A 144,179-nucleotide genomic window follows, 5' to 3' on the forward strand; every position below is an offset into this window, starting at 1 on the left:
GTTCCTGGACATTCAGGATCGTTCTGATATTTACGGACTCTCAAGGTATGCTGCAGAAATTGCATCATCCCGCGTTTGATAAACAGACCAACAGTTATGTTCTGGATGTGGCATAAGAGTCGCGCAGACTTTAGGCACTGCCGTTCAATTACTCTGGATTAGAGGACATCATGGCATTCTTGATAATGAAATTGCTCACCGCCTTGCCAAGAGGATAATTACAGAAGGCCAGTTACGCCCAACGCCCATCCCTTATACGGATCTCATATCGACGATACGGAAGGTTGCTTATCGTGCTTGGAGTTGTGAACGACATGTCTCTCAGCATTCTAAGGGCGGCCACCTGTCGGCCATACAACCGAACATCTCTTCTTGACCATGGTTCGCCTCAGTGCAGCTTCGTAGACGTCATGTGACTTCCGTCATTCACATGAGACTGGGACACGGGTGTTACCCCGCGCTCCCATATCGGTTGAAGATTATCACGTCTGGACGTTGGGATGACACACCGGCACCAAGGGATCTTAATCCCATCATACTGGCATGTTCCCACTAAATGACTGCGTAGTTAGACTGGTGTTCCGAGTGATTATCTCCTCCCCATCAGTGTTCCTGTTTTAGTCCACTGTTTTGATAAATATAACTTGCTCACAGATTACCGTACTTGAAAGCCACCGGCATCCAAAGTTATTTTATGAGTTGCTGGAGCCTGATTTTCACATGGCATCAGCTTGGTTCGTAATCAAGTGCGTAATTTTGTGTTTTAATTCGCGTACAGACCTCTAGTTCTATATTAAATTTTCATTATTGCTCTCTTGTGCATTTTATGTCATTTTTATACTGTCACTACCTTTGGTTGTATTGTGTTTGTCATTTAGGGTTTTTCTTTTATTTTATGTATGTCTGCCTGTATCCTACATTTCTCACATTGTTATATGATGTTATTTTAGTTTAGTTCTTCAGCTATTGTTATATTTATTGTATGGTGTACTGTGTTTGCCCTTTTATGTTTTGGTTCAAATGGTTCAAATGGCTCTGAACACTATGGGACTTAACATCTATGGTCATCAGTCCCCTAGAACTTAGAAGAACTACTTAAACCTAACTAACCTAAGGACATCACACAACACCCAGCCATCACGGGGTAGGGAAAATCCCTGACCCCGCCGGGAATCGAACCCGGGAACCCGGGCGTGGGAAGCGAGAACGCTGCCGCACGACCACGAGATGCGGGCTTTTTATGTTTTGTCTTTTATTATAAGAGCATATGCATATTTGTCACAATGTTGCTGTATAGTGCTGTTTCTCATTCCGCTCCAATGTCATTGTCATCACAGCCGCCCGCTGTCTAGTGTTTGTCTAATTTTACTTTGAGAGTCTGTGTTCAAAGTGTTCAAATGTGTGTGAAATCTTATGGGACTTAACTGCTAAGGTCATCAGTCCCTAAGCCTACACACTACTTAACCTAAATTATCCTAAGGACATACACACACACCCATACCCGAGGGAGGACTCGAACCTCCGCCGGGACCAGCCGCACAGTCCATTTCTGCAGCGCCCCAGACCGCTCGTCTAACCCCGCGCGGCCGAGAGTCTGTCTGTATGCAAACTTCGTAATTTTGTGCTATTCTGCTTTTTGTGATTATGTTTCTTGGGCACTTTATAAGCATTATTGGCTGTATGGTCCTTGTAACCGAAGGCCAAAATAAAGAAATAAAAGAAAAGGTACCCAGTCTCATGCGAATGATGACAAACATCAAGACCATCTGTCGAATTGTTTTCATAGGGTCTGCAACGTTATGTTTACAGACAAGGAAATTGTAATGATATGTGGTTCAGTATTATTGAAACTAAAAGGTTTGCGCTAGCAAAATGAAAGGCGTCGTCGTCGTTGCTGCACTAAAAGATACCACAGAACAGGTGCGAATAATTAGCTTCGCTAGCTGAATATTGAAGATCGCTCTCGTTCCCTTAGTTTCACTCGGATGTCATCCATCGATTTTGAATTTCTGGCAAATATAGAAGCTGTTACTCTTCCTTTTTTGACAACAGTAAATTCATTTCAGAGTCTTGCGCATTTACGTCACATTTCGAAAGAAGCTAAGACAAGCGACCTTATTTTATTTTTACACAGCTTTTGTCACTATTCTACCAAATGTAGCAGCAATTCTCTTCAGAGAACCTTCTTTTTTATTGCTGCACTTGTGCTGCTTGCTTCGAATATTCTACAAGCAGTTCTCAGGCTGGTGCAGCGGTATCATCTCGACAGTTTGCAGTCTAATGCTTTCCATTTGTTCCCGTGAAACGTACTACAGCAAGCGAAAATACAGTACCTAACAACTCTATACAGCAGACGACAGATTGCGACTTTCACTAGCTAGCCTGAAACATTGTTTCCTTTGATCTGTGGCGACACTGGTACGGATATATATTTCCGTATTTCGAAACATGTTAGCAAACGATATCCACATCAAGTAGCCAGAAACATGTTTCGAAAAGATGTTTCAAACTTATTGTGTACACGGCTTAGATGGTCGCGGCAAAACATTTCGAATGTGGTTTGAGAACCTTTATTTCCAAAGTAAAATTTTCTTTTACACAAGATGAACTGTCCCAGGTGTGAGAATGTGCGATAAATTTCTTAAATCACGGTGCGTTTGACTCTAATTCAGAACTTAACGCTTTGATGAGCAGCCATTTGGAAAACTTTAAGGCTCATGGAGACCAGCCGTTCATACCATTACTTAATATTTTACTGGCACATTGGTGTTTAATACATCTTTTAAAGAGTAACACACGCTAAAGAAGACCAAACTTCAGGATTATTCTCATATTAATTTTAGTCCTTTCATAGATTACAAACTATGCATGCAGTAAACATGGCAAGAAGTGTAATTATCCTTCGGAAACTGTGCGAGATGGTTTCTGGAACAGTTTCACACGTAATTGTGTTTTCTACGGAAATATGCAATGTACACGTTACTTTGCATCACGGATCTTTCAGAACTCTTTTTTTCGTTTCCTAAAATGCAGGGAAGTTCTACGGCGACGTATAAAACTTTTACCATTTAAAGTTTGATAAGTTTTACATCTCCAAGGGAGAGTATATTGTCACTTAACACGGAAAGACGTATTTTTACCATGGAAAAAGTGTAGTTTCGCGCGCGAAAAAATATATTTTTACCGGGAAATCCGGGAAAAATCCGGGAATTTTTTTATTGTCCGTATATACACCCTGGAAGATATGAATCAAATGATTGTGTATTTACTATCACATACAAAATGCTATGCCTAGAGTCTCCTCATTACTTTTACAAATTAGACATAAAGTTTCGGAAGTTAAGAAATATACTCTTGTATAACTATGTGAACAAAAAATTTTTTAATGTAAAGCTTTTACTCAAAAGCAGTATGAAGTCTCTCAACTAGATATATTTTTTAAAGTAAAGTTACACATTATTAATTACGATGTGTAAATATGTGTTATTATTATTATTATTATTGTTATTATTATTGTTATTAATTTTACCTTTACAATTAGCTATTGATAATTAATTAATGACTATTGAGCTGAGGGACTTCTAACTGTAGCTGAACTTAATCCGTATATTCAAAATTAATTTTTTACTTTTTAGTTCATTCGCTGCAAAAGCGTGTTTTTTAGTATTTTTAAATTACCTTTTTATTTCCTTTTTCAGTCAAAATTCTATTTCTCGTTGAAAATAATTGTTTTAGCAAGTTATTAGTTCATTAATTTTAGAGTGCGAAAAAAGTGGCATCAAAATCAACAAGAGATAGAAGAGAAAATGAAGGAGCAAAGTCAACGAAAGAAAGAAAATAAGATGACACTTCTTTGTCCTTTGGATTTTTACCTTTTGGGCTATCAAAGAACTCTATCGATTATGCTTTATTTGTAAAAAGGTGTTAGTAAATAGTTATCTGGTGCCAGATACGTTGATACAAAACACGAAAATCTCAAGGAAAATGATATCAGTTTTTTTCCAAAAAGACAAAGAGAAGTATTCATGAGCAATTTCCAACTTGCATAAATTTGCAACAACTGATCATGAAAATGCTACTGTATCCTCTTATCTCCTAATTTACAGATAGCTCGGTCTGAAAAACCACATGCAATTGCAACGAACTTAATCAAACTGCATGTTAGAAAAAGTTAAGGGTATACTTGGAGAAGACACGGCAAAGAAAGTTGCAGCAGTACAATCTTTAAACAACACTGTGTCTGATCGCATTCACTAAATATCCGATAATTTCGAAGATTAACTGAAACACAGATCCAGTGCATCTGATTTGTTAGCAATGCAACTTTATGAAACTACTAATGTAGCTAGTCTATCAGTATTAATTGTATTCGTGAGATATATCTTCGGTACATCTATCGAAGAAAATTTACTGCTCTGCACACCTTTGGAAGCCAATACGACTGGGGAAAAAATATTTGAAGTCATAGCTTGTTACATGAATAAACACAGCATTGATTGGAAAAAAGTGTTGATATATATAACGACGGGGCTGCTGCAGTGGTAGGAAAAATAAAGGGCACCGTATCATAACTTAAAAATACTGCGCCGGGATGTAACACTAGAGTTATGCTCTTGTAGTAAAGAAAATGCCATCAGACTTACAGAAAGTTCTTGATGACGCTGTGAAAATCGTTAATTACATGAAAAGTCGTTCTCTCCAGTCAAGATTACTCAAAAACGTTTGGTGAGAAATGGGTAGTCCGAACGAGACACTCCTCCTGCTTACTGAAATCCGATGGCTTTCCAGAGGCAAAGCATTTAGCCAGGCTATATGAACTTCGTGACGAGCTGAAGGTTTTCTAAATGGGGCAAAACGTGTCAGTGTCAGTAACATTTCCGAAGTATTGCATGATGAATAATGACTTATAAAGTTAGCCTATCTTGCCGAAGTTTTTGGATAAGTCAACGAAATCACTACATATTTGCAGGGAAAATCAACAACCACCAGCCTTTAAAAACAGGTTTAAGTTCTGGTTTACCTGCGTAGAAAAGGACAATATTAAATATTTTCCACTTTTATATAATATTCTGCAGTAAAACACGTTGGACTTACTAAGTGAAATGAGAAGTATCAATGCTGGTCATTTGTTAAATCTGCTGGAACCTTTGTCGGATTACTTTCCAGATACTGATACTGACATCGATTGGGTACAAAATCCATTTACCATTAACATGTAACCTGATGCTAACCGTCCTGGAATACGAAGAATTCATTGATCTTCAGAGCTCAACTGCATTAAAACACACGGCTGAGTCTGTGTCACTGAAGGAGTACTGGGTTAGTCTTGAGCATGAATACACTGAAGAATCCAAAAGGTTATCTTAACTTTGCTACGTTTCGTTACAACGTATTGTTGTGAAACAGGTCGAGAACAAATGCTGCCCTAGACAAGCGGATATAACTGAGAGCTGTGATACCTAACTTTAAAAGAAATGTTAATAAAACAGCAGAACTATAATTCTTCAGATTAAAAGTTACCGTAAACTATAAAGAATGGAACTGCATCACTAAGAAAATATTTCTAATAAATGTTTTTGTTCTTATTTTGAATTTCAGTGTCCTCCACATATATTAATTTGATGTGGATTTCAGTAAGATAAAAGGACTTTGCTGAGTATCCCGTTACTTAAAAAGTTTAGGAATCACTGTTCTAAGGTATTACGCAACATAGTCAAATTTATTTAACAAAGAAGCGTGTTCTCTCTTTCAAGCATCCCTTACTCATGTCCAATCGCCGAAAATTCAAACTATAATATACGTGAAGAGAGGATTACTGTTGTCTTACCGTGAAAGTAGATGCTTTTCGTTGAGGAACAGTCGGAGCAGTGAACCTGGGGAACAGATACGAACAATACAGCGAAGGGGCCATGTGCAGAGAGGTTGAAAAGAATGATCGCCTAAGAGATCATGTGCGAAACGGCAACCTTTAGATTACAGCAGTTCAGGACGACCGGTACTACGATGTACAGGTACCAGCTCACTTTTGGCACCACGTCACAACACAACAACCAACAGTCGCAGAAAAATACATTAATGTCATAAAACGCAACTGCGTAGGGTTTGATTTCACCAATCGAAGCGAAAGTTTTGAACCATTTTGCGTGTGACTAAATCTGTATGGAAGAAGAAAGTTAGACTTGAGTTCTACATCTTTGATTTTCAAGTGTAAAAATGCCGTTAGTAAAAGAGTAAATACCAGCAGACAATGTTGGGGGAACTCGACTCAGCAAAGAGGGAGAATGCAGTACATATATAGTGTCTGTTCTTTCGCACAAGTGAGAAAGAGCAGGCACCATCTTGATCCAGCAGCCACTATGAACTCACACACAAAGGAATCGCAAACCTTGGCTGCGAGTGGGTACTGATTTCAATCAATGGGAAGTTGAAAATTTGTGCCACACCGAAATTCGAATCCGGATCTCCTGCTCACTAGACAGATATTCAGACCACTATAAAAAAAAAATGATCGCGATTGTTCGTTGCATTTGGTATGGGAGACTTCCTTGACAGACGCTGAAGTTCATTGTTAATTCGTTTACTCAGCTTTTTTATTGCCGAGGGCCAACAGCCCTCTGACCCTAGTGTCGGCGTGCACTGAGCCACCCGAAAACAGTGGTCACCGCAACTGCACGCGCGTTTCTAGAACGTCTCCCGTCAGGTGCCAAAAGAACAGACTCAGTATATGATTAAGGCGAGACGGCCAATGATCGCTTCAGTGCAGATGCAGACCACGCCAGAAATCTTATGAAATCGGCAAAATAGCGCGAGATATGAGGATAATGGACAAGGGGCACTGAATCGTAGTGTGTGGATAAGTTAAAAATTTTGGTCTGACGGGAGGTGCGCTATGGTCTAGAGTGGTACGTGCAGTTGGACTGACCATTGTGTCCAGATGGCTTAGAGGCCAGAGCATCTGATTAGTAAGCAGGAGACGCGGGTTCGAATCCCGGTCCGGCACAATATGCAACTTTCGTCATGGATTTAAACCAGTGCCCACTCGCAGCCAACGTCTGTAGCTCCTTTGTGTCTTAAAGGAGAAAGAAGAATACAAAGATTCCGGATTTGATGATGTAGCTGAGGGATAATCAATAGACATGGAACTAACATTGAGTATAGTGTCACTAATCAGTTTCATAAAGGAATGTCGAGAGGAAATCCTGAAAGAATGTAAGAGAGATCAAGAGGAATTCGAGAGGGAAATAAAATCAGCATTGGGAAAAGTAGAGAGGGAATCACGAAGGTATTTAAAGGGAGTCACAAAAAGAAACATAGCCATGTGTAACAAAAAGCAAAACTCTCCTATTTTTCTTACCGAATGTTCAATACCACTAGAGCCACAGCTGAAACCAACGTCAGAGTCGGACTCACTGGTTGAAAGATCTACGTACGACCTTAGCAAGTCGTGCCGAATGCCTGCCTCTGCAATCTCAGACAACGAGGGCAGTAGCATGTGTCCAGTGAACTGGTTGCTAGTCAGTACAGATTCAGACGTGTTGTCAGTGGACGATGAACGGACTTCAAGCGGGAGGTTCAAGCAAAACATGTTGTGACGTCGCGAGTTAATGCGTGATAATAATTATTGCAGTAAGCTACATTGCAGTACAGCCTGCAGTATTGGTGCCGGAGGCTGTGAAGAAGGCAGCAAGTTGTGTCCTACCAATGTGTCCTGTGCACCTGTTGCTACTGCAGCGTGTGAACGCGCCAGTGTGTCACTTACCAGGAGCTTACATTCAAAGTGTAAGAGAGATGGAACAAATGTTAGATGATCTAAACACGGTAGTAGAAGGATATGGAATGAAGATTAACAAGAAGAAAACGAAAAGCATGGTAACTGGAGGAAAGGGGAGAAAGCCTATGAAAATAGGGGGAGAGGAAACAGAGCAAGTGAATAACTTCAATTACTTGGGAACTGTAATAATGGATGATATGTATTGCTCAACAGAAATTAGGAAAAGAATTGCAATGGCAAAAGAAGGATTCAAGAGGAAACAGAAATTACTTTGTGGACCACTAAACAAAGATCTGAGGAAAAGACTTGCCAAATGGTACATATGGAGCGTTGCACTATATGGTGCGGAGACCTGGACATTGAGGAAGGAAGATGAAAGAAGATTTGAGACACTAGACATGTGGATATGGAGAAGAATGGAAAAAAGTGAAGTGAGAAGACCGAGTAAGGAATGAAAAAGTGTTAAGAAGAGTTGGAGAAGAAAGAAACATGCTGAAAGTCATCAGAAAGAGAAAACGGAACTGGATTGGACATTGTTTGAGGGGGGGGGGGCTGTTTATTGAAGGAAGAAATAGAAGGAATGGTGGAGGGAAAAAGGGGAAGAGGAAAAAGAAGATATCAAATGCTGGACAATATCAAATGAGGCAAATATTCAGAAATGAAAAGACTGGCTATGGACAGACAAGAGTGGAAGAGGCTTAACCCATGACAAGACCTGCCGTAAGGCAGAATACCATACATACATACATACATACATACATACATATTCAAACCCCCTATGAATCTAAATAAACTATACTAAATATAATTCAATCTCGTTCAAAATCGGTGCGCTAGTTTTTATTATTCAAGATAAGACTGTGTAAAAATTTCAGCCTTCTATCTGTCATAGTCAAAACCGACAGTTAGGGAATCAAATTCAGTTAGGAACAATAACATTTTATCTTTTGGTATCATTTGAAAACATAACCAGAACTCTCAGTGTGCAGAATTATTTAATTAAGATTTAATTACAAAACTTTATTTTTGATTTTCGTAATATAAAATTCAGACAAAATTTTATTTGTGTCTTATATTGTTGTGGGAATAAATGAGAGTGAGTGAGAGTGTGTATGTGGGGCATATGTTAATTTCAAGATTAATTTTATATATTACATTACGTAATCAAAGTGGGCAGATTTAGTGCCAGATTTCTCTTCGTTTGGTTTTGTTAAACATTATATTAGTATTTGCATGTGGGAACGGCGTAAATGCATCTGTCAATAGTGATTGGAGCAGGCCAACAATTCTTGTGATTGGCCAGCTAAAATGATAGGCCAATCAGAGTTAAGCAGTTCCCGCGCACTGCTAGATACATATGCTGTGATAGAAGCAGCATTCAAGCGGTCGCTAGTCAGCTATTGGACGTGCAGGTCATGTTGAACGTTTCAGTCTTCATTACGTGTAAAGTGAAGAAGTAATTGGTTTCTCGCGTCCAGATTGTGTTGCCGTGAAGGCAGTTGCATTTACGAACAGATTGGTGAAAGTTGGAAGTTTTGAAATTGGTTTTTTGGAATGATAACCGCGTGTGAACTTTCGGTCTGTGCGTAAATTCCGCGTGGCGTGTTTCGTATACATATACGGAATAATTTTGGGGGGCAATGTCTTTACTAGAAATCCACTGAAAAGGATCGAGTGTGAAACTCATCTACAGTAGCGCAGTATTGACTGTGAGATCGCGTAATTATTCGGGTCGGACTTAAGTACATTTCTGGCTGCTTTGAGTGTGATCTGGATTGCATGAACTGTGAACTGAGAGTAGTAGTTTCGTTAGTTAATTACATGAGGGCTTGATGGCAGGTTTTTTCGTTTGAGCTAAAGGAAATAAAAAGGATTGTATTAGAACTGTGACATTTTACTGAAGGAAAGAAGCAACCACCTTCTGCCAGAAAATTATTATGACGAATTTACAGGATAGCTGGCTACTAGAGTTTATGCGGACTTTGCTATGTAAGTATCGGCGACGTTTTCATCAACGATGCTTTTACGCCGTCTGAACAATACATACGCATGCAGAGAAACGGGATGGTGAACTGACGCCGTACTGAGGTAGGTGGAACTTTTGCAGTGAACAGTACGAAGAAAGAGAATTATTACCCGCCCCGCCGCAATGTGAAGGTTATTGTTAGAGAGGAACTGAAGTCGACTGTTAAAAAAAATAGATACGATTCGTTAAGGCAAAAAAGTTGGAATTAAGTTATTTCTGTAAAAAGAAAAAGATGGTTTCGAATGAGACGACATTCCTGGCAAAATACTGGTCTAAAAGCTCATAAGATTAGAGTCTAAATATCGTCATAAGCCGATCACACAACCAGATGTATAACGGAACATACTCCAAGTTATTGAAATTTTTTTTTAGAGAAATCACTACCTGGAACTGTTGCTGCTAAACCTTTCGGAATGTAAGGATGTGGCTCACGAAGCTCTTCTGTTCCTAACGTTTCGTTCAGAACTGCGCTGGACATCTACCTCCTTCACTGAGTCTTGCCGAAGGGTTTCGTGGACCACGACCTTATACCCCGGAATGTTTACCAGTAACAATGACATCCGGTCTTGAAAGCCTTCATTCTAAATGATTAATGGAAAATCTCATATAAGATGTGAAACAAATACTAACAAAGAGATAGAGGGGCTGGCCAGTACTTACCTCAGCTCAGTACAGCCGATAGATACACATAAAACAGAACTGAAAATTTACATTCCTAGCTTTCGGAACTTTGTTCCTTCATCAGGGAGGAGAGAGGGGAAAAAAGGGAAGAAGGGAAAGTGGATTCAGTTACTCACAACCCAGGTTATGAAGCAACAGGGAAAGGTAAACAGGGAGGGTAGCAAGGGTGGAGGCATGGTTGTCAGAGGGAAACCAAAGATATTCTACTCATACCATTCTGTCACTCTCTGAAACTGCCGTACAGGGAACGCCACTCAGTATGTAGGCACGAAAAGCCTGCTGCACGAAGTTCACAGTGAGAGTATTTGCGTAGTAATCAAATTGTAGAGCCGGGCGAATAATATTTGTGAAAATCGAAAGCGAAATGAAACCATGGGACAGAAGAGAAACCGCCTCTGGAAAAAGTTTGCGAAGAAGGCAAGATTATCACCATGAACATACGGGACGGAATTATGGCTCACGAAAGTACAGTCAGGGGCACAGAACGAAGTGGAATGATATTAGAGGACGGAGAACAGATCAACAGCGTGCTTATGGACGGGTGCGAAACGTAGCAGCCAGAGCCAAAGGAGCATGTCCTTGTCCGAAGGTTTACGAGGACTGTGTTGTATTTTTCAAGTAAAGTATTAGTATCTCAGATCTGTCCAAGTTTTTTGGTTGAAAGGAAACCTGCAATTTATGATGCCACGATTGAAGCATACTCTGCCAATTCCGAGAAAGTAGATTCTTGCTCCGGCATTTTAAGGGACTCTGGAAAAATTCAAAGCAATCCGAAGCAAAGTGGTTTGGTAGATCCTGAGAAACATGTACGAAAAAATAAAACTATTGGGAATCGAGCGAGAAAGTTTGGATTACCTTTTTTCGTGCATTCCAGGCCCATAGGGTGCATATCTTCCTGCAAGTTCCTCCTTTAGCTTCCTCTTTGTCCTCCTCCTGTTTACTGTAGCTTGTATATTAAAGCTATTTACAGTCCTGTCAGCAGCACGAAGGCGTTCCTTGTCTGAAGCAAGTACCATGTTGAAACCTATCTTCATTCCCATATTTCGAAATACCTTGCACCTTACAACGTTGTCATCACTGAAAGCAGCAGAGGCATCTTGAACACCGGATCGAAGTGTTTCCATTCCAACAAACACAGTCTTTGAGATTCTTGACCATATAACACTATTTACACTTTCATTGGCGCTTTGAGTTTTTCCATGAACACACTTTTTCAACAGTTCAAGTGCTACTAAGTCTCTGAAAATAGGTGTTATCCCCTCCATTCCCGCATCAGGCAAACTGAGTTTATGAGTGTACATTTCACCAGTTAGCAATCCCTTGTTGTACTTACACCAACTGTTTTCTCCTTTGGGGCACAAGTAATGATGAGAACTTTCATCGGTTAAAAAAGCATGAAAAAAGAGTCCAAACAGCCTTCTTCATTTCATCGACACTGTGTGTGTTCTGCCTAATAGCTATTCCATAATAGTTGTGGTTTTTTTCAATTACACTGTCACTTAACCTTCCCTACCCAGCCAACCCTTTACCATGACTGAGTTTTTGTTTATTTATGTAGCTTTCAGTCGCCGAAGTCTCGATCCCATTCGTTTCTGTGTGTGTCCACTACATTCAGATTTCTGCACTGAATATTTTCAGGATCAAAAAAGAGTAAATAAACATGAAACACACGACAATTGATTGAGCGATATTTATCGAACTATCACAGGTTAGCCAAAACACTTATTGTGTAACACTTATTTTCACTCACATCACTAAAATGTACGCGATGAGCTTGTAGATTCATGAGTACAACATTTGACAGCAATTTAATGGCGCGATGGTGGCTCACACCTATGCAGCACTTATTTCAAAAATATTTTAAAAATAGTTGTAGTCTTCCGAACTGAACAAATTACATATCAGTTCAAAAGGGAAAGCCTGTAAACTTTTAAAATGCAAAAAAGTAAAAATTGAACATTTCATGAATTTGGACCTTTACCGAACCCCTTAAAGAAATTTCTTAATTTTGGGAGAATTACTTCAAGGTAATGTCACTGTATTTGTAACAATTAAATACCATTGTTTCATGCTACAGAAGATTTTCAAGACATTAAGGAGGAACCATTGAGCGACAAGAATGTTCCAAATGAGTTTCATGATATTTTTACTACATCAGCATAAAGCTAGTAATACTCGTAAAACCTCAGTAACTACTTCATATTTACTCTTGCTCTAGTTTTTTTTTCATTTTTTACATTATAGCCGAGTGAGTTAGGTTATAGCTAACAGGAGAATGATCCCACCCGCCATATCGAGATCTAGTTTAGTAAATTTTCATTGCTTTCTGAGGACTCTCGAATTCAGATTTCAATGAACTATCCTTGCTAATCGCGGTATTCATTGCTTATGTAGCTTCAGCAGTATACACCTGAAGATGGCTAGAAGACTCAATGCGCGAAATGTTGTGACTGCAAGTAACTGAGGACTGACAGTTCTGAAATTTCGATGAACAACCTATACGCCAGAAAAATTTTGAATGTCATCAATACTTATTTGCGTGTTTTTACTTACCTTATTTACTACTATTTACTTTTGTTATTACATTTTTCTCAACATTTTAGATTATTGCAAAAGATGGATTGTGTGAATGACTGATTAGTATACCACGATTTACCTCTCTGAGGAGACCAATTTTTCTTCTACTGAAAACTATTTGCTTAGATCTGTTCATTCCTGTTACGCTTCTTTTATTTAGCCAAGTAACTTCTAAAACGGCGATTTTGAGATTTGAATATTAACTGCTAAATATACTGCCGTCCACTCTCAGATCGTCAAACTGTGTGAAACATAAATTAGTCAGTCGAGTAACATGTGTATGGTGTTTTTTCATCTTCTTATGTCTGCGGTGTTATCTCTTTAGTGGACGCACAAGAGAAGTCTTCCAATGGACACCGTTGTCTCTACCCACTATCCCTCGATGAGGAGTCGGCAGCTGCTCAGTAGCTGCGCTGCCAGGTGACCAGTTCTTGAATCCTCAAGCAGCTAGTGGCATTAGACTTACTGAGGCTACCAGATATATTTCTTCTAAACTGTCATCGATCTTCTTGTTTTGAAGGTGGAAGGATTGGTGCGATTATAATATTATATCGTAAACAATTAAAAAAATTGCCGCCATTTACCACAAGATCTTTATACGTGTTCCAATACATATGAACAATATAGTAAATATTTCAGAATATCGTATAAAGAATTTCTACGATAAAATAATATTTTTGTATTGTTGTGTATTGTGTCTCATAACACCATCACTTACCATGGACTACTGCGACACTGATGCGTGTCTCTTCCTAACTGCTATAACGCAAACGAGGCACAGACGATCATTCACCGTTTATTGACATTTTATTCTGCGTAGATCGATGATAATCAAGAATTATATGCAGTTGTTGGAGTTTTAACTGTTCTCTATATTCCTAAAGTGTTGCAATATTTTTTCTCATATGGACAGAGGCACTGGCTAAGAAGTTGAACGGCGCCGGCTGGGAAGGCGTTATTAGAAAAAATTACTGATGACCGATCACACAAAGATATTAACCATATCTGAAGCAGTCGTTGTCATCTGTAAAACAAAACCTACAAAATGCACAGAAGACAAATTGGAGGATAAAACGACAGTATTGTAGTAACCCGACGTGAGCCGCAACATACTGTAGAAGCTCACTCTCAGATCAGAGGTGAAACGGGTTTTTTGGTCATCCTTTTCTTGGTACGCGAGCACCGGCATACAGGAGTGAAAAAGCGGCAGGGTCAAGCAGAGATTTTTCAGGTCTCTATGCTGGGAGACGGTACAGAATGACTCAAACGTTGGGCTTTTCTCTCTCCAGAGCAGTCTTTTGTCAATGTAAATTACTCAGTAAAAAGCCACAGACGTTAAGCTTCGTGCACTGACTCCCATGTTACTACGCAAATGACACATATCTCTCCTATTTCAGCATAATGTTATCTTAACAATCGTGACATGTTTTTTGAAATTTTTTCTCGAAACTGCAAGTTTATGAGAACCAATAACTCTGCTTAACAGCGTTTTTGTCTGCTCGGCTTAGTCGTGGATTCTGTGCTCAAAAATGAAATGATGTTTGCAACTTGGATTCACTAAGATTTAACATCGATATGCTTTAAAACGGTGCACACAGGTAATCTGGCATGGTTAAATTTAACTGTTACGTAGATGTGTATAATAAAATGCCAATAATGGTCATCAGTTCAGAAATCAAACTACAGGACTTGAAGAAGGTTTGGCAACATTGACGATAAGTCGTACTCAATGACACATAATTGTTACGTGACAAATTTCTAGTCCCATCATTTGGTCTTCTTCCATGATAACTAGTGCAGTTAGTAATGAAGACGGCGAACAGTTTCATTACGATTTTTCTTTAGTATAGAAGCATTGTCAGGACAAATGGAGTCCACAGTGTGATCTGACTGCTCTTAGACCTAACGAAGAAGCGGTCTGAGTTGTTGCAGGAAATCGGAAAGTAAAATCTTTATGCAAATTTCTTCATACTCCTCCACTCCTATGTTGCTAATTCCTGATTAATCTTTGTACTGACACGAATTTATTTGTTATTTACGTTTGGAACTCTCTTTGATGTGAAACTATTAAATAAAATATACTCGCAATACCATTCACAAAATGTCATTCCTATGTCTTAAAAATCACCAATGGAAAAGTGTGCAAATAAAAAATGCTAGTTACTTCACACTCTCCCTTACTGTTCCTCTTTGCGCCCATCACCAATTCTGATTATCATCTCTCTCATAAACCCCTACCACACTGAAGGGCCAAAGAAACTGACACATAGACATGCGTGTTCAAATACAGAGATATGTAAACAGGCAGAATACGGCGCTGCGGTCAGCAAGTCTCCGGCGCAGTTGTTAGATCGGTTACTGCTGATACAAAGGCAGGTTATCAAGATTTAAGTGAGTCCGAACGTGGTGTTATAGTCGGTGCACTAGCGATGGGACACAGTACCTCCGAGGTAGCGACGAAGTAAGGATTTTACCTCACGATCATTTCACGGGTGTACCGTGAATATCAGGAATCCGGTAAAACATAAAATTTCCGACATCGCTGCTGCCGGAAAAAGATCCTGCAAGAACGGGACCAACTGAAGAGAATCGTTCAACGTCACAGAAGTGCGACCCTTCCGCAAATTGCTGCAGATTTCAACGCTGGGCCATCAACAAATGTCGGCGTGCGGACCTTTCAACGAAACATCATCGATACAAGCTTTCGGAGCCGAACGCCCACTCGTATTCCCTTGATGACAGAAAGCTTCAGGCCTCGTCTAGGCCCGTCAACACCGACATTGGACTGTTGATGACTGGAAACATGTTGCCTGGTCGGGCGACCCTCTTCAAATTGTATCGAGCGGATGGATGTGTACGGATACGGGTATGGAGACAACCTCATGAATCCACTGACCCTGCTTGTCAATGGGGGAATGTTCAAGCTGATGGAGGCTCTGTAACGATGTTGGGCGTGTGCACTTGGAGTGATATGGGACACATCATACGCCTTGATACGACTCTGACAGGTGACACGTACTTAAGCATCCTGTCTCATCACCTGAAAACCACTCACGTCCATTATGCATTTCGACGGACTTGGACAGTTATAGCAGGACAATGTGATACCCCACACGTCCAAAATTGCTGCAGAGTGGCTCCAGGAACACTCTTCTGAACACTTCCGCTGGCCACCAAACTCTCCAGACATGAATATTATTGAGCATAACTGGAATGCCTTGCAATGTGATGTTCAAAAGAGATGTCCACCCCTCGTACTCATACGTATTTATGGATATGCCTACAGGATTCATGTTGTCAACTCTCTCCAGCACTACTTCAGACATTAGTTGAGTTCAGGCCATGTCGTGTTGCTGGATTTCTGCTTGCTCGTTGGGGGCCCTATACAATGTTAGGCTGGTGTAGCAGTTTCTTTGGGAATTCAGTGTATTTGTAATGGGGTAAAGACAAGGATGAGATAATGGGATGATGGCAAAGGCGTTGAAGCCAGCATGATGGTAATGACGTTATACTGAAGAAAGGAAACAAATCAGCCACACATGGTAGAAAAATAGGTTTATTGAATAGATAAAAGTTTGGAGAGTTACTTCAAGCTGCGCTAAGGATACTTTATTTCGAATTCGAACAAACAAATAAGTCTGTTCACTGTATAAAAAATTTATTTGTGCTCAAAGTACAATAAATATTGACTGTAAAATAATATAATAGTTACAGCTGCTACATTCTCCTGTAATAGTATATTTGCATCAGATTATGTTGATATACAGAGTGGAATCCATTAATGATGTCGGCGTAAGATCTGTGCCAAGAAGTACCATATACTGCCAAGGTGGGTAGGTGCCTTACAGCCTGCAGCCCAAGGCCAATCACAGACTCTCAGTTCTGGGTTGAAGTAAAGTCCAGCAGGACAAGGCATGGTTACTGGAATACCATGCTCGCATACACAGTACTTTCCACAGTCAGTTGCATGTGGCAGCAAAGTAACATCTGATCCGGCATCTTCGTGTAATGGGCAACTTCCCACAGCAGGGCAATCACCAATATTACCTTCTGTAGTAGTGCCCCCATTATCATTGCCATTTTCATTATCAGACTGACCATTGTCATCATTACCACCACTGCCTTCATCATTTCCATCACCTCCATCACTACCATCACCTCCATCACTACCATCACCTCCATCTCCACCATCGCCTCCATCTCCACCATCGCCTCCATCTCCACCATTGCCTCCATCTCCACCATCACCTCCATCTCCACCATCGCCTCCATCTCCACCATTGCCTCCATCTCCACCATCACCTCCATCTCCACCATCGCCTCCATCTCCACCATTGCCTCCATCTCCACCATTGCCTCCATTTCCACCATCGCCTCCATCTCCAGCATCACCTCCATCACCACCATCTCCACCATCACCTCCGTCTCCTCCATCGCCTCCGTCTCCTCCATCGCCTCCGTCTCCTCCATCGCCTCCGTCTCCACCATCGCCTCCATTTCCAGCATCACCTCCATCACCACCATCTCCACCATCACCTCCGTCTCCACCACCGCTTCCGTCTCCACCATTACCTCCGTTTCCACCATCACCTCCGTCTCCAGCACCACCTCCGTCTCCACCATCACCTCCGTCTCCACCATCGCCTCCGTCTCCACCATCACCTCCATCTCCAGCATCACCTCCATCACCACCGTCTCCACCATCACCTCCGTCTCCACCATCACCTCCGTCTCCACCATCACCTCCGTCTCCACCATCACCTCCATCTCCTCCATCGCCTCCGTCTCCTCCATCGCCTCCGTCTCCTCCATCGCCTCCGTCTCCACCATCGCCTCCATCTCCAGCATCACCTCCATCACCACCATCTCCACCATCACCTCCGTCTCCACCACCGCTTCCGTCTCCACCATTACCTCCGTTTCCGCCATCACCTCCGTCTCCAGCACCACCTCCGTCTCCACCATCGCCTCCGTCTCCACCATCACCTCCGTCTCCACCATTGCCTCCATCTCCAGCATCACCTCCATCACCACCGTCTCCACCATCACCTCCGTCTCCACCATCACCTCCGTCTCCACCATCACCTCCGTCTCCACCATCACCTCCGTCTCCACCATCACCTCCGTCTCCACCATCGCCTCCGTCTCCACCATCGCCTCCGTCTCCAGCATCACCTCCATCTCCTCCATCGCCTCCGTCTCCTCCATTGCCTCCGTCTCCTCCATCGCCTCCGTCTCCTCCATCGCCTCCGTCTCCTCCATCGCCTCCGTCTCCTCCATCGCCTCCGTCTCCTCCATCGCCTCCATCTCCACCATCGCCTCCATCTCCAGCATCACCTCCATCACCACCGTCTCCACCATCACCTCCGTCTCCACCATCGCCTCCGTCTCCACCATCGCCTCCATCTCCACCATCGCCTCCGTCTCCACCATCACCTCCATCTCCAGCATCGCCTCCGTCTCCACCATCGCCTCCATGTCCACCATCACCTCCATCTCCACTATCGCCTCCACCACCATTTCCACTGTCACTGTCATCCTCATTACTCTGACTGTTGTTACCACTGTTGTTTTCATCCTCGTTACTACTGCTGTTGCTATTGCCACTGTCATCTTCATCACTCTCATTGCTGCCACTGTTATTACCACTATTATTTTCATCATCATTACCACTATCATCTTCATCACTGTCATTACTGCCATTGTGATTACCACTGTTGTTTTCATCATCGTTACTATTGCTGTTGCTACTGTTACTGTCGTCTTCATCATTCTCATTGCTGCCACTGTTACTACCACTAGTATTTTCATCATCATTACTACTGTCATCTTCATCACTGTCATTACTGCCGCTGTTATTACCACTAGTATTTTCCTCATCACTACTACTGCTGTTACTATCATCTCCATCACTTTCATTGCTGTCACTGTTATCACCACTAGAATTTTCATTGTCACTTCCACTGCTGTCACTGCTGTCATTACTACTGCTGTCGCTGCTGTCATCTTCTTCGCTTCTGCTTCTGTTTTCTTTCTCTTGAAATATAGCTTTTATGAGACTAGACCAGCCATATAAAGGTTTCTTCTTTACATTTTGTACTAAGTGTTGCTCACTTCTTCCATGTTCAGCATCCTCTTGTTCAGAATGTAGCCATGTGTTGTCATTCTCAACCTTTGACTGAGTAAGCGACGATTTCTGAGTGTCTGGTGTCCCAAGAGCGTGATGCTGCTCATCGGTACCTGTTGCAGTCAGATATAAAGAAGAAATAAATACATTGTGCTAAGCGTATGTACGACATGATTGTTTTACAGGAATTTCAATCGTATTTGAATTTTTTGTGGCCTGATTACAATGTATGTTGGATGTAGTTCATGTACAGTAAGTGACAAGCGGTCATCAAAGCGTTTTTAGCACCTCATTGTTGTAATAAGAATGATTTTATTTGAAATGATGTTCTTGCCTTTCCTTGATCTGGGAATATCATATATTTACACAAGAATTTCAGAACACAGTGAAACTTGTAGCTCATCACATATACTTTAGTGATGGAAGGGGAAGCACTGATTGGTGGTTAAACGAAGTCTAAGATTTTCTGCAAATCAGTCAGCGAACTTTCCAGTTGTGCGATAACATCACTCTCTCTTAACGTACAGAATAATATTAAATAAAGTTAAATATAAAATATAATTAGACATAATTGCGTAGGCTTCCGCGGCCAGAGTCAGTCGACATAAAAGTTTTCTGGGTATGGTACCGCGTCATAATGTATAAAACTACTGCTGCTGGAGAAGAACCAACGCTTCGGCCACGGCTGCAGCGACCTTCTTCTGGGTCTAGACCCAGCAGCAGTAGTTTTATACATTATGATGCGGCATAATAAGACAATTTGAGTCATGTTTTCAAAGGTGCAGAAAATTTGGCCTAATGTTTATTTTTCTCATGAAGCTAGTTAAACAAAGTATGTTTGTATGCATGTCAACAACATATTCGTAGATTATGAAATCCCATTGTGAATGAATTTGACTTGTGTGGGAATGGTACCGTTACTAAATTTTCAGTACTTTACAATTTTCTGTTAATCTGTCTACTATTAAACGTGATAGAGCATTAAACTGAAACTATTGTTATCCCTCCCATCCTCAGAGAAATTATTCAGAACATGCAACACAATAAATACTAGTAAATACTGCAAAATATTGAGTTTTATTTCGGTAATAGAAGCTCCTGACTCTACAACAGAAACATGTTCTACATTCTTTTGTACAGTTTTTCTTTCAACTGTCATTCCTATGTTTGCACATCAGCGAATTTAAGTTGCTTATGTGCAGCATATATCAACCTTCTTCACTGAAGGCAGATATACGCGTAACTACACAAAGACAGAGCACAGGTGAGTGTGAATAAAACTGCATATTATAAGATCAGTTACAGGGTACCTCACTGGAAAAAAAGAGTTTTACCGATTTTCATATTTGCTCATCGCAAGACATTTTTATTCACTAAGCTCCACCGTTATCTCTTTGTCAGCCTAAATCGAACAGGAGATTTTGTAACCGTATATCATAGGCTATTTTAAGCCTATTTACACCTGAAATGATATGCTAGGAACGTAAGCTTTCGGAACTTTTACCAGTCAACTACGCTGCGATGCAAAACGCCTCTTATGCAGCGTCTGCCACTGGTGCCGATTGAGCATCTCTGTAAAGCCTCAACGCTTAGTAAGTGAACCTGTAACGAAACACACTGATCTTCTCTGGATATTCTTCTGCTACGGATTCCTAGCTAACTAGGAATATTTCAGGTATTGGTCAAAGAGTGGTTTTGTAAGCTATTCCTTCGTGGATGGCTTAACTTCTGAGGGTGTTTCCAATGGATCTGCCTTACCTGCGATTTGTTTTATGTGTGTAAGTTCATTTTAAGCAGCTTCCTACACATACTCCTAGATACTGAAGAGCCACGCAATAATACACTTGAGAGTTGAGTAGAATTTTACAAGTCTTCTTCCGGTAACGCAAGAGGCGAACAAAGCAGGTCAGTGTCCAACAGATGGGTGGAATGCCAACAAGGAAGGAGAGCTGTTGTTGCATGTAATACAGCCGCATGACAGAGTAAATTGCTACACGCATTAAGAACTGGGTGTGAAAGATGCCAAGGCGGAAAAATGACATCATAGAAAGAGAGAAGAATGCCATCGTCTTGTTGACCACGCAGAGTGAATTACGAAGGCATAACTCAGATGTAAGAAAGGTTATTCAGAGAACTGACGCTGCAGAACATGTTCACTACTGCTTCTGAAAGGAGAAGGTAAGATACCTTTCAGCTACAGCCAGGTGCAGAAAGCTGACCAGTCGAGAAAAGGGAGTTACCATCGCCTTGCAATAGCACTGCAAGTCAAACAGTTCCTCTCTAAATGTCACTCATATTTAGTGACTGGATCTACTCGTACTCAGTTTCCAGCCAACCAGGAAGTTGGACCTATGTCAGTCTATATCTTCTGTTGGAACAGCGAGTCCTGCCAAGTGGATTTTGCCACTCCAGGCTGCAGTCCTGCGTTCGAGTCGAAACTGATGGGAAGCTGAGAATGACAGTCACCGCCTGGCCTTTCAGAGGCCTAGTTGGAGGGCCAGAGATCACTCAACAATCGTCATCGCAGAGGGGCATGCCACAGGTGCTGCCTGCCTTCTGTTGCTGTAGGCGTACTCACATGCTGCGGGCCTTACACGTGACGGAGGCCGCAGTGTGACCCAGTCCGCACATTCAGGAAGGAGCCTATGGTTGCTTTCCGTGGTGAAGTCTACGATGTCAATGACAGCACTCTCGTGATCCACTGCTCCGAGCTGCTGACGGCGGAGGCAATGCGGATAACACCGAACGAGCTGCAGCCAATGTGCTGTGATGTCACTCCATTGCTGCGGGTCTTACTCTTTTTGGGAGCTGAAGTGTGACTCAGCCCTACGATGCACACTCGGTGTAGAGCCAGTCAGTGCATGCCAGAGCGCTGTGTATGAGAGTGCTCTGGTAAGCCACTACCCTTAGCTGCTAACACCAGAGGCAGCACGGACAATGCCGGATGAGCTGTAGCCAACATGCCCCGATGTAAAAGGGTGCTGACGCCGTGCTTCCGCCGCTAAAGGGGTTGAGATAGCACGGAGCGTGCGGGTGTCAGCGAATTCCCGCGTGGCTAGCGCCCTTCTGCCCGCCGCTACTGCTCTCAGCCAAGAATGAAGACAACAGCGTATTTTGGACTTTAAGTGCTTGTTTGTTAATTACCTTTTACAAGTTCCTTCGAGCGCCGAGCATGTCAGCTGCCATCGAGGTATTCCTCATCCCTGCCCAAGTGGTGACGGTCCAGCCGCACTCTGACATCGACGCCCTAACACAGTCAGCTAATGCAGAGTCCGGTCCCTGGACTGATACCTTGTTTTACAGCACCCTAGTAATCTTTCTGTACCCGTCTAACTATACAATATGAGTCTTTCTATCCATCGATGCGCAATACGTTACATTTGTTTATGCTGATAATCTACTAGCAATGTCTGCAGCAAGTGTCGATCCGCTGCAGATCTTCCTGCACTTTTCTAGAATTTTCTAGCGTTGCGACTTTTCTGTGCACAACGGAATTACCCGCGAAAATGATCATGCAACTTCCGATTTTATCCAGAACGTCATTTATACTCGTATGCTGAGGAAAGTAATGGTGGTTTAACACTCCATCACTGTAGGCCTGAAGTTACTTTCACATCTGACTTTTCCTCTGCTAAGAATGATATATAGTTTTCTGTTTACTAGAAACCCTTCAATCCAGTCACACAGCTGGTCTGTTATTCCGCAGGATTGTATATTGTTCTTTAGGCGGCAGTGTGGAATTTCATTAAACACCTTCCAGAGATGACAAAACATGACATCAATCTGTGCTCCAGTATCTACTGCTTTCTGGGTCTCGTGCACGAACACAGTGAGCTGGGTTTCACAGGTCCTTGTTTACGGCAGCCACATTGATTCCTACAGCGGAGATTTTCGAACTTCAGAAATGTCATGGTATGTGAGAATGTTCCAAAACAAGTTCCAAAATTCTATAGCAGGTCGTCGTCAGTGTTACAGGCCTATAGTTTTGCGTGTCTGTCTGCTAACCCTTTTTGAGAACCCAAATGACCTCCAATTTCTTCTGGTCACTAGGAAAGCTTCTTCTCTCCTGCGACGTACAGTACGCTGTTGCTAGAAGAGGAGCTATTTCCTCATACTATGCGTAGAATTTTATGGTTCCCATCACGTCCTGTCGCCTTTCCTCTGTTGAGCAGTTTCAGTTGCTTCTCTATCCCGTGGTCACTTATTTCGATATTTGTTATTTTGACGTTCGTCCGACAATTTAAAGAAGGACCAACAGCACCGTCTTCTCCTGTCAAACAACTTTTCGAAAGCGAAATTTAGTATTTGGGTCTTGTCTGTGTCATTTTCCATTAAAAACGAGGACATTAGAGAGTGAGCAGAAGCTTTGAGTAGGAAAGGATAGGTAAGGAAATCAGGATTGCGCGTTTCAAAGGAACCTACCCATTAATTGTCGTAAACGATTTAGAGGAAGCACAGGAAACGAAAATCTGTATGGCCGGAAGAGGATTTAAAACGTATTGTTGTTGTTGTTGTTGTGGTCTTCAGTCCTGAGAGTGGTTTGATACAGCTCTCCATCCTACTCTATCCTGTGCAAGCTTCTTCATCTCCCAGTAATTACTGCAACCTACATTCTTCTGAATCTGCCTAGTGTATTCATCTCTTGTCCCTCTACGATTTTTATCCTCCACGCTGCCCTCCAATGCTAAATTGGTGAGCCCTTGATGCCTCAGAACATGTCCCACCAACCGGTCCCTTCTTCTTCTCAAGTTGTACCACAAACTCCTCTTCTCCCCAATTCTGTTCAATACCTCCTCATTAGTTACGTGATCTACCCATCTAATCTTCAGCATTCTTCTGTAGAACATTTCGAAAGTTTCTATTCTCTTCTTGTCCAAACTATTTATCAACCACGTTTCACTTCCATACGTGGCTACACTCTATACAAATACTTTCAGAAACGACTTCCTGACACTTAAATCTATACTCGATGTTAACAAATTTCTCTTCTTCAGAAACGCCTTCCTTGACGTTGCCAGTCAACATTTTATATCCTCTCTACGTCGACCATCATCAGCTACTTTACTCCCCAAATAGCAAAACTCCTTTACTACTTTAAGTGTCTCATTTCCTAATCCAATTCCCTCAGCATCACCCGACTTATTTCGACTACATTCCGTTATCCTCGTTTTGCTTTTGTTGATGTTCATCTTATATCCTGCTTTCAAGACACTGTCCATTCCGTTCAACTGCTCTTCCAAGTCCTTTTCTGTCTCTGACAGAATTACAATGTCATCGGCGAACCTCAAAGTTTTTGTTTCTTCTTCATGAATTTTAATACCTACTCCGAACTTTTCTTTTGTTTCCTTTACTGCTTGCTCAATATACAGATTGAATAACATCGTGGAGAGGCTACAACCCTGTCTCACTCCCTTCCCAACCACTGGTTCCCTTTCATGCCTCTCGACTCTTATAACTTCCATCTGGTTTCTCTACAAATTGTAAACAGCCTTTCGGTCCCTGTATTTTACCCCTGCCACCTTTAGAATTTGAAAGAGAGTATTCCAGTCAACATTGTCAAATGCTTTCTCTAAGTCTACAAATGCTAGAAACGTAGGTTTGCCTTTCCTTTATCTTTCTTGTAAGATAAGTCGTAAGGTCAGTATTGTCTCACGTGTTCCAACATTTCTATGGAATCCAAACTGATCTTCCCCGAGGTCGGCTTCTACTAGTTTTTCCATTCGTCTGTAAAGAATTCGCGTTAGTAATTTTGCAGTCGTGACTTATTAAACTGATAGTTCGGTAACTTCCACATCTGTCAACACCTGCTTTCTTTGGGTTTGGAATTATTATATTCTTTTTGAAGCCTGAGGGTATTTCACCTGTCTCATACATCTTGCTCACCAGATGGTAGAGTTTTGTCAGGACTGGCTCTCCCAAGGCCGTCAGTAGTTCTAATGGAATGTTGTCTACTCCCGGGGCCCTGTTTCGGCTCAGGTCTTTCAGTGCTCTGTCAAACTCTTCACGCAGTATCGTATCTCCCATTTCATCTTCATCTACATCCTTTTCCATTTCCATATTATTGTCCTCAAGTACATCGCCCTTGTACAGACCCTCTATATACTCCTTCCACCTTTCTGCTTTCCATTCTTTGCTTAGAACTGGGTTTCCATCTGAGTTCATGATATTCATACAAGTGGCTCTCTTTTCTCCAAAGGTCTCTTTAATTTTCCTGTAGGCCGTATCTATCTTACCCCTCGTGAGATAAGCCTCTACACCCTTACATTTGTCCTCTAGCCATCCCTGCTCAGCCATTTTGCACTTACTGTCGATTTCATTTTTGAGACGTTTGTATTCCTTTTCGCCTGCTTCATTTACTGCATTTTTATATGTTCTCCTTTCATCAGTTAAATTCAGTATTTGTTCTGTTACCCAAGGATTGTTACTAGTTCTCGTCTTTTTACCTACTTGATCCTCTGCTGCCTTCACTACTTCATCCCTCAAAGCAACCCATTCTTCTTCTACTGTATTTCTTTCCCCCATTACTGTCAATTGTGCCCTTATTCTCTCCCTCAAACTCTGTACAACCTCTGGTTTAGTGAGTTTATCCAGGTCCCATCTCCTTAAATTCCCACCTTTTTGCAGTTTCTTCACTTTTAATCTACAGTTCATAACCAATAGATTGTGGTCAGAGTCCACATCTGGCCCTGGAAATGTCTTACAATTTAAAACCTGGTTCCTAAATCTCTGTCTTACCATTATATAATCTATCTGATACCATCTAGTATCGTAGTCCCCCAGAATGGGCTCCGAGTATCTTGGCTGATTGCTTTGATCCGTGTACTGACTGAACACAAAACTTCTTAGGATTTTGTGTCAAGTCGGTAGATGTAATAGTTCATCTTCCAGCTTACCTGTATGTGAGCGCCAACAGCGGGGATCTCCGGAGGACAGGCAGCCGGCGTTCCTGGGTGCTGCTGCGACCGCCGCCACCTGCAGCAACAGCACCGCCACTGCAACCGCAGCCGCTGCCGCTGTCGGACAAACAACACAGCCTCATTCGCATCTGTCCGTAGACTTCCACTGTCAGCGCCAGTTTGAATAAAATTCTTTTGCGTGTTGGGCCTTCATTATGAAACACTAGTCTACACAGCCGACTTTTGAAGCGGTTCTCTTCAGAATGACTGAGAGAAATTTTGTTGCCCTGAAGACGACAGCTGTAAGGATGATCGAAACGTTGCTTTATAGTGTTTCATAACGATTTGGGCTAACACCCAAAAGCATTTTGTTCTTTTGTTCAAAGAGGCTCATCAGCGAGCTTCACGTACATACATGAGAGCGGGCACTTTCTACATCTGCAGTACAATCATTATACTCCCCAAACCGGTTTGAAGGGCATGGCAGACGCTATTTGCCAATGAACCATTTATTAGGGGTCCCTTCTGTTCCATTTACACATAGAGCACGGGATGAATGACTGCTTAAACACCGCTATGTCTGCTGTAATTAGTGATAGCTTGTTTTCGTGATACCAACGGGAGTGAAATGTAATGGCTTTAGCATATCTCACTTAAAGCAGATTACTGAAACCTTGTATGTACGCTCTCACGCGATAGTATACGTCTGTCTTCAAAGAGTCAGCCAACAGAGATGTTTTCAACCTCTCAATGACGCTCATCCATGGATCGAACAAACCTCTGACCATTGTCGTAGCCCTTCTTTGTATACGTTTATATGTCGTCTTAGTCCTGTTTGGTATGGGTCGACACACTTGAGTAATATTCTATGACGGGTCAACGAATTTTTGTAAGGAACCTACGTGTAGACTGATTCCGTTTTGCTAGTATACTAGCAATGAACTTCGGTCTGCCATCTGCGTTACCTACGGTTCAGCCTATGTAATCGTTCCATTTCATATCAATCCAAACCGTTACTCCCAAGTATTTACATTAATTGACTCATTCCAACTATGGTTCATTGATATTTCATAAGAGATTACGTTTTATCGTTTTGTGAAGTGCACGACTTTAAATTTCACAACATTTAAAACGACTTGCCAATCTTTGCACCACTTTGAAATCTCATTAAGTTCTGATTCAATATTTATGCAACATTTTTTACACATAACTTTGTCATCTGCAAAAACATTTACGTTACTATTAATATTGTGTGCTAGTTCGTTAATGTAGAACATGAACAGCAAGGATCACAGAACTCTTCCCTCGGTTACTTGCCTGCCAATTGTATTTTGAGTTGTAGACTTCTGTGACGTTACCCAGCGATTTCTCTCTTCATTATATGATGCTTGGAGCTGGTTGCGAACGCTTTCCTGGGATATAACTTTGAAGTTCGTCATTTATGGTCATATGCCGCCATCTCATGAACATCTTTTCTGGCTACGCGTAGACGAACACAGAGATTTCCACAAATTCTACCTGATTTATTGTTTAAACAACGTATACACTCCTCACACCCCTTCGCTGTCTCAACCATCTCATCTGCAGGGCACATCAAAATCATTAGTTTCCATCAGCGGAAAGTCCGTTTTGCCCCTTTCCATGAAATGACTGCTTTTCCCTAAATCATTTTTAGTAGAAAGAATCCTACGTTGGGACTATCTCCGTCAGCATATCAGAGAAATTAATCCCATCTCAAATTTCAAAAGAAAGCTAACGACCAACCCTCTAAAACGACAATAAATTATTCTTCTGTTTTCAAACGCATCCCTTAATCTAAGACAATTAAGATCAATCCATTCCCAACACAACGCTCTAACCTCAACAGAACTCCCCATTTACCAACTTCGTTAGCTACTTCAGTCTATTAGAAATCCTTTCTTACAAGGAAATCCCCCCATCGCACCCCTCTCTGATTTAGCGGTAAATGTCCCACAGGATAGCCCGTCATAAACTGCACACAGCTCAAGCATGAAAACAGGACGAAGGTCTACTAAACTGTGAAAAAAAGCAAAATGTAAATAGTAAACTGTCCAAGACTAAGAAGTACAATAAATAGCAATCTCATACAGCAACGGCCTCATCTGTGCGTGGTTATGGTGTTAGACTACCAAGCTGATAACGCGTGGTCAAAACTTTTTCACAACATTATGAACTGGCCGTCCGGTAATTGAAACGTTTGTTCTCTTTCTGTAGTCTTGGCAGCTGTCATACTATACATTGGTTACAGAATGTGAGTCATGTGGTAAGAATACGTTACCGTAAATGTGATGAACAGTTAGAGCAGGCGAGGTACCACATAGACGTCTCACAGATATAAAAACAACAAATAAACGGGTGTGAATTAAGTTACAGCAAAGGAATTCAAGAGTACTCCAAAACGGAACGCAATTTCAAAAACGTTAAAAACATATGTTTCGACAGAGCACAGAGAAACTGTGTGATTGTGAAACTGCTGAGTTCATACCAACACCTATGGCTCTAATCACTATGGGACTTAACTCTGAGGTCATCAGTCCACTAGTCTTAGAACTACGTAAACCTAACCAACCTATCACATACCTCCATGCCCTAGGCAGGATTCGAACCTGCGACCGTAGTAGCCGCGCGGTTCCAGTCTGAAGCGGCTAGAACCGCTCTACCAAAGCGGTCGGCCGAACACCTATATCGGGCAAGGAGGCATACCTCACTCACTTACCAGTCGTACAAATTAGGTGCTTCGATAAGAGATTGCTATCGTATGACACACGTACTGTCACTAATGCCGTGTATGACACATCAGACGTGTTTTCCGGTGAAGAAGTCTGTTGACTTGTCGCTTTGTCATCAAAGTTTGCGGCTCCCATTCGAAAGCCACATCCTTTCGGCTGCTCATAGAGTACTTGTGCAGAATCAGCTGTCATTATACGTCCCTAACTTACACCTCGCTGTTCCAAACGGACGATACACCTCGGTACAGACACATATTTGAATAAAGCGGAAAAAAGGCACCAGTAAGGTGCCAACACGGTTCGCCCGCGTGATAGTCTAACATCGCAACCACTTTTCTTTTAAATCTCAATTTGTTCGTTGCATTTGTTCGGAGCGGACATCCCATGGCACCCGTTCAAGTTGATTTTTGAGCCATTCACTCAGCAACTAACCCTCTGACCGAACACGCTGAGCTACCATGCCGGCGTAACCACTGCCACCACGACGGCATTCACCTTACCAGCTGCTCTGTATTTCATTTGTTGTTCTTCGACCGATCACTTTTTCTGTTTTACTTTTGTTTTTCGCAGTCCAGTACACCTTCTTCCTGTTTTCATGCTTGATCTGTGTTCAGTTTTTGACGGGCTGTCCACTGGGCCCTCTTACCACTAAATCTGAGGGTGTTGCGATGGGGAGTTCCCCTTGTTAGAACTCACTGTGTCTTAATGTTTCACATTTGTACGCCTGTATAAACGTCTGTATGTTCTAACGTTAATATTATTATTTTATTATTGTTATTATCATTATTAGCGCTAGTAGTAGGAGTAATGCTATCATCGGGTATAGCCAGTAATGTTCTACTATACAGCCTTACTCCTATGTAAATTCTTTTATTTTCAGATTTTTTTTTTTCAAATCATCCTTCCACTCCTGTTACTACCATTTGGGCTATTTATAATGTTGTAAGCATTATCATTATATATGTAAAATATGGCACAAAAAGTTTTGTGTTTATGAAAGCTTGGCCCTGATCTCGTCGGGTCAAATAGATTAAAATACACTCCTGGAAATTGAAATAAGAACACCGTGAATTCATTGTCCCAGGAAGAGGAAACTTTATTGACACATTCCTGGGGTCAGATACATCACATGATCACACTGACAGAACCACAGGCACATAGACACAGGCAACAGAGCATGCACAATGTCGGCACTAGTACAGTGTATATCCACCTTTCGCAGCAATGCAGGCTGCTATTCTCCCATGGAGACGATCGTAGAGATGCTGGATGTAGTCCTGTGGAACGGCTTGCCATGCCATTTCCACCTGGCGCCTCAGATGGACCAGCGTTCGTGCTGGACGTGCAGACTGCGTGAGACGACGCTTCATCCAGTCCCAAACATGCTCAATGGGGGACAGATCCGGAGATCTTGCTGGCCAGGGTAGTTGACTTACACCTTCTAGAGCACGTTGGGTGACACGGGATACATGCGGACGTGCATTGTCCTGTTGGAACAGCAAGTTCCCTTGCCGGTCTAGGAATGGTAGAACGATGGGTTCGATGACGGTTTGGATGTACCGTGCACTATTCAGTGTCCCCTCGACGATCACCAGTGGTGTACGGCCAGTGTAGGAGATCGCTCCCCACACCATGATGCCGGGTGTTGGCCCTGTGTGCCTCGGTCGTATGCAGTCCTGAATGTGGCCCTCACCTGCACGGCGCCAAACACGCATACGACCATCATTGGCACCAAGGCAGAAGCGACTCTCATCGATGAAGACGACACGTCTCCATTCGTCCCTCCATTCACGCCTGTCGCCACACCACTGGAGGCGGGCTGCACGGTGTTGGGGCGTGAGCGGAAGACGGCCTAACGGTGTGCGGGACCGTAGCCCAGCTTCATGGAGACGGTTGCGAATGGTCCTCGCCGATACCCCAGGAGCAACAGTGTCCCTAATTTGCTGGGAAGTGGCGGTGCGGTCCCCTACGGCACTGCGTAGGATCCTACGGTCTTGGCGTGCATCCGTGCGTCGCTGCGGTCCGGTCCCAGGTCGACGGGCACGTGCACCTTCCGCCGACCACTGGCGACAACATCGATGTACTGTGGAGACCTCGCGCCCCACGTGTTGAGCAATTCGGCGGTACGTCCACCCGGCCTCCCGCATGCCCACTATACGCCCTCGCTCAAAGTCCGTCAACTGCACATACGGTTCACGTCCACGCTGTCGCGGCATGCTACCAGTGTTAAAGACTGCGATGGAGCTCCGTATGCCACGGCAAACTGGCTGACACTGACGGCGGCGGTGCACAAATGCTGCGCAGCTAGCGCCATTCGACGGCCAACACCGCGGTTCCTGGTGTGTCCGCTGTGCCGTGCGTGTGATCGTTGCTTGTACAGCCCTCTCGCAGTGTCCGGAGCAAGTATGGTGGGTTTGACACACCGGTGTCAATGTGTTCTTTTTTCCATTTCCAGGAGTGTATTACCAACAAATAAATTTTTCGTCTGGTCGAAACTGCAAGACTTCAGGTCGCTAAATGTGTTTTTGAGTCTTTGTTAATGTAAGCTATCAAACATACACTGTTGGCTCAGCATCCGTTGTGTTTCTCTTCTCTGTGTGTGTTCATGGTTTTCGTGATAAAACGAGTAATGGTGGTGCTCTCCTACTAGGAGCAGAAAGCGCGCCATCTTCAGTGGGATACGCAGAAAAAGGCATGGCTATGGCGGCTACCGTTCCTCTTGCCGAAGCACGCGTCCGTGCCGGGTCTGGCTTTCTCCACTCCCGACGCTTGTCCCTTACCCTCCCTAGAATTACGCTGGAAGCAGTGCGCACACTATAAACTCACTGTCAGTACATTCACCGGATGGCATGTCTAATTTTTTTTTTTTTTTGTCGTAGGCAAGAAACAGCTTAGCTAAAATGGTTCTACGTATTCCTCACAAAAGTTCTGAGCGAATTTACTGTGCAATTTTCTTTAAGTTCCTTACTCTCCAGATGTGATAAAAAATTGCAGTATATTGTCACATTTCTCCATGTGATATATATTTTATTTATTTATTTATTTGACCTCATTTGATGAGGGCCATCAGGCCTTCTCTTACAAACGACGAAAGTTTCACACACATATTACCTTTTTTTACGTAAGAAATCACAATTTTTATATGACAACTAGTATTAGAATGATTTGAGTGACTTAGTGACAGTGTGAGTAAATTGTACAGACTATTAACTAATAAAGTTAATACTGGCAGTACTTGTGCTACTGCAGCTACAGCCTCTAATAATAATATAATATTAATAACAATAAAATAATAATAATAATAATAATAATAATAATGGCAGTAATAACAACAACGATAGTAGTAGTTATAAGAATATTTTATAAGTGTACAAAATAGACGTTTCCTGATACAGCGAGTTATGGGTAAAGAAAATTTAAGGAGACTGCATAGATTAAGAATACTGGAAAATGAGGAAGTTCAGGGTAACGAGTACGTACAGGTACCATGGTAACCCTTAATGTTGCTTTAGTAGATAAGTCATTAGTTGTCTTGTGAAGTTGGAGATGTTATTCAGCAGGATAGAAGAATTTTGCTCTGATGGGAGCGGTTTTTTCTGCCATGTTGCTCAGACAAGAGCTTTAAGGTCTAGGAGAGATATAAGAGACAGTGGTCATTGGAGGGACAGTAGAGAAGGCAGAGGGTATGGAAATCTCTGCGCTTGTCTGCACGCAACCAGGACAGATGTGCTTAAGATGGTGGAATGTGGTCAAAGAGTCAAACATTACAAATATAATGAACCCAAGCATTCATAACCAGTTCCAGATGCCGTAAGCTTTCCTGAGAAAGGACTTGCAGGGTAACATCACTATAATGAATAATTGCAAGTATAAGTGTCTGTATAAGTGTCTTTTTAAGGTCAAGTGGAAAGAGCTTTTTATATTTTTGTACGTCATGGAGAGATGCTGATGCTTCCTTGCACATTACATTTTTATTTGTTATTACTCCTGCACACTTTCCTGAAGGAGAGGAGTTGACGTCTGTCCCACTAAGAGTTAAATGGTTAAATGTGGTACGGATTGCTGATATTTCGGCCTACTGAGGTTAGAATGACCAAAAAGTAACGCTTGTGTTTTGGATGGGCCCCTAGATTACGCAATATAAACAGGCTATTCTCAGACTGTCCGGTTGTTCTTTAAATTATTCATGATTGAATCGCACAGAATAAAATGCTTTATAACCGCCCTTGGTAGCCAAAACCAACCTGAAATGATCCAGAATGAGATTTCACTCTGCAGCGGAGTGTGCGCTGACATGAAACTTCCTGACAGATTAAAACTGTGTGCCCGACCGAGACTCGAACTCGGGACCTTTGCCTTCCGCGAGCAAGTGCTCTACCAGCTGAGCTACCGAAGCACGACTCACACCCGGTACTCACAACTTTACTTCTGCCAGTACCTCGTCTCCTACCTTCCAAACTTCACAGAAGCTCTCCTGCGAACCTTGCAGAACTAGCACTCCTGATAGAAAGGATATTGCGGAGACATGGCTTAGCCACAGCCTGGGGGATGTTTCCAGAATAAGATTTTCACTCTGCAGCGGAGTGTGCACTGATATGAAACTTCTTGGCAGATTAAAACTTTGTGCCCGACCGAGACTCGATCTCGGGACCTTTGCCTTCCGCGGGCAAGTGCTCTACTAGCTGAGCTACCGAAGCACGATTCGCGCCCGGTACTCACAGCTGTACTTCTGCCAGTACCTCGTCTCCTACCTTCCAAACTTTACAGAAGCTCTCCTGCGAACCTTGCAGAACTAGCACTCCTGAAAGAAAGGAGTCTCGGTCGGGCACACAGTTTTAATCTGCCAGGAAGTTTCAACCTGAAATGATAAATACGAATGCTCGATGGTTGTAGCAATTTGTACTCCGCAAAGACATTCTTACGTTTACTTTAGACAGATCGCAAGGGAGGAATTCTGCCACAGTTTTTTTATTGGGATGGTATTTGTCACATTCAAAAATCGTTAGCACAGTTGAAATAAACGGTAACTAACTTTAAAGTACTAGGAAGGACTGGGAATCGAACTGCAGAACTTTAGATCGGTTGTCTGACAGTCACCCGTGTTCGTTTATGTGATCTTGCCTTTCTCCGATTTTTGACCTACTGTGTCTAGCCAGTTACAGGAAAACCTAAGGTTTAGAGGTGACATGGGAAAAAAAGCAAATGTTGTTTAACTATAGGGAGGCATTTCCGGCATGTTTGCCATTCCTTAACTTCGTTCATTACGAATACATGAGCGGGAATACGCCGTTCTTAAATAGTACGCTGTATATTTTATTCGGTAATTCACCTCATCTCGTCAAAGGTTATTCAAAACCGTATCACAGCGTAACCTTCACGTAAGGATGATGTCATTAAAACCGTAACACAAAATATACTCTGAGTATCGTACAACACTACACAACTGAGGCACCCGAGCAAGCCTAACTCCTCCACTTGCTGAAGTTGACAGTGAACAGGTGGAAACACAAGGAAAATGCACACTGGTCACTTAGTCAACCTACTTCAGTTGAAGATTTGTGTGAGTACATTTTCAAGAACGAAGATGTAATCTAGAACTTTTAATCATCTATGGAGAATCTAAGTTAGCAGAAAAATTACGACTGGTGTACATTTTTTCTTTTCTTTCCATTTGTTTACTGTCAACTGCATCAGCTGCGTGCTAGTACAGGAGAGTCAAAAGTCAGTTTTATGTTACGGTTTGTGATACGTCTTTGTACACGTTTTGAGGAGAGGAAGTCGATTACGAAATAAAACTTTTTGGTGCTGTTTGAGAAAGACGTACTCCTGCTCATGTATTCTTATTGAAGAAAGTCACAGAAATGGCAGCCCTGCTGATTCTCATCATCATATGTTTTTGTAATTATTACCACGAGTGTGCTACAGTTGTCAGCGCATCCCACATCTCTGCCGACAGACGCCTCGATATCGCCATTCTTCCTCATCCTCTTCTGTTCCTGTTCTCTCCATCGCTACTTGGATCCCCTTAGCCAGCCATTTCGTGGTCTTCTTTCTCTTCTTTTCCTTCCAGCAGGTTGCAATGAAAGTGCTCTCTTAGGCCAACTGTCTGTTCCCATTCTTTTGACATACCCCAACCATCCTAGCTGTTTTCCTTCTTTTCTATCTATAATGCTACAAGGAGTCTGCGCTCTTTCTCTTATTTCTTCATTTCATACGCAGGAAATTGTACGTGCTCCTGTCAAGTGATCCATTTCTAAAGCTCTAACTGTGTTTTTATTTCTTTCTATAAGTTGCCAACACTCAATCCCGTGACTTGTTGTTGGTTCCATACTGAATCTGTATAATCGCATTTTAGAACCATTTTTGAGAACCGAAGTGCACAACATAATATCTGTGTAGCCAGCCTTCTCTGCTTGATATGTTGTTGGATATCTCTGTCACATCTTCCATCATGTGATAGTATACTTCCTAGATACTTAGACTCTTTGTTCACTTTGATATCATGTCCACCTATGTCCAAGTTACTTCCCTCCTCTCCACAACATAGATATTCCGTCTTTTCCGTCCTCTCAAAATTAATTTTCAAACCCCACTTTTTATACTCTTCCAACAACTTGCTAAGCATGTAAGACTTATCCTGTTCCTCGTTTTCTGCAAGGACCTGAGTCATAAGCATAGAAAAGTGTGTGTATATAGTTTTCTACTTCAATCCCTATGCCCAGTCACTTTCTATACCAAGGATCTAGAGCCTTTTGTACATACATCTTTAAGAGTGTGGGAGACACACGCCAGCCTGGGATTAGTTCTCTAGTTCTTTTGAAGGCCTCTACAAATTTCTTTCCTCACTTTATTGACACTTTCTGCCGACTTGCAGAGGTTTATGACATTATTTACATAATTTTTTGGCAGTTCCCTTGACCACAGGACCTCGAACCTTATCTGTAGTGGCACTGTGTCATATACTGTCTCAAGATCTATGAACTCCAAATGACTGTTTAGATTTCTTTCTAGTCTCTTTTCCATGATCTGACTTAAGGTAAAAATGTCATTTAAAAATGACCGGCCTCTTCGAAAGCCACTTTGTTTTTCCACTTCAGTTATAATCTTACCCGTTTCTGATCTTACAATCCTCCCATACACTGATAATTAAAGTTGTGACACTTATGCCACGATAATCGCGACACCCTTTCTTATATTGTTTTTTAATGTAGGGGACTTAGATACGCTAAGTTCCAGTGTATTGGAATTCCCTGCCCTACCACCTACTCGTACGTTTATTAAATAACCTACATAGGTATTTATGCAGAATACTCGGGTCATATCTAACTAGATCCGCGTATTTCCAGACCCTGTTGATTTACAGATTTTTATTTGTGTAGCCGCAATCTGTATCTCTTTCGTGATTATTTTATCCCCCTCTTGATCATCCTGGGTGTCTCCCATCTCTGACTTTATTTCCTTGTACTCTATCCTTTTCTTTGTCAGCAGGCCTTTAAAATTCTTCTCCCACTCTACTAGACTGAAAACCGGCAGGTTTGCACTTTCCTTTACCTGTTTCCTCGATAGTACAACCATTTCCCATCCCGCTGCCACTTTTGTGCCCCCCAAGCATCGATGGACTTTCTCGCATTTAACCTCTCAGATTTCATTTTCCCTTTAACAGATGTATTTTTTACTTCTTTATTGATTTTAGTAAACAAAGCTCTATCCTGTTTGTCTCTTGCTCTCAACCAATTACTACACAACAATTTTTTCGGGTTTAACTTTCCTGTTCCTGGTGTCCCAGCGCTTCAAATACTGCTTCAGTTATGCACTTTTCAGTTCCTGGGTACATACCCTTCGCTGTTTCTAATTCTAGGGGCCTCAATTTGTTTGGTGACCGTAATTTATAAAGAAATTGTACAGACTCTTTTTCTCAGGCTACCTAAGTTTCCTTGATGGTACATTCTTTCTTCGTAGGAATATCTGCATCTTTAATTTTTCTTTGCCCCTAAGAAGTTACTACCGTCTTTGCACCTACCAGGAAGTGATCTGAACTACTCTTAACAACATTTGTTCTTAAAATTTTGATTATTAGTATCTCTAACTTCTTTGATATCTGCTATTTTACTTTCTTTAGACTAAATTATTTTTACCAATTTTAATGAAATAGTAGAAAAATGCACCATTATGTCTTATCATGTTGTCGTTCTTTCGACTTCTACATTGTCCATGTCCCGAAAGATCCTTTCTGCAGAACTGACATCTGCGAAACCATTATTTCCAAGTGTAGCTGCGATTATCTGTTGGATTTGCATCAAAATACAAATACTTTACCAGAAACTCTCAGAAATCTCAGTGTCGTCGGTCAAAGTAGTTCAGAAGAAATCAGTTGAATTTTGTACTGGCGGTCCAGAGAAGTGCTGCTGGCTGCTCTCCTTTCTCCGAACACGTAGACGCTTTGGTAGTGTTGCACGCAAAGAGAAAGCCGTGCTGAGAAGGAGAGACTAAGCCCCGCAATAACAGACAGCATGCCAGTTCAAGAAAATTTAGTGGCGCATCCCAGATCATTATACGAGGTGCAGTCGTAAGGTTTTAATTATCACCTCGAGAGGATTACGTTCTGCGAATTAAATTTTTGTTAGAATGCAGGTACATGTCTGCAGTCCCGTTACAAACTGAAAACACCGCATCACATTACCGTAGCAAGCCGCTAAAAGAGACAATAGAAAATGTCGCAGCCCTTTGATAAAGCGGAGTATCGTGCGGTAATTCATTTTCGGCAGCACTGGAAATGTTGCAGTCGTGTCAGGTCAAATCCAGATGATTTCTTCGGTCGCGGACATATGCTTGGAAATAAACGAAACAATTAGATACGCAAGTTTATTTTTTCAGACGATGGTTAAATCGCGATAATTGCCCCTCATACAGTTTAGCAGCGAGCTTACCGACAAACTTTCAAATGCTGGTATCTGCGACTCTACCCTACTGTAGAGGATGGTTCAGCTACCCCTAACTATGGGTTTTATGCAATCCACAACACCTTCAAAACCCACGTTCGAGATTTTCATATTTTCTCGCTCGCTGCACACAGACTATTAGTCCTACAGAGAAAATTAACAGGACCTTTTTAATGTAATTAAATGTTGTACTGGGATGCGTTTCCACTGGGCGCCAGAGTTTTCGAGTTATACAAGAAAAATGTGATTTAAGGTAATTTTTGCACGTTTTTCTTGAATAGTCGAAAAGTACGGCCTGTAGCTGATAAGTGCCCCAGTACAAAATTTAACTACATTAAATTTCCTGTAGAAAAGTCTTGTTTAAATTTTTTCTGTAGGACTAATAATTTGCGCATAGGGATCAAGAGGGTAAAAAATCTTGTGCGTGGTATCTGAAGGTGCTGCAAATTGCATAAAACCCATACGTAGGGGCAGCTGACTCGCCCTATATTTATGTCACATATTCATCGTTCCCTGTGATCCATTTCTGTTTTCTTGTATTTCTTTCATTTCTCCCCTGATTAATGCAAACTGGAACTCTTCTTCATGTTTACATGACTCTTTCTTTCCGGTATGAATTATTCTTTAAAAGTATTATTTTATTGTCTTTACTGAATTATTCTTTAAAAGTATTATTTTATTGTTTTTACTGAATTTGTCCTCATTTTTTCATTTAGCTCACATAAGAATTTGTAAAACAGCATAGTACTTTGGCTTCGTGTTCTCGATACCCAATAGTAAGCTCGCTGGCGTTCTTTCTGGAATGAGAAATGTGATATTACACGTATTGGGAATCAGTGCGAACACTGACTTTGTATCTACTTATGTAACAAATTATTACAGCAGTTAAATGACGATCACTTTGTTGCGAGCTCCTTTCAAAGATTGCACATGCTTCTGAAGTACAAAGGCATTCTGTTCTCGTCCTTAACCATGATCAGCATTCTGTAGCAGCAACGCTTGAACTTTTGCGTTGAGTGTGCGATATGGACCATTCGACTAACAGCCTTCGGTGTAACTGTGAGAGTGCAGCAAGCAGCGAACATTTTCATATTATGGAGATCATGATTGCACTGAAATTAGGTAAAATCGTATCCTTTTCGCTGTAACGTTTGCATGCGGACTGCCTGACCCAATGAAGAAAATTAATTGCGAAATAGGATGTGTACGGGTTGGCTTGCTTTTCTATGGTTTGACAGTATGTCATCTGCAAAACAGTTTGAAAAATTTGCTTAAAGAGTTATTAATATGGGAATACTCTTTGGAGAGTAGTTGTAGTTTATGTTATGTACTTACGATTTTCGTTCTTTTGTGTACCTTTCGTTTGGTATGTTTTTGGATTGCAAGTACACACCGGTTTTTCACATAGATGTCGAAACATGTTTGTGTAAATAGAAAAAGCGGAGTTTAAAAACAGAAATTTAATTCGCAGACGCGGACAAATCATAAAGGAACATCCAACCCCAGCAAAATTATTAGACAGAAACATTGCAGTGAGCGAAAAAGAAATCTATATGCAAACATTTAGGAAAGAAGCGCCATTTTCCTTGCACACATAAAATGCATGGGGGAAAGCATACTAGCTAAATAAATATTTCAGTACTTCAATAACAAAAAGTACAAAAATTAATTGCAGAGGTGATCGACAAGTCCCAGAAGAAATGAATGTTTCTGGGGGAGATTCCAAAACTGCGAAATATCCAAAACCAAAATTGAAAACGTAGCGGGATTTCAAGGCCAAGATAAAAGTAAGCGCGCAAGAATCTTGCCTGAAAAACAGATGAAACAGCGGAGAGGAAGGATGAAAAAATATTGGAATTAAAGAGCAAAGAACACGTCTGGATTAATAAATAGTTGTAATTATTGTACGTGGTCCACAGTTGAGAGAATTCGAGAATTCAACACAAAAAAGAAAAAAGTAATAAATTATAAAAAATATTTCCAATAAAATATCGTAGGAGGGACGAATTTACTGAGACCAGCCAGCGTTGCAGTTGTAGGCATATTTAATTGATAACGCAGCGACGTGATAGGAAGCCCATTTTATTTTTATTCTTGGAGCTTAGGAGACTCGAAAAAATCTCCCAGTTCATGTTTTCACTGACATTGTCTCAGACTTTATTACAACGCTACTCAGTTTGTCGTGTGCAGAACGGACGGCTGTCTGAAATTGTGATTTATGACAGTGGGATGTACAGGCGACGGTATAAGCTAACAGTCCTTCTGTCCTTAAGTAGTTCTTCCACTATTCGAGTAATTTCTAGTCCAATGTAAAATTTTATCGACCTTGTTTGAGTCCATTCCACATATCATTCGCAGCGGAAGTTATCAACAATCTAGTATCAATACTTTCCCCACATATAATCGATTTATTCTGACACTGAATAGTTCTGTGTCTGCCATCCACTTAGACAGCACCTGAGTGGATACGTAGTCATTTCGCTTCCAACTTAATCAACTGTGAGAAACACTGATACGTACCTCTCATTTTACAAGTGTGCAGTGGTCTTGCCGTAATAGTTACCGATGTGCTGATCTTGTGACAACACTCTGCATTCGTTTGTCATCCGGTAGTGATTATATACTTCACGGACTTATCTCGACGTGAAACAGCGCCTCTCGTGTTACGTGGAATTCATGAAATGATGCGCAAAAAATCAAAACTGATATGCGTCGGTGAGATAAAAATTTAATTTTGCTATCATCGGCATTTTATCTTCCGCCTCCTTCAGGACGATACACGTCTGCTCTCTGGCTAGTCCAGCAAACAGCACTGATAACGTTAGCTGAGTGTCATCGCCGACACCTTTCGCCTCTTATTTTCTGAATGATTGCTTCCTTATCGAAATCTTGTTCTTGCCTTATATGTAATGGCCATTAAAAATTCTATTTGTATTCAGTGCCAGGACATGTTGACAAATCGTGCAGAAGATTTTTGCCAGTGGGTTCCCTCATACTGTCGGTATGGTGCGTCGGTGTCGTAAGTGTATAATGTGAATATTCTAATAAGCAGTGTTATTTTATCCATGTTAGACCTTGTGGACTCCACAACCGATACACTAAGAAGCGTTTGTGGAGAATAACGTTGGGTTCATGTTTTGCACTATGGTTCGGAATTCATGACGTCGGATGCTATCTGATGGTTAGTAACTATTAATTGTCGCCTCTCTGATATTTCCATACTTATTCAGGTGTTGACATTAGGGGTCTCCGATGATAATCGATGTTTAAAAATTAGAGTTTAAAACTCGAAGTTAGAAAATCGATAATGATGTCTTTGAGACAACGAAACATTGACGTTAGGATAAAATATCTATCTTGGATGTTGTGACTTCTTAATCGCTGGCCTGATGAGGAGACTGGACCAGCAACAGTTCTGAACGAACTAAAGCAAGAACATCGGCTGTCGTTAGAGCTAAGCGTGGAAATTGCCTTTCAATGTTGTTTCAGGTAATGCTTTCGTGGTATATAGTGTATGCTGTTTCTTTTTGAAATATTTTTAATGACAAAAAACACATAAGATTAGATTTGATCTCCATAAATACAAGTATTTATATAAAGAAAGCCAAAGCATCCACAAATAAGTTTATTAGATGTTTGTGTTGTATTAGTTCTCGAATAATTTTACATTTTATGTCTGCTATTTTGATAAGTAATTATTACGAACAAAAAATACTTTCAACTCTCCTTCGTTTTCACGTGGTCTGTGTTAACATTAAAGAAGATTACAAAATGATACAGCAATGAAGGGACGTCATATTCTCCCAAGGACCATAGAAAAGGTAATATTCGCTGACGAGTCATGTCAGCAGTTGTTGCTACTTCATTTTTTGTTATTGTAGCATTTACGTTGTTACCAAACGCACTAAAAATGGAGAAAAATTCAATGCTATAATGAATGTGTTGTGACCAGTAAGAATCCGTTCATACTTGGATAACGCTTGATTAATAAATATAAAATTTGATGTATCTGTATGTTGCTTTTTTCAACAAGCTATTCAGGTATTCAACATTTATCATCACTGTTTTGAGGTAGCTTGTTATCAGCCATCGATGTTTAGGCATCGATGATGAAATCCAAACCAGCATCGATAAATTGGCAACATCGCACATCCCTAACGACATTTCCTGTCACCGCTACGATTTTAACCAACTAAGGCTGCGTCGGCTGTGCAGATTTACCTTGGTAAATAGTGGTCGGCCCAGAAATGCGTCTCAAACATGATGTTTTCATATCTGTGACGTAGGGTTGGGAAAAGGGAGGGGGCGGCATGGCAATAAGGTCTATAACTTCTCGGGCGCCACTTGCAGAGGGGCACCAAATTGTCGCAGAGACAAATAAGATTTTTCGGAAAATATATTATTATTAGAGTAAATTCTAAATGTTTTATTAGTCTATGTGTTTCTGGAGGAGGGTGGGGCGACAGTGAACTGTACTGTAGTACCCAGAGCGCAGGGGGGACTGGGGGGGAGGGGAGGGAGGCGCCAATAAAGTGTTGTGGCCCAGCGCCAGTTACGTTTACTACGTCACTGTTTTATATCAGTAAGAGAATGGCGTTATTTCACAAATACTAAACATTCTAATGTATTTCGATAACTACGCCTGATAATAAATTATCGCAATAACAACTATACCCCACTGATAGAATCCTTAAAATATGCTTGTAGCATGACATAGTGGTTGCTTTTGCCGATGCGAGTAGTTCTGTCGAAGAATCATAGATCCTAGTTTCCTACTGCAAGTTTTTCATCTGCGTCAATTTCGTCTATGTGCTTTGCTGCATTGTCTACTGATAGAAAGTTAGTTACCTTCTAAATGCTAGAGCGCTGTTTTCTCGCTATCTATGATGGATTACAGTGGTAAGTTAACAACTGTTGTGAATTATAGTATACCATAAACATATTTACGGCAAATAATTTTTCAGCTCCCAGCACTAAAATTATTCAGTGATTCTGTCAGCAGGGGGTATGCTTACCTATAGTCTGCTCTTTATAGGATATCAATCAAAAGTCATTGGTTTCTATAATTTGTTTTGCAATATCCCTCTGATGCATTCATCCTGTTCTGGTCAGTTGTAAGCATTATAACCAGGACAACTGCTATGAAGAACGACAAAGAGAGTGAACAACAGAAGAGGAGGGCGTTAAGTCTCCCACTCTCTGTCTCATTTCTTTATCAGAATCGAAAACTTGTTCTTTTGGAATATTTAGGCATTAACATCAGTTACGCCCAAAAGTTAAAATTATCCCAAAAAGGGGTGAGATTAGAAACAGATGCAATTGTTTAATCAGCTTGGTGAAAGGTGACTGTGTACAAGGTGTTTTTTCCACCGTGCAAAAACTCTGGGGATTGATCGGTGAGAGGACACGGAACAAAAAAGGTCTAATCAACTTATGTCCGGAAAGGCATGGTTTCCATATTAGAGACCATTTATTCAGTCATACATTGTTACAGAGACTAAGGTGTAACATGCGCTGTGCCATGCAGCCGCAGATACAGTACGTGTTGAAAATAGTCTACATGTGCCTCAACACATGCGTGTACGTGGCGTAGTATGTTCTGTCCTCACGGTCGCATCGGCCAGGCGCATCCGAGTAATGTCAAAGGCAGCATGAATATGCTAGCTACTCCAGTGTCTCCACATCTGGAATGGGCTCTGCATACACGATACTTTTGGAATGGGCCCATAACCAGAAATCACTCGGTTGAGATCCGGTGAACGAACAGACTACGCAACTTGACCTCCCCGTTCAATCCATCGACCAGCGAAGACACGACTGAGATGCTTCTGGACGTTAACGGCGAAGTGAGCTGGAGCACGATCATGTAGCAGCCACATAACACTTCGAATCATCAATAGCACTTCTTCCAGCAGCGGGGACAAAGTCACCTGCAAGCTAAATCCTGACAAAGTTATTTGTGCACTGTTATACAGTTATTAAATTTAATAGTTTTCAACAATTTTTCGTGCTGTTTGTGGCGAAATAATGATTTAATAAACTATTAGAAACTTTCGTTCGCTGTACTTTTTAAAGTTTTCTGTGGGTTGAAATCGCTTGGTAAATGTCACGCTTTAGTTTTCAGCTGACGTTTCTTATTGTTTCTCGTGAAAAAATGGTTCAAACGGCTCTAAGCACTATGGGACTTAACATCCGAGGTTATCAGTCCCCTAGACTTAGAACTACTTAAACCTAACTAACCTAAGGACATCACGCACATCCATGCCCGAGGCAGGATTCGAACCTGCGACCGTAGCAGCAGCGCGGTTCCGTACTGAAGCACCTAGAGCCGCTCGGCCACAGCGGCCGGCGTTTCTAGAGAACTATTTCAGTACAATTTTCATTCAGTGTTTCAACTTAGTTGAGTGTTCCACTGACCGCTTGAATTTTTCGATTTAGCTAATAATTTTATGAAGTTTTATTGGTATTGGTATTAGTTGTGGTTTAGTAGTATTAAAACAAGTAGTTGCTCTCTTAGTAGAGAGAATTTCGAGACCGCTATTGTTAGTTCTATAAGTAATTCCACTGGTGTAACTGAACTTAGGTAACGTAGACCTATAGATTCTTTCAGTAACTGTAAAATTTTACCATGAGTAGTGGGTTACGGTGTGAGATTTGTTCAAAGTATTTTCATTTGGGGAAATGCAGTGGGGGAGCCAGTGGGAATTCTAGCGAGACCCTCTCCTGAGGATGCAGAATCTGTAGTAGAAATAAGTTGATAGAGGAGCAGGAGCGTAAGATCTGTGCACTTCAGGTGCATTAACAACAAGCAAAGGAGGAAATAGATAGGTTGAGGAGGGTGAAGGCTGCTGCGGAATGGGAACTGGCAGTTGGCAAGTAGGCAGCTAGGACGAGGAGGTATTCAGACAGTTACACTTTGCCTATACGCTATAGTTTGACCAACTGTCAGCGTTGAGTGGAGAGGAGCCTCTTGTAGCTGTAGATGTAGTCGTCCGCACGGTAGAGGTGTGGGCCAACAGTTGCAGGAAGTGTTGGGGAGTGAGTACCAGGTCACCAGCATTGTGAAGCCTAATGCAGGATTGGCTCAGATGACTGACAGCATAGGGGAGCTATGTAGGAATTTTACGAAAGAGGATCAGGTAATGATAGTGGGTGGTGCAGGGAACAGTCTTAATACGAAAGGGGAGTATGATGTAGGTGGTGAGCTGCTAAAGACAGCTACTCAAACTGGTGGCACTAATGTGCATTTCGTGCGACTGCTTCAGCGTCATGATCGGTCTCATCTTAATGCGGCTATTAGGCGAGTCAACATGGGGCTGGAGAAGGCACTGATGGCACAGGGCATGGGTCACATTTCAGTGGTGCCAGTGGAGTCAATCAGCAGATCGGGTTTCACTAGGCATGGCCTGCTCCTCAGTAGGTATGGGAAGGGGAGGCTAGCAAAGCTTTTAGGTGACAATGTACTGGGTGTTAATGGGATCAGTCATGGAAAAATTCCTGTACTGGTTGGTGTTACAACTGCACCTTTTTTAGACTAAAGTCAGCTGGTAGGTATACCTGCTTAAAGGAAGTCCCTCTAAGGACTCACCTTCAGAGGACATCATGTTTCCAAGTAGAGAAGGAATTAGCATATTTCATCAGAATATAAGAGGTATTAGAGATAAAGTTAGTGAACTGCTTATAGATGTTGACTCTGAAATTATTGGTATATCAGAGCACCACTTAAATAATATGACAAATCAGAGGCTCCCTTTACCAGGATGCAAATTAGTTGGCTGTTTTTCAAGGAGTTCCTTGTGGGATGGGGCTGTGGCCATGTACGCAAACAACAGAATGCCATTTGAGTCCATAGACGTATCACGGCACTGCACCGAACAGATATCTGAATGTTGTGCAGGGGAAGTTAAATTTAGTGAAACTAAACTTCTAATTGTTGTTGTTTCTAGGTCCCCATCTCTGATTTCAGAGCATTTCTGCTCAAGCTAGAGACGTTTCTTCGTTCACTTTATAGAGAGTACCAGAAATTAGTTATATGTGGTGACTTCAATATAAATTTTGTATATAATGGTGCAAGAAAAAGGATGTTGTTGGATCTCCTAAATTCATATGATCTGATTCACACACTGTTTTTTCCAACTAGGGTGCAGGGGAACAGTACCACAGCCATAGACAATGTTTTTATTCATTATTCATTACTATATGGACATTCTGTTGATAAAAGAGTGAATGGCCTTTCAGACCATGATGCACAAATTTTAACACTTTTGTACTCAAACAAATGTCACATATAATCACAAACCACGTAGGAAAGTTAACCCAACACCAATAGAGAGGTTTTTAAACCTCGTCAAGGAACAAGAGTGGCAGATGTTTACAATGCTGATAACATAGATGACAAATATAATGCTTTCCTTAACCCATTTCTCATGCTCTTTGAGAGTTGCTTTCCATTACAACTTTCTGAATGGGACACTAGCAGTAAAAGGCGGCCCGAGTGGCTGACTAGTGGGATAAGGATATCATGTAAAACAAAGTGGGAATTATAACAAAATGTTAGAAGTAGTCACAATCAAGCCACAGTGCCCATTACAAACAGTACTGTAAGGTGCTTAAAAATGTTATTCGGAACGCAAAGAGTATGTAGTATGCAAATAGAATAGCTAATTCACAGGATAAAATTAAAACTGTATGGTCTGTTTTGAAGGAAGTGTCTGGTCAGCAGCACAAGGTTGACGATATAAAGCCAGTTCGTAGTAAAAATATTTCTGTTACTGATAAATCAAATATATGTACAGTATTTAACAATCATTTTCTGGGCATTGCTGGTGAATTAAATAAAAATTTAGTTTCTACAGGGAATCATATCATTCTCTTGGCAAGTGCCTTTCCGAGATTGATGTCTGAAATACTCCTCTGTGATACAGACAAGAGGGAGATTGAGTCAATAATTAAATCACTGAAGACTAAGGACACTCATGGTTATGATGGAGTGTGTAGTAGAATATTAAAGTACTGTGCTGCACATGTTAGCCCTCTATTTAGCCATATTTGTAAGTTTTCCTTTAGGAATGGTTAGTTTCCTGAACAGTTAAAGTACTCAGTGGTTCAAATGTTCAAATGTGGGTGAAATCGTATGGGACTTAACTGCTAATGTCACCAGTCCCTAAGCTTACACACTACTTAACTTAAATTACCCTAAGGACAAACACACACACCCATGCCCGAGGGAGGACTCGAACCTCCGCCGGGACCAGCGGCACAGTCCATGACTGCAGCGCCTTAGACCTACTCAGTAGTAAAGCCGCTTTATAAAAAGGGAGAAAGGGATAATTTAGACAATTTTAGACCTATTTCAATGCTATCTGTGTTTGCTACAGTTACTGAAAAGGCTGTGTCTGTAAGGATAATTGATCATTTTATATAACACGATTTGCTATCAACAACTGAAAATGCTATATTCTCTTTTCTCTGTGAGGTAGATGGGTTAAACAAAAGGTTTCAACGCTAGGCACATTTTTTGATTTAACTAAGGCATTTGACTGAGTTGATCACAAAATATTGCTCTAGATGTCGGACCATTACAGAATACAGGGAGTAGCTCACAATTGGTTCTCCCCTTACATTAGTAACAGATAGCAAAAGGTCATTATTCACAGTGTTGGGAATGGCTTTGATGTGGGATCTGAGTGGGGAGCTGCCCCAGGAATCAGTGTTGGGGCCACTTCTGTTCCTTATTTATATAAATGATATGGCCTCTAGCATTACAGGTAACTCTAAGATATTTCTGTTTGATGATGATGGTGGTAAAGATGTTGTGTGCAACATTGGCTCGGTTTCAAATAGTGCAGTTCACGACATAGGTTCATGGTTTGTAGAAAATAAATTAACCCTAAATCACAGTAAGACTCAGTTTTTACAGTTTCTAACACACAATTTAACAAAACCCGACGTTTTAATTTCACAGAATGGGTATATGATTAGTGTAACTGAACAGTTCAAATTTCTGTGTTCAGATAGTGTCGTGGAAAGCTCACGTTCAGGATCTTGTTCAAAGACTTAATGCTGCCATTTTTACTATTCGAAAGGTATCCCAAGTGAGTGATCATCCGACACTAAAATTAGTATACTTTGCGTATTTTCATTCACTTATGTCGTATGGTATTATGTTTTGGGGTAACTCTTCCCATTCTGAAAGGATATTTTTGGCTCAGAAACAGGCGGTTCGGATGATAGGTAGTGTAAGTTCACAAGTCTGGGTATTTTGACATTAGCCTCTCAATATATATACACTCCTGGAAATGGAAAAAAGAACACATTGACACCGGTGTGTCAGACCCACCATACTTGCTCCGGACACTGCGAGAGGGCTGTACAAGCAATGATCACACGCACGGTACAGCGGACACACCAGGAACCGCGGTGTTGGCCGTCGAATGTCGCTAGCTGCGCAGCATTTGTGCATCGCCGCCGTCAGTGTCAGCCAGTTTGCCGAGGCATACGGAGCTCCATCGCAGTCTTTAACACTGGTAGCATGCCGCGACAGCGAGGACGTGAACCGTATGTGCAGTTGACGGACTTTGAGCGAGGGCGTATAGGTGGCATGCGGGAGGCCGGGTGGACGTACCGCCGAATTGCTCAACACGTGGGGCGTGAGGTCTCCACAGTACATCGATGTTGTCGCCAGTGGTCGGCGGAAGGTGCACGTGCCCGTCGTCCTGGGACCGGACCGCAGCGACGCACGGATGCACGCCAAGACCGTAGGATCCTACGCAGTGCCGTAGGGGACCGCACCGCCACTTCCCAGCAAATTAGGGACACTGTTGCTCCTGGGGTATCGGCGAGGACCATTCGCAAGCGTCTCCATGAAGCTGGGCTACGGTCCCGCACACCGTTAGGCCGTCTTCCGCTCACGCCCCAACATCGTGCAGCCCGCCTCCAGTGGTGTCGCGACAGGCGTGAATGGAGGGACGAATGGAGACGTGTCGTCTTCAGCGATGAGAGTCGCTTCTGCCTTGGTGCCAATGATGGTCGTATGCGTGTTTGGCGCCGTACAGGTGAGCGCCACAATCAGGACTGCATACGACCGAGGCACACAGGGCCAACACCCGGCATCATGGTGTGGGGAGCGATCTCCTACACCACTGGTGATCGTCGAGGGGACACTGAATAGTGCACGGTACATCCAAACCGTCATCGAACCCATCGTTCTACCATTCCTAGACCGGCAAGGGAACTTGCTGTTCCAACAGGACAATGCACGTCCGCATGTATCCCGTGCCACCCAACGTGCTCTAGAAGGTGTAAGTCAACTACCCTGGCCAGCAAGATCTCCGGATCTGTCCCCCATTGAGCATGTTTGGGACTGGATGAAGCGTCGTCTCACGCGGTCTGCACGTCCAGCACGAACGCTGGTCCAACTGAGGCGCCAGGTGGAAATGGCATGGCAAGCCGTTCCACAGGACTACATCCAGCATCTCTACGATCGTCTCCATGGGAGAATAGCAGCCTGCATTGCTGCGAAAGGTGGATATACACTGTACTAGTGCCGACATTGTGTATGCTCTGTTGCCTGTGTCTATGTGCCTGTGGTTCTGTCAGTGTGATCATGTGATGTATCTGACCCCAGGAATGTGTCAATAAAGTTTCCCCTTCCTGGGACAATGAATTCACGGTGTTCTTATTTCGATTTCCAGGAGTATATATATATATATATATATATATATATATATATATATATATATATATATATATATATATATTCCTTGCTGTCATTTCATGTTAACAATGTTAGATTATTCCCAAGGACAAGCAGCTTTCATTCAGTTAATACTCGTTAGAAATCAAACCCGCATTTGGATGAGTTTTCTTTAACTCTTGTGCAGAAAGGTGTGCAGTATACTGCTGCATCCATTTTCAATAAGCTACCACTAGAATTCAAAATTCTTAGCAGTAATCCACGCGCTTTCAAATCGAAACTCAAGAGTTTTCTCATGGGTCACCCCTTCTATACCGCCGAAGAGTTCCTTGAAAAATTAAGCAGATTCTTGTTGTATTGTTGATTGCGTTTACTTAAAGTTATGGCTTGACTTTTTTCAGGTTCATAAACATTTTATTTTTATCTGTTATTACTTTTATGTTGTAATTTCGTGTACTGACACGTTCCATGACTTTGGAGATATCCTCCTCAATTTGGTCCTACGGAACTTGACATGTAAATAAATAAGTACACCGATAATTCCGACCCGTTAGGCGACGCCGAAGGAAGACTGGTTCCAAACTACGGTCGCCAATTATCCCGGCCCACACATTCCGGCTGCACCGATGCTGATGCTTCGCTTTCCCAATACCACAGGGGTTCTGCATACTGTCCCACAGACGACTGTTATGAAAGTTGAAGATACCACTCCGCGTAAAGCTGACCTCGTCTGTGAATAGGATGGATGATACATATCCTGGAATCGTGGCTCCTGGTGAAGAAATCAGTGTCAAAACTGTTCCCGATGTGAAAATTGTGGCGCTAGTAAGCCCGGCACATGTTGTAAGTGACAAGGGTAGTAACAATTGTCATGGAGAATATTCCACAAGGTAGTCTGATTTACCCTGACATGGCGGTCACCTTAAACAGTGTTAGTCTGATTTTGTTACAAGTTTGGGGTCCGAACATTTTGGGTGCGTTCTTCATGATTTCTTGCTTCTTGAACCGATCCTGTCTCTGACAAACGGCGAAACATTGTTGCAAACATTGAATGCTGTGGGTGTTGTCGGCGGGGATAGGTCTCCTGGTACAACCTTGCTGCCCGTTGGCATTTGCCTTTCGGTAAGTAAACACCATGTTGGCTAGCTCTCGATTCGAATACGGAACCTTTGCATGCAACTCTGTACACATCCAATAGAAGGTGAGTCAGCAAGAACAGTGAATCGGACACAACATTACCAATTATTATAGCAGGAGAGGGCGCTAAGGCTTGACGTACGAGGAACAGTACCACCCTCTACGAAGAAACCATGCATACTGTAACTGTGGCTGCATAGTACAGCACTTATTAGACCGCAGTCTCTGTAACAAAGTACGATTGAGTAAATGGTCTCTAGCGTGTAAACCATGCATTTCGAACATAAGCTCATTAGACCTTCTTTGTTTCGTATCCTCTCATCTGTCAGCCTCTAGAGCTTGTACACGGTGGAAAAAGTCCCCCAGCGTATGAGAATGAACTTTCGTCATTGTCCTCTTACTATTTGAGCAGATGAAAATGTCTGTTGAAGCATATATATTCTTATTCTGCTGCACAGCAAATTCAGTTAAAGTTATTACGTGGAGCGGAAGGAAGAGAATCAGATCCGACTCATACCATGAGTCACAACCGGTGTCAGGGGCACGCAAAGAGTGCTGTGTTGCAGAAGGCAGAGCGCCGCTCGTAGTACATAGCCACCTCGATCCAAGCCGTAATCAAGAAGTGCAAACGGCGCAGTATGACGACGGCACCATTTTGCGAGGTACGCAGCACTGTTGCCAACTTCAGCTGCGAAATGCTAACGTCTGCAGGCGACAGCAGTGGCGGTCTACAGTGCTATGGCAACACTGAAGCGTTGCTGTAGAAACATTTAGAAATTCGCGTTACTTTACTGGATTCGGTAGCCATGCGAAGGTGCCGTGCCGGGTCCATGGCTCAACTTATGCCTACTCAACTATAGCACTGATGGAAAGAGAGAACGCAAGGGGAACTGGCAGTAATTGAGGCACAGCGTTGCGGACAAGTCCGTTGACAACTCCGAATAATAAAGGCAGATGACTTCATCACCGATCATGATGACGTTATGTTCAGCTTGAAACATCCCCTTTGAAAAATTATGAACGACTGTGCTGGTAAACTTCTACGTTATTTGACTTTCAAACACCTGAGCAAAACTCAACGTACTCAAACAGTTTTCTCTTTACTTATCCTGATCATCACTAAACTGACACAATATTTTTAGCGCAACGCAATCTGACGTTCAATAATCCCTACAAAAGAATGGCCCTGACTTACAATAACCTATACCTTTCATGAATCATCTACCTCACAAAAATCTTCGTTACTCGAACTACTGCAATACAGCGAGCGCCAATACTGCCAGCTAAATAAAAGACTCTAACTACTAAAGGCACTAACTACTGATAGGCATAGTTATCAAATGAAACATTTTGATAGAGAAGCAATAATGTATTTACCGTAATAATGTTCAAAAATCATCATACATATCTATCAATTCATGACAACCATCTTTACAAATTTCCTTTTTGTGGCGTACACACGTCTATATCGTCCGCTTATAGTAACCTCTCAAAACTCTGGCATGTCTATCTCCACATCCACCACTGCTGGCGGCTCTCCTCCCAACTGCCCAACACTACAATAGCGAATATTCCAACAATGAGTCCAACCAGCCACAGACTGCACACAGCACAGTCGGTGGTTTTCATACATAGCGCTACCGGACGGGAAGTATTCATTTTTTAACCACTGAAGGTTTATGTCAGGATAGTTGTCATACCTGAGTACACAGTCGCACATGAGCTTAAATCCTATGTCTATTTGATCGTACTGATAAAACTCGTATGTATATGACGTTCCTTATTAACTAAGGCACCAATAGTTTTAAGCCGGGCAAGTAAATGAAGACAGCAGCTGAGAGGTACGTTGATCACAGACTCACTATGAAGACGACAGAACACAACTGAAAGAGATGATTTGAGAGTTTACTTGCCGTTGTAGATGAACGTAACTCAACCTCAGCCTTGCATTGAAAATGAGTCTCTTAGCTAAGAATTGCGCTTACGTTTCGCTGCAGTCCCCCTTTTGGGTCAGTGAACGTTGTTCATTGTTTCTCCAGCGAGCAGGTTCCGTGCTTAAATTACGATTGTGGAAGAACAGTTAAATAGTCACACGAATTTACGAGCTGAAGTAACGGGTGAAGTAGCAACATCACGAAAATTCCAGCGGAACAGTTAACTACGCTGATTACCGTGACTCTTAAGGTTATTTGCGTACAGCCGTAATTATCTATGTCCTTTAAATGTTAGTCTGCAGTGTTCTACTAAAATTCTCTGAAATTTCGATGAATGTGGACTAGTTCAAATAATAGTAATCATATGTCTTAAGTTCACCGTAATTATGCGTTCCTCTTGTGACAAATGGTCTTGAGTTATATCAGAGCAGGCGCACCGCAAAACCCGCACGAATCATTTAATGAACCGCTATAATTCCACAATGACATTGAATTTCTCTATAATTTCTGCACTGTGCTACTCATTAACCCGGCCGATCCGCCGCTCGAGTTACTGTGGCTGTCGCTGCCACACGAAATCCCATCACCGCTTCCGCCAAACCGAACCACTGCATTTGCGGTCAGCACCGTGCTGCCACGATCACTGTCCAGATGACTAGTATTGCCTGTGTCGGGTAATCTACAGTTCACAGGACTTTGTACAAACGTGACGTCATTGTAACATCACACGCTGTATCGAAAGCTGTCTATCGACTTTCGGCATCGTTAGGTTCACAACCCGCTAGGCGAACATGACGCTGAAAGCAACGTTCACCTCACGTAGAAAGCAGTGGAGTTTACGGTTTCACTTTCCTGCAGGATGCTGTGACCTGGATATACAGGGCGTTTCAAAAAGAAAGAGCAGATTTCAAACATTTATTTCTCAAAAACTACAAATGATAGAAACACAATTCCAACGGTCCTTCACTCAATATGAGTACCAAATGTTACACAACAAATATCAAAACTGTACCTCAATATGAGCACCATTTGTTACACGACAAATATCAAACCGGTATCTCATTTCTTGCCACACACGACGCAACTGGTCTTTAGTTACCGAATTCACGGCCGCAACAATTCGATGTCGTACCTCTTGAAGAGTAGCGGGCATAGGTGGGACATAAACACAGTCCTTTATGTACCCCCACAAATAAAAATCGCAGGGAGTAAGGTCTGGTGACCTGGGAGGCCACAGACGATGACATTGATCTTGTGCTCCTGCTCTTCCAATCCACCGTCCTGGAATGGTGTTATTTAGGTACCGTCGTACAGGTTCAGAGAAGTGTGGTGGGGCGCCATCTTGCATGAAGATGAAGTGATTTGAATCTTCCTGAAGTTGAGGAAATAGCCAGTTTTCTAACATGTCCAGGTAAATGGTTCCTGTGATAGTTTTCTCCATGAAAAAGAAAGGTCCATAAACTTTGTTTACCGAAATTGCACAAAAGACGTTAACCTTTGGTGAGTCTCTTTCATGTTGAATAACGTCCCTCGGAGTTTCACTCGCCCAAATTCGTACGTTATGCCGATTAACTTTACCAGAAATGTGAAACGTTGATTCATCTGAAAAAATTAATCGTTCGGCAAAATTGTCCTCTTCCATGTCCTGTAGAATTGCAGTTGAAAATTCGAACCTTTTGTTGTGGTCGTCAGGACGCAATGCTTGCAATAACTGCAGTTTGTACGGCTTCATGTGCAGACGGTTACTCAGAACGCGCCATACCGTTGTTTTAGACATGTTTAGTTCGTGACTTGCCCGTGCCGTGGATTTTCTAGGGCTCCTTTCGTAAGCTGCACGGACACGCTCGACATTTTCATCCGATGTGCGTGGACGACCCGTGCTTTTTCGCTTGCAGATGCAACCATCTTCTACGAATCTGTGATGCCACTCATAAATTTGCTTATGACGAGGCGGCTGTTTGTTGAATTGACGGCGGAATGCACGTTGCACACCAACAATGGACTCTAACTTTGCAAATTGCAGCACACAAAATGATCGTTCCTGTGGTGTCGTCGCCATTTTCCTACAAACAAACGCCAGCGCCACTGCGGATTTGCATGGAACTTCTGCGCGGACCATTGAAAAACTTTGAACCTTTCTCTGACAAGAAACGTTTGAATTGTGTTTCTATCATTTGTAGTTTTTGAGAAATAAATGTTTGAAATCTGCTCTTTCTTTTTGAAACGCCCTGTATAAGGTCCTGCATTCATGTGAACTGGACTATGCGTAAGGGAGAAATTAAAGTGTTGGCATGAATTAACATCGATACTTATCGAAAAATTTAGACTAATTTTCCTAATATGACTTCGTCACCACCGAATCTGAGATACCTTTCTGATTTAAAACAATAAATGAAAAAACAAAACCTGAAGCGAGTTAGCATTGTATCCATTAAAGTATAAATTCAACACTGTTCATAAAGGTGCCTCGACAAAATAGGCTTATTTTTAGAAACTCTGACAACTAGTTTCAGGAGTTGTTCTGTAATTATAAAGGCTGGGTAGCCATTCCAGCAGACGAATTAGAGCAGAATATCATTTATCTTATGTCCAATTAATAAATGCTGTTTCAAACCACTGAGGATCTCTCGAAAACGCGTCTTTATTGATAAAATGTGTTGCAACAAAATTACGTAGAACGTCATATTGGTGGATAAACATGTAATGCAACTGAAGACATTTTTGTGTTAGAGAGCGAGAGACAGACAGACAGACAGAGACAGACAGACAGAGAGGGAGAGAGAGCACTCTCTACATAACATCGGATATTGCAAACATACTTCTATTATCTTATTAAGATAGTCCAAGAACCTTTTAGAAATGTAAAGGTAAAAAACGAAATTTTGAATAGTGCGGGACACAAACTTTCATAATACGCAAATTACGATACGAAATTACGGAACCCAATATGGTGTTTTCAAATGGCTCTGAGCACTATGGGACTTAACATCTATGGTCATTAGTCCCCTAGAACTTAGAACTACTTAAACCTAACTAACCTAAGGACATCACACAACACCCAGTCATCACGAGGCAGAGAAAATCCCTGACCCCGCCGGGAGTATGGTGTTTTCCAAGCACACAGCATCGAAAGTTAACGAAAGTCAATAGCAGTTCCTACAGTCTTAGACATGTACGTGTGATGTAAAATGACGTCTTTTGTGCACAAAGTCTTGTGAAAGGTTATCCAAATGCACACCTGTCTTCCTTTTCTTCTATAGACGTCAGAAGGTGTCTCGCAAGTAAAATGCCGGTTATTTAAATTTTTCTGAATTCATTAACATAGTTCATGGTGTCCCATGCTAACTAGTGAAATAAGGAAATTAAGCGTAAATAGTTATTTCTATGACGATTAGTACCTGAGATACACGCAATTAAAAAGTGTTCTTGAACTTATAAATTACACTACAAACGTAATACTGTATGTTGTTCTTAAAGGAATTTTTCCTCTCATTCTCATAATGTGTTCGGATTTGTTTTATTCAATATCATTTTCTAATTCGATTATTTAATTATATCGTAATTCATCATCAATTTATCTAGGTAAATGTGAGTCAGTTGCATCTTTTGATCTTGAGTTATACTGTTCCAGAATGGCTTGGTGCTGCCTGTCAATCTGTATCTTATCTCTAAGTTTCATTAAACCAATTAACTCTACTATTCTATTACATCGCGCTATCGCATCTTTTTCAGGTACCCCGTGTAAAAGCTGCTCAGCTAAATTGATTGCCCTCAACAAGATCTAATCAACAACAGCTTGTTTGTTACAATCTGATTTATGTTAATAGATATATAAATGATATAAGTGCCAGCGCACGTCATAGGCATAACTTCTAAAGTAATTGTTTCAGAGTAAAGGCGTTGTCGTAAGTAATTCTGTGGTTTCACTCACTTCATGTTGGTATATTTTGCTATTATTTATTTTATCTGGCACCTGTAGTTATCACCACCTCTGTACGGAAACGCCTACGCCAAAACGCGTCATCTTACAGATTCTAAAGGTTCCTTACCGCAAACTCCTTTTGATGAGAGTGTAAGTGGATATCAGAGAGTGCCAAATCTTGCGACCTGGGTGTATATCTCATCAATTCGCGCTTCTAATCCACCACGTCTCCCATAGCCGAAGTACCTTTGTGAGGAGGTGAGTAGTTTTGATGAAAGCATTTTTTTCCTCCTTTTGCAATCTATGTTTTAATGCTCTGGTTGGTCCAGAAGACTTGAGCTTTAATCATAAGTTACTGTTGCGTCTTTTGCAAGGTATTCAATTAAAATAATCCCTTTTCATCCCATAAACACAGGCTAAACACTTTGGAGAAGGTGACATCGATGTCATCGTTTTCTTGTACGTGGCCTGTCTTCATTGAGCATAGATTGCAATTTTTTATTTCCTGTCAAAATCACGTTTATGTTTAACGTTATATGCTTATCACAAGTTGACCGTCTGATAAGGTTGAAATCACAGGTGTCAAACTATGTGTCTGATTGTATCAGGAAATAAAACTGTTTGTTGTAGGTCAGATCTGAATTCTCCACAGTTAAAAATTAACTTTTGAAGAATTTACTCTGTCGATAAATCACACCAAGATAAGAATTTTAAGCTGCAGACTATTCCAGCTAATCCATTTCTAAGGCTTTTAGGATTTTTGACAATTGATGCAGCTTCAGTGGACGAAGTTTCAAGGTCTGTTGTGGTCAATTGAGCTGTCGCCCCAAAGCAGTAAATGACTCGACTTACATGCATATCTCCGATCAAGGCTAAGCATTATCTCTGCAACTTTAATCATTTGGAGCTGTATCTAGACAACCTCAGACTGTGAATTCATTAGAGCCATTCTTTCTGCTTGCTGAAATATTTTGGTATACTATCTATACCGTTGGAGTAATTACAAAGTCGTGGAAGCTAACCTCTTTGCCATTCAACACAAAACCCAAAACCAATTAAAATCGACGTCGTTCTGTCATCCACGTCATCTATATGACGTAATACGCCCTGTCTTATTTCCGTAATCACCTAGATCTGCGCCAATCAAAAATTTTACTAATCCCTTCAGTCATGGAGGGACAGGATCTCCACCACTGTTTCCGCATTCGTCTGTCTCCCCCAACTCACATCCTATACCAACACATCCTATTCCCACCCCATTTTCTCCTCCTAGAGCATGTTCTTACCCAGAATAGAAAGTGGAAGTTCCAACTCAAGCACCCTATATCCTACGTTATTATCTCGAAATGCCGCGGTGTTACGACAATATTTTAATTCCCATGTACATTCGTGCCTTGTCCATCCACAATTAGTTTCCACTTCACAACAATGAAGTCCACCGCGTTACATACCCGTCCTACGAATTATATCCTACAATGATCTATGACAGTCATATCCTAACGCAAGCTTTCTTCTCTCCCTCGTTCTTCTTGCCTCCCATTCAATATTATTAGCTTCTTGCAATTCATCTTCAATACAAACATAATACTTTCTCAAAAATCACCAGCACCATCGTTATCTCATAGCAGCAGTGATACTATCATCTTCATATATTTTAACTGTCATGTAAAACTGATTTATGTTGAAAATATATTTGAACGAATCTCAGATATAATAGGAAGCAGCCCCTACCATTCACTGCACGGTGGTTTGCAGACTATGGTTGTAGACGTAAACGTAGATGTAGACGTAGATGTAAATGTAAACGTAGAATTGGAAGTGCATACATCTGGTGTTTGGAAAGGAGACCAAAACACCATATACGGTCATAGTCATTTTCAAGGTCAATGGATGCAAAATTTGTGGAGTTTTGATTGTTAAGGTGGTGTAATAGTAGATGGATGAGGTACGAAAGAACAGACGTTGGAATGATAGCCACGCTGGTTAACAGGAAACAACATGCATTGGTTCAAGTGTTTATGAACTCGCCGGGAGAGGATAGATGCGAAGACCTTCCTCACCATAGAGGTGGAGTTGAAAGGGTGGTTGGATGAAGTTATTGTCACAGGGACAAGAACAGATTGCCTCTGAAAAGTTCGGTACATGGTCCCATACGTTGAAAACCACGCTGGTTAGGATGTGGTCTCCGCATATTCACATTGAGAAGGGTGTCGACAAGCGTCCTCTATCGTGCAATCAGCGAAGCGAAGCACTGGTGCATGTCGCGACCAAGCAGATGGAGTCAGTGTGAGAACTCGTGTCATTGCAACATGGAGTAACATGTCAACACTATATTCTGCTTCAAATTAGGGTAAAAGGCGAGGAGGTTCTGGGAAATTTAGTGGAAGTGTACAGTGCTGGAGCTCTGAATAAAAATTGTATGTCTGAGTTATTCAAACGCTTTAGAGATGGAAAGAAAGGTGTCGAAGACGAGTTTCTGAGTTGCGTTCAGATCGGCGATCAACAAGCACCATCCCAGACAACAACGAACGTACTCGACGGATGCTAACGAATGATCAGCAGCTATCCTTGACAATGACAGCATAAGAGTTGAAGATAAGCAAAGACAGTGGAAGCGTTATTGTTCACGAACCAGTGAATGCTCTTCATCGCCATCCTTATTCTCCAGATTGGACGCCAGTAGACTTTTTTTTTTTTTCCCCGACTTAAATTAGCCCTGTAAAGCTAACGCTTCGCAGACGTTACTGATATCCAACAACGCGCTGTCGAAGGTGCGTCGAGCGATTGCACAGGAAGCGTTTGCTGCTGACAATTTCCAACAGCTTTACAACCCATATCAGAAGTGTGTTGTAGCCAATGGTGACTACTTTTAAGGACAGTAAAGGTATTTGTAATTCTGTTTCCTTTTTTTCTGAGGTCGTTCACAGGTCTTTTCAGACACATCTTGTACACAGATGAAGTATCTATACACAAGTAATTGGCTATTTGCATGGAAGTAAGAATATCGTATGGCTACGTACGGTGGGTAGGTTTTACTTCCGTAAATAGGTGGTGCGAAATATCTGCCTACTTTGGAAAGACTATACAGAACGTGAGTAACCAATGACGATCTCGTTTTTGACTGACTGAGAGGTCATGTCAATATGCTTTAACCAGGAACGTGTATACTGCATGTGGTAATGTTGCCAATTGTCTAACATTCCTCGATCTCCCTCCCTCCCTCCGTCCCTCCGTCTTAGCGTTCAAGCCGTCGTATGGTATCCATTGTTTTTCGTGACTTCACAAATTTTATTTTATTTTTAATTTACGAATCGAATACGCTCCCTGTCGCTGTAGTCGCTACCCTAACAGAAGAATGTCTTGTGCACCATATGTGTATGGATGGTGTAATCTTCTGTAGTTTAACTGTTGGTGTGTGTTATGCGTTTTAACGAGCGTGAAAAAGTACCAGAACACAGCACTCAGGCTGGCTTGTGTACCAGACAAAGCAACCCTTCAGTTTGTAAATGGAAAGCGCACCGGTTGTTAACAAACCTAAGAGACAAGTTTCATGAGCGGTAATGTCATCTGTCTGCACAGATATATTACTCTGCTTACAAACATTTGCTTAACATTCACGCATAGCTGCAGGTTTTTCGGTCTGTGATGTTGTTAAGCCAAGAATAGAGATCTATTATTTGTGTTTTGTCGTTGTATGCTGAGAAAGTACAGTACTGCTGTAAAGTGACTTTCTGCTGCAAACTATCCGGTATGCCTCTTCCAGTTTCTTAGTATCTGCGAGCCTTCATAATTCAGAGAACTGTAACACACCGGCATCGACTTCGTAACTAGAATGCTAGCAGTTATTCGCATCACCAAGGAATTCGAGCAGAGACGGACGGACTCTGAAATTAACACTTTAGGCCTCGTACCATACACTAAGAAAATTTCTACATAAAATTAATGCTGGGATTCTTTCGAGCACATGGTTGGATTGTGATCTCGTACGCTGTTGCTGTGTCTTATGTGTTCCAGCGTATCTAATTGTAAGTACATTCGTGCCCCACAAGTGGAATACAATTGTTCAGAAATTTTACTTAGTCCTTACTCCTCGAAATGTTGCAATGTTTACCCATCATCTTGTGTTATTTTATGGGGCTCTTAAATACCGGATGCGCAGTGTTACTTCCTCTTGAAGAGTAGGATATTTACATCGTGAAGCCACAGACAGACACAATCCCGAAACTGACGATATACAGGGTGTTACAAAAAGGTACGGCCAAACTTTCAGGAAACATTCCTCAAACACAAATAAAGAAAAGATGTTATGTGGACATGTGTCCGGAAACGCTTAATTTCCTAATTAGAGCTCATTTTAGTTTCGTCCACCTACGCTCAATGGAGCACGTTATCATGATTTCATACGGGATACTCTACCTGTGCTGCTAGAACATGTGCCTTTACAAGTACGACACAACATGTGGTTCATACACGATGGAGCTCCTGCACATTTCAGTCGAAGTGTTCGTACGCTTCTCACCAACAGATTCGGCGACCGATGGATTGGTAGAGGCGGACCAATTCCATGGCCTCCACGCTCTCCTGACCTCAACCCTCTGGACTTTCATTTATGGGGGCATTTGAAAGCTCTTGTCTACGCAACCCCGGTACCAAATGTAGAGACTCTTCGTTCACGTATTGTGGACGGCTGTGATACAATACGCCATTCTCCAGGGCTGCATCAGCGCATCAGGGATTCCATGCGACGGAGGGTGGATGCATGAGTCCTCGCTAACGGAGGACATTTTGAACATTTTCTGTAACAAAGTGTTTGAAGTCACGCTGGTACGTTCTGTTGCTGTGTGTTTCCATTCCATGATTAATGTGATTTTAAAAGAAGTAATAAAATGAGCTCTAACATGGAAAGTAAGCGTTTCCGGACACATGTCCACATAACATATTTTCTTCCTTTGTGTGTGAGGAATTTTTCCTGAAAGTTTGGCGGTACCTTTTTGTAACACCCTGTATGTTCTATGCTCGTCTGTAGTTCTGTATACAATATATTTATTAACTTTGTATTTATCTTTTACTTAAACACGTATCTAGTTGATTAACATAAAATTCGAGATAACATTCTTTCATAATGTCCACTATTCCCTGTTCTAAAGTACAAAATAGGAGTTAATAACCACATCCATAAAAGACTTTTCTTGTAGTGGTGAAACCAACTCATACTAACCTGCATTTTGTTGAAAAAAGGCTCCTTTAATCTTTAAGGCTAATGAGTTAGCGGAATGTAATTCCTTTCTGGGATTTTTGTCAATGAAACTCATTTTCTGGTGAACACAAGCATCTAGTTGCCGAACCAATTTCCAAGCCAAAGAACTGCTTGTACCTTCAAAGACACAAAAAGTAGTAACCCGACGTTCTGATTTGAAATCCTTTGCAAGTATGAAAATATTGAATTAGTAGTTTTTCCTTTAAACACGACGTTTCCATAAAAGTTTCTGCAGGAGAGTCTTCCTCCTATTGCTTCAATCGAATTTACGGATTTTCAAGCGATTTAAGGAAACCTACGCAAAGTCCACGTTTGGATGTTCGAGCCGCTATGTGAACCATGAAATTTCAGAAACAGAATCCACTGCCTTAACGGATGCGTTATCTCGCTCGATGCCTAAAAGTAAAGTTGCCCAGTTCGAGGAAAAATCTTATTTTTTCTCTCATTTTCTTTTGAAAGCAGAAATTCAAAAGATAACGTAACCCTCGTATAATAATTATTGACGTCATTGTTTTTTCCAGCTCTAGATCTTTTATTAATCAGACCTTTGTATGGACATGATGTGAAAAGAGTATAAAGGTTGCGATCAGGCGATAAGACAAGCGGATACAAGTACTGTACTTTGATTCTTCTTGTAGATAACTCATGTTCTCAGGTACTGCAAACATACAAGAATCTCAAATTAAACAGAAGTCTAATAAGAAACCATGGATCACACAAGGGATAAAGATATCATGTGAGACAAAAGGGAAACTCAATCTGATACATAGGGGCACCTTTGATACTAGCATTATAGCTCATTACAAAAATTACTGCAAAATATTGAAGAAGCTTATCCAGAAATCTAAACACCTGAATTATGAGAAGATAACTACATCCAGCAATCAAATAAAAACAATATGGGATATAGTTAAGTCAGAGACAGGTAGGACCAGAAATGAGGAGGAACAAATAGCTTTAAAAAATAAATGAAACCCTGGTATCAAACGCATGTCGTGTTGCAAACCATTTAAATAAGTATTTTCTCTCTGTTACTGATAGCATGGGGTTGTCAGGTTCAGTAAATAATGCAGTGGAATATCTGAGACCAGTGCACACAAGCAATCTCAGTAAAATGGAATTGACACTTACCTCACACAAAGAAATAGAATCCATCATAAAGTCCTTGAAATCAAAGCATTCTAGTGGTTATGATAACGTATCAACAAAGTTAAGAAAAGAGTGTTCATGTGAGCTTAGTCAATTCTTAAGTTATTTGTGTAATCAATCACCTGTCACAGGAACATTCCCGAACTGGCTTAAATATGCTGAAGTTATAACTCTCCACAAGAAAGGGGACAAGGAAATGCTGTCAAATTACCGACCAATCTCACTTTTGCCAGCTTTTTCAAAAATCTTTGAAAAGGTTATGTTCAAGCATCTACTTAAGCACCTTAGTGAAAATAACATACTGTCAAAGTCATATTGGGGTTTCTTAAGGGTTCTGATATTGAGAAAGCTATTTACACTTACAGCGAAGATGTTCTTAATTCATTGGACAACAGATTAGAGGCAACTGACATATTCTGTGACCTGTCAAAGGCGTTTGACTGTGTGAATCACAGCATTCCTTTAAGTAAATTAAAATATTATGGCGTCACTGGTAGTGCTGCAAAGTGGTTTCAGTCGTATCTTACTAATAGAAAACAAAGGGTGTCATTATGTAACACTTCAGCAGTAGACAATGACATCATCTGCAAAGTTTGACAGTACCGGCCAGAATTTATGGTTGTTGATGCGACGGTTTTCACGAATCCTTTCAACAACTTTAGAGACAAGATCGTCAGTCACAATGCTCGGGCGTCCACTCTTCTCTTTATCATGAACGTTGGTTCGGTCATTTTTAAACCGAATGCAGCATTTCCGGACGGAAAATTCACTGAGTATGTTGTTTCTGTACACTTCGCACAGTTCACGATAAATTTCTGTAGGTTTTAGTTTTTTGCCAACAAAAACCGTATCACAGACCGCACCTCACAACTGGCGGGATTTTCGATTGCAGCGCACATTTCAAATTCGAATATCGAAAAAACAAGACGCACAGAGACGTTCCCGCTGTCACGGATGGATGCCGACTGAACTTCCGAATACTCACATACCAAAATATATGCGATCGGCGCGTGCCTATCGGCGTCAGACGGAAACGTTCCCTACTTCCAGAATAGCCCTCATATTTTCCATTTATATTTAAAAGAAGCCTCGATTCATTACATACGAGCAGAAGTAGAGGTTCTAGGGGTTTCTCTGGCTCATCTAGTACTGTATGTCAGGTTTTTCCAGCAGAGTAACACATACCAACTGCTTCTCCGTTCCATTTTAATGCATTATGGTGCCTACATTTGACTCACACTCTATGATGATATTTACGATTAGTGTAGTCAATAGATTATAATCAAATGCAGCCTCATCAAGAGCCTCCCACTCTTCCACATGTAAATGTACGACCTTCTGTTTTTCGTACAGTCTTTAAATTATGCCGTCATTGTGAGTCTTTAAGCGTCTTGGAAGCTGTTAGAGATGCGTCACGTTCAGAGTCTAAAATGTGACGGGCTTGTGCCTGTTCTGATGTCTCCATAGCTCTTAAGGCCGCATCACTTTCTGAATCCAAGTTTCGGTGGACACTACCCTGAGGTTTGTCGGGTTTGAGTAACTTTCGCAGCTTGATGTCTCTTGGAACTATGCTCTAAATCAGACCTATTTTATTGATGTGTCTTCAACAAAACTCTCCAGCTGTGCCAGGTGGTGTAGGAACTCAATATCATAAACCACGTGCACAATAACATTGTATTTTCCCTGTCACTGAGTAATCTACAGACACTAAAATTTGCCGACCATCGCGCCAGCGTCGTCTGCATCCCACTCACGTATACCTTATTTTAAAATGTCAATAATACTCAAAAAATACAATTTTATAAAGTAGCCTATGGTCATCCTCAGGGATCAAGCTATCTCCATACCAAATGCCATCGGAATCGGTTCAACGGCACCGTCGAGAAAAAGTAACAGCGTGAGTCACGGCTTAGCCATGAAAACGTAAGAGACCGAGTTATTTTCGCATTTATAATATTAGTATGGATTTCCAATGACCTCATCAGTTGGTGCAGGGGTATATTTAAGGTCAAAGTGGGCATGTTGATGTGGAAGGGAAGTATTACCTCATACAGCAGTTCTGTCGAAAATTCCTGAAGCCTCGTCAGTGCCCAAAGAACTGGGTCGCTATCGACGAAGCTGCCAATATGGCGAAATGCTGTATCGGCTGGCTATGGCTCATGCCTTGTGTGTGGCACCAGGATCCCTTCTGGGACCATACTGTTACATTTCATCCATCCCAGGAATGATCTGGCCCAGCAGATTCCTACTCGAGAAACTGGCTGTAACAAAATTTCCAATTGTTTTACACTTTACATTCTCCTATTCGAGTCCAGAGTACCAAATCTTGGGTAACCAGTACCTTTTGGTGTCCTTTTCCATTTCTATATATAGCGTCTTCACTTTCTCACTTCTATGAGGCACAGACACTGAGGTGTTGGGTCTCGATTTGTACTGCCTTGCATCAATTCTTTGAGGATGAATTGCCTCTTCGTTGGTGCAACCACTACTGGTACAGATTCACAGGCTGAAGGATGGTGAGGGCGGGTTATGGCCAGCAATACGCTTGAAATATTCGATACGATATTTTTTCACTTCATAAGGCATTGGTCCACCAACAAACAGCTATTTTTGCACCCATCATCCTAAGTAGGGAGGTGAGAGGGCTCGGGTTTAGAGTGTCATTTGGTTAGTTAAGTTTTCTACGTGCAGGATCTTAAAGGGTAAGTCCGGCAGATAGATCAATGTGTAAGTTACGTTTAGGGTTTCCTCAGCGATGATGGAAGGTCATCTGAAGGTATGTCCTGAAATGTTACACTATGCGTAATTAACAACCCTTGTCCCTGTAGTTCCAGTCACTATGTGCCACCAGAATGAGATTGTTAACAGCAAGCGAAAATTACGCCTACCGGATCTGCCACCGAGACTAATCGATACGACCATACCTTTGAAAAAAATCCGGTTCTGTTTGTAGTTACATCTGGGACACTTGGCTGCATGTTTCTTGGAATAGAACAGGGTGAATTCGCATCACCGAGGACCTACATATGTTGGTGTTGCGGGGCAGGCAGTGACTTGACCAGTTTGGCACTGCAGTAATTCCTTGGTGCAGAGCAGGGCATGGGATATTCCGAAATCCCCCATCAGCTTAAATAACTAAAATTAACTCAGCGACAGCACATTATGAAGCATCTTTAAGATTACGACCAAACGCTGAAGACTAATATACATAAAACACAGTCACTCACTACTTCCTGTTACAAGTCTCCTTGACTACTTCTTACTGTACTGCCTCTTGAATTAGTAAATCACAGCACAATTAAATACTCGCCTCACATAGCACGTAGGGCCAGCACAGATCTGGTGTTCCTGCTACTGCTGCTGGGTGGCATGTCTATCCGATAAACTGCAGACCTAGCGCAAGGCTGAGGTGAGGTGTGGACCAGTGGGATGGTGGACGGTAGTCTGACGTGGAACTGACGCAACAACAAACGCTTGGTGCCAGCTGCTGGGGGCCATGGTCACTAGCAGACAAGTTGTGAGTGCGCCCCCAGAGCCATGCATGGAGTGCCAGCAGAGCTTGTTTGCGTATCAGCGTAGCTGGTCCAGGGGCATGCCAGTAACAGTGCGTGGAGCTGGCTGGAGAGACGCAGCAGGGAGCGCAGCGCAGGGCACTGAAGCAACACAGTAGATGGGCGGCTGAGGCTGCTAGTGCCTTCCTGTCAACATGGGGGAATCTTTACAGCTGCAGCAGAAGACGGCACTTAGCTTCCTGGAGCTGCGGAACACAGCGCAGCTGGGAGTGAAGATTTGGTTGCTCTTGCGTGTTTTTGGGTGCGACGTTTACTGGAGAGTGTGTTGTGCGACCAATGCAGGATTGTAGTGCATATAAATTAGCCAGGGTTGGCCTATTAAGGTCGTCTATTGATTAGGCTGGGGAACCATAATGAGGCTGCTGTTAGGCCTTGCGTATTCTGATGAAAAATATCTATTTGATTGAAGTGTGTCTTTTGAGATTTTATTGCCACTGCTGTTCAATATCATTTTATCATTGTCCTTACCTTCTGTGTACTGTATAGTGTATATAAAAATGGTTTTACTGTGGATTTAGTCTCTCTCATACTGCTTGTCTAGCGTTAAGTAACTTGTCATCTTTAGTTGCACACATTTTAGGATCTGAATCTGAGGTAAGATTTTTGTTACGTATTCTTGTATTCTCCTTTTACTTTCTGTTCTTATTTGTGTATATTAATCCATGCTCCTTCTAATAAAGGCCGAATAATTTTAGAGTGTTTGATGTATTGGGGCTCTGTTTTATTGTGTTAGGTTTTAGTGTGTTGTTATTTTGGTATGTTAATCTACATCCTCTTTCCTATAAAGTTGAATGATTCTAGTAACGTTAAGTTTTTTTAAAGATATAATATCTTGTATTAAATGATTTTTGTTTATCTAAGTACTGAGTTCTTTGGTAGTTTCTCCTTATGTGTGTGCTCTGGGTTGTTTATACTTGGCAATAAACTGAATTACATTTGTTCCAAACGTTTCTTGCATCACACTACGCAAATGGAAGACTTAAAGTAAATATGATACTCCACTACATAACACTGATACTTTTCTTCCAAACTAAATAAAACATGCTAATGTTCCACTGCTATTACAACATTTCTTTAACCTATTACCTAAACAAAATATCTCGTTTACACCATCTTATAGGCCTCTTTCATAAAAGCAACACTATGATTTAGTGCTTTATAAAACACATATATATATATATATAATTATAAAAATAGTATTTTCAGGTAATGCATTAAAATGTCCAGAAGTATACACATTCTGACAGAAATAAATAATGCCTATAAGATTAAAACTATATGGAACATTGTAAAACAGGAGTCAGGACAGCCAGTCAGTGTACAACATGCTGTAACAAACTACATGACAGAACTGACTGATAATTCACAAGCTGAAAGTACTTTCAACTATCACCTTCTAAATGCAGCAGCCAAAACATGAGTAAATGGTTGAGATTAAGAAGCAGGGGAATATAGAAACGTCATTTCCCAAAACTTTAAGCACCTAGAAATGGCACTAACATCTTTCACTGGACTTAATAGAATTATAAAAATACTAAAAAACAAAAGATCATGTTGTCTTGAAGGAATTTCAAGCTCAATTCTTAAAAGTTATTCCAGCTTCATAAGAAATGTCTTTACTGACATATTCATTGTATTTCTGTCACAGGGATTCCTTTCAGATAGTTTGAAATATGCAATTGTTAAACCTCTTCATAATGAAAGTGACTTCAGTAATAATCACCCAGTTTAATTACTGCCATCTTTTTTACAAAATATCCGAAAAGTAATCATACTTAAGTGGAAACGTGGAAACAATTTCTTAGCAAATCATGGGTTGGACTGCAGAAGGGTTGGTGGGCAGAGAATGCTATTTATACATTCATCATCAAATAGCACAAACCTTAAATAATAAAATATATCCAGCTGATGTTTTTTGTGATGTTTCCAAGGCATTTGATAGTGTTGATCACCTTACTCTTTGGAAAAACTCTGGTTTGATGGAATTGATGGATTTTTGCACACCTGGTTGGATCGTAATTAACAAATAGAATGAAAATGATTGTGCTAAATAATACAAAGAATGTTGGAATAGTAGGAAATTATAGCAACTGTAGAGAAATCATAAGGGGAGACCACAGGGTTCAATTTTGAGTCCAGTCATTCCTTACATATGTGAATGACCTTCCACTTAACATCCAGCAAGCAGAATTGGTTCCTTTTTGCAGACAATGCACCCCATTAGCTAGAAAGCAACAGAAGAGATGTTAAATCATAGTTGCCAAATAATTATGTAATTGTTATGAGAAAATTGACTCATCCTAAATTTTGAAAAAACAAGAACACATTCAGTTCTGTGCAACAAATAGTCATACAAACAGGGTATAATGCTCATACTTTTTGTGTATACATATTGGTGAAAACTTGATCTGGATGTTCTGAGTTTCCCAAACAGAATAGCTCAACAGATTTTGCTCTTTATAAAACTGCAAATCTTGGAAACAAATGGATTAACCTCCCAACATATTTTGCTTATTTCCACTCAATGAAGTCTTATGGAAGAATTTTCTCATCAGCTTAGAAAGAAAGTATTGATTGCACAAAAACTAATAGTAAGAATACTATGTCGCATTCATCCATAGAAGCCACAGAAGTATTTCTTCCAGGTGCTGGTAATTTTAACTGTATCATCACAGTAAATATATTCACTAACGAAATTCATCGTAAGTAAATCATCACAATTTGAGAAGAACAGTGTTGTTGAGACTTACAACATTAGAGAGAAAATTACCTTTATTACCCATTACTAAAGCTGTCAGTGTCTCAGAAAGTAGTGCAATATGCAGCAACAACAATGATTTTTTGTCTGTCTGATGGGTAGCAAAGCGTGTTTTACATCTCATTTCAAATCCTTTCTTCTGGACAACTCTATTCCACTGACGAGTTTCTGCTTAAAAATTGGTAGTCAGTGAAAGGATAGAAAGGAAGATGTTTTCAAAAGTAGTAGCAGAAGTATAATTAAAATAATGCGTTTATTAATAGTAAAACCAATCATGTGTATATATATCCTGTAAAAAAAAAGAATCTTTCAGATGATCTGTGGAACTTATAACTGACTACCTGCAGCAATGCCATTAAATGTATAACTCATCTCATATGACTAACCGTGGCCCTAGTCAGAAGGTGTATATTTACCAGAAATGTTGTTGCAATTACTTGATAACGCCCTTGATACTGAGTAACACACTTTATCTTGGGTAGCTTTACCTTCCTGTTGTGGATGCCTCCCTGCTGTTCCAGGGCCTTTTGTTACTCAGCTTTTTAAGCCAGCATCAGATCATTTAGCAAATTTCTAAAAGATGACATATCTTCTCCTAGAGACAGTTTGCATAATTCGAAATGGGAGGGCATCTTTTAAACAAAACAAAAAAGAACTCATATGGAGGTAAGGCCATATTCTCTGGGATCTTTGAGTTATCAACTGTTACTGCATCAGATTGTAGAGAACCCTAGTCACTAAGGTGACTGTGCACATAATAATTCAGAATTTTCCCAGCTGTCCTTTGTATGCCCTCAGTCCTACTTGCCTGCAGATGCTGCACACTAGACCATGACTTCTTAATATATAACTGTCAACACAACTGCTCCATTGACTTACGTATAAAGTTAGTGTTTTGGTCACGTATTACAGTCTCTGGCATTCCAAACTTCAATATCCACTGATTAACCATTGCCTGGGGCACTGTTTCTGCCTGTTGATTTGATGCTGCAAAATTAAACACCACAAAATGCAACAAATAGTCATTTATACTTAGTGCATAGCGATTCCCTGCTGGTGTTTATGGGAAGAGATCATTGATGTCCGTACCAATAACCTGTAACGATATAACCCCCATCCCTCACGTAACCTTTGTAATGTAATGCGCTGACAACTGTGATATTTATGGCTGTGAGAAGCATAGCACACTCCCCCAAGCCTCAGTTACTAATTGAGAAGAATGATATTAACCGTCGTCTGATGTAAGAGATGGAGTGACTTGTAAACACTCTTATTTATTAAAATTTCTTCAAGATGAATAATTCAGATTTCGTTGACACTGATAACAGGTCTCCTCAATAGTAAGAGACCATACAGTTATTCAGATTCTTTTCATTGCCAGTTTCGTTAATAATATTGGGATTATGATGCAGTACAAAGGATTTTGTATACCTTCAACACACCAACAGTGTTAGCTACGCTGAGTGTTTTGGGTTGACTGTAACACTTGAAACCGAGTGTTGGAGATGTGAGCACACAGTTACAGTGGCTGCATAGTTCAGGTGTATGGCTCAGTATAGGCAATGCCTCATGTGTAATATCATGCTTGCTCACTGAATCAATACACATTACAGGGTGTTTCAGAAGTGGTCAATAATTCACACATGGAAAGAACAGGCCAAAACTAGATTAAAAGCTCCAACTAACATGGTTCTGCCAATCAACTGTTGAAGTATCGCATTAATTCGCATTGGGAACCAACTGTAAATAGCCTGGGAGACCACGGTCTTTACGTTGGTATCTCAGACCTTGGGATCGACTATCCGTTTGTTTATGCATTGACAACTACTTCCCTTTCCCCCCTCCATGCACCATGCCATACCCATCTCACAATCAGTTATGAGGCACCATGGAGAGAGGTTACACCAACAAAGAGTACGCAGACATGCATTTCATGTATCGCAAAGCAAATAGCAGTGCCCTTGAGGCTGCACGATTGTGTGAAGAAACTTTTCCTCTATGCAGGCAGCCCGACAGGCATACGTTAACACAGTTACATCAGCGGCTTAGAGAAATCAGGAGTTTCACACCCCATGTATGAGAATGATGACCCAGATCCATAACACATGATGATAAGGGAGGGGTGTTACACATTGTACACGAATGTCCGGGTACTTCAACAAGGAGGATTGCTAACCAAGACCGTGTTCTGAGCCATAGCAAGCTTAATCGGCAAGTACTCTATCCGTATCATCTCCAGCGAGTGCAAGTTCTCAACAATGCGCACTTCCCTCCTAGAGAGAATTTCTGCCAAAGGGTGCAACAACAGTGTACCCCGAAAGCCCTGTTTGTAAGCAGTATTCCATTCACAGATGGGGCTGGATTTACCTATGACGGTATTTTTAACTACCACAAATGACACGTTTGGGCTGCTGTCAATCCTAATGCAGCATATGTATCACGACATCATCAGCGTTATTAGTTAAACGTCTGGGCAGGACTGCTCGGAGACCACATAATTGTACCGCATTTCCTACTCTAGAGACTAACTGGACAGCAGTAAATGTGGTTTCTGCTGACTGTATTTCCAGATTGCAAGATGATGTCCCACTGAACCAACGTCTGAACATATGGTTCATGCATGACAGTGCTCCAACACGTTTCCATTTACGAGTGGCTCGGCTTCTAACTCTGATGTATGGTCAACACTGGATGGGTAAAGGAGGGCCTGCGCCATGGCTGCCAAGGTCTCCTGATTTAAATTTCACGGACTTCTGTGTGTGGGGTCATGCCTAAAGCCTGGTCTACGTTACAGAGGTCAACTCTGTTGAGGATTTACGTTTGTGGATTGATACAGCCTTCCAGCATTTAGAGAATTTTCCCAGGACTGCCTGAGAGGCTTCACTACTCATTTCAGAGACGAGTTCAATGTTGCATTCAGACGCAAGGACAGCATTTCGAACATGCACTTTAATGTTTAGAGATGCCATCTGTTCCTAGACACTGCTGAACTGCAGCAGAAAACGTGTTATATCTCGACAATGGTTGATCTGTGGACCCATGTGTACGAGTATTGGAGCTTTTTAGCTACTTTTGTCCTATACTTTCTATGTATAAATTATTGAGCATCACTTCTGAAATACCCTGTATAAAAATGGATGTATAGTAGCACTCAGACGTAATTTGTGGAAAGCATTAGTTCAGTTACATAAAGATAAGTGTGTAACAGAACAAATTCCCAGTGGATAGTTGAAAAATATTTAATTGTAATCCACTTAGCACAAATCTGCATTAAGTTTAAAAAATTCTCATGAGTATATCAAAACAGAAATAACAATTGTAGCTCAAAAGCAATTTGTAGGTAAATGTGTATGAATGAAATAAAACTATTTTGGAAGCTGAAGAACAAATCGCTATTTCGTTACTTACCTATGGGCAGTGATCATAGCTACACATTTATTTATCATTGAATCCACAAGCTTTTGTAACAGGTCGAATGCAAGTTTTGACCCTTCGGCAGTAAGGTGGCAGTAAATTGATCCTTGTTTGAGTAGCTTCTTCGACGGACATGTCGGTCCAATGGATCCCAGAGGTGTATAGTTGGATTTACACCTGGGCTCTGGCTTGGCCTCTCAAAAGTTTGATTTTTTATCTGAAAATAATTTTTTTATATGGTCAGAAGTGTGTTATGAATCAGTGTCCTGCTAAAATATCCTATTACTTGGCATATTCTTTTTCCCATACATAACCATATACTTTCCTAACATGCAGCGTTATCGCTGCTTGGCCGGTCAGCAACATCACCGAGCGGCGTCGTGTGTAGACTATTATTGGAATGAATATTCCGTCGGCAGTGGCCCAGTGGCGCTTCTGCCCCACCGGCGCTGGTTGACCACCACTGAGCGCCACTGAAGCGCGGTGGTGCCTCACGTCTGAACCAGTGCTTTGCTGGCGAAAGCGCCACGTAGATGCGCTTCTGCAAGATGAACACTGCACAAGAAAATGAGAAGTCGTTCAACGGAAGACACGGTAATGAATGGTGGCACCAGTTGAAAACAGATGAAGACGTCCAGGTGGAGACACGAACGTGGTAGAAAACACTGACGAAGACACTGTACACAAACAGAGAGACACTAATGCATGGAAAACACTGGCGACGATCGTCGGCGGAGCACTCACACTGTCGAAGGGAGGGGGGGCTGCCTTCAGGTCAAAGGGAGAGGTAGGAGGGCGGGAAGGGGGAGGGGTGGAGCCAGTGAGAGAAAGAAGGGAGAGCAGGGGGGAGGAGAGAGGGGGAGTTGGAAACCTGGGGACAGGGAAGGAAGTTGAAGATGTGGGAGAGAGGAGGGGGAAAAGGAAGGTGAGGTGGGAGAGAGAGAGCCCTGGGGGAAAAAGAGGGGGAACAGGAGGGGAGAGTCAGAGCTGGTAGGAGGGGTAGATGTACAGGACAAGGACATCAGGGAGGGGGAGTTGGCCGAAGCCACCTTGGGAAATGGTATGGAGGGTCTGAAAATGAAGAGCAGGTGGGATGCAAGAATACAGGTGTGGCAGCGGGCGGGGATGTGCGAGGATGGGAGAGAAAAGGGGATGTGGGGGATCGACCCTGTAGGAGGTGTAAATGATCCATATCCATTCGAGGAAAAGTCATATAGCATCCGCATGGGGGGTTGCAGACAGATGCGATAGGTGAAGCAGAGCACATGGCATTCAAGGATTTGGAGGGGTGGAGATGCAGGCGGGATGGGCATAGCAGAGGATGGGGCAGATGAGGGATTTCGGAGTGTCTTCGTGTGATGGCAGCCTATATATGCTTTGCTCTGTCGTGACTACATGCAAACAGTACTGACAATGTAACACCGCAACTACAAAATACTACTGAGCCCTACAGTACAAATGTACATATGTATGTATGTATGTACCACATATCCGCCTAAACCACGAGACTTACTTCGACCAAACTTGTGCTCATATCACTTACTGTCTGGAGATCATTGCTGTAGGGTAATAACACATACCTAACAAATGGGTGGGGATGAGAGTTAAACAGAAGTATAGCACATGATGCGCCAATACCCAGATTTTATTCATCGAGTATTTTAGGATGAAAGTACTTTGTCACTTGCAACAAACTTAACATACAATTTCAAACCTTTCATAAACTTTTTATCACTGACAGTCCCACTAAACCTTGAAAGAAAAAATGTTTATCGCTAACTACATTTTTGCTCATAACATAACATAACATAACATAACATATAGGCTTTCTTGGCCGGCGTTTTCATTAGTTAAAACTTCTTCTTCCTGACGTTTCGTTGCCAACTGCGGGCAACATCTTCCAAGGTGAGTCAACGACTGGTTGCCAGGGTGTCGATATATATAGAGCGCACAGAGGGCACCACCATTCATCACGTAGGACCGACTGTATATCTATCTATATCGTTATTCTCGATTGAAGATAATCGATTATTAAATCGATGGTGCGAAGTGACCGCCATATCATGTCTAACTTTAGGCCTTCCTCTTTTCTATTAAAATTATTGTGGTGCTTCTGAATCTCTATAGCTTCCCTATACATACGTGCATAATAATGCGGAGTCCTGGCTAGCACGCTCGTCTCACTAAATTTTATTTCATGATGCAGTCGGGCTTCTATCTGGGTCTGTACCGTTAAACAGACGTGCAACCATAGAGAGAACGGCCATCTTTAAAGAACTGGCAGCATTGTATTTATCACTGTCGATTCTTCAGTGGAGACATCTCAATCGCCTGTTCTCAGTTTCTAGGAGTACGAGACCTTTTCTTTTTCTTTTTTCTTTTCTTTTTTTTTTGTGTGTATGATGACTGCTACCATGCCAAGTAAAGAAAAATTATACGGGCTTTTAATCTTATATTGTTGTGATAAAAAGGACGTTGAGCAGAATTAATATACGTGGATCGACGAAAACTCACCCACATGCAACCGCTCACTACAGTTTTTGTTTCTTTCTTTTGGGTTTGATGCGATCTGCCACGATTTCCTCTTCTGTTCTAAATCTACATTTTACAGTAGCACTTACATACAACAAACTTGATTTCATGTTGGAATTATCTGTCTTCACCTACAGATTTTTCTCTCTACGGCTCCCTCTAGCGCCAAGGAAGTTATTGCCCAATGTCTGACATAGTCATTCTTCTCAAAATATTCTTTCGATTCTTTGGAGAGCCTCCTCAATACCTTTATCAGTTCTCCTAATCTTCTGCATCTTTCTCTAAAAGCACACATCAAAAACTTCGGTTCTCATATTCTGCAGCTCCCCACTGTTAATGATTTGCTGCCACACAATGCTGTGCTCCAGACGTACCGTCTCAGAAATTACTTTCCCTGTCCAGTCTCATCTCTGATATCAGTCGACTTGTCTTAGCGATGACTGCTCTCTTCGACTGTGCTAGTCTGCTTCTTACGTCCTCCTTGCTTGTCCATCATCTGTTATACTCCCAAGGTAACAGAATTCCTTCATGTTCCAGAATGAAAATTTCACTCTGCAGTGGAGTGTGCTCTGATATGAAACTTCCTGGCAGATTAAAACTGCGTGCCGGACCGAGACTCGAACTCAGGACTTTTGCCTTTCGCGGGCTAGTGCTCTACCATCTGGGCTACCCATGCACGGATCACGACCCGTCCTCACAGGTTCAATTCCGCCAGTACCTCGTCTCCTACCGTCCAAATTTCGCAGAAGCTCTCCTGCGAACCTTGCAGAACTAGCATTCAGGGGAGAAAGGATATTGCGGAAACATGACTTCACCAAAGCCTTGACCGCGGAAAACAAGAGTCTCGAGTTCGAATCTCAGTCTGGCATGAAGTTTTAATCTGCTAGGAAGTTTCCTTCATGTTGTTTATTTCACAGACCCTAATTTTGTACTAGTTTGTACATAGGGCAGCCACAGCTAAAAAGTACATTGTTAATATTTAAGAATCTTCAAAACCGGTTTTTACTTTTAAAGAAGTTTTATGAATTTATGGGAGTCACAGTGAATGACGACTGACAAAGGCACTATAGCACTTCCTTTATTGTGTTTCGAATAAAGGACTACAAAACAGCGAAAGTAGTTTGAAGAATCTTCATTTACTGTGAATCTCACAGTAATACCGTTTTTAGTAATAACCAGTTTTGAAATTTCTTAAATATTAACAACTCAATTCATATTAACTACTAAATTCTTGTTTTTAATTCGTTGTTAATTTCATTTATCCTTCTCGGCGTTACTTTCGTCTGCCTTTATCTCACTCTGCCCATATTCTGCGCTCATTAGACTATACTCTCGATTAAACAGGCCCTTTAAATTATTGTTCCTTACTTTACCTGAGAATATCAAAGCTTTCGTCGAATCCTGTCACTGATGTCTTTTAACCACAAATTTTGATTCCACTCATAATCATTACATTTTTTTCTTTCATTACTTCCTCTGTGTACAGGCTGAACATTGTAGGAGAAAGAACATTTTGCTGTCATGCATAGTTTTCAATCAGAGCACTTCTCTCTTTGTTTTCCACACTTATTGTCCCCTCTTGGTTCTTATATGTATTGTACACCACGCCTGTTTCCGCTGCAGCTTACACTTGTTTTTCTGTGAATTTCAGATACCTTCCTCCATTTTACTTTATGAGGTGCTTTTTCTAAGTTGACAAGTCCTGCGAAAGAGTTTTGATTTTTCATAGATCCATTATCAAACGTGACGTCAGAACCGTCTCTCTGGTGCCTTTAGTTTACGCCTACCCAAACTGACTATACAAGGATCCAGTTACACCCATAATTTTTTACAGCTTACGACTTTGGACAGGACTGTTTAAACGCGTTTTTCGCCTCGCTTCTAGCTCGCGCCGTATAACAGAGAAAGTTGTGCATTAAGAAAATGAAACACCTACAGCCGTCCTTCTGAACGGCCGTAGCCCCCAGACCTCCTGCCACAAGGATGTACATAAAAAAGTTGTGCGGAGTCGGGCATGTCGGTTTGGTTGCGTGGTCAGCCCGCCAAGGCCACCTGGTTTTGGAAGTCACGCTATTTCGGCAGCTGGCTCGACTAACACACCACGGTATCGAGACATCACATGCCAGAGCCCATAATGGGTCCAATGCACCACATCGTCTGTAAGGGCCTTACATGGTACATACCGAGCATTTCAGTATTCTTTGCTGACAGGCTGTACTGAGAACCCAATATACCACAGTGTTTTAAATTTTCAACCACTGGTTGTGATTGCTGTTCCACCAACAAAAAAGGCAAACCAAACTGAAATGGCCTTGGAGTTTTCCACGTCTGCATCCAAGTGTAAAATGTTCTCGGTGTTCACGCCATGTCGTGTTAGAGTTAAAACTCCAGCACTCAGACACACTGAAGTGTCAAAGAAACTGGTACACCTGCCTAAATATCGTGCAGGGCCCCGTAGGCACAAAGAAGTCTATAACACGACATGGCACGTACTCGACCAATGTCTGAAGCAGTGCTGGAGGGAATTTACACCATGAATCCTGCAGGGCTGTCCATAAAGCCGTGAGAGCACGAGGGGGTGGAGATCCCTTCTGAACAGCACGCTGCCCAGATGTGGTAGATGATGTGCATGTCTGGGGAGTTTGGTGGCCATCGGAAGTGTTTAAACTAAGAAGAGTGTTCCTGGAGCCACTCTGTAGCAATTCTAGACGTGTGTGGTGTCGCAATGTCCTGCTAGAACTGCCCAAGTCCGTCGGAATGCATAATGGATGTTAATGGATGCAGGTTATCGTATAGGATGCTTACGTGCATGTCACCTGTCAGAATAGTTTCTAGACATATCAGGGGTCCCATATCACTCCAGCTGTACACGCCGCTCACCATTACAGAGCCTCCACCAGCTTGAACAGTCCCCTGCTGACATGCAGGGTCAGTGGATTCATGAGGTTCTCTTATACCCACACACGTCCATCCGCTCAATACAATTCGAAACGAGAGTCGTCCGACCAGGCAACGTTTCCAGTCATCAACAGTCAAATGTCAGTGTTGACAGGCTTGCCGGCCGGGGTAGTCGAGCAGTTCTAGGCGCTACAGTCTGGAACCGCGCGACCGCTACGGTCGCCGGTTCGAATCCTACCTCGGGCATGGATGTGTGTGATGTCCTTAGGTTAGTTAGGTTTAAGTAGTCTAAGTTCTATGTCCCATAGTGCTCAGAGCCATTTTTTGTTGATGGGCCGAGCTGAGACATAAAGGTTTGTGTCGTGCAGTCATCAAGGGTACAAGAGCTCCAAAAGCCCATGTCAATGATGTTTCGTTGAATGGTTCACACGCTGAAATTTGTTGATGGCCCAGTATTGAAGTTTGCAGCAATTTGCGGAATGGTAGCACTTCTTTCACGTTGAGCGATTCTTTAGCTGCAGCAGTGTCAGAGCTTTGATGTTTTACTGGATTCCGGATAATCACAGTACACCCGTGAAATGGTTGTACGGGAAAACCCTCACTTCTTCGCTACCTCGCAGATGCTGTACCCCATTGCTCGTGTGCTGACTATAACACTACGTTCAATCTCACTTAAATCTTGATAACCTGCTATTGTAGCAGCAGTAACCGATTTCACAACTGCGCCAGACACTTGTTGTCTTACATAGGCGTTGCCCCTGCAGCGCCATATGCTGCCTATGTACAGTCTTAGACATAAAAATTGACCGCCGGCCGGCCACAACAGAGGCTATGTCCGTGTCGTTCACTTAAGGTGGCCAATAAAACCGACCGCCCCTGACAACGCTAGGTCCGGCCATCTGCACGATCTGGCAACACTGTAAGATGCGTAAGTGTTAGGAGCAAGTGTCTACTTCCGAGATGGTGTCATGTTGTGTGAGCTTGTGGTCGTCGTGCATTCTGAACCTACAGGGGCGTGTTCGCGTCTCGCGTCCAGCTATATCTGTTCCCCCCCTCCGCATTTCGGCACTTGTCTAAAGTTACGAGTCTGATTGAACATGGAAGATAAATCGCTTCACATTGCATCCACCAGTAATAACAAATACTTCCAGAAACAATTCTGGAGTGCACTTCAGACTTCATTCAGTAAATCGTCAGGAGACGGGCGGAAACGTCAAATTAACGTCACTTTCCGAGTCATACGCAGTCCAGAGTGAAGTGTTATTAAGGTATTTGAGTGTTCTAGCAATTACACTAGGGTAATTCCCATATGAGTATTCAGATAGCCGTTAGTCTGAAACCATCGGAACTACATTAATATCAGACTGCAAGAACTCGAGACAATACGTGGAATTTTCGCTTACCGCGTAATGAATAATTAAATGTTTAATTGAATACTCCATACAACGATAACTGTGCCGTCATTCTTATTGTATGAAATGGTTTTTGAAAAATAGACTTAATGAATGCTTTCTCTATTATGTTTGTTAAAAGTCACGGCTAATTTTTCTCAGGGCGCTATCACCAATAATAGCATACATATCGCAACGTAAAGACATCAGTCCTACTCACAACGTCTTAAAGATCCTTTAATATTACGCGATAATAATTTAAACAATGGTAAGTTATTTTTTCTGTGGGGCTGGGCTAGATGCTCCAAGATAGCTGCCTATGTGCAATGGCAGCGTAAGCATTCATGGATATCGCTATTAATAAAACAACTGCACCTCTATGCCTAATATGAATTGAAAGATACTACAAGACGCTGTTTTCAGATACTTTTAATAGTATATGACTGTTGAAAGAACTTACATAATTTTTGTCACTAATGGCGTCGCTACAATAATGAGCCTACAGAGAAATAGCCAGGGCAACATTTAATTATTACGCACTGAATCATTTACAGGATAGGTACTCACTACTGACAAAAAAACGCATTTCAGTTCGCAGATAACGCTTCTCCATTTTCTCCGGAATTTTGTTTTCTACTACTGTTTTCTGTAATTTCATTTGCATAGTTACATAATCTTGTAAATGGCATTCTACGATAGCTTATGCCTTTTTATCGTTTATCTACGTCTAAACCGGTGATGATAGACGTATTTGATTTAATCATGTTAATATATTTTAAGTTTGTCTGCGTCCAAACAGGTGACTACAGATTGATGTGATTTATTTTATTATTATTATTGACTTAATTCGACTGCATCTGAACAGGTGACGACAGATTGATGTTTTTTGATCATTATATTAATATGTTTTAAGTATGCCTGCGTCCAAAGAGGTAACTGCATACACATGTGATTTTAATAGTTATGATAATACATTTGCTTTCTTACAATTCTTGCACATGGATGCTGGAATATTGCAGGGGCGGACAGTGATTAAAATGACAAAATATCTTCGCTTGTGTCTGTGGATAATACCAAACGTCGCGATATCCTTGATAAGATGGACATTCGACTGCAATGTTAGAAAGACCCACACCAAGTAAGAGGTATGGCAGTGTGGCGCAACCTAGGCTGTAAGCCGCCCTGTGCGGAGGTTTAAATTCAGTTGCGGTGCAAATATCAGCATTCTTTACATTCAGCTAAGAAATCAAGGAACTCTAACAGTTGACCAAATGACACACGGAGACACTGTATGCCAATTTACGAGTGCTGTGCCTGTGATTAGTTATCTCTAGACTGGTCATCAAATAAAAAGGGAAATTTAAAATTGTCTACGGATTTCTCGTAAATAAGTTGTGCTAAAATTGCACTGTCATGGTCAAGAAACGATACTCCGGCCTCTCATTAAACTCACAAGTATTCCTAATGAATTTAGATGTAAAATAATGTTGATTAGTAACTATTAGAGAAAACACATTAACTGTGTCCTAAAGTGAGCTTTTCTTTCTACACACACACATCTACCTCGCCTGTGCAGCTATTCTGTTGGGTTGGTGCATAAGTTTGCAGCGTTTTTCCACAAGTTTAAACACAAAAGGTAACCTAGGGGAAACTTTGACAGTCAATGATATATTCTTCTTCACTGTTTACAACAGTCTGCCAACGCTGAGCGAACTTCTCGATGCCGCCACTGCAGAAATCATATGATTTGGAAGCAAATTCGTCGAGCCATGTTCGGAGTGTTTTTCATTCAGAAAGGAAGTTGCTTGAAGGTTGTCCGATAGAGAGCGGGAAAGGTGAAAATCTGAGTGTGCAAGACTAAGTGAATAAGGTGAGTGCGGAATGGCTTCCCGACCCAGTTCCTGTATAGTGTTTTTTGTCAGTCTAGGAGAACACGGGAGGGCCTTATAGTGTGAGTGCATCACTTCACGCAGTCTTCCTGGTCGTTGTTCTTAGGTATATCAGCAGTTATGGTTACATGGTTACACCTCTGGGAAGCAATTCGAAATAGACCACACCGGACTGATGACCTTAGCAGTCCCATAAGATTTCACATAAATTTTTTTGAACACCACACCGTCTCTGTTCCAATAGATGCATAACATTATCTTTTGTGGATGCTCGCAGGTCTTTGTACGGGAAGTTGCTGCTTTCTTCTGCCTCAGTCACTCCTTTCTTTTCGTTATGTTAACGTAAAGACACCATTTCTCGTCACCATTAATGATACAGGACGTGACTGGTCGGTGTTGTTCATGAGACAATTGATGACGAACAAGCAGAGATGGTCGTATTTCGGCTTAGAGCATAGGGTACTTATATACACGGTTTTTTAACCTTCCCTGTTACATGTAAATATCGTCCGATGGAGGAATGATCAGTTCATCACAACTTCCAGTTTCCGAGTACAATGACGTGAATCATTATGGATGTGGCCTTTAAACGTTCCCAGCACACATCGAAGGTCTTCCTGAACGTGGAGATTCACTAATGTGAAAACGACACGGCACGGCATTATTCCCATACACGGCGCAAATGTTTGTGGCTGCCTCCGCTGCTGTCACCGCTCCACTGAATTCAAACAGAAAAATGTCGGAAAATGTTCCGATTTGTCCAGTTGGCACTACATTTTAAAGGACCCACAGATCTACTCGCTGTCTCCAAATGACATAACGACAACATGTAAACTCAAATAGTAACAGCGAATTTCAAATAAAAAATGACAATCGGCAAATAAACCCATAGCAACCGGAATACCAACACGCAAACAAAAACTCTTCGAACTTATCCACCAACCTAGCAATTCGCGTCAATGCGTCTATTAACGTAATTCGCCAAATATGGACGTCATCATAATCTCCTGGAATCATATCCTGAGCGACCTCGATGTATCCTGTCCACAGATTCAGGAAACCTCTCCAAGATGTTCCTGGCTTCCGATCATGGGTCCTTGGTCGTCATGCAACTGTGTCAGCAGTCATCCGTGACCTGTCCGTCGTCGGCAACGCAGTCAGCACCCCATTCAGTTGAATCTTCAATTAAATTAATTTTAATTTGTACCCTTGTTTCATGTAATGAATGACAATAGAAATTCAACCGCTAAGAAAACTTTTACTTATGGTAGTTATGTAACTATACGTCTTGAAAATTTAAACTTTTGTTGTAAGGTTTAAGCTGAGCAAGGTAAAAACTTTATTTTTATCTAACTGTGTGGGTTTAACAAATGACACAGTAAAATACTTAATTTCAGCCCACAATTAAATATCTGTATGAATCCAGCAAGGTATGAATATTTCACCCCAGGTGCCGGCTGGGGTGGCCGAGCGGTTCTAGGCGCTACAGTCTGGAACCGTGCGACCGCTACGGTCGCAGGTTCGAATCATGCCTCGGGCATGGATGTGTGTGATGTCCTTAGGTTAGTTAGGTTTAAGTAGTTCTAAGTTCTAGGGGACTGATGACCTCAGAAGTTAAGTCCCATAGTGCTCAGAGCCATTTGAACTATTTTGAATCACCCCAGGTTTTATTCTCGGCGATTTTCTGCTGGATTTGCCCAGTTGGGAGGGGGGAGAGGGAGGGGAGACAATAATCAGTTAAGCCCCTTAGTGTAATGTGTTGTTCCAGACCTTCATATAGAATAATTTAACATTCATAATTAAGAAAAAATTATAATCCAACTATTCTACTAAATATTTGTGATCCATTGACATTATAATTTACTGAAATATATCTACCGGTGACTTCATCACATAAATGTAACCATTTTCGTGCCTCAGTCAAGGGGCCAGTGAAGAGATACAAAATTACTTATTTGTGAATTATTTTACGTGGACAAAAGAAAATGCCTCTGCCATACATTTTTTCTTTTGTCTTTCTTCCTTCCTCGTTACTACCTTATCTGTTCTCCTGCTAGCCCATACCTATATTGACGTAAGTAAATGTTTAAGTTATATATTAAAATAATAATTACCATTAAATATACGTATCGCATTTTATTTTTCATTTTTTCTGACACTAATGTCATGTAAGTATTTTCAACAGTCCATTCTTTGAAAGTGTCGGTGAGTTACGTTTCATGATCGGAATTAGCCGGCTTGGATCCGTTTAGCAGTCATTGCAGCTATCTCATTGAGATAACTACTAATTGTAGTAATTATGTAGGCTGCTTGCTATATAACGTACGAGGCCCGATTCGCCAGTGCTAACAAGACTAGCGCACTTTAGATATTTTAATTCATTGGAGAATAATTTAAAAAATCATCTACTGTTAAATGGTATTTATTCGTGTTCCCAATACTTAATTTGAACCGACAGTGCAAAGCGTGTATTAAAAAATGCGTTACATTATCTTCACGCAAATAGTGACGCTCCGTTAGGAGCGGCATGCTGATACAGAATATTACTAATTTTTAAGCAAAGACGGAAAGTGGTCCAAATTCGGGTCCAGAGAACCGGTATAACGCCTGGAAACGGATAAATACATATCTCTTGGTAGTAGTAAAGCTAGGAACATAACACTGTAAATATTTAAATTATTTCATTCTTTGCATCTCTTATCACTCTGGCCATTGTTGAATACTAGCTCATTGTAGTGCTACCTTCCACTATTCAAGTCACACTTACAAAACCTGTTTGTAAGTTTCTGTAACGGTTTGTTTATTCTTCCATTATTAAACTAGTAGCCCAACCGGAATCAAAGCAAGCGGCTGAACAGCTATCTGTACAGTGTGTCCATACGTGACAAACTCAAGGATATTTCTGATTGACTTGATAATAACATACGTAACATGACATGCACAGGAGGTACTCATGCTTATCATAAATACTCTTTCATTATTGGAAATAAACACAGTTAGTACTCCACAATCGCAAGACGCTTTTATTGTTCCAGGATGGCGGGTTTCAACAGCCTGACGCTGCAGTCATCTGATCGTATGGAACTTGTTATAAAATTGCTATGTCATATTATATGAAGTCAAAGCATTTAATGTAACGTGGCAATTTTATAATAAGTTCCATAACATTAGATGATGGCAGCATAAGACTGGTGAAACCGGTCATCTTGGAACAATAAAAGTGTTTGCACTGTGATCAAGGTGTACGAAATGTGTTTATTTTCAACCACACCCGATCGTCCCACAGCACAACATGTGTACCTTAGTCTTGTAATATGTCCGCTTTACACAGAATGATCGTCTTAGTTAATTAATAAGTAGGCAGCGCATTGCCAATTCTGGAACTTTCTCGTTTCCTAGTTTCACTGTAATTCATCATCATCTTTAGCTCCACAAATAATTGTTAATATCAAGAAGAGACCTCCACAGCTCCTTTTGTCATGATATTGGCACAAGCACTGTGAAGGTTTGTTATGTTTACAGGGTAAAAAGATATGTTTTTATGAATGGATCTGGTCATGGTACAACAAACGTTTGTCAATACAGCTGTGCTAGTTTCTTATTAATATAATTAACTACAGTTCATAGCTTGGTGCGACAATGTTTGCTTCCAATGATTTCATCATACTTCCTCGGTATTAGACACATAGGCTTTAGGTCGAAAAGTTGTGCCGTTTTGTGAATTACATCTGTTGTCTGCCTCAAAGATAGCTGTTCGTTGAAACCATCATGTCCACTAACGCAGTAATTTTGGCGGTTGGCACGTCTTTTCCCTCATACTCTCATTTCGCTGCCCTCTGACATGATCTGGCTGGTAAGTGCGTCATATCTGTGGCGAGTCTTGTGTTTCCGCTTCTGCTTTTGTGTTCACTGGAAAGCGATAAGGGTATTGTCTTGAAATAGGAGAAATAGGGTAGCCATCCCTCCCGATATATCGGGACAGTCACCTTAGTAGACCTTCTTGTCCCGACATCCCGACAAGACCCAAGTTTGTCCCGATTTTCCAAAATGCTGCTACGAGCTTGGCTCAAGTATTGAACAGCGATCTGACAAGGCGATTCTTTCTAAACATAATACGCACAACGATTGCAAGTTAGTACTTTAATGGTTCAAATGGCTCTGAGCACTATGGGACTCAACATCTTACGTCATAAGTCCCCTAGAACTTAGAACCACTTAAACCTAACTAACCTAAGGACATCACACACACCCATGCCCGAGGCAGGATTCGAACCTGTGACCGTAGCAGCCTCGCGGTTCCGGACTGCAGCGCCAGAACCGCACGGCCACCGCGGCCGGCCAAGTTAGTACTGTATGTAATGTTTACTGGAGGTATATAGGGCGTTAAGTGTATAGTGGCATGTACTTCGATGATTAAAGTGTTATTGTCGACTGTTTACCGTCCAGTAAATTTATCTTATCATAGCTGACGAAAATGCCTAAGGATGGGAAGAGGAAGTGTCACGTTTCGGGTGATTACACGAAAGAGTGGTCTTTTGTCAAGAAAGGATGTGCGGATCAGGAGATGTATGAAATTTGTGTTTGTTTCATTTCAGCAACTCACGGAGGTAAGGCAGATATGAGGTATCACATTTCTACGAAGAATCAGACGAATAGATTCGCGGTAGCATCGGCATCAAAGCCTATGTCTACATTCATGATTAAAGAAGATGCACAGGAAAAACTGCTCGTAGCTGCTGCAGAACTAACAATAGCTTATAAAGTTTCAAGCCTCATCAGTCCTCCAGTTCTCTTGACCGTACCATAAAACTGAATACTGCAGTGTATCCTGACTCCAAAGTCGCCGCAAAGCAGTCTACAGCCAGGAGCAAAGCTACGGCGATTGTTAAAAATATTCTCGCAGCACAAACTCCGCGTCCGAATGCAACTTCACTGAACTGACGGTATCCAACAGAAGGCGTTGAAATTTGACTCTCGAAATAATGAAACAAAACATCGGAGGCAATCGCAAAGTTTTGTCTAGACATGTTAAGACTGCTGTAAATTTAATTACATAAATCTATCGCTTTATGTAGAGACAATACCAACACGAGTTTCTGTGGGCCTCATTGACGCAGCCAGTAGAATGTATCTCACCAAATTAAAGAAGCTACACAAATGTAGGAGTTGGATGCCCTGCCCATATTCTCCACAATACTACATCAAGCGCTGCCAGAGTCTTAATTGTAGATATTGAATGATCGTAATGAAAATCTTTAACTATTTTTCAATATATATGGTAATGGCAGAGAAGCTGAAAGATTCTACTTATACGTTGATATCAATCATTAGATTCTTCTATCACACTAAAAATAAGATGGCTGTCGTTAATGCATGCAGTTCAGAGAATTCTAAGATTTCTGGATTCCAATAAGGCAATTTTTTGACACCGAAGACAGATCATCTAAAATAATTTCAGATTTTTTCAGTAGTCCGATCAATGAAATTTATTTCATTTTTCTGCAGTCAAACTTGGCTCTATTTCAAAAAATATATAAAAGACGCGGAGAAGAAAGTCTCTATAATTGAAATAATAACTTTATTAATTCACACTCAGAGATGTCTGAATGAAAGGAAGACTGCCAACTTTGCTGGCGTGCAAACAAAGATGAATTTGAACAAATTAAAGTATCTGAACCCTAACCAAGAAATAATTAATTTGATTTCGAAACATGAGGAAGAGACAATGGCTTTCTATACCACAGCATCTGATCACTTAGAGAAACGGTCTATTTCCTTTAATAAATATAAAATCTAGTATTTGATTGGATGACGCTATCTGAAATCCCAGATTGGATGATGATTGAAAACACTATTATATACCTTACTAATGATGATCTGAAGATTTCGGGTGACAATTGTTTTCAGGAATACGTGTATCTGAAGAGAGATTTACAAACTAAGCGTGAATGAAAGTCTAAGCAGTCCGTGGAAGAAAGGTGGATTTACTTTCGTATGGAAACCGAAAATCCTGAATGGAAATTCCGGCCGCAGTGGCCGTCGTTTCTAGGCACTTCATTCTGTCCAAGGGACCAGTCTAAGAAGTAGTTCTAAGTTCTAGGGGATGTTAAGTCTTATAGCGCTCAGAGCCACTTGAACCATTTGAGCCTGAACGCAAATGCCAACTGCAAAAATTATGCGAGTATTTGTTTTCTATTCCAGCGCACAACGCCACTGTGGAAAGAGTATTTTCGGTGACGCCTGCCAAGTGAACTGATGAAAGAAACTGACAGCTGCCAGGGACTGAGGAAATGATCTCACAGTGCCCGTTTAACTGCAATGTGGCTTGCCTAGAGTTTTATAAATAGGTAAATGGGAAAGAAGACTTGCTGAAAAACATGAAATCATCCGAAAAATATGATCTACCGCAACAAGTTCCATGTAAATGTGTTCTAAATAAAAGTGATTATATTAAATAAACTTTTTGCTTTATTCCTACACCTCCATCTCAAGAGTGTCCAGACGATGTCTCAGCCAGATATGGCAACTGTATTTAGAAAAGAAATATCTGCGCACATATGTCCAAACGCAATTGAAGTGCACAGTCATCATCATCATCATCATCAGTTAAGACTGATTATGCCTTTCAGCGTTCAGTCTGGAGCATAGTCCCCCTTACGAAATTCCTCCATGGTCCCCTATTAAGTGCTAACATTGGTGCCTCTTCTGATGTTAAGCCTATTACTTCAAAATCGTTCTTAACCGAATCCAGGTACCTTCTCCTTGGTCTACCCCGACTGCTCCTACCCTCTACTGCTGAACCTATGAGTCTCATGGGTAACCTTGCTTCTCCCATGCGTGTAACATGACCCCACCATCTAAGCCTGTTCGCCCTGACTGCTAGATCTACAGAGTTCATTCCCAGTTTTTCTTTGATTTCCTCATTGTGCACACCCTCCTGCCATTCTTCCCATCTACTAGTACCTGCAATCATCCTAGCTACTTTCATATCCGTAACCTCAACCTTATTGATAAGGTAACCTGAATCCACCCAGCTTTCGCTCCCATACAACAAAGTTGGTCGAAAGATTGAACGGTGCACAGATAATTTAGTCTTGGTACTGACTTCCTTCTTGCAGAAGAGAGTAGATCGTAGTTGAGCGCTCACTGCATTAGGTTTGCTACACCTCGCTTCCAGTTATTTCACTATGTTGCCATCCTGTAAGAATATGCATCCTAAGTACGTGAAACCGTCCACCTGTTCTAACTTTGTTCCTCCTATTTGGCACTCAATCCGTTTATATCTCTATCCCACTGACATTACTTTTTTTTTGGAGATGCTAATCTTCATACCATAGTCCTTACATTTCTGATCTAGCTCTGAAATATTACTTTGCAAACTTTCAGTAGAATCTGCCATCACAACAAGTCATCCGCATACGCGAGACCGCTTATTTTGTGTTCACGTATCTTAATCTCACCCAGCCAGTCTATTGTTTTCAACATATGACCCATAAATAATATGAACAACAGTGGAGACAGGTTGCAGCCTTGTCTTACACCAGAAACTACTCTGAACCATGAACTCAATTTACCGGCAACTCCAACTGCTGCCTGACTATCTATGTAAAGACCTTTAACTGCTTGCAAAAGTTTGCCTCCTATTCCATAATCACGTAGAACAGACAATAACTTCCTCCTAGGAACCCGGTCATATGCCTTTTCTAGATCTATAAAACAGATACAATTCCCTGTTCCACTCGTAACACTTCTCCATTATTTGCCGTAAACTAAAGATCTGGTCCTGACAACCTCTAAGAGGCCTAAACCCACACTGATTTTCATCCAATTTGTCCTCAACTAATACTCGCACTTTCCTTTCAACAATGCCTGAGAAGATTTTACCCACAACGCTGATGAAAGAGATACCTCTGTAGTTGTTACAATCTTTTCTGTTTCCATGTTTAAAGATTGGTGTGTTTACTGCTTTCGTCTAGTCTGAAGGAACCTGTCCCGATTCCCACGCCATTTCAGTTATCCTGCGTAGCCATTTAAGACCTGACATTCCACTGTATTTGTTGAGTTCCGACTTAATTTCATCCACCCCAGCCGCTTTATTGCACTGCAATCTACTGACCATTTTCTCCACTTCCTCAAATGTGATCCTATTTCCATCATCATTTCTGTCCCATTGTACATCGAAATCTGGAACATTACTGATCGTATTTTCACCTACATTGAGCAACTCTTCAAAATATTCCCTCCATCTGCCCAAGGCATCAACAGGATTCACCAGAAGTTTTCCTGACCTGTCCAAAATACTTGTCATTTCCTTCTTACCTCCCTTTCGAAGACTGCTAATTACACTCCAGAATGGTTTTCCAGCAGCTTGACCCAAGGTCTCCAACCTGTTTCCAAAGTCTTCCCAAGATTTCTTCTTGGATGCTGTAATTATCTGTTTGGCTTTGTTTCTTTCTTCAACATAATTTTCTCTGTCTACCTGAGTTCTAGTGTGTGGCCATTTTTGATATGCCTTCTTTTTCCTTTTACAGGCTGCCTTGACTGTGTCATTCCACCAAGCTGTTTGCTTCATCCTACCTTTACACACTACTGTTCCAAGACATTCTTTGGCCACTTCTAGTACTGTGTCCCTGTACCTTGTCCATTGCTTTTCCAGTGACTGCAATTGACTACATTCAACTAACTGGTAGCTTTCTGAGATCACTGTTATGTACTTGTGTCTGATTTCCTTATCATGAAGTTTCTCCACTCTTATCCTCCTACACATGGACCTGACCTCCTGCACTTTCGGCCTCACAATACCAATTTCACTGCAGATTAAATAGTGATCAGTGTCATCAAAGAATCCCATGAATACACGTGTGTCCCTCACAGCCTTCCTGAATTCCTGATCTGTTATTATATAGTCAATGACAGATCTGGTTCCCCTGCCTTCCCAAGTATACCGGTGAATGTTCTTATGTTTAAAAAAGAAGTTTGTGATTACTAAGCCCATACTGGCACATAAATCTAAGAGCTGTTTCCCGTTCCTGTTGGCCTCCATATCCTCTCCAAATTTACCCATAACCTTTTCATACCCTTCTGTTCGATTTCCAATCCTGGCATTAAAATCACCCATGAGCAGAACACTGTCCTTGTCCTTTACTCTAACAACTACATCACTGAGCGCATCATAAAAACTATCCATCTCATCTTGATCTGTCCCTTCACAATGCGAATATACTGACACAATCCTAATTTTCTTGCTAGACACTGTAAAATGTATCCACATCAGTCGTTCGTTTACATACCTTATTGTAACTACACTGGGTTCCATTTCTTTCCTGATGAAAAGCCCTACACCCCATTGTGGTATTCCTGCTTTGACTCCTGACAGGTAGACCTTGTATTCTCCCTCTTCTTTCTCACCTGTTACCCGAATGTCACTAACAGCTAAAACGTCCAACCCCATCTTACTTGCAGCCTCTGCCAGCTCTACCTTCTTCCCAGAGTAGCTCCCATTGACATTAATAGCTCCCCATCTCGTTACCATTCGTTTGCCGAGTCGTATCTTAGGTTTGTCAATTAGAGATGGGACTCCGTCACCTCCACAGGTCCGAGGCATTTTGCTCTGATTGTTGCCAGCATCATATTTATAGTGATGTGTCGGCAGCTGGGCCAACACCTTGTAGATCGAGATGGCTGAAAATGCACGCTAGACTAACGCAGACGGGCGTGAAGTACTGGAACAGGCTACGTAATTAATGCTATGAAGAAAAGTACGTAGCTGGATTAATACTTATCTTTAATCAATCATTGTGGTACATCGCTCTTGACGGTACACAGGAGACTTTAATTACAATCACTGTAAGGCTAATGGCGCCTTGCTAGTTCGTAGCCATTAACTTAGCTGAAGGCTATTCTGTCTCTCGGCTAATGAGAGAGAAAGGCTTCGTACATCTAGTCGCTAGCTAGGTCGTCCGTACAACTGGGGCGAGTGCTTGTTCATATCACGAGACCTGCCTTGTGGTGGCGCTAGGTCTGCGATCACACAGTGGCGACACGCGGGTCCGACATGTACTAAATGGACCGCGGCCGATTTAATCTACCACCTAGCAAGTGTGGTGTCTGGCGGTGACACCACATTCCTCCCCCGCAAATCGGCGAACGGTCGTGAGATAATGCTTCCGCCCGCCGTGGGGAGGACCCCATGTTGACGTATGCGATGAGGCGGGGAGCCTAACAACAGGCGAGGCTGTGCCACCCGCACCCGGCCATTCGGTCCGAGGGGAGCTAGGAAACGCCTGAAAACCTAGTCCAGGGTGCACGTCAACATGCGGTGTATGCGCCCGTAAAGAAACAGGAGGGGCCGAAGGGTCGACCTCCATTGCGTCGGGGTAGTCGACGCGCGATGACGTCATGTGGTCCGGAGCGGGCGGTAGATCCATGGCGGAGGACAGCTGGTCACGGGAAGCGATCGGCGGCGCGTGACCCAGGGAGGCGCTTGGCGGCGGCAGCGAAGCGTCGAATGCGGGCGGCGCCGGCCGGAGGACCGCCGGCTGCGGCGGCGGCGGCGGCGGCGGCTGCTGCGGCGGCGCGTCGCCATGGGGCAAAATGGAAGGCATCGTCGGTAACACCTGGGGATGAGGCGAACCAGTAGATGGGTCCCCAGGGCGCTGACCGGACGGCACCGTCGCTGAAAGCAGACGGGGAGCGGCAGAACGCGTGCGACGACAGAGGCGCAGCTGATTGAGATGCCGGCGCACCTCACCAGAGGCCCCCAAAACCAAATACATCGCGCGGCCGAGGCAGCGAAGAATGCGCCCTGCGAGCCAACGCCGTGAACCTCGATAGTTGCGATAAAATACAACGTCGCCTGGAGCAAAAGCAGGAGTCTGCCGCTGCACAGGAACCTGATGCGGCGGATGCAGCAAAGACATCACATGGCGACGAGTCTACAAAGGATCTTGTGTTTTACTTTGCTCTGATTTATTTGTGTCACGGCTTCGCCACATTCCCCAGTTGAACGGACGACCTAGCTAGCGACTAGATGTACGAAGCCTTTCTCTCTCATTAGCCGAGAGACAGAATAGCCTTCAGCTAAGTTAATGGCTACGAACTAGCAAGGCGCCATTAGCCTTACAGTGATTGTAATGAAAGTCTCCTGTGTATCGTCAAGAGTGATGTACCACAATGATTGATTAAAGATAAGTATTAATCCAGCTACGTACTTTTCTTCATAGCATTAATTACGTAGCCTGTTCCAGTACTTCACGCCCGTCTGCGTTAGTCTAGCGTGCATTTTCAGCCATCTCGATCTACAAGGTGTTGGCCCAGCTGCCGACACATCATACAGTACCAGGGAAGCAGGTTGCTAGCCTTACTTGCCCCGGGTCCCATTGAATTTTACCCCTAACGGTTGAGGGACTAACTGGTGGATTTGGTAGTCTTTGCCATCTGAGCACAAAGGTGGCCACGACTCGGAATATGTCCGAGATGCCCATCCTTATTCCAAAGTAACTGGTATCCCGACTGTCAGGACCACTTACTTGGCCACTCATACGTTGCCCGTGGTTCATGAACTAGGACATGATACCAGGAACCCACACCATGAAGTGCGCAGTGTTATGGGAAAATAAAGATTTCAGTCTGCAGCGCGTGTTACAGTAAAATTTCACGACAGATTGAAAGTGCACATCGAACCGGGGGACGAAACCAGACCATAGCCTCACCGTTGACATTTACATTTCCGTTTAGGCGGTCTACGCATGTCTCATGCCCCGACTCATACTCCACTGCAGCTTTTCTGCACATGATGCTGTTCTAACTTACCTGTCAAAATGTACTTGTGACACAAAGGGTTAATAAATATTTAGTGGAAACTAAGCAGGGATAAATTCTTCTTGAGACAATGAGCTACGACTTTTGTTAGATGCAGCGCATTGGCTTTACAATCACTGCTTTTACATGCTACTCTCCAATTGTGGTTAGATTTGTGAATTTATACCCGTTTCAATTCTTAGAATCAAATGTTGCCATAAAAAGTTGTGTTATTATTTAAAAAGAGCAAATATTTCTGGGAAAATTATTTTTGAGTTTACTTTTGGTCAACCAAGAAGAAATGCAACATCTCTCACATTGCTTTCCCGCAGTTAATTCTTCGTGTATAATGGACAGTCATATGAAAACAGGAGAGATCCAAATAAAATAAATAAATTGTTTATTATTTCAAAAGTAATCGATATAACTATTAATACGTTTATCCCAATGTGAGTCAAACAGAAGTGCCTTCATGGAAAAATATTAGAGGTCGCCCACGGAACCGCAACTGTGCCGAAACGTGCACCTCTTCGCCCGAAGCAAATCTACGGCCACGAATGTCTTTCTTCAGGGCTCCAAAAATATGGAGATCGCACAGGGAGAGATCCTCACTGTGTGGAGAATATGTAAGGGCTTCCCAGCGGGCTCACATGTTGCCGAGGTTAAAGAAGTTTCACTGGGAAGCCCTTACACATCTTCCACGCAGTCACTATCTCTCACTATGCGCCTACCACATTTTTGGCTCCCAGACGACCGTGGACGAAGAGGTGCACGACTGGGTACAATCATGGTTCCGTAGGCTATTGCAAACATTTTTCCGTGAAAGAATTGACCATCTTGTATCACAGCAGGATAAATATATTAACAGTTATGGTGATTACTTTTTTAATCATAAACAGTTTACTTCCTTTTTCCCATCTGCCTCCTCCTCATTTGACTGTCCCTTATAAATTTTTTGTTCTGAAATGCCTACGGATTTGGCCGAGCCGTACATCTAGAATTGTTTAATTTAAATTACGAACTTAATGCATTTTCTTCGTGCTTAGATCTGTTGTTGCTGTTTTCGGACATTCTCCATGTCGTAACCTTCAAGCCAAGTACAGCCAAAGCTCAATTTAGCGACCATTTTCTAACTGTAAAATATTACGGAAAAGAGTGGTTAAAAACTTTTAAAATTGTGTTTTAGCATACTGTGCTATTTTCTCATTGGAACATAACACATAGACCATGTTGCGTTTCAAATGGTTCAAATGGCTCTGAGCATTATGAGACTTAACATCTGAGGTCATCAGTCCCCTAGAACTTAGAAATACCTAAACCTAACTAACCTGAGGACGTCACAAACATCCATGCCCGAGGCAGGATTCAAACCGGCGACCGTAGCGGTCGCGCGGTTCCGGACTGAAGCGCCTAGAACCGCTCGGCCACTTCGGCCGGCCATGGTGCCTTTCAGAAGATCTAAAATCAAAGCTATAGCGCAGATAAAGTTCATACTTGGTTAACACTATTGTACGGCCTATACCAACACAAAACCACGTGGGGAGAGTTCTCATGGCGAGACAAACATCTAAAACAATAACACAAATCCCTGTATACTTTCCTGTGTAGAAACGAGGGCACGTCTTGAGCGCCGAGCAAGTCCATCCCTGTGTTCCGGAGGAGTTGTCTGTCGCCTGCTGACGTGCACATGTAGATTATTCTCGTAGTTTTCTCTTTACTTCATTGTGAGGCATCACAATCGCTAAAAAGTGTATGTCCTGGAAAAGGTCTTCATGGACAAGCATCTCCCTTGCACCAACTTTTCATCTCAGGGTACCATTTTCACGAGTTCATCAAGTATTTGTTTGATATGTTCCTATTTCTGTCTTCCGCTACAGCTCTTACACTCTGCAGCTTCCTCTAGTGCAATCGATATTTATTCACCCAAGTTATATTAGCCAGTCTCCTACTTTCCCCTCTCTCTGTCTATCTCCTCCTTCCCACTCCTTGTCCTCCTGTACAGGATGGACGAGGACCTAGGAGGACTCAAGGTGCTGTACCAATCATCCTAACCAACAAGTTTGAGGTGCTGTCTTTCAATCAAACTGAACAGAGCCAGTGGGACTCACTTCACCTGTTTTGGGGAAACCTGTTTTCTCCAGTGCCAAGAAGAGGCAAACGCAAAAGAGTAGAGTCCTATTAATGGTCGGCTGTTCAAACGTATGGCAAATGATGGCACCCTTTAGGTACGAGGCGTGATTTTTAAGTAAGGTCCAACTGAACATAAGTACACAACGAAAGGTTATTCCAAAAAAGTAAATTTATTTTCATAAAGTACATACTTCACTCTATTTTCGACATAGTTGCCATGTTTGTTGAAACACGTATCATACCTCTCAACCAATTTTAAAATGCTCCGATAACCAAGAGCTCACTGCCGTTTTCACGTCGTCGTCATCATTGTAACGGTTGCCACTGAGGTGGTGTTTGAGATGGAGGAACAGATGGTAATCGCTCAGCGCAAGATCATGACTGTAGGGCGGCCAGTCTAAAATTTCCCAGCCAAAACTGTCCAATAAATCGCGGGTCTGACCTGCAGTGTGAGGTCCTGCGTTGTACTGGAGAAGGACAATTCCCTTTGTCAGCATGCCACGTCTTTTGTTTTGAATCGCTCTGTGTAGCTTTGTCAGGGTTTGGCAGTATGCTTCTGTATTGATAGTGGTTCCTCATTGCATGAAGTCGACCAACAAAACACCATGCCCATCCCAAATCACCGACGCCATGATTTTGCGCTGGGACAGAGTCTGTTTGGCCTTCACCTTTACAGGTGAGTGTATGTGTCTCCATTCCATAATCTGTTGCTTCCATTCGGGTGTGTTATGCGAAACTTACTTAAAAAGCATGCCTCGAATATGACAGCAAGGAACAGAAAAGGATGCCACGTGCATTTGGTGAGTATGCCTGGCGGCATCATTCAACATGCTGAAGAGGCTATTCCAGCAGCCATTGAGGGAACAGGGTGCAGCCAATTTCATGTCGTGGCGCACATAGAACAAATGATGCCCGTCGTTTGGGCTCCGAGGGCATTCTTGGGTCATTACAGCGACCGGCAGAGAAGCCTGACAAAACTAGCCTAGCACGTGGAGTATCAACAGAGCTTACAATTTGCAGCATTGTCCCCAGAACTGATCGCGGTCCTTTGGCTCTGAGTCGATTGGTGAAGGACCGGACCAGAGACTTCGAAGGTTCTGTAGCAAGCTAGGCTGCGACTTCCTCCACTTGCGCCATATGACTGGGAACTGTAGTGTCCACCCAAAATGGGTCAGGTGTGCACTACACATCAGAGGCTGCTACGCAGAGAGCTGACTGTATACGGGGTGCACAAAAGGGTTTTTTAAATTATGCAGTTCTCTATCCAATCCAGATAACGATAGCAGTAGGAAACCCAGAAGTATCAGTGTAAGATCGAAAGAAATGCCTCGCACGGGTGAGATTATTAAAATCCAACTGATAAACTGCCGAAGCATTCGTAACAAAGTGCCAGACCTTGAAGTGCTCATAAAAAAAGTGATGCGCACATAATACTGGGTACAGAAATCTGGTTGAAAACTGAAACTGATGATAATGAGATTTTTGGAGACAATTTAAGTGTATACTGAAAGGATAGGCAAATGGGAGATGGAGGTGGTGTATTTGTCACAGTAGAAAAGAAACTCATATTCACCAAGGTAGAAATTGAAGCTGTAAAATGATAACAGGGTACCTCTGTCGCCCGCCAGACTCATCTCATGATGTAACCGAAAGCCTTAGAGAAAACCTCAGTTCACTTGCACGTAAGTTTCCCAATCATATTTTGATCATCGGTGGAGACTTCAATCATTCAATAATTAATGATAAAATTTCAGTTTTGTTGGTGGTGGGCGTGATAAGACATCCTATGAAGCTTTACCAAATGCCATCTCTGGAAACTACCAAGAACAGATAGTTAGGAACCCCACTCATGATGGACATACATTGGATCTAATGACAACATGTAGTCCTGACCTCATTTAGGATGTCCGCATCGAAACTGGTATCAGTGACCATGACGCAGTTTTGGGCAACAATGATTATCAAAGTACAAAGAACAACTAAAACAAGCAGAAAGATATATATGTTCAGTAAATTAGATAAAAAGTCAGTAGTGTCATATCGTAATGAGGAACTTGAAAGTTTCAGCACAGGGCTGGAACACGCAGAGGACCTCTAGCTGAAGTTCAGAAGAATAGTTGACCATGCATTGGATAGATATGTACCCCGTGTAACAGATCATAATGGGAGGGAACCTCAATAGTATACAGTCCAGGAAAAAAAACTGCTAAAGAAATAGATATTACTGTATAATATGCGTAAAACAAAGCGTAGAGCTATAGATAAAGAGATGCTAAATGAAACGCATAGGCTTTGAAGAGGGCAGTGTGTGACACCTTCAATGACTACCGCAGCGGGATATTGTCAAGTGATCTTTCACACAACTCAAAGAAATTCTGGTCGCATGTCAAGGCTGTTAGTGACACCAAAGTTAGTGCCCAGTCCCTAGTGAAAGATGCAGGACATGAAATTTAGATCTAGCAAAGCAAATGCTGAAACGCTTAACTCCGTTTTCAAATTGTTACTTAGGAAGTGGGGATGAGGGGTACACCTAGGATGGGAGGTCAAGGCCCCCGTAATGTCACTCCTTAAACAACAACTACCCAATTCATTGTTTATTCAAAACAGATAAGAGACAACGTGGGCATTCTTTTATAAAATATTACAGATATCTTGCTTCTCAAGCAAGACAGCAGATAACAAATACCAACAGGCTTAAAGAGATGACCCACAGAAATTTCAAACAAATTACAGTATGAAACTGATTTTAAAAAATGGCACACCTTTCTTTAAAAAAAATTGCAATATGAAGTTAATTTACCAAAGGCATCAGTTCGTTTAGAACCCCCAAAAACCAAAACGGCACAACACGTGACTATAATAATTCATATTCAACAATTTTAAAACCCCTTTAAAAAACACATTAATTAGGTTATATTAATGAAACGGGTAGTGACCCCAGGCTGCCCTGGGCAAGGGAGACTTAACATAAATGCCAGAAGCAGCCGACCAGCCGTCCAAACAACACCTAAACGTCGGGGCTCAACCGGGAGTCACTTCCCATTAGACAGCACGCCACAGCTTCTGTGCACCGAAGCGGGGCGTGGCGCCGCACCCACGCACCCCAACTCGCAGAAACTGGAACACAAAGAGACAGACACGGCAAACACCAACCAAACGTCAATCAATATACGTTAATAAATTGATAAAATACACGAACCAATTACTGTTGAGTGAGTGCATTCAATAAGTGCATGTATATAAGGAAGTACATATAAATGAGCAGCCTTACCAAACACAAGTTTTACTAATAACAGAATAACTGGTTGCAAATTTTGTTTTTCTTTTGCGGTAATATAACAGAGACGTCGCTTGATGGCAATAAACCCAGAATCACACGCATGCCTTCGTGCTAATCTGTCTTTTAATAGTCATCCAACCAGCGGATTTTAAAGCACATAGTAACTCCTGGTCTGCATACAGTCACACAGACTCTGCAGGCTGCCAACCGACCAACAAGTTCACTCGGTGCAATGCAAATCGTTTGACGAAACGAAGCCACCAAAACCACTTACACGTATGATTGAGAGCGTTGTTCGAGATGGTCTCGAGGAACGGGTCTGTCCGAGAAAACAGGCACCAAGGCAATGCGCCCGGAGTTGACATCAGCCAAGCGCACCACAAACTCGTGACCGTCCTGTATGGTCGACCGTCCGCGCCGCTGTTGGCTGAGCCCGCGTGTTTTGCTCCTTCGTCCCCTACAGCACGTCCTAGCGCCTCGTAGTGAGTCCCACGACCAACTACACTACCGCAAATATCCGCCGCCAGATCACAACACGGGCAAAGATCGTAGTACAGCCGGGTAATCGATAGTACTGACAAAGAGCTGGTGTGCCAGAAAAGACGTACCACGGCTCAGAATGTTCCTTTAAAAAGGAAAATCGAGGATAACTGCCCAGATTTAATCCTCGTAGAACTGAAAAGACGAAGGAAATAGTTCTGTTGAGAAACAGCTGAAATCGTTAAAACGGGACAAACGTCTAGGACCCAATAAAATCCCTGTCAGATTCTATACGAATTTGTGGCCGGATTAACCCCTCTTATACCTATAATCTATCGCAAATCCCTCGAACAAAAAACGGTGCCCAGTTCTTGGAAAAAGGCATAGGCCACACCCGTCTACAAGAAGGGTAGTGGAAGTGATCCACAAAACTACCGTGCAATACCTTTGACACCGATTTGTTGTAGAATCTTAGAACATATTCTGTGCTCAAACATAATGAGGTGTCTTGAACAGAATGACATCCTCAATACCAACCAGCATGGATTTCGAAAATATCGATCATGTGAAACCGAACTCGAACTTTCCTCACATGTTATCTTTGATGGAGAGTCATCATCAGATATAGAAGTGACTTTGGGTGTGTTGCTGTTCATGTTGTATATTCATGATCTGGCAGATAACATTAATAGTGAAAAGAGGCTCTTTCCAGATGTTGCAGTTATCTATAATGAAGTACTATCTGAAAGAAGCTGCATAAATATTCAGTCAGATATTGATAAGATTTGAAAGTGGTGCAGAGATTGACAACTTGCTTTAAATGTTCAGAAACGTAAAATTTTGCATTTCACAAAACGTGAAAACGCAGTATCCTATGACTATAATCTCAGTGAATCACTGTTGGAATCGGCCAACTTATACAAAAACCTGGGTGAAGTGGAATGATCACATAGGTTTAGTCGTGGGTAAAGCAGATGGTGGACTTCAGTTTACTGGGGAAGCGCAATCAGTCGACAGAGGAGTTGCTTACAAATCACCCATGCGACCGCTTCTAGAATATTACTAAAGTGTGTGTGACCCATACTAGGTAGGACTAACATTGGATTCTGAAAGTGTACTAGCTCAAATGATCACAGGTTTTTTTAATTCGCGAGAGAGTGTCACAGAGATACTGAAGAAACTGAACTAGAATATTATTGAAGAAAGACATAACCTATCTCGAGAAAGTCTATTAACAAAATATCAGTAACTGGCTTTAAATGATTGCTCCAGGAATATATTACAACCCTCTACATTTCTCTCACAAAGAGATCATGAAAATAAGATTAGAATAATTACTGCACGCACAGAGGCATTCAAACAACCATTCTTCCCGTACTCCACACATGATTGGCACAAGAAGAAACCGTAATAACTAGTACAATGCTATGCACCTCACAGTGGGTTGCAGAGTATAGATGTAGATGTAAATTTAGAAATCCAACAACTTCCCCTCGTTTCTCTGTCCACCTCCACCCACCAGTCCCTGCCCATCTTCTCCTGCCCTCCTCACTGTCGATCTGCAACACCCATTCTCTGTATCCAAATCTTTCTGTCCATCTTCTTCACTACACGTTGCCCATCTGCTCCTTCACGTTCTGCCCATCTCCTCTTGCAGCTTTTCAATATCCATCTCCCCTTCCAGCTCTCTGCCCATATCCTTCTCCCCACTTTTCCTGTCCGCATTCCTGACCCACCACACACTGCCCATCTCCGCCTACCCTTCTCCCTGTCCATCTGCAACTTCCTGCTATCCCAATCCGTCTGCTACTTCCCTCTGTCCATCTGCTCCTCTGATTTCAGTCCATCTGCACCTTCCACTTCCGTCCATCTCCTTCTGCCCCCTCTCTCTGTCCATCTTCTCCATACTCTTTCATAGTCCAACTCCTTTTCTTCCATTTCTCTGGCCGTCTCCTTCCTCCCTTCTCTGTGTCCATCTCATCCTCTTGTTTCTCTTGTCCGTTTTCCCTTCCCCTCTGTCTGTCAGTCTCCTGCTCCTCTACATGTGCTTCCATCACCCCCTTCCCCTCTGTGTGTTTATCTCCCCCTTCCCTCTCCACATTACCAAACCCATCATGGTAGGAGGTACCTGGTTCTTATCCCCACAGCATTTCTTTCCGGATACAAAGAAATATATATACCAAGTTTGTTTGAAATCTATACAAGGGCCAGAATGTGCTTTTGACACATGTCTTTGTTAGCATAACCACATGTAACGTATAAATAACATATTTCACACATATCTGTATAACATAATTTACTTACCTCTCTAGCAAATTTCACCATGCATTTTCGTTTGCACGCAGCTCTACGTTCAAGACTTCCTATCGCTTGAACTATTGTTTTACTGTGATATAATGTGGCTGGTATGTCCAATGGTATATGAAGACACTGACTGCGAAATTATTTTGAATAGAGGCAGAAATAAAAGAGTAATCACTAAAAAGTCTTACATGATGCGGCTATTTTTCAAATACCACAGTGTTTGCGAAGTTGCATCTCCCAAAATATGTGTCGCACAACAATATATTTTTGAAGTACGTAAATCCATAACGAATATCGTCTACAAAACAACAGCTGTAAAATACTCTTTGTCAGTTATCAAATCATGTATCAGTAATGTTTCTCTGTCGACGTCAAACAAGAGGAACAACGATACAATAGACGTAAGCTTTCATGTAAATTAAATGCTTGATACTCGGAAACGTTCCGAGATTGTTTTATCTTCCTTACGTTCCTGGACACCGATTAGAATAGATATTAGTGTGCTGTATGCTATCATTGCCTCAGATAATAACGATTATACAGATAAAATTGCATTTATTCCAGTCTTAATTAAACCAATAGCCCTCCCTATCAAATGAAATATCAAATCATAATTTTTCACAATTCACATTGAGTTGAAGTCGGTGCGTTTGGTGACGCAACGATCAAACGCCTCAAGTGCTTTATTGTTTGTTTAAATTGAGCCAGCATTTTCTAACGAAGTCCGATAGCCGTATTATTAAGTATGCGCTGTGCATCTAGTCAGGCATTGTCGCTGGATCACGATAGCAAATATCCTTCAACTTTCCCCACAAAAAGAAATCCGGGAACATCAGATCCGGTGAACGTGTGAGCCATGGTATGGTGCTTCGACGACCAATCCACCGGTCATAAAATATGCTATTCAATACCGCTTCAACCGCACGCGAGCTATCTGCCGGACATCCATCATCTTGGAAGTATATCGCCATTCTGTCATGCAGTGAAACATCTTGTGGTAACATCGGTAGAACATTACGTAGGAAATCAGCATACATTGCACCAATTATATTGCCATCGATAAAATGGGGGCCAATTATCCTTCCTCCCATAATGACGCACCATACATTAACCCGCCAAGGTCGCTGATGTTCCACTTGTCGCAGCCGCCGTGGATTTTCCGTTGCCCAATAGTGCATATTTTGCCGGTTTACGTTACCGCTGTTGGTGAATGACGCTTCGTCGCTAAATAGAACGAGAGCAAAAAATCTATCATTGTCCCGTAATTTCTCTTGTGCCCAGTGGCAGATCTGTACACGACGTTCAAAGTCGTCGTCATGCTGTTCCTGGTGCACAGAAATATGGTACGGGTGCAATTGAAGTTGATGTAGCATTCTCAACACCGACGTTTTTGAGATTCCCGATTCTCACGCAATTTGTCTGCTACTAATGCACGGATTAGCCGCGATAGCAGCTAAAACACCTACTTGGACATCATCATTTGTTGTAGGTCGTGGTTGACGTTTCACGTGTGGCTGAACACTTCCTGTTTCCTTAAATAACGTAACTATCCGGCGATCGGTCTGGACACTTGGATGACGTCGTTCAGGATACCGAGCAGCATACATAGCACACGCCCGTTGGGCATTTTGATCACAGTAGCCATACATCAACACGATATCGACCTTCTCCGCAATCGGTGAACGGTCCATTTTAACACGGGTAATGTATCACGAAGCAAATACCGTCCGCACTGGCGGAATGTTACGTGATACCACGTGCTTATACGTTTGTGACTATTACAGCGCTATCTATCACAAAGCGAAAAAAGTGGTCCAGCTAAAACATTCATATTTCTTTACGTACTACACGAATATGTAATAAAAAATGGGGGTTCCTATTGGAAAAAACGCAGTTGATATCCGTTTGACCTATGGCAGCGCCATCTTGCGGGCCAACCATAGCGCCATCTGGTTTCCCCCTTCAACCTAGACGAGTTTCCTTCTTTGTAGTTTTTACGTTTGATGTTTATTTCGTGAGTTATTTAGCCCAGGTCACTATCAATGGACCATCCTTTATGTTACGTGAAATTGACTTATGCTTTCTTTACCATGTTCTGCGGCCATCGACTGAGATACCAGAAAGGAAAAAATAATTAAATAATCGTATATAAAATTATTTTTCAAGACTTTAGAAACGAAACTTTGTTACAACGCAGAAGGTAAGGTATCATTGCTTATGTGCTTACCTTTATGCCATCAACCAGAGACAGTGATAAATTCTAATTTTCAGATTTTATCATTAAAACAGAAGAAATGATGAACTCTAGATGTGAAACAAGATTAATGTAATTTAGAACAAGAAGAATTTAACTTTTCTCTAGTCTCAATTAAATAACCAAGACGAATTTAAGACAAAACAAGACAGATTCAAGTCCATACTGAATACTTTAGAATCTAAAATAAATTCCATTGACGATGTAATTGAAGAGTAGCTGATGACAAATGTGCATTGTCAAGAGAGCAGACTAGTTTGGAAGGTACTGTACAGCAGGTATCAGAACGATTTAACAAACGGTTGCGGAACAGAGAAAGAGAGTAAGAGGATGTTTCAAACTTCAGAGCCCGCAATTTGCACACGGGTTTTCGAAGTTGATAGATCATAAAGATAAGCAAGTCATTGCTAAGCTGGACTGGTACAGCACGAATGTGTCGAAGCGTTATCAGAGGGAGAAGCTTCCAGGTAAGTAATTCAAAGCGAATTAAATCAAATGTAAGAAATACTTCGTAAGGCGATACCCGAATAGCTACACAAATAATAAAGTGAGAAAGCAGCAGTCTACTGTACAAGAGGTAGTTAAGTGAAACATCATTGGCTCTGAGCACTATGGGACTTAACAGCTGCGGTCATCAGTCCCCTAGAACTTAGAACTACTTAAACCTAACTAACCTAAGGACATCACACACATCCATGCCCGAGGCAGGATTCGAACCTGCGACCGTAGCAGTCGCGCGGATCCGGACTGCGCGCCTAGAACCGGGAGACCACCGCGGCCGGCGAAACATCATTCCTTAGCTCTAGGGTGGGTGACATTTATAACGTCAATAATGAGTTTGGTTGGATGAACAGAGAGGAGATGGGTCGTGGCAGTCGGTCACCTAATCATATAGCATATGGACAGCTAAATCTGAACTTTTCGTCAATCTTGATAGATGAAAGTTTGTTTAAACGGGGCAATTACAGATTTTTTCGCCTGATGAAAAGTCTGCCCATCCTGTAGTCCTCAGGATTAGCCAAAACGTGGAATGAAAGACAGAAAATACAATTACCTACAGAACACATTCAGCTTACGGCAAAGACAGCTGCGGAATGTTGTCAAACATATGAGGAGTTCGAGGGAGCTTCCTTTACAAAATATTCGTCAACACGTGTACAGGAGATATTAAGGAAACAAGTATATAACCTCGAACCATATAACAGTAAGAAATGTGCTTTATAGAAATATTTTGAGCGTTATTAAAAGAAAACGATATTGGGACGAGCCAATTTCATACCACGATGTACTGAGAATTCTATCCCAAAGGCAAGAGAGTGCCCTGAACCTCTGAATCTCTGTTATCACTGGAGTAGTATATTACATTTCCCAATAAACAACCTGTAGTCACAAAGAGGTTTCTATTATTTATAAAGCATTTGGAAAGTGGTCACAGACCGATGCACACTCCACAACCTGTTATATTGTGGAAATGTATGCACATGTGTAGTTAGTGGAGTTCAATTGTAATCTTAACTGATCTTTTCAAATGTCAGTTGTAGATAGCTCAGTGTCACATAATAGCTACTCAGCGACATGCCTTATTTGTTATGTTATTGACATTCACACTTGTGACTAAAGTTTAGCTAGGCAGGCTTCATCCACGCCTTCGAGTCTCTGCATTTCGGTAATTATTTTTCAATATTGTTCTACTGTTAATACACGCCAGGATTCTTAGATTCGAGGCAAAAGTAATGATGCCCTTACACTTCAATTTACAAGTAAAATTTAAAGGATATGCGAAATTGTGTATGTGTCCGTAAAGTACAAACGGAATACCAACTTAGACGGCCCTAAGTCGCTAAAAGTGAAATATTTGTTCATTACTTACCATGAAGACTATGTTTAAACAAACAAGTTATGTTCTAAACAACAGAATTAAGATTCAAGTCAGGCCAAGCGGAACAACGTTTGTTATCAAACCCAAATGAAACGGTAGACTAATGCTACCACTGACGTTATGCTTGAGTTTAGTAAGGTGAAGGTGCAAAGCACTACTGCAAGGGACGCTACAAAACCGATGACGATAGTATTCGAACAGTGAAATGTCATTTTCCACTTATATGGAATAGTTATGTGATGTATATGAAATATATAACCGATGAAAGACTCAAAGCTGAGAAGCCCTGAAGAACTGTTAACGCCAACTATGGAATGCAGGAACGAACGGCGCCTCTGTAGTTCACATACGAAGGCAAAGCGGAATGTCGATTGTCGAGATGGGATGCTATGCGTGAATACCGACTGTGGAAGTATATGTTGTTACATATAAAATTTTCTCTACATGAGCACTCCAGTGTACATGCTAGCACTCTTCTGAGTACTCTCATACCCAGTGCAGACTACGCATATAATTCACATAAATAAACGAAATAAGTCAGTCAATGAACTGTATACAGGCCTACCAAACAGCGAAGTTCAAGTCCCACATTAAACACGGATCTCCATATGTAAACAAACTGTGTAGAGTTAACGATTTCTTTTACTCTTTAATATGTGTATTATGTTTTTAACGTATGTATTAACAAAATTTTATTCTAGAAAGAAGTAGGTTTTGTATATAATATTAAAACATGACTGTAGAGTTATTTCATATTCTCCGATTTGCTCAGCTACACGACAACTCCCTGGAACACAACCAACCTGTCCTAATACTTGGAACCGTCTAGCGAACCACAGATCTACTTATCGGAGTTCCTTCCTGCCTAGAAAGGGTCCAGGCATCCATCCTTCCTGACGGGAGTGGGTATTATGGGTGGATTCAAGCAAAGAGTGCGTCAACGATGACGTCACCGATAACATCCTAAATGACGTCGTCGATGACTCACGGCATTTGCTCACTCCACTACTGACAAAAGCCCATTTCCCTATATATAAATTGGCGGAAGATTCGAATTTTCACGGGAAATTAAAACTTTCGGTGCTAGTATGTTTTCTATGGAAATAAGGCTGTTGTCTTAAGTATAAATTGGCGGAAAAAGCAAGACGGCGCATTGTCATGCTGACTTGGAATACTGGGACAGGCTATATGACGTGACAATTCAGTGCAGACCTGTTTGGCTGCTTATAACAGTGTAGAATTCTAGTTCACTGCCCCGGAACCGGAATACTGACACTGTCTCTATGACGCCACCACCCAGCTCAGACATCTCAGGCTATTTATATTGACCTAGAATTATGGTGTACTGGTCCAGACTTTAGATACTGGGGCAGTTTCTATTGATCCAGAATACAAATTCTGGAATAATAGTACTATGATGTCTGAGGCAAAGGATGGTTGTACAGTTCCAGGCCTGTAAGCTGACCTACTTGACTTCTTTTCCAAGGCTACTATTTATTCAGAGGTGTATGATAACTGCTTCCCTAACTCTTAAGTTTTTATCTTTCCATTTGCTTCTTTATGCAAACAAATACTGTTGACTGAATGGGAAGGGTCTCTGCCTCTGCCCACATGCCACCCCACACCGCCACCCAGCAGTAAACCCCCGCTGGCTCCCGACTAGAGGCTGTTCTCTACGACCGAGCCACAGCCGCGTGTTGCCACACCGACTCACCGAGGGCCTTACATGTTGCACGAACGATTCAGATATGACTGCATGACTGCATAGTATCTGCCCTTCACAGCAAGATGTCCTCAACTGCACCTTCATACCTCACTATACATTTTCTATTTCCACCGTAACTTCGAAATTTACGTCAGGTGCTACATCAAAATTAAGGCGCTTCAATTCATTAGTGGTTAATTTATAAGTAGTGTTGAACAACAGCACTCTGTAACGACTTAGCTGAGGCTTGATGAGTTGTGTGGGTAGTGGATATAGGGGAAAGTCGGAGTCTGGAAACAATTCCGTGTCCTGATGTGATATATCAGGTGCTGCATCAGAGAACTTGTGCAGACACTGCTGTAATGGTGCCAGTGTTGCATATAAGTAGCAAGGTAATGGGGGTACGAGCGTATTTTTAGTGTGGGTTGCATACATTCAGAGGCAAGCACACATTCAGGCTCAAACCTATCGTTACCCTAATTGATGTATGGCCCCCTGGGGATTCATTTTTGATCTTCTGTGGATAAGCTATCCTTCTGAGAAGTCCCCCAACCCTCCCCCTCCCCCTCCTCCTCAACCTCCCCTCTGGGAAATACCCAACATTACCCCATCAGAGATAAAAGAACGCTAAAGGATATCAAGTTAATTGACTAATTAATAACATTGATCAATTAATTACCCTCTACCTGAGCAGAGCAACTGGTGTGTAAGGTGTACACATTACCCTGTCCAGCAACTACTTGTCCTAATTAGATAAATACACTGCTAAAAATTGCAGGTATTGTTGGAAAATTTTTGCATGTGTTCTCACCCTGACATGCAATGCTCTACTGAGCTAGCGCACAATGCCACAACCAGAAGATGCCCCATTCGCCACCCCTTGCCCCTCTCTCCTCACCCCTTGCAGAAAAAATTGTTGTGAAAAATCACTGAGCTGGTCGACTGGAAGGATCCCATGAGAGGAAATTCAATTATATTGGACAGGACATCATAAAAAATAATAGTAATATAACGTCTATTTATAAAATTCGATTTGCATGGCTTGGATCTTTTTATTTGGCCAGAGATGCTCATCATTCTCTGTTATATATTTAATGATGGAAGATGCCAGTCTTGTAAAACACATCCAAAAGAAATAATTAAATGCTTAAATAGATTGCTTTTTTTTATTGCATCAATATAAAACAAGCACTGCATGTAATTATACTGTTGCAAATCGTACTAAACATATGTGGCTAAAAATAACTTTCCAACTGCACAAACTTGCTTCTTTGAACACATCGTACCCATGGTACCTTGTTATGACAGGCTCGCGGCCGCACACACGTTGAACATCAGGCAGTGAATACGTGAGTACAGGGCTGCCATCGGCAGCAGCTCCAGGTCACATGTTACTTAATCCCCGAACAAAGCATCAGATGCCAGCGCCCCTTTGATACCAGACCCAATCCCTGTTTAGCTCCCAGGCACACACCTTCCATATCAGGACAGTGGAAGCAGCTGCTCTGTGTGCTCGTCCTGCAGTGCAGGTACTGAGTTCACAATTCCACCGGCAGAGGATGCTAGGAGAAGCAACCTCCCCATCACTCCTCCTACTAATGCCCTCCTTCCCTTTCCCTCCCACTCACCCCTCTGGTTATTTCCTGTCGGACAAAGCATCAGGTGGCGACAACTCTTTGATATTGATACTGGGGAATTTCCTGTCGAAAAACATGTTCTCTCTCTCTTTAGCAAGAGCTCAGCAGGAGTGTGTGGCGTAGGAGAGTGTGGAAAGTTATTTATTGTTTGTACAAATGCCCAACATAATTCGCCCGCTTGGTCTGTTGACCCACAGCAGATTGCTTTTTTTTTATTGCATCAATATAAAACAAGCACTGCATGTAATTATACTGTTGCAAATCGTACTAAACATATGTGGCTAAAAATAACTTTCCAACTGCACAAACTTGCTTCTTTGAACACATCGTACCCATGGTACCTTGTTATGACAGGCTCGCGGCCGCACACACGTTGAACATCAGGCAGTGAATACGTGAGTACAGGGCTGCCATCGGCAGCAGCTCCAGGTCACATGTTACTTAATCCCCGAACAAAGCATCAGATGCCAGCGCCCCTTTGATACCAGACCCAATCCCTGTTTAGCTCCCAGGCACACACCTTCCATATCAGGACAGTGGAAGCAGCTGCTCTGTGTGCTCGTCCTGCAGTGCAGGTACTGAGTTCACAATTCCACTGGCAGAGGATGCTAGGAGAAGCAACCTCCCCATCACTCCTCCTACTAATGCCCTCCTTCCCTTTCCCTCCCACTCACCCCTCTGGTTATTTCCTGTCGGACAAAGCATCAGGTGGCGACAACTCTTTGATATTGATACTGGGGAATTTCCTGTCGAAAAACATGTTCTCTCTCTCTTTAGCAAAAGCTCAGCAGGAGTGTGTGGCGTAGGAGAGTGTGGAAAGTTATTTATTGTTTGTACAAATGCCCAACATAATTCGCCCGCTTGGTCTGTTGACCCACAGCATACATACGAATAAACGTTTTAAATTCCCTGAACATTCTTTCAACCAAGTTCAAGTCTCGATAAAAGTATGATATTAAAATGTGTTTAATCTCTTGTTTTTTTTTTGTTTTTTTTTAAGAAATGCTTTCCTTTTGATGCTGGCAAAGTTGAAGGCTTCCACTGAGAGAGCAGCATGAGGTTTACCAACCCTAAGTATATAATCGTTAGCTATTCTAAATTCTTGGTAACATTTTTGGGAAACAGTGATCTTGTAAGTTACATAAGATCAGTGATAAAATGGTCAAGTTCACGATGGTTATTTTATTAAAATGACGGGTTTCAGCCTAGGCTTAGGCCATTTTTAGACAGCACCATCAACTGAAGTTGAGATGTGTAGAACAAACAGTTGACGTCAATCGCTGCAACTGCTCAACAGCTGAAACAGTTTTTGAAAGGGTTTTGTGGGTGGTACGGGGCGTAGTTCAGTATTATAGCACCTATTTATAGGTTTGGCTTCCTGAGATACTGCTCTGTATACATTTAGTATTTGTATGATTGCTTTTAATGTCCTGTATCATATATTTACATTCATGGCATACACATTTTAAGTAATGAATAATGCAATATCGTGACTTAAACCATTTTAACCCTTCAACCGTGAATACGGTCCAAGACCGGAACCGGTAGATATTTGGGTTCAAATTATAAAAAGCTGATGGCTCAGATATGCATTTTATACGTTTCTGATATTTTATGGAGTTCCTTAGAAACATGTTTGTGGATCAGAGAATATATCCGGTAATCATATAATAGGATCTGAAATAAAAAAGAATCTAGATCTGCACATGAGGCATCGGTGGCAATGAAGAAATCTTTATTCATATCAGGATGGTGATGAATCTTCGATTTGAGTACTGCACGGATGGTGGTGGAAAAGACTACTTGACATTCCTCAGATCAAAACCATACTACATTCTTTCTTAGTAGCTTGAAGAGTGGTTCACTATTCAACAGTTACTGTGGCACAAAACGTCTAAAAATTGTGCCTGTCCCATAAATGCCTTCAAATGGTTCAAATGGCTCTAAGCACTATGCGACTTAACTTCTGTGGTCATCAGTCGCCTAGAACTTAGAACTAATTAAACCTAACTAACCTAAGGACATCACACACATCCATGCCCGAGGCAGGATTCGAACCTGCGACCGTAGCGGTCGCTCGGTTCCAGACTGTAGCGCCTTGAACCGCACGGCCACTCCGGCCGGCTAAATGCCTTTGACTGCTTTTTAGTACATGGTGCATTAAAATTTTTTATGGCACTAATATTCTCCAGGTCGGCAGGGTCCCTTTTTGTGATACTCTGCGACCAAGAAATTTGATTCCGTCCTTGCCAAATTTGGACTTTTGAAGGTTAGCAATTATTCCCTCTTCCAGAAACTTCTTCATTTGTTTCTCTATAAGATACAAATATTCCTCCCACGCGGACGTTGATTGGTAAATCACCCACTTACAGAGTTAACCGGTTCAGAATTTCAGGTCCTATAAGTTTATCAAGGGCCCCAACGAAAACGCCTGCACTTGTATTTCACCCGAAATGTAACTAATAACTTCTTCCAGAGATCATCAGAAATACAGTGCAATACAGTGCACTTTCATGATTCCGTGGGGTGTAAAATCTGCAAGACAGAAATATTCCAATCTATGCTAGTTAAAAATTCCACGCATCAGGATTTCTCGATTGGCTTATCCAGGTTTTCTGGCTTCCTACATGCAGGGTCTATGATTTTACTTATTGGGCAGGTATCAAGCACTAAACAAACATTTCCACCTGACGTGGCTACTGCCATCAGTGGGCTGCTGTATGGTGATAGGGACAGATCTATTGTATTCCACTGAAGCATTTCACGGTTTTCTTTCTTGGCTGCTTCCCTTCTCGACCACAGGACAGAGTAAGTTGTGTGACAATATGTTTCGTGAGGAACTGAATGGAACCCTCGTTTTTGTTACTGCAGATTACTGTTCTAGTGCAAAGTCTACATACGTTTCGTCTGAAGCACTTTCTTCGTTTCGCCACTAATAGTGCTGTAATAGGAGGAATAGAAATGGGTACACAACCCTAATTTACGAATGCTACTCAATGGCTCTTCACTATCCAATGGCATGTGGGACCCCACGTCCATGCTGCGAGGATAGGACAGGCCAGTATTTTATAACTTCTTATTGGAAACTCTATTCGCATTGTTGCCTTCCTCCGACATGTAAAGCAGGGGAGTATATGGCCGTGGCTAAAGGCGAAAGGTACTTTACTTTTTCAATTACAGTACGTGTTCAAACGCAGTAACGCAAACTTCCATACACTTAGTGATCCGCTTTTCGAGTGGCCGTACACAAGACAGAAGGATATCTGCGGGAATGGCAGCACAGGCGTATCTGGTGCGGTCGACCAAGTCTTTGCGGCCTGTTGGCACTTGCTAGTACACCTTACATTTAAAACATCCACACGGACGGAAATTCGGCGACTTCAGAAGCGGCTGTCTAGTGGGCCAATTAATAGGGCCACCTCTGCTGATCAACCGACTAGTGTGAACATGGTCTAATATCTTCCGTTCTTCAATTGCGTAAAGCACTGGGTAACCATCATAGTAAAACCACATACGTTGTCGAACGTCCAGGACAACATCCTCCAGTAATACCGATAGTTCCTGTTCCAAAACCGTTCGATATTTGGATTCATTCAACATTTCGTCGATAAAATACGAACGAATGAATTTGCTCCGCACGATGCCACACCATACGTTTTCCGACCAAGGACGTTGATGGTCAACTTGCCGTAACCAGTGTGGATTGTCTACACTCAAGTAATGCATGTTATTCCGTTTAAAGCTACTATGGTTTGTGAATGTAGACTCAGCAAAGAACAGGGTCGTTTGCATTTGTTGACTTGCCCATTCAGAAAACACTTCGCTATACTGGAATTCGGAGCCATGAAGTTCTTGATGCAGTGACACGTGGTATGGATGATAGTTATGACAATATATCATTGTGACAATACTACCTAGGACATACCGGGATCGCGGTGTAATTGCCGAGCGCTTATCTGTGGGTTGTGGTGCAGCGTCGCTAGTACAGCTATTTCATTAACTTCTCCTGTAACATGTTTGCTTCGTTCTTGTCGGTCTGTACGCGGCCATCAGACATAAAGCCGTTCACAGCCTTGTAAAAGAACGAACGAGAGCGAGCTTTCTCTGGAAAACAATCGGCATACAAAGCAGAAGCAGCTTCAACATTTCTCCTACATTCTCCGAAAATCAGGAGCATTTCAGTTTTTGCTTCTGTGGTTGCAACATTCATCGTCCACTTGCACGTCTGTTCTCCAAATAATAGGTAGGTGTGCAGGCAACAGACACAGCTCAAGTATGGTAATGTTCAGAGCCGCTGTCCGTTCTACGACTGCAAGATACGTGGGATCCGTTCGCAGTGTACTGCCTCTTATGGTACGTCGTAGTTCGCTACACGGCCATGGTGGCACGTCGAGTAGTCCCTTCTTCGATATGTCGGAGGAATGAGTACAACGTTGCAAATGGGGTTTCCTATTAGAAATTATTAAGTTCAAATGGCTCTAAGCACTATAGGACTTAACATTTGAGGTCATCAGCCCCCTAGACTGAGAACTACTTAAACCCAACCAACCTAAGGACATGACACACATCCATGACCGAGGCAGGATTCGAACCTGCGACTGCAGCAGCAGCGCGGTTCCGGACTGAAGCGCCTAGAACCAGTCGGCCACAGCGGCCGGCAGTTATTAAGTACTAGCCTGTCCTAAACTCCTTGCATGGAGGTGGAGTCCCACGTGCCATTGGATATTCAAGTGCCATTGAGTGACACGTCGTAAATTACGATTGTGTACTCATTCCTACTCCTCCGACTACAGCGCCATCCGTGGCGAAACGAAGAAAATGCTTCATACAAAACGTATGCAGATGTTGCAGTAGAATCGTGAGCTGCAAAAAGTAACAGAGGTTCCCATTGGAGATTTCAAAGTTGCACGAACCCCCGCCACCCAAGCACGGAGTGGAATGATGGATGTTTCAAAGCCATAATCTTTTTCTTTTACTCACTGAGTGAGCTCATGATAAATCAATAACTGTTCAGATATGATATTATTGACTTACTGTACGTACACATTTACAGATAAGAGAAATCTAAATTCCATGTGCTTCTCTAATTTTGCACTTCCTTTGAAATTTTTTGATGTTTCATCAAGACTTAGTTTACTACTAAGTTCCGAAACTTCCAGCTAATGGAATGTCAAGAATAACGTTGTCATTCGCTAATGAATACTGATGAATAAAATCCTCATTGGTTATTATTTATAACTAGTGAGTTAGTGTAAATATTACTCTATCAGATCATTAAAATTTCCATTAATATGTTCTGATGTTGGATTTCTACTACTTTCTTACAGTTCCCTTCCACTGAGTAGAGAACAGCTCATTTTCAGTGATCACAGTGGCTACGTTCCTTTACACGTTTTCATTATATTACTTCCTCTATTAAAATTTATACGCTGATAAGCCAAAACATCGCAATCACTACCCATCGCGACTTTGGATGCTGCCTGATGGCGTTGCGGACACGTGACACAGTAACAAAAGTATGTAAACGGAGCAAATGGTTCAAATGGCTCTGAGCACTATGGGACTTAATATAAGTGGAGCAGACACTGATGAGAGATCACACTAGCGAAGATACGGGCTGCGAGTGGGGAACTCCATTGAGATACGGTACTGTTACAAAGGGTAGATTATTATTACACAGAGCCTGTGAACGAGTATCTCGAAAACGGCGAAACTGGTCGAATGTTCACGTACGTCTGACGTAGAAGGACAGTGGAATCACCTCGAGGCGCTAAATGGTTGGACGTCCATGGCTCTTCACAGAACGTGTCTGCTCTGTAAAGTAGGGTAGATGGTGATGTGTATCATATCTGACGAAACAGCATAACGCACGGACAAGTGTTTCGGAACAAACCGCTCATAGTACATTACTGAACGTGGAGCTCTGCAGCAGACTCCCCTTCGTCTTCACATGTTGAGCCAATGACATTGTCAATTACGACTGCAGTGGACACGGGACCATCGGGATTCGACAGTCAAGCAATGGAAACGTGTCGACTCTTCGAGTGAATCACATTTTTCCTACAGTAAGTAGATGATCGTCTCCATAAACGCCGGTGTGCTTGGGTAGCTCAGTTGGTAGAGCACTTGCCCGCGAAAGGCAAAGGTCACGAGTTCGAGTCTCGGTCCGGCATACCGTTCTAATCTTCCAGGAAGTTTCATACCAGCGCGCACTCCGCTGCAGAATGATAATTTCATTTAATAAGACATAATATTATTTATTGCTCGGTATAAATACTTCCGTAGTTTACAGCACATTACGTGAGGTACTCACGTCTATACCAAGAGGAAATCCCAAAATGATTTATCAAATTGTAGTTCAGCACTTAGATCACTTCCACTAGATATGGTTCATTACCGTTGTAATTACGAGATGGAAAGATTACTTTCCCTTGTATCGTATACGTAGAATGTTTTCACATTAAGGCTATGAATAAAAATTGCTTGAAGTTGTACCGTCAAGGCTTCAGGCCAAAGAACACGTAATTATACCGGTATTCGGCACACTGAAGCGTCCACTTTCATGAGTGTTTGCCACAACATTACTTATGTATCCATTATATTTAACCTTTAGTTCATGTGAACAAATTACCTGTTTCTGCATGAGACAGTATCTGTTTTATCACTTACATATTACACTTAGAGTCGTGCACATCTGTTTACTTACCCATCATTTAAATTCTATACCTGATGGAAGGTCGATTAATTCGTCCGTTTCCTGATTCCATCATCTACACCAAACTGAAAAAATACAACAATAAAAAATAAAAATTGAATTGAAATCTGTACATATGACGTAAATGTACATGCAAACAAATGATTACAATTTCCGCAAAAATGGATCATTTGTGCAAGGGAAAGAGCTCCGAAAATTGAGCAAATCAGTAAGGCGTTGTCCACTTCCGTCCCTTATGCAACTAGTTATTCGGCTTAACATTGATCGACAGAGTCTCTGGACGTCATCCTGAGGCCTATCGTGCCAAATTCTGGCCAACTGACGCGTTAGAACGTCGAAATATCAGGTTGGTTGGAGGTCCCTGACCATAACGCTCCATACGTTTGCAATCGGCGACAGATCGGACGACTTTTCTGGCTAAGCTTGGGTCTGGTAAGCAGTAGAAGCTCTGCCGTGTGCAGGCGGGAATTATTTTGCTGTAAGCCCAGGATGGCTTGCCACGAAGGGCAACAAAAACGCTGTGCCGTAAGTGTGCAGCGGATGACAAGCAAAGTGGTCCTGCTATGAAATGATAAGACACTACAGACCACTGCTGGTTGTTGAGTCGTATAGCGGGCGACAGTCTGGTTGGTATCCCTCTGCTGTCCGGAACATCTCCATACACGTCTACGCTGGTCATCGTAGCTCAGTTAGAAGCGCAACTCATCGCCGAAGAAAATTCTACTCCAGTCAATAAAATTCCAGTCCGAATGTGCTCTAAACCACTGAAAACGGGATGTTGGTATACAGATATTAACGGTAGTCGGCGGATGGTGCTCTGCGAACTCAGCCCCCTTTATACGAGCAGCTTATTAACGGTCCTTGTGGTCTCTTAACCGCCAGTTGCAAGCCGGATCGTTCATAATGATGAATCCAGGGCTTCAAGTTCCTCTCTGAACTTGGTCCTCATTTGAGGTGGGTGGGTGGGGGTGGGGGTATCACCGTCTCACTACCTCCACCGCTTTCTTCTTCACCTTGTGTTCGGCCGTGGTTCACTCATTCCTACCAACATTTTCGAATAGTGGCGTTACTCCTATTCAAATGTCGAGCGACTCGCCGATTACTCCAACCGGCTTCTTTGAGTTCAACTACACGTCCCCTCTCAAATGCTCAAATGCTGACATCTGCGTATATTGTTCACGCGCCTGTCTGTGAGGTGTAGTTACTGTCCAACTGAGTATACAAATGGAAATTCACAAAGGCTTTATGCCATGGTATCGACGTCCCCCGTTTACTATCGTTGCCAGCTGTGCTGTGGAATTACGTGGCAGCGTCACACATCCATCCACTATCCGCCAATGTTTACAGTTTTTTGTTTTCCCTCGATACGTTTATGAACATCAGTTTGTGATCAAATTTCATAACACCTTTAGGGTGCGTCGTTTTCATTTGTTTTAGTGTTTTAGGGCCATTTCTATCGATTCCGATGCCCTTTAATACACCTAACCCAGCACTAAAGCGGTCATAGCAAATTTCTCCACTCACCTTAACAAGTCCATTCCTATTCTTGCACAGTAACTAATTACTAGCGTATCTGAGTTACATGTTAATAATAACGTTCGCACAGGGAAGCAGAACTAAAACACCTCAGATGTAGAAATTGAGTGATGTTGAGTGAATCTTCCACCTCCATTAATTGCTTGTAAGCACTAGTGAAAGAATTTTTTTTTATATATCCATGTCGGGACGTAGCCCTTTAATCTTCTCGCTTGTTGAATATACTAAAAGATAACTTTCTTTGTGTTACATGTTGTATTTAACTGGCCCACCCCATTCTTCAGTTGTTTTTGGTGGTCATAGTTAATGTTTGGCGGGTTGTTTTCTTTGTCAGTTCATGCTAGAAGCACTGTTTCATACTGGAATTCCGATTAACTGTATATAATTTACATTTTGATCTGTGGTTATGTTATGACTAGAGCACTGTTTTAGATCGGGATGACGATAACCAACTGGGTCAGAATCCAGAACGCAGAACTAAACGCACTTGAGTTGTTCTTTAGCGTGTACTACCAGGTACTGTACAAGTGTCGGTGTGGGAACTTCTCAAATTACAATATCTCGTAAACGACTCGCTCTAGAATCCTGCAACAAATTCAACTGACATTCTAATTTTGCGTACTTTAGTTTATTAGTGTCAGTATTCAGTGTTCCTTTTAAAAATGTTTTGTTTGCTCAAAAAATAAAGTTTCTAAGTATTATTAGAATCTGTTCATTGGCTTACAACACGAACTCCTAACCACCAATACGGTCTCTGAAAACCGCACATTAATAGCACTTTCCATTTTCGCAACGTTTGCGATGCAAGTTTTAGGTGATTCTTCCAGTATAATTCATCAGTCTCCCTGCTCTCTAGCTCATAGGACTATGAGCGGCGTCATTAGTCCCAACCACATGGACTGCGCCGTTTCTTACTTGCTCCTTAACAGCATTCTATTTCTTTTCTTTATTACCTACCTTTGTACTAAGCCTAGATTGCACACTGTATTGCCAGTGAGGCAAATCTTGTTCTAGTGTCTTGTGTACTTGTCCTAACTCTTTCTTAACCGTACGCACTTAAGTGCTTGTTCGATCAGTACTTCGGTAATGATTTACTGCAACACCTTTTGCAATTCTGATTCTGACCTTTACATAATCTGATCTCTTTTCTCTCTTAAAAACTAATTTAGAATCTTTTCGTGTTTCGTAGAAAGCACTTGTGTTATTACTTGCTGAAGTGTCCACTTTAAAGTGTTAATTCTGATTGTAAAATATTACAGTTCTCAGTTCATTTCTTTACCGATTGAGGGATATCGTTAACAGCTTTTTATAATCTTGAAATTGCGGTTGTCACACTTTCAAGAATTTCTCGCAACAACTCAGTTACGTGATAGGGTTTGCAACTGCTTGACTTGATTTTTAAGCTGTTTAGTGATTTGTGCAACATGACTAGCCAGATCATTCTGCTTACAAGCCAAACCATTTATCTCCTTTGGCGTTTTTCGTTTTTCATTTGTCAACCATCTGTCATAGTTCCTAGTCTTTGGAGCATTTGCATGATAGGATCCGGTGTCGTAGCAATATACTCAGCAATAGCTTCGTTCGTAGCAGGTGACGTTACCTCACTTGCAGAATTCGCCTTCTGGTAATTGATCTGATACAGTCTCTCTATCTGGCGTTTCCAACGTCGTAACCTGGCGTCTAGCTCTTACCATACTGAAGTACAAGGATATTCGGTTGAAGTTACAGTCGGGCGTATTGAAATTAACACGTAAACAAATCACAGATGGTATTCATATAGTAGCACAACGTTATTATCGAAAAATATATATTTTTTGATAACGACAGCACGTAGATACTACAAACAGCGCCAATAATTATGGATATCCGCCATATTGTGGTTTTCTTACAAAATGTAAAAATAGTTATATGATAATAACAAATTTTGTGAATAACAAAATCTTTAGATTGCAAGGGACTCAAATAAACAGATTTTGTCACTACAGAATACTGAACTACCTTTTACTGTTGAATGAGTGCAACAGTGCCTTGCCTTGTTCTGTTGTAGACGATAAAGTAATTTCAACGATTTTTTAAATTTTATAATTTTATCAGCATTGACCTTTCTATTACTGTTTATTACTTTGTTTAATTATTTCTTAATTATTATTATTATAATAAGTTTTCTTATTTCATTTGTACAGGTATTCAGTTCTCATGCATGCCGTATGATTACTTGGAAAATAAACGAACAGTCATGAAATATACATATTTTTGAATAAAATGTCATGTACAGCTTATCAATATTTTTACAGTTACAGACATTTTTAGAATCGCCACTGTAACGCTCTTTTTAATATACGTGTTGTAATAGCGATTCAAAATAAATATTGGAAACAAGAAACATTACAATTCAAAAACAGCTGGCTTCGTAACTATACTGAGACCGACAATTTAAATACCTCAAATGTTCCAATATTGTTTGCACTGGCGAATAGGACTTCATACCTCATATGACAACTAGACTGTACATAATTACTATAGTGAGTAGTTTCTCAGTGCGATAGCCGCAATGGCAGCTAAATAGATAACGTCGAAGCCGGCTAATTCTGGTCATGAACCCAAACTCACTGACACTGCCAAAGAGTGGGCTTTTAATAGTACAGATATGACATTTGTGTCAGAAAAATTAAAACTACACTGTGTGATCAAAAGTATCCGGACAACCACAAAAACATACGTCTTTCATATTAGGTGCATTATGCTGCCACCTACTGCCAGGTACTCTGTATCATCGACCTCAGTGAGAATGGGGCGCTTCGCGGAACTCACGGACCTCAAACGTGGTAGGGTAATTGGGTGTCACTTGTGTCATACGTCTGTACGCGCGATTTCCACGCTCCTAAACATCCATAGGTCCACTGTTTCCGATGTGGTAGTGAAGTGGAAACTTGAAGGGACACGTACAGCACAAAAGCGTAGAGGCCGACCTCGTCTGTTGGCTGACAGAGACCGCCGGCTGTTGAAGAGGGTCGTAATGTGTAATAGGCAGACATCTATCCAGACCATCACACAGGGATTCCAAAATGCGTCAGGATCCACTACAAGTACCATGACAGTTAGGCGAGTGTTGATGGTTCAAATGGCTCTGAACACTATGGGACTTAACATCTATGGTCATCAGTCCCCTAGAACTTAGAACTACTTAAACCTAACTAACCTAAGGACAGCACACAACACCCAGTCATCACGAGGCAGAGAAAATCCCTGCCCCGCCGGGAATCGAACCCGGGAACCCGGGAGTGAGAAGTGAGAACGCTACCGCACGACCACCAGCTGCGGACGCGAGTGGTGAGAAAACTTGGATTTCATGGTAGACCGGCTGCTTATAAGCCACACATCACGCCAGTAATTGCCAAATGGCGCCTCGCTTGGTGTATGGGGCGTAAACAATGGAAGATTGAACAGTGGAAAAACGTTGTGTGGAGTAACGAATCACGGTACACAATGTGGCGATCCGATGGCAGGGTGTGGGTATGGTGAATGCCCGACGAACGTCATCTGCCAGCGTGTGTAATACCAACAGAAAATTCGGAGGCGGTGGTGTTATGGTGTGGCCGTGTTTTTCATGGAGGGTGCTTGCACCCCTTGTTGTTTTGTGTGGCACCATCACAGCACACGACTACATTGATGATTTAAGCACCTTCTGGCTTCCCACCGCTGAAGAGCAATTTGGGGACGGCGATTGCATCTTTCAACTCGATCGAGCACCTGTTCATAATGCACGGCCTGTGGCGGCGTGGTTACATCATGCAATAACATCCCTGTAGTGGACTGGCCTGCACAGAGTCCTGACCCGAATCCTACAGAATACCTTTGGGATGTTTTGGGACGCCGACTTCGTGCCATGCCTCAAGGACCGACATCGATACCTCTCCTCAGTGCAGCACTCCGTGAAGAATGGGCTGCCATTCCCCAAGAAACCTTCCAACACCTTGTTGAACGTATGCCTGCGAGAGTGGAAGCTGTCATGAAGGTTAACGGTGGGCCAACACCATACTGAATTCCAGCATTACCGATGGAGGGCGCCACATACTTGTAAGTCATTTTCAGCCAGGCGTCCGGATACTCTTGATCACATGTTGTACAATGACATATGTCTATTTGGTGGTTATTATTAATATCATAAATAACGTACACATTTACATACGTCCTACAAACAGAGGATTGGTGGAGAACTGGGCAAATAACACTCGCGTTCAAGCGGGCTAGAGATTTCCTGATACCCTGAAGCGTTCGATGCAGTATCGAACTTGTTCGAACAGTCACCTGAAATTTGACTCGCGCGGTGTTCAGTGCAATGCAGTACGCAAGAAACTACGAACTAGCCCAACTAGCCACAACAATAAGCAATAGTCTGCTTGCAATTTGGCATATTTGTGAAACACTGGAGATAATAACATTACATCCTTCCGCTGCCCAGTCTCTTGACCTATTATGTTTGAACAAATTTGTAATACGAATTCTCGTGCAGTACTGGTACGTATGGATACATAAGTATTAATATTTATGTTGATTTTTAAACAAAGTTAAAGAGAAGGCGAAAATGTTGTCATCCAAAAAATATTACTTGTCTGAATCAAGTATGATATTTGTTAATGAAAGGCGTTATGATTTACCAAGTAGGTTGCAAATGAACAATTCAGTTCCTGTTCACTTGTTAGAATAAATTATAAATTTGTGGCAAGTTCCTATGGTGCCAAACTGCTGAGGTCGTCGGTCTCTAGACTTACACACTACTTGATCTAAGTTAAACTTACGTTAAGGACAAGACACACACACACACACACACACACACACACACGTGCCCGAGGGAGGACTCGAACCTCCGACGGGTGGAGCCGCGCGAACCGTGGAATGGTGCCTAGAAACAAGAAACAACTTAAAGCTTATTCAGGATTAGCGTCATTCTTCCGTATGTTCATATCCAAACAATAAAGTGACTTTTACCGTGAGAAGGAAGTACAGCGGCAAGATCCGTCTTGGAGGTAGTACCATCTGACGTCACTAGACATCGGGACGACAGAAAACTCGAGTTTTGACAGAATCATAATTCAGTCAGTCATTTTGAAAAGGGCACGAGTCACATTTTTTGCCATATTAAGTTATGCTTGGATTCGGTATGTATAGGGATAGATGCATTGTTTTGTATGAAAACAGCATCAGTCCAATGAATAACATAGGCAGGGGAAGGCAATGAGTTTGTTGAACGTTTTGAATAGGGCATTAGTCCTGGACTTATGCGCCTTTCAAAACAACTTCGCTGCTGCTATCTGGTAAGCATTTTAGTAAACTCTTCAAGCAGCTAGTTGAGTGTAGTTTTATAGTTGATACTAATGGATCACCCCGAAAACACAAAAATGGCCAACGAAACCCAGGAGATAAGATGAAAAGGCGTAAAGTAAATGAAAATGAACACGTCAGCTCTTCAGGGAAAGTCATTGCAGCCAGATCTATGGGACCCGATTGCAAGTTTCTAACCTAACTTTTATGTAGGTTACATCTTATTAAAAATATAATATAATAAAATATAAGCTTTCAACATAATGGTCAGCAGAACAATAAAAGTCCCATTTGCATGGAGCCATCTTCACTAATTGAAACCTATAAAATAAATGTATAAAAATTTTAATGTAGGCTTATTCTGTTCACTGAGATCAATGAATGAATTTTACTGTAATTATTAATCTCCAACCACATAGCATAAATACTGTCTCACCTGTATTTAAGCTCAAATAAATTAAAAATCTATGGTACTAAATTAATATTTCCGCGGATTTACGCAGATGACACAGTTTGTCTAAATACCCATTACAAAACAGTAAAGCCGAAACTAGTAGCTTTTGTTTGATTTTAGATGCATTATCAAGTGCTTTACAAAATTCAGTGACCTAGACAAGATAACAATTTTGAAAAATTACCACTTATTTGAAACTAAAACGGAGCAAGATATTTTCCTACAAAGCCATCTGACTTTATTTGGTGTTCATAGCCATAGACCACGGAAGGGTAGTCCAAAGGCCAGACTACGCAACGTTTTCTAGAGCATTACTCTTGCAGGCAAAAGACATTCTACATGCAAAAAAGCGTTCAGCAGTTTGTATGGAGCATCCGAAAAGAGAGTGAGAAGACTTATTGACTTGCTGGCTGCAGGGGAATCTCCATAAGAAAATCGAGGAAAATCAGGAACTCTAGAAACAAAGTTGTAGCAGGAGCAGTTTGTGAAAAAATCAATGAGTATATTTCCTCTTTCCCATAAAGGAAACATATTACGCAAATCGAAATACCAAGTATCTGAATGCCGAGCTAACAGTAAAAATCACGCATGCACTCTTTTGCAAGAAGTATCCAGACATTAAAGCTACTTATTCATTTTATTTGAAGTATTACAAGGAGGACTTGGGCTATGCACTCGGAAGGCCACAAAAAGATGTGTGTGCTACATGTGAGGAGCTCGGTCAAAAACTTAAAAGTAATTTTCTAAATGATAACGCTAAGAGTGTTGCAGCCGCAGAGCTGTTGGTACATACACTATGTCAACAAAAGTATCCAGACACCTAGCTGAAAACTTACAAGTTCGTGGCGCCTTCCATCGGTAATGCTGGAATTCAGTATGGTGTTGGCCCACCCTTAGCCTTGATGACAGCTTCCACTCTCGCAGGCATACGTTCAGGCAGATGTTTGAAGGTTTCTTGGGGAATGGCAGCCCATTCTTCACGGAGTGCTGCACCGAGGAGAGGTATTGATTTCGGTCGGTGAGGTCTGGCACGAAGTCGGCGTTCCAAAACATACGAAAGTTGTTCTTTAGGATTCAGGCTAGGACTCTGTGTAGGCCAGTCCATTACAGGGCTGTTATTGTCGTGTAACCACGCCGCCACAGGCCGTGCGTTATGAACAGGTGCTCGATCGAGTTGAAAGATGCAATCGCCGTCGCCAAATTGCTCTTCACCGGTGGGAAGCAACAAGGTGCTAAAAACATTGGTGTAGGCCTGTGCTGTGATACTGCCATGCAAAAAAACAAGGGGTGCAATTCCCTTGTATGAAAAACACGACCACACCATAACCTCACCGCCTCCGAATTTTACTGTTGTCACTACACACGCTGGCAAATGACGTTCACTGTGTATTCGCCACACCCACATCCTGCCATCAGATCGCCATATTGTGTACCGTGATTCTTCACTCCTCACAACTTTTTTCCACCAATCGTCTAATGTTTACGTTCCTTACACCAAGCGAGGCGTCGTTTGGCATTTTCTGGCGTGATGTGTAGCCTATGAACAGCTGCTCGACCATGAAATCCAAGTTTTCTCACCTCACGCCTATCTGTCATAGCACTTGAAGCGTACCCTGACGCAGTTTGGAATTCATGTGTGATGGTATGGATAGATGTCTGCCTATTACGCATTACGACCCCCTTGAACTGTCGGCAGTCTCTGTCAGTCAACAGACGAGGTCGGCCTGTACGCTTTTGTGCTGTACGTGTCCCTTCACTTTCCCACTTCACCATCACATCAGGAACAGTGGACCTTTGCATGTTTAGGAGTGTAGAAATCTCGTGCACAGACGTAAGACACAAGTGGCATCCAATCACCTGACCACATTCGAAGACTGAGAGTTCTGCAGAGCGCCCCATTCTGCTCTCTCACGATGTCTAATGACTACTGCGATCGCTGATGTGGGGTACTTGGTAGTAGGTGGCGGTACAATTTACCTAATATGAAAAAAGTATGTTTTTGTGAGTGTCTGGATGCTTTTGATCACATAGTGTAAGCGTAGATCACAAAGTTCTACAACAAAATGAAGGAAGTAATAGCAAATTGTGTTGAATGAGGTGACATCGCATGTATTTGTTTCGATTACATGCAGAATTTGCCCTTGCCGCACATTCGAGTGCAAGAAGTATTTTGCATGAGACAGCTATGGGTGTACTTGTTTGGCATCCATGATATGAAAAACGGAACCTCAATATATCATTTATATCATGAAGACTTGGGCAGAAAAGGACCCAATGAGGTGTGCTCACTTCTTAATCATTACATACGTAATAACATACCTGACAGCGCCAAGGAGCTTCATTTATTTTCACATTCCTGTGGTGGTCAAAACCGAAACCACACAGTCACGTCATTTATCATGAATCTGGTTGCAACAGGAAGATTCCACAAAATTGTACAATATTATCCTACACTCTTTTCTTCCATGTGACCGTGACTTTGGAATAATTAAAAGATATATAAAGCAGAGTGATCGTGTGTACTCGCCGACAGAGTATGCAATGAAAGTAGCTGAATCAAGTTAAAAACGTAAATTTACTAGTGTACTGCATGAAAAACCGTTGAGGATTGATTATAAAAGTTGGTGAGTAAAGTATTACAAAAAGTCAACCAAATCGACTGAATCTTCGGGAAATAGGGTGTCAAAAAAAGGACAAAATTGATTTTAATGTACCACCCAGTATTTCATGTTGCAGTGTGAAAAATATAATCCAGGTGTGTTAAAAGCTTATGAACAAATTTACGGGTTAACAGTACACCACTTTACTCTGTCTAAGGCAGGAAACTTTTCCTTACCAACAGAGGAGGCTTTTCATAACAAGTGCCCAATCAACCATACGAAAGTTGAAGATATTAAGAAGTTGGTAAAGTACATTCCACAGGAGCATCTCGCCTTTTATGAAGAAATATGTGAATGGGCGACGCAAGCTGAAGAACTCAGTGATGACTGAATATAAAATATAACTCTCAAATGCACATATTTTATTATTTTTTATTGATAATCCAAATAAATAATGAGTTTTTGATACAATGTTAACATATTCAAATTCAACATCAAATAAACACACATTTTCTTAGAAAGTGCTATTTTTTTGGAAAGGGCATAAGTCCACTTACTTCAAACTTTTTTTGCGAAAACAGGAAAAGATAATCACTTGCAATTTAAGTACACAATAGACGTTAAATACATACATTAATGAAAAATTCTTTCAAAAACTTTTTTAAAAAAACTGTTTTAATTGATTCCCCGAAAATTGCTTCTTGTGGACTTGTGCCCTTTTCAGGACCACTGATTCAATTGCAATATTTTATTTATTCATTAATTGCCGCTGTTACGCATGACCCGCACTCTAGAAGGTATTTCAGTTCGTATTTCACAGTTATTTTTATTATGAAACTACGTAGTGTATGAAAAACGCAGACAGTTCGGATTAGTAGTACCAACAAACGTCATTAGATCGCAGGCCGTTCTAAACATCGAACATAACCCGAGATTTACCGAACCGTGACGTAAACTGTCCTGTTCAAACAGAGCCCTAAGGAGAATAGATGCAGAAGTAATAAGAGAATGAAGAAAGAGAAAATAAAAACATTTGACAGAGATATTTACTTTCCACAGCTTTCAACTCCGAGTCGTCAGTACTTCAGGTTCATAAATTATGTGTGTGTCACCCTTATCATAAAAGAGGATGTGATGGTCGAACAATGATTACAACTGCCCTTGTAAATTAATTCACAAAAAGAAAATATTGTGTCTCTTCTCCTGTTAACAGCACTAAACCCGAGCAACTCTAATGCCCTCTGGTGGCCGTTCTACCGGTCACAGAGAGTTGCAACTCTAATCATTTACATACACGCCGATGGTGTGCACATGTACGAAGTTACATTGACATCCGACTATGTCTTCTGTGTGTTTATTTATAATGAGATATAATTTTTAATCATAACATTCCGTTTTCCTCCCCCCATATGGGCGAGGAGTGGCTATCAACGGTACAATATTCCACTCTTCAGCCAACCGAATTAAAAAGTATAGACTAAGGAAACATAATTTGTGGCTGTTGTTCTATTTTAAATAAAAATCAAAGACAGACCGCTAAAAAACAAAAATATACAGGCCTACGTTTTGAAAATCCATCACAAAAAGCAGTAATTCGTCTGATATATAAAAAAAAAACCACTGAAGCACTGCACTTTCATTTAAAATTAGAAGGCCCTACACTGGATGAGAAGCATTGTCAGAGGAGAGCATGTGCTCCATAGGGTCGAGGAGTGAACGTGAAGAGGTAGGTGTTGTTAGGTAGGGAAACTATAGAGAGGACAGGTAGGAGCTGAGATAGATAGGTGAATGTAGACAGTGGGAAAGACAGTGGTGGGGAGTAGTTTGGTGTGTGGGCAGGGTAGTGGTTACAAAGTGAAAGGGATAGGGATGGATGGAGAGAGAAAAAGAGGAGAGGGACCATGACGTGGAGTGGAATAGATGGAGAAGAGTTAGTTGGTAGGAGGGATAAATATTGGGACGGATCCCTTTGTCTGGGAGAGGGAGTTGGTCGAAGTTGCGTTAAGATAGGATATGGAGTGTGTGTAGTTTTAGAGGTGGAAGGACGTTTTTGTGAAGACGCGGCAGCATACCAGGCTTGGTGACCGGAAAGGAGACCATGGCGTTATTGGAATCTAGTTTGCGGATGGTATAGGAGATGAAGAGGTGTTCGATGTAGGTGAAAAGGGGTGGGAAGTTGGTAAGATGGTAGAGGATCCATGTGGGGGAAGGTAAACGGATGGGGAAAGTGAGGCAGACAGCATGGCGTTCGAGGATTTGGAGTGACTTACAGAACTCTGGTGGGGTGGAGATCTTTGCAGCATTCGCATAGTAGAGGATAGAACGGATCAGGGTTTTGTAGGTGTGGACCATAGTGGAGGGGTTTAATTCCTATGTTCGATCTGTTAGTAATTTTAGTTTATAGTGGGCTTTCTGATAGAACACTATTATGTTATGTCACGTAGCCGTTGCCTTCTAACCGGTTGGGCACAAATCAGCTTAAATCAAATTTCTATGAATTTCAGTTAGAGAGCTAGCAATGTCCATAGTTTATGGGTGGATATAATACGCTGTACTCCATTGGCTGTGTTCAGATGGATGTTCTAGTGGTAGAGTACGCATTTGAGTGAAGTAAATAATACGCCACCCAAGCGACCTGCGGACGAGACACAAAGCTATCAGCGTCGCGGATTAAGTATCGTCGATGTGCTGCTTCGAGATATGTTCAGTTATATTGTTCAATATATCCTTACAGTTCCGTAAGGAAGGCAAGTCAGAACGCAAACATGTTGCTGATGATCGGTGAATGCCGATGCTAGGCCAATGAATCAGCCACGTCTTATGCCACGATCATCTACGCTGCAGATTTTGCAACAGTGCCCAGTCCCCCAAAAGGCTGATTACATTTTGCGTAAGGAGCTTCCAACTTACACGTCATTCACTTTAGAACTGAAACAAGTTTATCAAATTTTAATTACTATTGCCATTCTCACAGTCGTTTTTGCAAGCATTGGATAACGTAGGATAATAAAAAAAGACGACTTCTCAGTAAAATGTCTATGTTCGCGTACCCAACTCCATCTGTTCGGTTTTATCTTATTCTCCGTATTATCGCTCCTGATAACAAAGACAAAGGTGCGACTCTTAACATCGTATCGGAAACTTTTGGCACTTTCAGTACAAAGCGCTCCATCTATTGGCTGTTTTCGTAACTGCTTCTCGGCATCGCAATTCCAGAATCTTGTTACAACCTAACAACGTAATTCAACAAATCGCTCTACAAGAATTTATTTTTTCATTATATTCTTTCTACAACTGCTGCGAATAACGTTACTGGCTGAAGATTTCTTCACAAAGCAACCCATTTGTTTAAGATACTTTACGTTATTTCTCTTATTGAATCCAGGTTGGCATTAACACTCAGAAAAATAAAACATAAATAAAAAGACATGTTAAATGGTGCCAGGAGTGAATGAAATTACGGACAGTTTGGTAGCTGTGATTTGATCCTCTGATTTCTTTTCCTTCTGCAGCTCGTATTTTACTGCTTCTGAAGCAATACCGGGAATTATTGACTTCGTCATAGCTGTTTACAAGCGGCATTCAGAAAACGCAGGGACGTTAAACGTGGGGTACTATTTTCAGCTTCAGAATTATAGTCTGCATTCCCTAGAAGATATTAGCGTGTCGCTTCGCTTACATTATCATGCAGCAGACGAAATTTATGAGATCTTAGAAATAAACGTGCTTTACAGGTATCCCCGAAAGAGGTCAAGTAAAATATATTATCGTTGAATAACATAATCCACTGTAAAGGTTATCATCTTAAATTATTGATTTAATAATGTGTCGGCAGTTACATCAACGGTGTGTGACGGAGGATACTACCGGTATCACTATCATTTGCACCCTACACTTTTCCATCCACGAATAGGCCTGATGCAAGCATCGTATAACTTATGAACCGTGATGGGATGTGACCAGTGGACACTGTACGTATCAGGGAACTATATTGTTCTTGTATCACACAGAGCAAGTATTTTAGGGAAGTAGTTTGTATTTCGTTTTACGGTTCGATAACATAGTTTACTGTAGAGAAACCGGGAGAAAGGATGTATATCATGGGCTTGAAATATATTTCTCACAATGGAATATTAACAGCGCTACATTCCATACTTCTGATAGGTCGGAAACGCATGCAATCTAACATTATAGGCCCGTTTTAAGTGCAGAGCGTTGTATCCTTAGGACTGCCAGTACCTTCCAGATGCCGATCCTAGACTCTAGAAGAATACTTTAGAGTTGATAGTTTGGTTGATTTACGTAAAAATGCGTCGAACTCAATCCTTCTGGGGCTTTACCGCTTACAAAAATGAATCTTTTCTTGTTCTTCTTAACTGTCTGCTATTACATGACGGCAATTTGAAATATGTTACTATACACCAATAAGGAGTGCTAAGCTCCTCGAGATGGTCGCATCTCGAGAAATCTCGTGCACCTGGACGGATTAGGCCTCGGAAAGTTCCATTCATTCACGAGACGTGGAGTGTAGTGGTCTTCTTCTGGTTGGTTGCAGATTAATTCGGTAACGGTGCTGCAGGGCTGGTTGGTCAATGACAGTGTGAGGAGGGTCTTTCACTCTCAAATTTTACCCTAAGACAGCGAGAATACTCTGTGACCCCCATAAGCACAGAGATAGATCGTAAATTAAGCACTTTGCTCGAGGTGATAGAAATATGTGGAGCGCTGTCTGGTATACACTGATGATTTATGTGTTCCAAAATTAACACTGAATGGACGTACTGAGCAGTCATCTGTCTACATTCGCAGTTATACTCGCAAAAAAGAGAAGGGGTGGTTTAGCTATGATAATGAAACTATGGGAGACATGCTGTCACATAATTAGTCGGAGTTGGAGTTACTGTAAAATTCCTAAAATTGTTCCCGATGTCAACTGTGTTGCTTATTATTACATCGGCGGTATCTATTCCATCCCATCCGTGCACTGGTTATCACATAGTGATTGACTGATATTGCTTCTTTGAGTTGGGGAAAAAGTTTTGGTGGATGGACAGAAACCTCTTGGGTGGATAGCACCGAAACAGTGATCGCGTACATGACTGCAATCTGATGAATCAGTCGAAACGGAACGTGGATTCATCAGCTATTCTGTGATTATGACAGATGAGTTTAAATGTATAGCTCATGAATCACTTTCAGGGTGCAGTTTGGAACGCATCCACAACGCTGTAAAAACTCCCCCAATTTGCTTATGTTGTAACTCTCTTTTATTTAAAATCATCCAGTGTTTGTGTGTGTGGCATGTTATGACAGCCTCAGTAATAACATGATTTACATGATGCGACGTCTAGATTTCTGCGAGAGGCCATGGATCAGAACGAATTAATGTCAGTTTAGAACCTGACACAGACCTCGAAGTCGTGGCAGACAAAACAAAATGTATGGTGATGCACAAAGCGTGCTACTGCAGAAACAAATAATGTTTCAAACAATGAGACATGACCACAGGAAGCGTCACTTGTGATTTACAGTATAGTCCATGGGATATGATCATCCTCCTACAGCACAGGGGATGAAACCTTAAACTGGCCTCAGCAGTGGATCGAAAGCTGTATATTTAACAGGATCGTCCTACACTGACAGTAGCAGCAGTTTGATGGGTACATTTAGTGACAGACGGGCTGTTCTGTTAGGGATGCTAGGAGGAATGCTGTTCCGGGAAGCGTTGTGATATTTCGCTCTCTGCACTAGACCCCCCACCACAGCTATGCGTCATCGGTGCTTAGGTGGGTTCTATATTGGATGGAGTTAGTGGAGCTTTTATAGTTCGTAATATCAGGTACGTTCTGGTACATTTGATGTTGCTTAGATAGGATGAAAAAGATTTGCTTCCGTGAAATAGTAAATTAGTATCATTATCGTTACAGAACTGAAGATGGTTCTGAATGAACCGAAACCGGTCATATGAATAAAAAAAAATTTCAATCAAGACGGATTATAAGTAACATTAAACTTCGCTCTCTGTCGAATGCCGTTCAATAGAGACAGCGATCGTAAAATTTAACTGTATATATAATGATAAAACGTATATGTGACAGGTTTTCTGGAATAATTACGTGTATGCATGGGCATTAGTGGGGATGATTCACATTCCCCGTTAAAGGCAGCAGCCATCCGAATGCAGAGGCCTGTTGGAATGTAGGAATGTATCTGAGTTAACTTTGACGTCTCTAAACGATCGAATAGCGAACTAATACTTAGTGTGTGTAGGGCGGCTTTCGTGATAAAGTGGAAATTTGAGAAGATTGTGTATGGAAGTGCGTTTGCGCTGGACTGTTATTCCCTCCCGTGTAAATTGTTCGGTTGACTGCTTCTGCATATTTCGCGCCTTTATTTAGTTGAGAGAAGATCGATTGTTGTGTGTGCATCTGGCATGTGGAATACAACTTTGCCTGTTCTCTAGAGATGGGAAAGACCTTAGTTAACTTGTAAATTATAGGGATGATTTGGAATCTGTTACAGGAGCGAGATCGGTATTCGCGGGTAGAAATATCTTTGAAGGATTGAAACTGCGGAGATTCTCGATTAACTTCATCGATAAAGTACGTTTAGCGAATCATATGAAAATGGGTTCTTCTAACCCAAATCATATGGTCTTATTATATTAAATAACATTGATCAGATATGCATAGTTGTTCAACAAGAAGATGCTTTGATGGGCCCAAGCAATAGCTATAAGTGTGAATCAATAAATACGTCACAACCTCTGGTAGAGACGTCAGAGCCGGATTTACCAGCCTGAAATTTATTTTTATCAGCACACTCTCCTTGTAAACTTAGGCGGATGTCCCTTCGTTCGACAAGGCGTTGAAGTCTGCAGCATAGAATTCTTGTAGCAGCGTTCTCATCTAACGACTTACATTTTTGGATATAAAATTTTTATTTGATTCTTTAAATTGCTAAAATCCACAAGATCGATGTGTCCTGGGGCTAGCGAAATACCCCTAGACTTAGAAACAATGTACCATCACTGGATAAAAAGAACGGCCAGGACGTTCCCTGTTTGTGACTTTTTCGTGCCCTTTGCTGAATTCCGGTATCCAATGAACATAAATTTCCATGAAATACTGTTCCAGCCACATGCGGGACGAATTTCGCTACTGATGTGCTCTGCAGACAGTCCCACGTCTCACAAAAATCGCGTTGTTCTAGTCGGGTACACACTCGTAGCACGTCTGCCATCGTAGCCTGACCGCAGATCACAAACCATAGGCCACGGTATACTCTGTATCGGCTGCCTTCCACGCAGCATCTGCTGCCTCCGGCTAGATACGTGTAAGCGTGAAATTTAAAACGATAAACCACATTCTGGCATTTGCGACTCATTTATTGGCTCACACTCATATTTATGTTGTGAAGGGAAATTTGTGAAAACAGACGGGAATGCCACAATGGCGTCTCATATTAAGAATAACTTCTTCACATACCTGTTTCAAGAAAACAAGATATGAGTTGAATGGGGTAGAAATAAGTTTCACATGTCATGTGATATTCATATCAACCTTAAAAACCTATTTGTCCGCATCGAAATTCGACCTAAATGAATTGGAAAACACTGGCTGGATCTCATACGAGATAGAAATAAGGCCTATACTCGAATACAAGCGTATAAGGGTGTGTTTACTACTGAAAATATTGATGGTAGTTTCAAGGACGTGAAAAGAACGGTCTTTAATGTTAAACGGAATTTATTCTAGTACGTACTGCTACAGACAATAAATTATACAAACACGGAGCGAATAGCGATGAGGAATTCAGTGGAATCACCCACAACAAGCTGCACGGAAATTGTCTCATATTTCATTAAACGATGAGCAGTACTTAAAATTATTGAAGACCATTGCTGGAGGTGTTCAGTTACTCGTATCATTTCATTCACGGGAACTCTTTGATTGCCTCCTTCGGCCTCCAACCGCACAGCTGACAAAACCTAGAAAACATCGATTCAAGATGAAACACCATGATTCATAATGGTAGCATTTCAGATAAATTGCAAAGCAAACCTGAAAATTTTTTCTAGTGTATCTGACATTTGAAAATGGACCTAAATTTTGATTTCTGTCCATACAAGAAGTTACCAGAAGATTATGATCTGAATCTCCATAGTCGGCTGTTTGATGGGTGTGCAAGATTACGCAAATCATATTATAAAGGCATTAAAGATGATGGATGTATATTTAGAACATTGCACCCGTTGTTTTAATCGACTCATTAATAGCAAAACAAGTTGTTAAATCTGGTCCAGTTGTTGTCTGGGTTGAATTTGAATCCTAAGAGAATTTTCCTGATAATACAGTGGCATATGAATTACTTTTTCATGACAAGATCTTTAATTATTCGCGAATCACTGGCATAATACAAAGGGTTGCACAGAAAGGACTTTTAAACCACTTCACAATAGAACCTTAGGCAGTTAATATGGTGGCACACACAACAAGGTTTAACAATGGAAATCCCGAACTCATAATTCAAAGCATTGCTTTCATAGCATTCAGATGCGAAGTATACATTATTGCCACTTTTAACACTAATTTTGCATCACAACGAGTGTTCAGAAATATTAAGTGCCCCAGAACTTGTAGAACCGCCATGTGGTTGGCAAAAAACTACCATGCTGTCTGCTGGGATGATGTGGGAGGGGGAAGGGGGTAGGGGCGAGTAGGGTAAATTACGCAAATATGTCAAAAACACTTAGGATCTTTCATCATACAAATGTAATTGTCTACATGAAAGGTCGTGAAAATGTGACTTGGGTGAGAGCCAACTACAAAAACAAATCAGTACAAAACGTTGAATATTTCATCTGCCCACCTCTGTACTACCAGATGAATGGAAAGAAGATTAAATTTATGAATTCTTACGAAAATGCGTTGTTATTATTAAGTTCGAAGATGGATACAAGATTTATATCGTTGTTTGATAAGCAGTTTGTTAATGTCAATGAAAAAGTACTCTTATTATTAATGAATAAATAATTTTCATAATTTATGTGTCCTTTTATTCTATACCATACATCTTACACATGTGCCTTGCTGTTTTCACAGTAACTATCTCAGAAAAAGCGCTTGACATTACGTGAGAATACGAGGTGCATTCAAGTTCTAGGGCCTCCGATTTTTTTTCTAATTAACTACTCACCCGAAATCGATGAAACTGGCGTTACTTCTCGACGTAATCGCTCTGCAGACGTACACATTTTTTACAACGCTGACGCCATGATTCCATGGCAGCGGCGAAGGCTTCTTTAGGAGTCTGTTTTGACCACTGGAAAATCGCTGAGGCAATAGCAGCACAGCTGGTGAATTTGCGGCCACGGAGAGTGTCTTTCATTGTTGGAAAAAGCCAAAAGTCACTAGGAGCCAGGTCAGGTGAGTAGGGAGCATGAGAAATCACTTCAAAGTTGTTATCACGAAGAAACTGTTGCGTAACGTTATCTCGATGTGCGGGTGCCTTGTTTTGGTGAAACAGCACATGCGCAGCTCTTCCCGGACGTTTCTGTTGCAGTGCAGGAAGGAATTTGTTCTTCAAAACATTTTCGTAGGATGCACCTGTTACTGTAGTGCCCTTTGGAACGCAATGGGTAAGGATTACGCCCTCGCTGTCCCAGAACATGGACACCATCATTTTTTCAGCACTGGCGGTTACCCGAAATTTTTTTGGTGGCGGTGAATCTGTGTGCTTCCATTGAGCTTACTGGCGCTTTGTTTCTGGATTGAAAAATGGCATCCACGTCTCATCCATTGTCACAACCGACGAAAAGAAAGTCCCATTCATGCTATCGTTGCGCGTCAACATTGCTTGGCAACATGCCACACGGGCAGCCATGTGGTCATCTGTCAGCATTCGTGGCACCCACCTGGATGACACTTTTCGCATTTTCAGATCGTCATGCAGGATTGTGTGCACAGAACCCACAGAAATGCCAACTCTGGACGCGATCTGTCCAACAGTCATTCGGCGATCCCCCAAAACAATTCTCTCCACTTTCTCGATCATTTCGTCAGACCGGCTTGTGCGAGCCCGAGGTTGTTTCGGTTTGTTGTCACACGATGTTCTGCCTTCATTAAACTGTCGCACCCACGAACGCACTTTCGACACATCCATAACTCCATCACCACATGTCTCCTTCAACTGTCGATGAATTTCAATTGGTTTCACACCACGCAAATTCAGAAAACGAATGATTGCACGATGTTCAAGTAAGGAAAACGTCGCCATTTTAAGTATTTAAAACAGTTCCCATTCTCGCCGCTGGCGGTAAAATTCCATCTGCCGTACGGTGTTGCCATCTCTGGGACGTATTGACAATGAACGTGGCCTCATTTTAAAACAATGCGCATGTTTCTATCTCTTTCCAGTCCGGAGAAAAAAAATCGGAGGCCTTAGAACTTGAATGCACCTCGTATGTAGGCCAGCTGCCAGGACGACAGTGATCTCATAGTTGTGAGCGGACCAGTTAACCAGCTGGTGGCGACCTGATGAAGGTCACGAGCTACGTGACCGAAATATCGTGCAAGTACGACGCTGATATCCGGCAGAACACCCGACAACCCAAGATGTCATTAGATCGCCGGGAAAGCCTGAAGAGTTATAGCAATGGTCCCCTTATTCACATCAGTCACCGCCGTCAATGGTCTGCCGCATCGTGGATTGTCCAGTAGAGAGAAATCACCTTCCTTAAACCTCTGCAATCACTACTGGATACTGCTGCGATCCACTGTGTCCTCCCCATAAACCGGGAGCAACTGGCTGTGAATCGATGTGACAGAGTCATCGCCAGTCTTGAAGAGGCACTCCAACACCGACCGTTGTCGCACTCTGACATCTACTTCACGGTCTATTATGGCTCACCTGTAAATAAAACAAAATACTTTATATATCAACTTATCGCTAAATGTTCCAAGTATGTTCACAAAAAATTTCATTCTCCTCCTGCAAAAATAAAAAAGTTAGAGACGACCGTGCAAAATTTTTTGAATGCTATTTGTATTTTAGATATTATGTGCTGTGTATTCTTAATCACCATCTACTGATACTTTTCTATGTACGTTAACAGTTGATATGGCGATGGACAGTGGGGAATTCTTCCAATCTCCATCTGCAGAAGGATTTGTAAATTTTATATCACCCCCCTATGAACCATGGACCTTGCCGTTGGTGGGGAGGCTTGCGTGCCTCAACGATACAGATAGCCGTACCGTAGGTGCAACCACAATGGAGGGGTATCCGTTGAGAGGCCAGAAAAACGTCTGGTTCCTGAAGAGGGGCAGCAGCCTTTTCAGTAGTTGCAGGGGCAACAGTCTGGGTGATTGATCTGACCCAATAACACTAACCAAAACGGCCTTGCTGTACTGGTACCGCGAACAGCTGAAAGCAAGGGGAAACTACAGCCGTAATTTTTCCCGACGGCATGTAGCTTTACTGTACGATTAAATGATGATGGCGTCCTCTTGGGTAAAATATTCCGGAGGTAAAATAGTCCCCCATTCGGAACTCCGGGCCGGGACTACTCAAGAGGACATCATTATCAGGAGAAAGAAAACTGGCGTTCTACGGATCGGAGCGTGGAATGTCAGGTCCCTTATTCGGCAGGTAGGTTAGAAAATTTAAAAAGGGAAATGGATAGGTTGAAGTTAGATATAATGGGAATTAGTGAAGTTCGATGGCAGGAGGAACAAGAGTTCTGGTCAGGTAAATACAGGGTTATAAATGCAAAATCAAATAGGGATAATGCAGGAGTAGGTTTAATAGTGAATAAAAAAATAGGAATGCTGGTAAGCATTATTGTGGCCAAGATAGACACGAAGCCCACACCTACTACAGTAGTACAAGTTCATATGCCAACTAGCTCTGCAGATGACGAAGAAATTGAAGAATTGTATGATGAGATAAAAGAAATTATTCAGGTAGTGAAGGGAGATGAAAATTTAATGGGTGACTGGAATTCGACAGTAGGAAAACGAAGAGAAGGAAACGTAGTAGGTGAATATGGATTGGGGCTAAGAAATGAAAGAGGAAGCCGCCTGGTAGAATTTTGCACAGTGAATAACGCTAAGGAATGAAAGAGGAAGCCGCCTGGTAGAATATAGCACAGAGCATAACTTAATCATAGCTAACACTTGGTTCAAGAATCATGAAAGAAAGATGTATACATGGAAGAACCCCTGGAGATACTAAAAGGTTTCAGATAGATTATATAATGGTAAGACAGAGATTTAGGAACCAGATTTTAAATTGTAAGACATTTCCAGGGGCAGATGTGAACTCTGACCACAATCTATTGGTTATGAACTGTAGATTAAAACTGCAAAAAGGTGGAAATTTAAGGAGATGGGACCTGGATAAACTGAAAGAACCAGAGGTTGTACAGAGTTTCGGTGAGAGCATAAGGGAACAATTGACAGGAATGGGGGAAAGAAATACAGTAGAAGAAGAATGGGTAGCTTTGAGGAATGAAATAGTGAAGGCAGCAGAGGATCAAGTAGGTAAAAAGACGAAGGCTAGTAGAAGTCCTTGGGTAACAGAAGATATACTGATTTTAACTGATGAAAGGAGAAAATACAAAAATGCAGCAAGTGAAGCAGGCAAAAAGGAATACAAACGTCTCAAAAATGATATCGACAGGAAGTACAAAATGACTAAGCAGGGGTGGCTAGAGGGCTAATGTAAGGATGTAGAGGCAAATATCACTATGGGTAAGACAGATACTGCGTACAGGAAAATTAAAGAGACCTTTGGAGAAAAGAGAACCACTTGCATGAATATCCAGAGCTCAGATGGAAACCCAGTTCTAAGCAAAGAAGGGGAAGCAGAAAGGTGGAAGGAGTATTTAGAGGGTCTATACAGGGGCGATGTTCTTGAGGACAGTATAATGGAAATGGAAGAGGAGGTAGATGAAGATGAAATGGGAGATATGATACTGCGTGAAGAGTTTGACAGAGCACTGAAAGACCTGAGTCGAAACAAGGCCCCGGGAGTAGACAACATCCCATTAGAACTACTGACAGCCTTGGGAGAGCCAGTCCTGACAAAATTCTACCATCTGGTGAGCAAGATGTATGAGACAGGCGAAATTCCGTCAGACTTCAAGCAGAATAGAATAATTCTAATCCCAAGGAAAGCAGGTGTTGACAGATGTGAAAATTACCTAACTATCAGTTTAATAAGTTACAGCTGCAAAATACTAACGCGAATTCTTTACAGACGAATGGAATAACTGGTAGGAGCCGACCTCGGGGAAGATCAGTTGGGATTCCTTAGAAATGTTGGAACACGTGAAGCAATACTGATCCTATGACTTATCTTAGAAGAAAGATTAAGGAAAGGCAAACCTACGTTTCTAGCATTTGTAGACTTAGAGAAACCTTTTGACAATGTTGATTGGAATACTCTCTTTCAAATTCTAAGGGTGGCAGGGGTAAAATACAGGGAGCGAAAGGCTATTTACAATTTGTACAGAAAGCAGATGGCAGTTATAAGAGTTGAGGGACATGAAAGGGAAGCAGTGGTTGGGAAGGGAGTGAGACAGGGTTGTAGCCTCTCCCCGTTGCTATTCAATCTGTATATTGAGCAAGCAGTACAGGAAACGAAAGAAAAGTTCGGAGTAGGTATTAAAATCCATGGAGAAGAAATAAAAACTTTGAGGTTCGCCGATGACATTGTAATTCTTTCAGAGACAGCAAAGGACTTGGAAGAGCAGTTGAACGGAATGGACAGTGTCTTGAAAGGAGGGTATAAGATGAACGTCAACAAAAGCAGAACGAGGATAATGGAATGTAGTCGAATTAAGTCGGGTGATGTTTGCTATTTGGGAAGCAAAATAACTGATGATGGTCGAAGTAGAGAGGATATAAAATGTAGACTGGCAATGGCAAGGAAAGTGTTTCTGAAGAAGAGAAATTTGTTAACATCCAGTACTGATTTAAGTGTCAGGAAGTCGTTTCTGAAAGTATTTGTATGGAGTGTAGCCATGTATGGAAGTGAAACATGGACGATAAATAGTTTAGACAAGAAGAGAATAGAAGCTTTCGAAATGTGGTGCTACAGAAGAATGCTGAAGATTAGATGGGTAGATCACATAACTAATGACGAGGTATTGAATAGAATTTGGGAGAAGAGGAATTTGTGGCACAATTTGACGAGAAGAAGGGACCGGATGGTAGGACGTGTTCTGAGGCATCAAGGGATCACTAATTTAGTACTGGAGGGCAGCGTCGAGGGTAAAAATCGTAGAGGAAGACCAAGAGATGAATACACTAAGCAGATTCAGAAGGATGTAGGCTGCAGTAGGTACTGGGAGATGAAGAGGCTTGCACAGGATAGAGTAGGATGGAGAGCTGCATCAAACCAGTCTCAGGACTGAAGACCACAACAACAACAACAATACCACTGCAAGCACTTGCAGCTCTCCATATAAGTAATAACTTTCTTATCGGAAATGTTGCAGTTTTTTTATATGTACTTACGATTTGAAGGAACTTTTTTAAGTATGATACGTTATAATAATTGACGACGACGAGAAAATCTGCCTCACCATCACAAAGCTGCACCATCTGCGTGAGATGATCGCACGCTAGTTTTGGGCCGTCAAAGAAGGAACACTTGCCGCACCATGCCCTTCATGGGGTCGAAGTTGTATGTGTATGCCACGATGCAGACAGTTACCTACTTAGCTACTGCTGAGGTGAGTATAGAGACAGCATTGCCTGCCCAAGCCACCCATCCCCAAAGGGGCCAGCCACTACACAACAGGCTGATCCCAATAGTGTCTCCACATGGATGGCCGCTCTCAGAGCTGCCTATTCCTAGTCGCACCCCACGGCGTGTGTCATAGGCCATCACCCAACTTCTTTCCCTCCCACGCAAGGATAGTATGGCGCTGGTGCTGAAGATAGTTGCCACAGCCTCCAGGATGGTATCTATCCGCATTACCTCGGTCCCTACCCATTCACTCCTCCCAACCAACCAAGACCTCCTTTCCCTTCATCATCCCCATCCATTGTCCCCTGAACAGCCAGAGACGCTGCTTGACATCCTTCTACTGGAGACAGTGAAGATCATCAACTTCTGTGCCGTTTCCACTCCTATTGAGGGGTGGAAGAGGCCCGCATCGATGAGGAAGAGGCCAGCCTCAATGAGGAAAAGACGAGCCACAACGAGGAAGAGGCCAGACCCAGCGAGGAAGAGGCCACCCCAGATGAAAATTCCGAGCTGTCGCTCGGAAAGCCAAAGAAGAAGAAGCAGAGACGCAGGTCGAGTGTTAAACCATCCTGACAAGACCTCCCTAGCCTCCCCCTCTCACCAGATGAGCAGCATATCACCCATTCATCACCATTCATCACTATCGTTATCATCAGCACCATTCGCCAGTCAAACGATTGGTGGCAAAGTTTCGTAGGGAATTTTGATTTTGAGCATCAGAAGCTTATTCATAAAGAGTGGCTACAAGAAAATCACCTCTAGAGGACTTGCAGGAATAAAAACACTCTGTTTAACATGTACCACCTACCAGTTAAGGAAAGGCTAAAGAATTTCAGTGTCAGCATCAACCGTAAACATCTGCTGGTATTCAGGGATCCATGTAAGTACCAAAAACATTTTTTCCGTTTTTCTGTCCATCAGTACTTGTGTGTATATGTATGTGTGTGTGTACTAGTTATGTAAGAACTAATTCGATATTTTACAGTATGTGTTCTTAAAGTGTTGGATGAAACTCGTGAGCAGCTGAGTGGTGAGCAGCAGGACCGTAATATTGCTGTGGAGTGCTCATCTGTTGAAATGTGGGAGATGCTGCAGCAGCAAAATGTTGCTGTTGAGACTGCTAGCTGTGCCGATGGTCGACACACTCCACGTAATTACTGTTACTTTTGTATATATATATATATATATATATAATGTTCCTACATTGTCAAGCATCAATTCTATACGCTGCATGCTATGTTGCTGAAATCAAGGCAGTACTCAAAAGCTGAACCTCGAGCAACCGTGAGGAAAGATTTGAGTATGTCATAAAACATTTCAGAATGAATATGAACAAGAGGTTAGCCAAAATAAGTTTACAGCAGACATGACGGTGACGAATGATAAAAGCGTTTAAGTGCAAAAAAATTGACAGCGCTGCATCACAAGCGGCATATGCCAAAAGTCCCAGGGGCTACAGCAGTGCACACAGCCAATGCACTTTCGATAGCTCGTCTAGCCAACAGGCGGCAGCAGCATCGCTCCAAGAGGGAGCAGTCGGCGCAGACCAACTCGCTTCCACGGCATCATGTGCTCGAAAATGGGTCGCACCATGTCCTGGCGCCTTATCCACATTTAGGCCGGCCCAGAGCTATGGCTAGTCATTTCTCCATGGACGAGCTACCTGGGCTGTTCACCAACTGATGCCATGGCTCCTCATTCAGAAGATCCCCTAGGGTCCTCCTGCGACCTGTTGTCCGACGCCACTTCACCTGCCTGGGATCTTCACCGCTATATAAATCCGCCAACAGTCATCCTCGAGTTAGTCTGAGACTTGGCTTTGGTATTTTGGCCAATGCAGTGTTTGTGTGATTAGATACAATCATTTCCTTGTGTAACAATACTTTGACCTCCTCAACTGTGCTTCAGTTTTAGTGGCTGACTGTCCACTGGGCTTACTTATCTTACCCACAAAAAAGAAACTTAATTGTGAACTATTTCTTGTGTGGTCTAATTACGCACAAAAGAAAAAGGAGTTGTATGCTCATTTTAGTAAACCTGCTTTTCATTGTCTACCTGAGCTTTAGTTTCACTATATCGCACCCAGCATGGGTCACTTAACATACCATGAAGTGGGAGATCTGAAAATTATCCGATCTTAAAATTTATTTTATATCAAAGTGGCCCTTATCGTATCTTCATCTATTAATTTCCCATTAATGTGTCTGTAACAGAAACTGTGACACACCCTGTATAAACGGAGTAGAGACTCGTGGAGAATCACACAAGCGATGATATGGGCCGCAAACGGAAAAATCCAGTACCATAAGCGACTTTGACTAAAGTGTTGATTGGTATGGCCTGGCAACTAGGAACAAGCATCTTGGAAGCGGTGAAGCTGCTTGGTTGATAACGTATCCATGGAAACTGACTGAAGAACGATGAAACGACAGATAGGCGACAAGATGTCGGACATGCATGCCTACACAAAACGTGGAGAAAGGAGTCTTGGCCACTCTGTCGAGTAAAATAGGCAGTCAGCTGTGATAAATCTCACGACTACGATGCAGGTTCAAGCACGAGTTTTTGGAGCACGTCATTGAGCACACATTGTTGGAGATGGGGCTCTGCAGCAGACGACACCTCTGTATTCCCAAGTTGGCACACCGACATTGTCAACTATGGTTGCAGTAGGTACTGGATCATCGAGACTGGATGGTGGATTGACGTAAACGTGTCGCGTGATCGGATGAATCACCCTTCTTGCTTCACCAGGTCGACGGTCTTGTCCCGATGCAAAAGGCAACTCGAAACATTCTCCGCACCATGGCTGCAAGGCAGATGGTCAGTATTAAAGCTACAAGGGACATTCGTGCGGGCTTTCATGCGGCTTGTGGTAACCAAAGGCATCGTGCCAGCTGTGGACTAAAGTAACGTTGTTGTGGACCACCTGCATCAATTCACGCTTGACGTCTTCCCCAACGGCGATGGCATCTTTCCGTGTCAGAAGGCTACAGTCGTCACACTTGTTTGAAGGACATGGTAGTGAACTTTCGTTTATGTCTTGGCCACCAAATATGTCTGATCGCTACCCGATGAAACACATCTGGAACGCCAGCAGGTTTCAGCTTCATGCCAACGAACCACAGGCCCGAAATATACGGGTGTTCTAACAGGACGTCCAAGACTCTAGTAAACATGTAGTGATAGTGTTTTGAGTTATCTCTGTTTGTAGATTCCAGCACACATAGGGAAAAGCGTATGTAAAGAATATGCAAGCAGCACTGTAGTTGCGAACAGGCTAAGTTGTCTTCAGAAGATTGCAGTTACGAATACAAATTTATCTTGCAGAAAATTAACATCCTCATAGTCATTGTAGTCATTAATAATCAGTGGATTAGTGGTTAACTCACTACACATATATCGCGAGGAGATACGTTCATATATTTGGCAGGTCCCCTGTTACGTTTCCATAATGCTCTTTAATCTCTTAGGTGCATTCTGGAAAGTTTCCTTCGACAATATCAGAACTATTTGATCTTACACTCTCTGATCCATTGCTGCATTGCTAATAGATAAATCGGTGGAACGTTCAACCTCCTTTTGTTGTCCCTTTCGTTAGAGCTGATTGTGGCATCCAAATAGTATGGGGCCATTATTCACACAGCGAGATTTTACGTAATTTTATTTTAGGGTAACTTCATCTGGACGGGCCTCGGAAGACCGAAAGGTACAGACCAACCGCCGTGTCATCATGAGCCGAAAGGCATCGCTGGATGCGGATATGGAGGGGCATACAGTCGGCATACCAATCTCCCTGCCATTGTCAGCCATTGTGAGAGGAGCCCCTCAATTGACCTCACAGGGGCTGAGTGCATCGCATTTGCCAACAGCACTCGGCAGCTCGGACGGTCGCGTTTTCAAGTGCTAGCCAAATCTGGCAGCGCTTAACTTTGGTGATCTGGCGGGAACTGTTGTTACCACTGCAACATGGTAGGTCGCTTTTATTTTAGCAATGTTTGATTTTATC

The 144,179-nt window shown here is 41.9% G+C and overlaps 1 protein-coding gene across 1 annotated transcript; it reads right to left on the reverse strand.

Annotated features, from left to right (window-relative positions):
* Positions 1 to 13,254: 13,254 nt before the first annotated feature.
* LOC124788782 (probable serine/threonine-protein kinase kinX) lies at positions 13,255 to 106,750 on the reverse strand. Its single transcript, XM_047256065.1, has 4 exons — positions 106,654 to 106,750; positions 18,603 to 19,295; positions 17,208 to 18,556; positions 13,255 to 13,296 (listed from the first exon to the last, which is right to left on the reverse strand). The coding sequence occupies exons 1-4, from the start codon at positions 106,748 to 106,750 to the stop codon at positions 13,255 to 13,257; spliced, it is 2,181 nt and encodes a 726-aa protein (XP_047112021.1).
* Between the last annotated feature and the right edge of the window lie 37,429 nt (positions 106,751 to 144,179).

Source organism: Schistocerca piceifrons, chromosome 3 (assembly GCF_021461385.2).
Source record: "Schistocerca piceifrons isolate TAMUIC-IGC-003096 chromosome 3, iqSchPice1.1, whole genome shotgun sequence".
Taxonomy (NCBI): Eukaryota; Metazoa; Arthropoda; class Insecta; order Orthoptera; family Acrididae; genus Schistocerca; species Schistocerca piceifrons.

Bases quoted from the DNA above. Each gene is read 5' to 3' on its own strand.
- LOC124788782 (XM_047256065.1), bottom strand. From the start codon at position 106,750: ATGTCTGAGCTGGGTGGTGGCGTCATAGAGACAGTGTCAGTATTCCGG. The intron at 19,296-106,653 runs GTCTGCACTGAA...TGACTGCAACAG, and splicing joins TGTTATAAGCAGCCAAACAG to GTACCGATGAGCAGCATCAC. The intron at 18,557-18,602 runs GTAATGAGGATG...TGGAGGCGATAG, and splicing joins CAGTGGTAACAACAGTCAGA to TGGAGATGGAGGTGATGGTG.